The sequence below is a fragment of the Aquarana catesbeiana genome, linkage group LG06 (assembly GCF_042186555.1).
Source record: "Aquarana catesbeiana isolate 2022-GZ linkage group LG06, ASM4218655v1, whole genome shotgun sequence".
Taxonomy (NCBI): domain Eukaryota; kingdom Metazoa; phylum Chordata; class Amphibia; order Anura; family Ranidae; genus Aquarana; species Aquarana catesbeiana.
The window spans coordinates 368,375,331-368,511,896 of record NC_133329.1 but is presented as its reverse complement, the minus strand read 5'-3'; the positions used below and the strand labels follow the sequence as shown (position 1 = coordinate 368,511,896).

At 44.3% G+C, this 136,566-nt stretch overlaps 1 protein-coding gene across 2 annotated transcripts; it reads left to right on the top strand.

The window, feature by feature from the left end:
• Window positions 1-30,262: 30,262 nt before the first annotated feature.
• LOC141147097 (protein mono-ADP-ribosyltransferase PARP15-like) lies at window positions 30,263-125,517 on the top strand. Of its 2 annotated transcripts, XM_073634197.1 has the most exons (13): window positions 30,263-30,380; window positions 40,621-40,698; window positions 50,954-51,095; window positions 76,550-76,612; window positions 83,663-83,994; window positions 89,675-89,795; window positions 94,930-94,992; window positions 99,611-99,787; window positions 105,676-105,848; window positions 105,998-106,043; window positions 110,356-110,501; window positions 114,398-114,572; window positions 124,868-125,517. In XM_073634197.1, exons 3-13 carry the CDS (start codon window positions 50,981-50,983, stop codon window positions 125,158-125,160), a joined length of 1,704 nt encoding a protein of 567 aa, XP_073490298.1. In that variant the 5' UTR covers window positions 30,263-30,380; window positions 40,621-40,698; window positions 50,954-50,980; the 3' UTR covers window positions 125,161-125,517. The 2 variants fall into 2 exon arrangements, with proteins under 2 accessions (XP_073490298.1, XP_073490297.1); XM_073634196.1 differs by lacking the exon at window positions 30,263-30,380 and having other exon boundaries at window positions 40,554-40,698.
• Window positions 125,518-136,566: the final 11,049 nt, after the last annotated feature.

Here is a 136,566-nt window from a genome sequence, read left to right as displayed (position 1 = left end):
CAAATCAGTGCGGTGTCGCATCAATTGGAACAGTGCCATTGCCGCCAATAGGCTGTGGCTTGTCATGCAATTTGATCTCTCAAATCGCTCCAATGTAAACCTAGGCTTCAGCACATGAGCAAATAAGTGACAAAAGGTGGAATCTTTATATATAACAGCTGTGGAGAATTGCAGGTAATGAATTCAGCTGGGGGAGAGGCAGTGTTTGAATGTGTCAGCTCTGGTTCACATTGGTGCAATTTGTCAAATCGGTGGCAATTGCACCATTCTAATGGGTGCGACTTTGAACCAACTTCAAAATAGTCCCTGTACTACTTTGGTGTGACTTTCATGTGACTTGAGGTACATAGGGAGCAATAATACACAGGCATTCCCAGAAGTTGGGGCCAAGTTGCAGCGGCAAAATAGCAGCAAAATAGTGTGACTTTCAGGTCGCAGCAGTGTAAATGAGATTCAAGGATAACACCTTTGAATTTGGCCCTATTGTCACTTGTGCATCCTGAAAGTGTGGCAAATTCATCCCTTTACTTACCTTGGTTTGACTTTGATGCGATTTGAGGTCCATACACCACAAGATTACACAGACATTGCTTCAAGTCATGGCAAAGCTGTGCAATTTTAAGGTCGCACAAGTGCAAATGGGGCCTTATTCAAAGGTGTTATCAATTAATCTCATTGGGTTACTTTCACACTTGGGTGACTTTTCATGCAGCTTTGGACCTCAGTCACATGAAAAGTTGTCCCCCATGATTTCCATTCATCTCTATGCAACTTCACCCATGTTCACATAGCTCTGAATTAACATGTCAAATTGCAGGCCAAATCGACGCCTATTGATGGCAATGGAACTGCCCGAATTGGTGCGACGCCACAATGATTCCCTAAAGTAGTTCCTGCACTACTTTGGACGACTTCTTACCTTCCAACTTTTTGAGATGGGTATAAGCAAAAGTATGTAGGCATAGGATGCACCTTATAAAACACCTTCTTAAAGGAGAATTATTCAAAAAAAATAAAAATACAAAAAATAGTTAAACCTCTAAGTGCTTTTTTTTTTTTTACCAATAATATTCCTTTAGATTGGTTTTGGAAATTTACAAACAGGGGGCAGGAGGCGGAGCCTAGCGGAGCAGACATGCATTGTTAGAGCTCCACACCGCTGAGGAGAGAAGAGAAGGACAAAGCGGAGCCTGCAGGCTCAAAAGGTATCCATTTGAACCTTTTTGCCCCAGGGAACAAACTGTGAAAGTTTGGGCAGGAAATATGGTACTGGGAGGAAACCGTGGCAGAAATAAAAATCACCTCACAAAGAGCTCACAGGCACTCACTGCAGCTGAAGCAGCTCCAGTCACCTCACAAGATACAGCATCAGGGCGCTCTCACAGACAGAAAATGTCACAGCAAGACTCTCCATTTGAGTCAGATACAGAACAAATCCTCTCACAAACTTCTCCACAAGCCTCCTCAGTATCCCCAGTAATATTATTACAATTTGAAAAGATGCTTCATAAGGCTTTAAAACAAACCTCAGACCAAATAACAAAAAGCCTAACCAAAGAAATAAGAGAGCTGGGAAACCGCACCGCAGCCTTAGAAATAAAAATGGATGAAATTGAAATTACAACCCAAGAAAATATAACAGAATTGGAACAATTAAAAAAAGAGAATTTAATACTTCAAACTAAGCTCGAAGATTACGAAAATAGAGCCAGACGTTCAAACTTGCGCATAAGGGGAATACCTGAAACTGTGACAGACCTGCAATCTACTATTACTGCTCTATTACAAGAACTAAAGCCAGATATCCCTATTGAACGTTTAGAACTGGACAGAGTACACAGAGCCCTCACAGCCAAAAAGAAAGATGGACCCCCACGTGATATAATCACAAAATTTCATTATTACAGAACGAAAGAACAAATACTAATTGCTGCAAGAGAAAAAAAGGAACTTAATTTTCAAGGACACAATTATCAAATTTTTGCTGACCTATCCCAACTTACTATTACTAAAAGACGAGCCATGAAACCCCAACTAATGGAACTGCAACGCCACAACATTATGTATCAATGGGGCTTCCCCTTTTCAGTCAGATTTAACTACCAAGGTACAATTTACAGAAGCAGATCAGCAGATGAACTACAACAAACCCTTTTAAAATTAAATCTGACAGAACCCACAAGCAGCAACTCTCCCACACGCAGAAGAATGGCATCATCTTCACCTTCAGGCAGCACCCAGAAAATTTCAGAACAAAATGGGAATCATCATTCTCACAAAAGAGGCCGTTATGCCACATCATCCATGGACCAAGAAGATTCAATGGACTGACATCCTAATTCCTGATATCTCTTCATTTATTATACTAAGAGATGGTTCTCTATAAAAAACCTATATTTATAACTGAATGTAACTGCATTCTGATAGTCACACACTGTGTGGGATCATGTTACATTCCAGTTATATTTCTTATTACTTCTGATTCATATAGCCTTAGAATATATAAGTGAAATAAGGAAATTCTTGTTCAGTTATATATTATCAGGTAATAACAATAGATTTATTACTTTTTAGGACAAATATGTTCAATAATCCAGAAGTAATGGAAGCTTTTTCTTTCTTTTCTTAAAACAAATATATTATTACCTAACTAGTTCCTAGAATTATGTTTTTGTTTATTCTAATCTGAAGCAATACAACCTCAATTTTATGAGTTAACATATCTAAACAGTTACATATGAATAAAATATGTAATTGTTTACTCTAAAAGGGTTAAAATCCCAAAATAATTCAAACTATCTTCATCAATACCAAAGTTATTAACAGTACCTTTCTAACTGAATTATTTAGCCTAGGGCAAAACTAACCATATACAACCACCCTGGAATAAATAATTTCAACAAAAACTATATTCTGCACTCCAATTAATGAAACATCATTTTTATATCTTTTGACATAGCACTTCTCTCCTGTAAGCGGAAGATCTGTGTACCCCCATTAGCCCTGCTCATTCTCCCAACCATATTATGTGGGAGTGTGACGAAGGCACTTATTCCCCTGAGAGAGATATTTATTCTCTTTCACGGGTAAATTGTGATTACTTGCAAAAAATAATTTATACAATGTATCATCTAATCTCATATGTTTTTTGTTTACTCTTTACTCCAGAATTCACTGGTTTCTTTTCTATCTATTCATCTCTTCAGTCCACACAGGTTGATCTGCGCAGTCAGCTCTGCATAACAAAAAGTAAGTCAAAACTATTTGATCTGTTGCCATGGCACCACTGAATATACTTTCCCTGAATGTTCAGGGAATAAATGTCCCTCAAAAAAGGACCAAAGCCTTCCGTACTTTCCATAACAAGAAGGCTTACATAGTATGCCTCCAAGAAACACACTTCACCAAAGATTCTACTCCAAAATATATTTCTCCTTTTTATCAACAAATTTACACGGCTTCTGCCTGTACCAAGCAAAGGGGAACTCTAATTGCATTTCACCGATCCACACCATTCACCTTATCATCAGAAATTAAAGACCCAGAAGGTAGATACCTGATACTCATGGGTTATATAATGGATACAGCAATCACGGTGATTTCCTACTACGCTCCTAACAAACAACCTACACCATTCCTCTCACATATATTACAAGTGATTAATACACACAAAATAGGAACAGTGATAATGTGTGGGGATTCGAACCAGGTCCTCCTCCCATTTCTAGATAAATCACCTTTTACACCATCCAAAATGACCTCTAGATTACCTTTTTTCTCAACTTCTTTCCAAATACAATCTGGTAGATTCATGGAGAGAAAGTAACCCAATGAAAAAGAAATTCACTTATTTCTCGCGCCCTCATCAAACCTTCACCAGAATAGATCATATTTTTCTAACAATAGGAATGATACCAGAAATTATTGCATCAGATATAATTCCGATTCCGTGGTCTGACCATAATGCAGTATACACTACTATAGCCTCAGCCATACCAAAAGCGCATGACCCAACGTGGTACTTACCGGACATAATGCTCAAACACCCACTACATCAGATGGCCATTGAACAAGCTTTAAAGGAATACATATCAATTAATAATACAACAGACATCTCCCCAATAACACTGTGGGAAGCTCATAAGCCTGTCTTGCGTGGTACAATACAAAGACAAATGGCACTATTTAAACGGGAACGCAAAAATCTAGCAAAAAAACTAGAACTCAATTTTAATTCAGCCTACATATCATTTCAAGATAATCCATCTCAGAGTACAAAATCTCATCTGGAAAAATCTAGATTGGAATACGATCTATTTCTCACTGAGTCAGTTGATAAATCCCTCAAACGCTCCAAACACAATTTCTACATGAATACAAACAAACCAGGTACATATTTGGCTCGGGCATTAAATTCAACTAACAAATCTTTCAAACCAATACGTTTGAAATTATCAAAAAATGTTTACACTTGTAATCCAGTTAAAATAGTCCATAAATTTCACTCACATCTCGCAACTTTATACAGGACAAACAATGAATTTAATCCTACAGAGGCTGAATCCTTCTTCTCAAAAATAACCCCCTCACCGATCAATGCTGTAGGGGTAAGTGTTGGCTCTCAATACCTGTGTGCAATTTTCCTCTTTCCTTTTCTTTTTAAGGTTGACCTATCTCTCACCTGGATGTAAGTTTTAGGTCCTGTTCACTACACTATTCTCACTGCCCCCCTCCCTCTTCCCCCTGCCCCTCTTCCTTTCCCCCCCCTCCCTCTCCTTCCTCGTTCCCCCCCCCCCTTCCCCTCCCTCCCGCTTCCCCCCCCCCTCCCTTCCCCTCCCCTCCCCCAACCCCCCCCCCCCCCCTCCCTCACTTTCTTGTTATCCTCTTTCAACCACTTAACTTAGTACCATTCCTTTGCACACTGGGTTCTAAACCTTCGAGCTACCGTATGGGTACCCCTACACTATACTACCTTTTGCTCGGTCTTGTGATTCAGTGACTCACACATAAACCAATTACTTAAATACTTTATCTACCAGAGGCTGTTCTGTTATCCCCTGTGTTCGTCGCAGGGGGAATCGTATGGGGCTCTACATACCTACAGAGAATACCTGAACGGGTGAGCCTGTCCTTTCTATATTTAACTTGTACATAATTGTTTAATGTATTATTCAATGACTCTGCTGCAACCATTACAAAAACCTTCATACATCTGTGAAATGTTTGTATATTTATTTCATGTTTTCTATGCTATATTATAGACTTTACTCTCCTGAGGAAGCGGTGAATACCGCGAAACCGGTCGAGAATTCAAGTCATGTTTGCAATTTCTGTTATTACTTGATGCAATTCATATGGTTGTATATATTGCCTTGTCCTGTATTACAACTGTATATGTTATTGTAATATATAGATATATATATCTTTTTTAAAATGATTTTCTATTAAAATGTAGTTTTTTATCTTACCACTTTTTTCCTCTCTTCTTGTACTAATATCCAACTACCTTTAGTACCGTAATAGTCCCCTGTGCTTTTTCCTATGTGTGGGGGGTTGGGACATCTGCCGACAGAAGCAGCTAGCTGCGGCTTGCCCTACTCCCTGCCTCTCCTTGTATTAGATATTTGGGATGATGGTACTGTATATGCGGTAATCTAACTGTTTGATCGTAGGCGCTCTCTCCTAATTCTCAAAAATAACCTTACCTGAGTTATCTCAGAATCAAAAAAACTGTTTGGATGAGCCTATAACTATAGATGAAGTTGCTAATGCCATAAAAGACCTAAAATTTAACAAAAGACCAGGCCCAGACGGCTACTCGGCTTTATACTATAAAACATTCTCAGAAATACTCTCTCCCATTCTCACTGAAACTTTTAACAAACTTCTAGATGGACATTCTTTTTGTCAAGAAACACTAATGGCAATTGTTTGTATGATCCCAAAACCCCTTTCTGATGATACTTCCTGTGTGAATTATCGGCCTATCTCTCTGTTAAACCTCGATATTAAATTATTAGCAAAAATAATAGCAAAACGCCTCAATAGCATTATAGGAAAATTAATACATAGAGATCAAGTAGGCTTCATGCCAAATAGACAGGCAGGCGATAATATACGCAGGGCAGTGTTATTGGCACATATTGCTAAAAAACGGAAAATCCCTTTATGTTTTCTATCTCTCGATATTAAGAGGGCATTTGACACAGTATCCTGGCAATATATGCAATATTCATTACAAAAATGGGGTTTTGGACCCCACTTTTTAACATGGATCAAAGCATTATATAATAAACCCAAAGCCTATATAAAATATGCTGGATACAAATCTGAAGCCTTTAATATCGAAAGAGGTACCCGACAGGGTTGCCTATTATCTCCCTTATTATTTGCCCTTATACTCGAACCCATGGCCCAATACATCAGAACAAACCAAACTATAACTGGCATTGAAGTAGGAGGTATTACACACAAATTATGTATATTTGCAGACGATATATTACTTTTTCTATCATCACCACAGGTCTCTGGTCCTAACTTAATACCAGCTCTTGATGAATTTGCAGCCCTATCCGGCCTTATGATTAATCCTAAGAAATGCCTAGTGCTTAATATTTCACTCACAAACATGGAATTGATCCCGGCTAGGGCTGCACTCCCATTCACATGGGCAGAAAAATCAATCCCATATCTTGAAATTCATTTAACAGCATCTCATTCTGACTTATTCTCAACCACTTATCCTCCTGTATTAAGACAGATCACAAATCTAATAAAACAATGGTCGCAACTTCCTTTATCCTGGATAGGGAAGATTAATGCAATCAAAATGACTATTCTACCCAAATTGCTTTATCTATTCAGAGTCCTCCCTATTCCAATTCCTTCCTATTTTTTGAGAATAGTACAAAAAAGAGCAACTTCGTTTATATGGGGCTCTTCTAAACCACGTATACCTATACACACACTACATCTTCCCAAAAATAAAGGAGGCCTGGGATACCCTAATTTTACTAACTACTACAGAGCAGCACATTTGGCCAGTCTGTCCAAATACCATGCAAAACAGGAAATCCCATTATGGGTATTTATAGAGGCTTCAGAAAATGACCCTCTATTAATATCAAATTTATTATGGCTTGATCCTAAAGACCGCTTTAAAATTCATAATCCCATAACCAAACACTTCTTATCTCTCTGGGATAAACTAAAAACCAAATATCAGTTACAATCTCCACACAATCCTCTCCTTTCTTTTATCAGAAATCCGGCCTTTTATCCGGCATGGATCTACCCAAATTCTTTTAAAGCTTGGACAACATCAGGCATTCAGACACTAAATGACTTCATAGCATCTAAATCATTCCTTTCATTCCCATCGCTTAGAGAAAAATATGATCTACCAAACTCTGAGATATTTAGATATCTCCAAATCAAAAATTTCTATACACCATTCCTAAAGGGGGATACACCATTATCCCAATTATCCATTTTTGAATCAATCTGTACAAAAGATCCATTTGCTAAAGGTACAATTTCATCACTTTATAATCAATTATATGGAGTAGCAAATCTTAATAGACCCTCTTACGTTCAGAGGTGGGAGGAGGACCTGGGACGAACTTTAGAAGACACGGACTGGTCTAACATATGGCTCACATCTAAGTCATCTTCACCCAACATCTTAGCACTGGAGACAAATTATAAAGTCCTAACTCGCTGGTACCTTGTACCCGCTAGAGTGGCAAAATATTCACTTAATACCTCAGCTCTTTGTTTTCGAGGATGCCCAGAAATAGGCACATATTTACACATATGGTGGACGTGCCCATAATCCAAACCTTCTGGAAGGAAGTCTTCGTGATTGCATCTAAAATATTTAAAAAAATAATACAACCAGATCCATATTTAACTTTACTTAATCTAAAACCGGAATGGTTAACACTCTCTCAATTCAAACTTATGATCCAACTAATAACGGCTGCAAAACAAACAGTGGCCAAGGCATGGAAATCTCCTACATTGGTACTAGCAGAAACAATTCACAGAATGAATAATACAATGTCCAATGCTAAGATGGTAGCCATCGATCAAAATCAAATTCCAAAATTTGAAAAACTTTGGCATCCTTGGATAAAACAACAGTTCCTGTCAAACTTCAATGACTCTGTCCTGTTGCCATGGTAACAGATTAAATGACTTACAGAGACACCCATTCTAAGGCTTCAAAGAGAACTAAAAAGAATAATAAACTGACGAGCAGGACAACCTTGTGGACCATACCTCTACCTTTCAACCCTTTTTCTTCTTTCTCTTTCCTTTTCTCCACCTTACGATTAAAGCTCATTATCAGAATTTATTTGACCTATATACACTCTACTTGTAAACAATATGTATAGTAGGTATAAATCATTTAAATACCTACAAAAGTAACTAAGGAAATGATATATATCTTTAATTTAGGTTTACGTGAACCCAATGTTTAATATTTGAAATTTCATGATATTTACCTATATAAACCCTACTGTAAAACAATGAGCTTACTTTATAGATCCTTGTAAACTTACTTTATGTATCTTTATAACATTGTATACTCAATAAACTTCTTTTGACAAGGAAATTTACAAACAAAGCAATTTAGAAATTAGATGAAAGGTTTAGCGCTGGGAAACTCTTTTTGAAAGATAAAAAGTGCATTTTATACACAACGATACAGATCAGAGCAAAATGAGGAGGAAAGAGGGACTTTGTTCCAAATGAGGGACAGTTGGGACCTATGTGATTTCACTAGACATCTGTGCAGGAAAGTGCACTGATGTTTCTGAAATTGCTCACAAAGTCAGGCTGAGGCCCCTTTCACACTTGTGTGTCTTTGGACATCAGAGTCGCATGACAAATCATGCCCCATGATTTTCAATGTGTACCATTCATATCTGTGTGACTTCAAAGTAGTCCCTGTACTACTTAGGTCTGATTTTGATGCGAGTTGAGGTCCATAGACCTCAAGTTTACACAGGCATTCCCTGGAATTGTGGCAAAATTGCAGACGCAAAATCACGGGAAAATTGCACCTCTTTCCCTGCGACTCCTGCGTCCATAGACCTCAAGATTACACAGGCATTGATTAAAGTCGCATCAAAATTGCACAACTTTCAGGTCGCACAAGTGTGAAAGGGGCTTACGTCACTGTGCCGAGTACTATTATACCTAGAATATAAAGTAGTCCCACCATCAAACACTAGTAAACGTATGTTCTCAATATAATTGTGCTCAAATGGCTGAAAATCACACAGATGGTATCACCTACTGAAAGCTTGCATTAGACTCAGCAGCATATGCTGAAAAGAGGTGAAAGCCTATTAGCCAATGCCACATAAGCATGAGCATGGTTGTTAGATTCAAACATTAGTAAATGTAGGTATGTGCTCAGCTCTGTAGCATAGCGGTATGCTCTGCTGCAGTCAAAGGTTCAAGCCATGAGTTTAAATCCCACTAACAGCATCACCTTCTGAAAGTGTGCATCTGTACTCAGCAGCATAATTAGCCAATGCACATAAGTTTGGTTTATTCCATATTTTAACTCTTCAAATGCATGCAATGGTATGTACTTATTCAATAATATTATGGTGTGGAATTCCAAAAATCAAGGAAAAAAACGTTGTAGGTTCCCCCCATATATACCAGGCCCTTCAGGTCTTGTATGAACTTTAAGGGGAACCCCACACCAAAATGTAAAATAAAATTGACGTGAGGTCCCTCCAAAATCCATACCATACTCTTATCTGAGCATGCGAGGTCAGGATAGGGGGGGACGATCAAGGACCCTCCCCTTCTGAACCGTACAGGGCCACATATCCCAAACAAGGGCCTCTTCCCGACAGCCCTGGTCGGTGGTTGTCTGTCTGCAGGAACGGGGTTTATCAGAATTTAACAAGGGGGCTCCCAGATCCTGCCCACCTATGTGAATAGGTATGGGGTACATTGTACCCCTACCTGTTCACCAAAAAAAGCAGTGAAATGTAAAAAAATCAATAGCCAGTTTTTGACAAGTCCTTTATTGTAAAATAAGTCCGAGCTGTCTTCTTCCTGAGCCATCTTCTACAGACGCTGTCCCTCCCTCCTCATTCTCCCTGAGCTGTATTCTCCCAGAGCCATCTCTCCTGTCACCGCCGTCTTCTCCATCTGCTGTGTTCTTCCGCACCGTGGGTTACCCGCTAATAAAAAAAAAGCTGCTCTTCTTCTGTGGTGGTCTTCCTCTGCTGTGTTGTCACCCGCTGTGTGGCGTCTCTTACATAGCCATGGAGCGGACTCTCCGGGTGACATTATCAGATGGCCACAGAAGACCGCCACAGAAGAGAAGCAGCTTTTTTTATTAGCGGGTAACCGGCTGCGCGGAACAATACATCAGCGGGAGAAGATTGAGGTGGCAGGAGAGACAGCTCGGGGAGAAGAAACATCAAACACTATTTTTATGTATGGTTGTGCTACGCCCAATAGGCTAGTGGTCAGCACTTCTACTTTGAAAAACTCAGGCTTTGAGGGACTCATGGGTTCAAATCCCACAGGGAAATACTAAAAGATTGAATTGGTGAAAAAAAGGCAAATGACTATTAGCTAATTAGCCAAAGCAGCATATGCTGAAAATAGGTGAATGCCAATTAGCCGGTGCACTTTAATTGGGCTGATTCTATTATATTAACTCTTCAAATGCATGCAATGGTATGTAAGTATTCAATAATATTATGGTGTGAAATTCCAAACACCACACACTAGCTAACGGCAGTTTACATTTCTTTGTTTGTTTTAATTCGCTTCTGCACTGAAAAAATAAACACAGCTGGTGGATGGTAGGTTGGCTGGTATTTGGACTTGTACCGTGAGTGCTGTGGAGACATCTGAGCAGACCACTAAGCCATTGTGCTAAGTATGCTAAGCACAAGACCTGCATAATAGTGTAGTATGATTAAAGAATGAACATAAATAATTACCGCTTTATAGTCACCTAAATTAAAAAATAAAAAACAACACACAAGGTAACCTAAATGTATAATACATGTAACTTTACAGAATAGCATGACATTACTATGTAATAATCATTCATAACTGCATTCGTTAGCAAAAGAAGGAAAAAAACTAGGAATACTATTAGCAATGTACATCAATAGATGCACACGAGGTAGAGCACATCTCACATAAAAATGTTTCTTTCACATACATGGATCATGGTTACAGTACAGTGCTATATAACAACTTCGTAGAAACTGGTATTTGCATATATGCGGAATCGCTAATTGGCGCTGAGTGCGAATTTACAAATGTTTTGCGCCGCTAATAGCGCTCTTTTTCTTTCGCACATTCGCCTGTTAAAATTGTATTGGGCTAAAATGGGCGCTATTATTAGCAATAGTGCCCAGTACTTCCTGGCGCTATAGTAAATGACCCCCTATGAGTTTTTTTTTTCAACCCAGCGTAAACGCAAAAAAACTTTCAGCTCCAGTTTGAGCTCCTGTACTAACTATGCAAAGTTAGTAATTTTTTTTTTTTAACTGGCTGATGTCTCCCGACATTCGGCCCATGTGTATAGTGCTTAAGCATAGGGATGTGTGCCTGTTGAAAATAACATCCAGTAAAATGCGCGGTTTCAAATGTTGACATACCTCCTTAGACCCAGTGGGGTTGACTTACTAAAAATGGAGAATAAATTTGCTGCAGCTCTGCATAGAAACCAGTCAGCTTTCAGGTTTGCTGTCAAAGCTTAATTGAACAAGCTGAAGTTAGAAGCTGATTGGCTACCATGCAGAGCTGCACTCGATTTTTGCACGCCCCAGTTTTAGCAGTGACGGTACGTCCATTAAAGGCGCACGGGCACTGCCCACTCTGTAACGCCACCCCCTCTATGTAAAATGGATAGATTCATGAATTGCATGAATCTATCCATGGACGCTGTAGCTACCCCTTATTCAGGCGTCCTGCCCCTTTTCGGACGCCGGGTGCCTGAATTACAGTGGCGGGGGTGTTTTTTTGAAGCACCTGATTATAGCCATATGCTCTAATAGGCTTCAAAAAAGGTGGACTCGAGCACAGAGCATTGCGCTTGGAGTCCACCCAGATGTTTTAGAAAAGCAAATGAATATGAATTGGTTTTCTAACACTGAACCACCTCTCCGCCAATCAGGAAGCGTGGGTCTAATACCCTTCACCTGATTGGCTGAAGGCACAGGCATCCCTATTGGACACCTAACGGAACGGAAGAAGAGACGCATGGGAGGACAGAGAAGCATGGTGGATACAGGAGCCATCGTCTGACCAGCTGCATATCCCACAGCTCGCCGCCGTCACCCGCTGCCTGACCCACCACCAGGATGGGGTAAGTGCTGGGAAGATGGCAAGCAGGGGGGGTCACAGTGGCTGCATATGACGGGCACAGAGGCTGCATGTGATGGGCACAGGCTTCATATGAATGGGCACAGAGGCTGCATATGAATGGGCACAAAGGCTGCATATGTTGGGCACAGGCTGCATATGTTGGGCACAGGCTGCATATGATGGGCACAGAGGCTGCATATGATGAGCACAGAGGCTGCATATGATGAGCACAGAGGCTGCATATGATGGGCACAGAGGCTGAATTTTATGGGCACAGTGGATGCATATGTTGGGCACAGTGGCTGCTTTTTATGGGCACAGAAGAAGAGCGGCTTTTTTTTTATTAGCGGGTAACCAATGGGCACAGGCTGCATATTATGGGCATAGAGGCTGCATTTTATGGGCACAGTGGCTGCATATAATGGGCACAGTGGCTGCTTTTTATGGGCACAGTGACTGCATATGATGGGCACAGAGGCTGCATTTTATGGACACAACGGCTGTATTTTATGGGCACGGTGGTTGCATTTTATGGGCACAGTGGCTGCATATTATGGACACAGTGACTGCATATGATGGGCACATGTGGCTGCATTTTATGGGCACAGTGGCTGAATTGATGGCACAGTGAGGCTACAATTGATGTTTTTTTTCCAGTATTTTTTTAGTTTTTTTGCGTCCCCCCAAAAACTTTGAGCTCGAGCTGCCACTGAGTTTTAGTAAATCAACCCCAGTATGTCTGAACAGTGTGATCATTCGCTAACTTGGCACCATCCACGGACAGATTAAAGTCATTCTACAGGCTCACTTTTTTTTTTTAAATAACAAGCATATCATACTTGCCTGCAATAATTTTGCACAGAGCAGCCCTGGTCCTCCTCAAGCAAGTCGCTATGGGGGCACTCAGACGGCTGTGTGTGTCCATAAGGCATACCAGTGGCGTAGCGTGGGGGGTTCAGGGGGTGCCGTGGCCCCGGGCGCAACATTTAGGGGGGCGCCAGTATGTGTCACTGGCTGCCTCCTCCTAATTTCAAGTTCCTGTGTCCCCCGCGCTCCGGCCGCCATGTTAAGTGTCCGGCGCCCTGTAATTAGGCGTATGGGGGTCATGTGAGGCGTAAGGCAGGCCTGTCCTCGATCGCTCCTGAAGTCCCACCTCCGCACATGACCCCCCATACACGCAATCACAGTGCGCTGGACACTGAACATGGCAGCAGCCAGAGCGCGGGGGAGAAAAGCAAAAATGTGAGCCGCAGCTGTCTTCTCCTCCTCCGGACCGATGCGGGACAGGACAAGACGGTGAGTGAGACTCCCTCATGAGAGTCATGTTACTGGCCCGGGGGGATTGGCGAGAGAGAGACTGTAGGCAGGACAGTATAGTGTAGGCTGTGTAGTATAGTGGTCAGTATAGTGTAGTATAGTGGACAGTATAGTGGTCAGTATAGTGGCCAGTATGGTGGTCAGTATAGTGGTCAGTATGGTGGTCAGTATAGTGGACAGTATGGTGGTCAGTATAGTGGACAGTATAGTGGTCAGTATAGTGGACAGTATGGTGGTCAGTATAGTGTAGTATAGTGGTCAGTATAGTGGACAGTATGGTGGTCAGTATAGTGTAGTATAGTGGTCAGTATAGTGTAGTATAGTGGTCAGTATAGTGGACAGTGTAGTGTAGTATAGTGGACAGTGTAGTGTAGTATAGTGGACAGTGTAGTGGTTAGTATAGTGTAGTATAGTGGTCAGTATAGTGGACAGTGTAGTGTAGTATAGTGGTCAGTATAGTGGATAGTATAGTGTAGTATAGTGGTCAGTATAGTGGACAGTGTAGTGTAGTATAGTGGACAGTGTAGTGTAGTATAGTGGACAGTGTAGTGGTTAGTATAGTGTAGTATAGTGGTCAGTATAGTGGACAGTGTAGTGTAGTATAGTGGTCAGTATAGTGGATAGTGTAGTGTAGTATAGTTGTCAGTATAGTGGACAGTGTAGTGTAGTATAGTGGTCAGTATAGTGGACAGTGTAGTGTATCATAGTGGACTGTATAGTGTACAGTGCAGTGTAGTATTGTGGTCAGTGTAGTGTAGTATAGTGGTCAGTATAGTTGACAGTGTAGTGGTTAGTATAGTGTAGTATAGTGGACAGTGTAGTGTAGTATAGTGGTCAGTGTAGTGGTCAGTATAGTGGACAGTGTAGTGGTTAGTATAGTGTAGTATAGTGGACAGTGTAGTGTAGTATAGTGGTCAGTATAGTGGACAGTGTAGTGTAGTATAGTGGTCAGTATAGTGGACAGTGTAGTGTAGTATAGTAGAGTGGTCAGTATAGTGTAGTTTAGTATGGAGGTCAGTATAGTGGTCAGTATATTGGACAGTATAGTGTAGTTTAGTATGGAGGTCAGTGTAGTGTAGTGGTCAATGTAGTGTAGTATAGTGGTCAGTGTAGTGTAGTATGGTGGTCAGTGTAGTGGACAGTATAGTGTAGTTCTCAGTGTAGTGTAGTGGTCAGTGTAGTGTAGTGGACAGTATAGTGTAGTGGACAGTATAGTATAGTGGTCAGTGTAGTGTGTAATGGTCAGTAAAGGAATCAGGTTGGTCAGTGTTGAAATCAAGTAGGTTAGTGTAGTGGTCAGTATAGGAATCAGGTAGATCAGTACTATTGTATTGGAAGGGGCTCGGGGAGTGCTAAAAGTCCGCAGGATAGGGGGCGCAAATTACTTGCCTTGCCCCGGGTGCTGACAACCCACGCTATGCCACTGAGGCATACAGAGCGTGGCTTGGTCACCACCAACCCCCCCCTCCGCTCCGTCCTCACTGGTTGTGATTGACCACTGCAGAAGCCAATGGCTCCCGCTGCGGATTCTGAGCTGATGAGGATAGAGAGAGCCAAGAGAGCATTGTGCACGTCACTGGATCTAAATCATGCTCAGGTAAGTATTGGGGGGGGGGCTGCTTGCACATGTTTTTTTACCTTAATGCAGAGAATGTGCCCTTGGTCGTTGTGCACTTTTCTAACATGACAATGATCCAAAACACACATCTAAGGCCACTGTTACATTTCTGAAGAAGAACAGGGTGAAAATGATTCAGTGGCCAAGTACTGTATGTCTCCTGATCTGAACTCAATCGAGCACCTATAGGGAATTCTGAAGAGACAAGTTGAGCATCACTCTCCTTCCAGCATCCAGGCTCTAAAAGAGGTCGTTCTTGAAGAATGGAAAAAGATAGATGTTGCAATTCGTCACCAACTTCTTCATTTCATGCTTAGAAGACTTGGTGGTGTCCTTACAGATCATGGAGGTCATACAAAATACTAGATGTAGTAGTTTTTGTTGTGGGGTGTATCCATTTTTGCATAAACTAATTTGAGTAAACTAATTTGAGTAAAACTGAAGATTATTGATCTTACTTTCAAGTAATAGAGCTAAACAAATGTTCTATAAAACTTAGTTTTATCAAAATTTTGGAAATTGTTCTCATGTTTATTGGGATATTGATTACAATCTTTCTTTTCAAAAGGGGTGTACTCATTTATATATATATAATTTTTTTTTCTCTATATGTAGCACTACCCCCCGTAGGGGTTGCAGAGGACAGGGTTTCCCACTGCTGCACAGCCAGGCCACCATTAAAGCCTCGTACACATGGTTTGATTGTTGTACAACCGAGAGTCTGATTTTTGTCAAAAGCGCGTGTGCAGGATTGTGTCTAGCATACTAACTACCTGCAAATTGTCATTTGACAAGCACGAACGTAGTGACATACTACGAGAGTATAAAGAGGAAGTTCATTTCTCAAGTGCCACCCTTTGGGCCCCTTCTGCTAATTTCGTGTTAGTAGAAGTTTGGTGAGCATTGATTCCTGATTTTCAGATCGTACAAAACAAATGCCTTTTAAAAAATGTTTGGCATAACTACATCAGTATCACCAGCAAAGCAGCTTCATTATTATCCCATTAACCACTTGCCGACCGCCGCACACCGATATAATGGCACAATGGCAGCGGTGGGCAAATGGGTGTCCCTGTACGTCCCCTTTAATTTGCGGGGCTAGTGGGTCCCACAGACTCAATGTCCGCCGGTGTCCCGCGATCGTGTCACGGAGCAGGGCAGAACGGGGAGATGCCTATGTAAACAAGGCATTTCCCTGTTCTGCCTAGCAACATGACAGAGATCTACTGCTCCCAGTCATCGGGAGCAGTGATCTCTGTCATGTTGTAGTGAGCCCATCCCCCCCACAGTTAGAATCACTCCCTAGGTTACACTTAACCCTTTGATCGCCCCCTAGTGTTTAACCCCTTCCCTTGTAGACGCTATAACTTTTGCGCAAACCAATCAATATACGCTTATTGTGAATTTTTTTTTACCAAGAATATGTAGAAGGATACAAATCGGCCTAAACTGAGGGAAAAAATAGTTTTTTATATATATTTTTTGGGGATATTTATTATAGCAAAAAGTAAAAAATATTGCTTTTTTTCAAAATTGTCACTCTTTTTTTCTTTATAGCTCAAAAAATAAGAACCACAGAGGCGATCAAATATCACCAAAAGAAGGCTTTATTTGTGGAAAAAAAAAGGACGTCAATTTTGTTTAGGTGTTACGTCGCATGACCGTGCAATTGTCAGGTAAAGCAACGCAGTGCCGAATCGCAAAAAGTGCTCTGGTCAGGAAGGGGGTAAATTCTTCCAGGGCTGAAGTGGTTAAAGAAGATGAGAATTTCAACATTTCATCAATTGCCGCGTCACGAATGGTAAATTCTAGATTACGAACAGTAGTTTAGAAGACCGAACTCTTCCCAGTCATCCTTGATTCCGAGCATGCATGTTTGTACTTTCGACTTTTGTGTGACGGATTTCTGTACTGACCATCCGGAAATTTAGATATTGAGTTCACATCCAATAAAAATTTTTATAGCCTGCACATCCTGCTTTTGTCTGACGAAAAAGTCAAATCGGCTGTCGAAAACACCATACTAACGATCCGAAAATCCGCAGACAGCTCGTCTTACGATTTTTCCCTTCTGATTTTCATATCGTTTATATGAGGCCTAACTTGCACACTTTCTCCAGACACAGTGCACAGTCTTTGAGCCTTGTTTTTGTTTTATTAGGAGTAATAACTTGGATGGGGAATAGGAATTATGGGATATCCAACTTGACAGCAACAAAACCAGTGACAACTTCATCCCTATATACAACTCCAATTGATTCTTCTACTTCACTCTGTACAGTTCCAACTGATTCCTCCTCCTTGGTATGTACAGCTCTGATTGATTCCTCTTTAGTAGCTAACAATCTCTGTTAGATCAGCAACAGACTCTTACGCCGTGTACACACGACCGGACTTTTCGACCGGACTGGTCCGACTGAACAAATCCGTCGGACAATCCAACCATGTGTGGGCTTCATCGGACCTTCAGCGGACTTTTTCTGTCTAAAATCAGATGGACTTTAGATTTGGAACATGTTTCAAATCTTTCCGAAGGACTTGAGTCCGGTCGAAAAATCCATTCGTCTGTATGCTAGTCCGACGGACAAAAAAAGGACGCAAGGGCAGCCATTAGCTACTGGCTATGAGCTTCCTTATTCTAGTCCCTTCGTATGTCATCACGTTCAAACCAACGGACTTTCGAACGGACTTTAGTCCGTTCATGTGTGGGCAAGTCCGGTCGTCCGAAAGTCGGTCGTAACTCCGTCAAAAGTCCGTCGGAAAGACCGTCGGACCTTTGATGCTGAAAAGTCTGCTCGTGTGTATGCGGCATTACAGGCTAGGAACTCCTTTAAAAAGTAGCGCAATGTGTTGTGAGTTGCATCCTGGAGTACCTCCAACTCCCTCGTAGACACTAGGGATGAGCCGAACACCCCCCGGTTTGGTTCGCACCAGAACTTGCGAACGGACCGAAAGTTCGCACGAACTTTAGAACACCGTTAAAGTCTATGGGACTTGAACGTTCGAAATCAAAAGTGCTAATTTTAAAGACTAATATGCAAGTTATTGTCCTAAAAAGGGTTTGGGGACCCGGGTCCTGCCCCAGGGGACATGTATCAATGCAAAAAAAAGTTTTAAAAAGGGCCGTTTTTTTGGGAGCAGTGATTTTAATGATGCTTAAAGTGAAAAAAAAGTGAAATATTCCTTTAAATATCGTACCTAGGGGGTGTCTATAGTATGCCTGTAAAGTGGCACGTGTTTCCCGTGCTTAGAACAGTTGCTGCACAAAATGACATTTGTAAAGGAATAAAAGTCATTTAAAACTGCTTGCGGCTTTAATGTAATGTCGGGTCCCGTCAATATGGATGAAAATCAGTGAGACAAACGGCATGGGTACCCCCCCTTTTAAAGTGTAGCTCCAGCCAAAAAATCTATTTTTAAGCTTTTTGGAAAACATAGGGAAGGGTTATCACCCCTGTAACATTTGTTTTGCTGTCTGTGCACCTCTTCAGAAAATTTCACCTCACTTTCTGTCCCAATGACGAATGTTTTTTGAAAATTTGGGTTTTTTAGTGAAACAAGGATTGGTGATAAAGCATCAGTGGAGAGGAGACACGTTTTTCCCATATTAACTCTTATAGGGCGTACACACGGTCGGACTTTGTTCGGACATTCCGACAACAAAATCCTAGGATTTTTTCCGATGGATGTTGGCTCAAACTTGTCTTGCATACACACGGTCACACAAAGTTGTCGGAAAATCTGATCGTTCTGAACGTGGTGACGTAAAACACGTACGTCGGGACTATAAACGGGGCAGTGGCCAATAGCTTTCATCTCTTTATTTATTCTGAGCATGCGTGGCACTTTGTCGGTCGGATTTGTGTACACACGATCGGAATTTCCGACAACGGATTTTGTTGTCGGAAAATTTTATCTCCTGCTCTCCAATTTTGTGTGTCGGAAAATCCGATGGAAAATGTCCGATGGAGCCCACACACGGTCGGAATTTCCGACAACACGCTCCGATCGGACATTTTCCATCGGAAAATCCGACCGTGTGTACGGGGCATTACAAGAGAGTTTTTCTCTTCCTAGGGGTAGATTTCATCTCACTTCCTGTTGTCTCCTTCCGTTTCAAGTAGGAGTCGTTTGTAAGTTGGATGTTTGTAAGTAGGGGCCTGCCCTATATACTCTGCAGAAATTGCGGCCTTAGGTGTTGGTGTTGCCACAACACTGTAAGCCCTCCCAGTAACGCTTGGTGGGCGCAGGAACAGGCCCTGCTGTGAAATATATCAAGAATTGTAATTACATGCACCTGTTGAACAGGGGCAGAAAAATTGGGCCTTTGGTGGTGGTGGGTGTGGTGGTGTTGCCACAACACTGTAAGCCCTCACAGTTACTCTTGGTGGGCGCAGGAATGGGCCCTGCTGTGAAATATTAGATCAAGAATTGTAATTACATGTCCCTGTTGAACAGGGGCAGAAAAACTGGGCCTTAGGCACTGCTGCCACAACACTGCAACCCCTCAGAGATGCTATAGTTGGAGCACAGGAATGAGCCCTGCTGCAAGGTATTGCATCAAAAATTGAAATTATACGCCCCTGTTAAACAGGGGCTGAAAAATTGGGCCTTGGGCACTGGTGCTGGTGCCACAACACTGCAACCCCTCACAGATACTATAGTTGGAGCGCAGGAATGAGCCCTGCTGCAAAGTATTGCATCAAAAATTGTAATTACACGCTCCTTCTTAAACAGGGGCAGAAAAATTGGGCCTTAGCCACTGGTGGCGGAGCCCAGAACCAAAAATGTTCTTACAAGCTATCAGCATGAAAATTGAGGAGGAAGAGGATTGTCACTCAGCATAACAGGATAGTCACTCAGCATCAGCATAGGCAGTCTTGAAGGATCTCACATTAAAAAAAAATTATTTGGTTACATCAGCATCAGGTGCTTGGTAGCTGGTGATCCAAGACTGATTCATTTTCATGAAGGTCAGCCGATTGACCGATTCGGTAGACAGGCGCACCCTGTGATCGGTTACAAAGGCTCCAGCAGCACTGAATGTGCGTTCCGAAAGAACGCTGGATGCAGGACAGGCCAGTAGCTCAATTGCATACTGTGCAAGCTCTGGCCAGTAATCTATCCTCAAGACCCAGTAACCCAGAGGATTTTCAGTGGGAAAGGTGTCCAAGTCTGATCTTGCCCCTCGGTATTCCTGCACTGTGTGAATCAGATGCTGGCAATGGTTGCTGAAACCGATCATACCTTGGGGGTGCGGACTAAAAAATTGTCTGAACGCATCGGTCAGACGGCCACCTTCTCCACCGCTCCTTCTGTGACTGACTGAAGCCTCAGCAACACGTTGTCCAGGAGGACCAGGAAATTGTAACCTCCCAGGCTCTGGAAACGCGTTGCCCAAACCTTTCTGCAAGGCCTCCCGAAGATGTTTCATCCTCTGCTCCCTCTGCGACGCCAAGATAAGGTCTGCCACCTTACCCTTGTAACGTGGATCAAGGAGGGTTGCCAGCCAGTAATGATCTCTCCCCTTGATACCACGAATACGAGGATCCTTCCGCAGGCTTTGCAGGATCAGGGAGGCCATGCAGCATAGGTTTGCTGAGGCATTCGGTACAGAGTCCTCTGGGTCACTAAGGACGACATGATCCACAGCCACTTCCTCCCAGCCACGTACAAGTCCATGGGTTTCTTCGGACTGTAAATGATCCCTTGAAGACTGCTGCTAATGCTGAGTGCCAGGCTCCACCTCCATGCTGACACAATCCTCCTCCTCCTTCTTGTCCTCTTCCTGTGTGATCGGCGGGCACGCAGGAACACTGTCTGGATAAAGGGATCCTTGAGAGGTAAGGAAGTCCTCCTCTTCCTTCCTCTGTTCTGCCTTAAGTGCCCTGTCCATTATTCCACGCAGCGTGTGCTCCAACAGGTGGACAAGGGGGACAGTGTCACTGATGCATGCACTGTCACTGCTAACCATCCTCGTGACCTCCTCAAATGGTGACAGGACAGTGCATGCATCCCTGATAGCCCACTGGCGAGGGGAAAAAAAACAAGCTCCCCTGACACTGTCCTGGTGCCATAGTTGCATAGGTACTCATTGATGGCCCTCTGCTGCGTGTGCAGCCGCTGCAGCATGGCCAACGTTGAGTTCCACCTGGTGGGCATGTCACAGATTAGGCGGTTCTTGGGCAGGTTAAATTCCTTTTGGAGGTCAGCCAGCCGAGCACTGGCATTATATGACCAGCGGAAATGCACGCAGACTTTCCTGGCCTGCCTCAGGACATCCTGTAAGCCCAGGTACCTGCCCAAGAACCGCTGCACCACCAAGTTAAGGACGTGAGCCAAACAGGGCACATGGGTCAGTTGTCCCTATTGGAGGGCGGATAGGAGGTTGGTGCGCTGTCGCAAACCACCATTCCTGGCTTAAGCTGCCATGGCGTCAACCACCTTTGAACCTGCCCCTGCAGAGCTGACAGAATCTCTGCCCCAGTGTGGCTCCTGTCCCCCAAGCACACCAGCTCAAGCACCGCATGCCATCTTTTTGCCGGCGTGCTTGCGTAGCGAATGCCAATGGAGCACCGCTGGTTCCGAGGAGAAAAAGTGACGTTTGGGATCCTGACACTGAGGAACCGCACATTCCACATCACCATGTGGCGCAGGTACATCGATGACATCTTCGTCCTCTGGGAGGGACCGATTGATCTACCTCATACCTTTCTAACCACCTTAAACTGTAATGAGTTTAACTTAAACTTTACAATGATTCATGATTACACATCTATAACATTCTTGGATGTTGAGATATTTAAAGACTCAGATAACTCTGTAGCTGCAAACTTCACTGCAAACCCACCTCAGGGAACACCATTTTACACTCTGATCAGTGGTGGCCCATCCATTGGGGGCGCCTGGGCACCGTACACCCCCCCCCCCCCCTCCAGGCAGCAAAAAAAAAAAAAAAAAACATTTTTTATTACTGGCCCTTTAAAAAAAAAAAAAAGGAAAAAAAAGGTCCTTAAGTGCACTGTGTTCGGACGCCGGACACAGTGCGACGCCGGACACAGTGCACTTATAGGAAGTGCCACGTCTATGCAATCACGAGATTGCAGACGTGGCGCTGCATTTGTGGGCGTTTAGCCTGCCTTGTGGCGTTTTCTGAAGCGCCGAGTAGCTTCTGCCCGGCCATAGTAATACATACTACAGGCGCCGGGCGGAAGCTACTTGGCACTTCAGATTTGATTGACATCTGCCCTGAGTCAGATGTCACTTCCTGATTCTCTCTCTCATTGCACCCGAGAAAGGAAACAGGAAGAATGCTGGTGCCAGTGTGAGGAGGAGGAGGACACCGCAGGAGACCCAAGGTAAGTACCGCTGGCGCTGTGTGGAGAATGGGGGGGACAGAGGCTACATTTGGGGGGACAGAGGCTGTATTGGGGGGGACAGGCAGCATTTTGGGGGGGATAGAGGCTGCATTTTGGGGGGGGACAGAGGCTGCATTTTGGGGGCGGATAGAGGCTGTATTTGGGGGGGGACAGAGGCTGTATTTGGGGGGGACAGAGGCTGCATTTTGGGGGGAGTGGCTGCATTTTGGGGGGGACAGAGGCTGTATTTGGGGGGGACAGAGGCTGTATTTGGGGGGAGAGAGGCTGCATTTTGGGGGGGCAGAGGCTGCATTTTGGGGGGGGACAGGCAAGCTGGATTTAGGGGGGACAGAGGCTGCATTTGGGGGGACAGAGGCTGCATTTGGGGGAACAGAGGCTGCATTTAATGGGACACAGGCATGCTGCATTTGGGGGGGACAGAGGCTGCATTTGGGAGAACAGAGGCTGCATTTAATGGGAACAGAGGCTGCATTTAATGAGAACAGAGGCTGCATTTAATGGGACACAGGCATGCTGCATTTGGGGGGGGGACAGAGGCTGCATTTGGTGGGGGGCAGAGGCTGCATTTGGGGGGGGGGACAGAGGCTGCATTTGGGGAGACAGAGGCTGCATTTGGGGGGACAGAGGCTGCATTTTATGTGACAGAGGCTGCATTTGATGTGACACAGGCTGCATGTAAGGACGGACTGCTGGGGACACCTGATGGCATCTGGTTGTAGGCGATGTGGCTAGTGACACACTCGGGGCTCCCACTGATTCTGCATTATGGTGAGTTGAATGATTTAATTTTATATTACAATGTAATAATAGAAATAATGCGCTTCAATCATCCTGACACCATAACAACCATGGTGCCGGGATGATTGAAGCGCTAACACCAGGTGTTTGGAGTATCTTTATCTGCTGATTGTTAAACTTTCGAGAATACACATTTCTATTGTTGTGTAGGATCTAGGCCTGCTGTCCCTCTCTCCCTCTCCCTCCACCCCTCGTTCATCTCAGAGACTAACCACACCACCTTAGAGCCACACCCACTATTTTGCTGAAACCACGCCCATTTTCACCAAGTGGGAGGGGTCAAAAAGGAAGGGCGGGGTCTGCCCCCCCATCCTAAAACTTCACCAGCCGCCACTGACTCTGATAGCTTTCATCCGAGACCACTAATTAAATCCATTCCTTTCAGCCAATTTCTTAGGATCAAACGCAATTGTTCCAACAATGACGATTTCCTCCGAGAAGCCAGAGCTCTAAAAAATCGTCTTTTAGCTAGAGGCTACAGCCATAGATGTCTAAAAAGAGCTTTTAAGAAAGCTAATAGCCGGGATAGACAGGACTTACTACGATCACAGAACAAATCCATTTCTAATACCAATCCTTATACTAGGATAATTACCACCTTTTCAAATGAACATACAGAGATAAGACATATTCTTACCAAGTATTGGCATGTCCTAACTAATGACCCAATAGTGGGTCCCTTCGTTTCCCCTAACCCCTTAGTCACGTTTAGACGCAATACGTCAGTATTGTAAAGCGAATTCAAAGGACTAACCCGTGGTGACCCCTGTAACACCCTCGGTACTTTTCCCTGCGGCTCGTGTGGCTATTGTAGGTATATTAATACAGATAAAAATCCACGCCTTCCTAATGGGTGGATTTTCTCCCCGAAACACTATGCCAACTGTCAGACCACATTCGTTGTGTATTTATTACAGTGCGAATGTGGCTGCTATTATGTGGGTAAACCCATCCAGAAATTATGCAAGCGTCTGTATCGCCACATAGCAGCCATGAAAACAAAAGATACAGATTTTCCATGGGGTCACCACATAGCGTTAGTCCATAATGAACGCTTTCCGAAGATATCAGTTTTGGTACTGGACTGTCTCCACCAAACTCTCAGAGGAGGAGACCTAAACAAATTACTCCTTCAACGAGAAATGAGGTGGATTTCAAATTTGAATGCCACCTCACCTCCAGGCCTAAACGAAATATTAAGCTTTAAACCTTTTTTACAGGGATTTACATCAGGGGGGTACGAAGGTGACTTGTGACTGACCAGATACACTCTACTTTTATACTGTTTAGCATTTAATTTTCTTTATCCCCCTCTATCACACAGTTGAGTTATAGATGGATATGTCTCATGTCATTTTTTGTCATGTCAATACTAATCTGAATATTGCTATATAGATATTCTATGAGCTAGTATTATCTCTATGTTTGCATTTATGGACATGTTTATTACATAAGGTTCATACTGTTTAATACTGCGATTATTGCCAGCTTTATCTTTGAATTCTATGTTGTATAAACTTGCAATATTGTATTCATTATTTTTATGTACTACCATGTATTTCAACCATGTATGCCTTTATTGTGCCCTTCTCTCTCGTGTCGGTGGCGCTGGGACGTCTGACGTCATCGCGCCTCATGACGCGGTGGCGCCGGTTGCCGTTGCGCTGAGGGAACAGTATTCGGCGCACAGTATCTCCTTGCTGACACTTAATCAGCTGTTGGAGATGTGACGCCGAACTCGGTCCTGCCCCCTCTCTAAATACACAACATTGTGATCATGGCATTCCCCGCCCATTGCAGGCGGGGTTACTCTTACTCAGCTGCTATTTTAACCTCCAGGTTCTGACACACTGGTGTGCTGCACACCTAGATTGTGTATCTAGGAGGAGGATGATTCTTATGGCAGACTGAAATATTTAAGTAAGTACTTGGCTCCACTATATTATTTTGGCGTTTTTACATATCCCTATATCCTCATGATATGCTGTGCCAATGTACATATATCTATACTTTGGACATTGCCATTGGCTTACTCAAGTGAGTGTAGCTTCCGGGCTGCACTAGTTATACCACAGAGTGAATCTTTGACAAGATAGGCCCAGGATTTGTATTTAAGTCAACTTACTTTTGTATGCTTTGTAAGTTGCCATCTAGTCATTCCTTTATGCCCTTCGTTTTGTATAATAACTTATATATGTGTGATTTTATCATACACTTATGGTTAGTCCTCAGCATCGCAGCGGTACCTAATTGAATGCGTTCACAGATACTTGAAACCATGTATATTTGTCTTTTCATGGTTTTGAGGACTGTTCGTTTTTTTGTTTTCATTTTTTATTCATTTAATATTTCTTGATTTATTATTTAATATTTTTGATTTATTTTATTTACTTATTTGACACTCACATTATACCATATATTTACATTTAGGGACGCACATTCCCCTCTCCCCTCCTGCTGTTCCTTGTGGACTCTTGTGGTTTGGCACCGTTGACGCACCTGCTGGGTTTTGCTGGTTCCCATCTATACATACTGCAGGGATTCCAGATTATTTTTTAATCCTTGGTTCTTAATACATAAGCCTACACACTGCTTTACTCCTTTAAGATATATGTGACTGGTGTTATGGAGACTGGAACTTGGAATATCACCTGACAAGCCATCAAGTTTTAATTAATCTAGGATATGCATACAATTCTGTGAATGAGTAAGTCCTTTCTCTATCATTTGCCTTTTTGTTCTTTTCTTCCCAAGCTCCCATTTCCCACCATTTATACTTTGATACATGCTCATCGCATATTTGCATTAATCATTGGTATGTTTTATCTATGTACTTCCTCAGATCATACAATATATCCTCACAGGAAACCCCTGAAGAAGGAATTGTACTTTTAAATCCAAAACATGTTGGGTTCCTAATGCATCATGTACATGCATGCTTCTTTACCCTAGAACCTCCATTTACATGGTCTAGGAATTTTGTATGAACCGTTCATTGCTTTTTAAACTATATATTTCGTATATTTCAAATAAAGATTATTTTTATTATTTTTGGGTACCTCGTCATACCAATCACACTACCTACTACTCTCCCTCCATACGCTACCTCCCTCTCACCCATACAATCCCAGGGTTTTTCCTTTTTTTATTTTTTTCAGGATCACTTTTATGGGCAGCAGGAGAGGTGCCCCTCCTCCCACCTTTTCCCGGTCATTTTCCTCACCTACAGAGAGATCAGCAGCGGCAGAAACAATCTGTTTTGGTGTAGTGATGGGCAGGAAGTCAAGTGAGGGCAAGATGGCCCCCACTCAACTCCATGCGCTTGGAGGACTGGAGCATCGTCAAATGCCACTTCTGCCTGCCAGCCTTAAAGGGCCCTTTCTTTTTTTTTTTTTTTTTTTTTTTTTATGAATACATTTTATTTTTATTGCTTTCAAGTGTAAATGTGATATCTGAGGTCTTTTGACATTAGAGAGGCCCTGTCCTGTTCTATTACAAGGGATTTTTACATTCCTTGTAATAGGAATAAAAGGGTTTCCCAAAAATAAACTCACTTAAAGCGGAGTTCCGCCAAAAAACAAAAAACAAAATTAAAAATCAGCAGCTACAAATACTGCAACTGTTGACTTTTAATATTAGGGCACTTACCTGTCCAGGGATCCAGAGATGTCCTCACCCGAGCCAATTTTTCAATTGGCTCTTGGGTGCTGGCCAGTGGCGTAACTAGAACCTTCAGGGCCCCAATGCAAGAAACCATGGAGGGCCCCCCTGACCTCTGGCCAGGGCCCTTCCCACTGATCCCAGGGGCAGCAGGACCTGGATAGGAGGGGGAACAAATCCCCTCCATTTTCCTCCTGCAGCCACTGAATGCCTATCAGAGGGAGAGGAGGAGAAGCAGATTTTAAGTGGCTGCAGGAGAAAAATGGAGGGGATTTGTTCCTCTAAATGCCCCCCCCCATCCAGGTGTTCAGGGGCAACATGTGTGCTATTGCAATTGTGACCCCTGTAGTTACGCCCCTGGGATGAGTGGCAGCGGTGTTGGATGGGATCAGTGGTGGTTTGGGAGGGATAGGATCAGTGGCATCGGTGGTGGGGGATGGGATGAGTGGCAGTGGTGAGGGAGAGATGGGATGAGTGGCAGCGGTTGGGGGTGGGATCAGTGACAGCAGTGGTGGCAGGGGGATGGGATGAGTGGCAGCGGTGAGGGGGGATGGGATCAGTGGCAAGGGTTGTGGTTGGGGGGGTGGGATGAGTGGTAGGGGGGATTGAATGGGATGAGTGGCAGAGGTGGTGGGGGGAATGTGATCAGTGGCAAGGGTGATGGTTGGAGGAGGGTGGGATGGGATGAGTGGTAGTGGAAGGGGGGGATTGGATGGGATGAGTGGCAGCGGTGGTGGGCATTGGATGAATTGTGTGGCAGCGGTGGTGGGAGGATAGGATCCGTGGCGAGGGTGGTGGTTGGGGGGGTGGGATGGGATGAGTGGTGAGGAGGGGAATGGTATCAGTGGCAAGGATGGGATCAGTGACAGTACTGTTCATGGTGGGGTGGATCAGTGGCAGCAGTGGTTGTGGTGGTGTGGGGGGTTCAGGGTATCAGTGGCAATAGTGGTGGTCGTGGTGTGGGGGGTATCAGTGACATTAGTGGTGGTGTGGGGATCAGTGGCAGTAGTGGTGGTGGTGTGGGGGGTATCAGTGACATTAGTGGTGGTGTGGGGATCAGTGGCAGTAGTGGTGGTGGTGTGGGGATCAGTGGCAGTAGTGATGGTGTGGGGATCAGTGGCAGTAGTGGGGGTGTGGGTGTTATCAGTGGCAGTAGTGGTGGTGGTGGTGTGGGGGGTATCAGTGGCAGTAGTGGTGGTGTGGGGGGTATCAGTGGCAGTAGTGGTTGTGTGGGGGGGATCAGTGTCGGTAGTGGTGGTGGTGGTGTGGGGGGGTATCAGTGGCAGTAGTGGTGGTGTGGGGATCAGTGGCAGTAGTGGTGGTGGTGGTGTGGGGGGTATCAGTGGCAGTAGTGGTGGTGTGGGGGGTGTATCAGTGGCAGTAGTGGTGATGTGGGGATCAGTGGCAGTAGTGGTGGTGTGGGGGGGTATCAGTGGCAGTAGTGGTTGTGGTGGTGTGGGGGGTATCAGTGGCAGTAGTGGTGGTGTGGGGGGTATCAGTGGCAGTAGTGGTGGTGTGGGGATCAGTGGCAGTAGTGGTGGTGGTGGTGTGGGGGGTATCAGTGGCAGTAGTGGTGGTGTGGGGGGTGTATCAGTGGCAGTAGTGGTGATGTGGGGATCAGTGGCAGTAGTGGTGGTGTGGGGGGGGGGTATCAGTGGCAGTAGTGGTTGTGGTGGTGTGGGGGGTATCAGTGGCAGTAGTGGTGGTGTGGGGGGTATCAGTGGCAGTAGTGGTGGTGTGGGGGGTGTATCAGTGGCAGTAGTGGTGATGTGGGGATCAGTGGCAGTAGTGGTGGTGTGGGGGGGTATCAGTTGCGGTAGTGGTGGTGGTGGTGTGGGGGGGTATCAGTGGCAGTAGTGGTGGTGTGGGGATCAGTGGCAGTAGTGGTGGTGGTGGTGTGGGGGGTATCAGTGGCAGTAGTGGTGGTGTGGGGGTAGGGTTGCCACATCATCCCTTTAATCCAGGACACATATTAATTACACAGGTTCTGAGGCTGATTTAATGTAGATAAGGCACTAAGTGAGTTTAATTACCACCTTAATCAGCCACAGAACCTGTGTAATTAATGTGTGTCCTGGATTAAAGGGATGATGTGGCAACCCTATGTGGGGGGTGTATCAGTGGCAGTAGTGGTGGTGTGGGGATCAGTGGCAGTAGTGGTGGTGTGGGGATCAGTGGCAGTAGTGGTGGTGGTGTGGGGGGATATCAGTGGCATTAGTGGTGGTGTGGGGGGGTATCAGTGGCAGCAGTGGTGTGGGGGGGATTAGTGCAGTAGTGGTGGTGTGGGGATCAGTAGCAGTCTTGATATAAAGGGATGGGTGCCACTTACTTGCAGACCACTTGGTTCCCCCTCCTTGCTGGGTCTTGCTTGGGCAAGCAGAGAGGGTGGGCGGGGCCTGTGACTGCAGGCGGAGCTGGAGAAGATGGGCGGAGTGGGCGGGGACTGTGTCCGTGAGTGCAAGGCAGAGAGGATGGGCTAAGCGGGCGGGGGCTGTGCCCCTGAGTGCGGGATCAGATGATGGGTAAAGAGGATGGGCGGAGCCTGTGTAGTGTGCCCGTGAGTGCACTCGGGGAGGATGGGCGGAGCGGCCAGAGAGGATGGGCGGAGGGGACTCCCGTGAATGACTGTATTGTACACCGTGAGTACTATGTCCCGGGCGGCGGTGGGCCCCCCTACAGTGGTGGAACCCGAGGGCCCAGTCGCAAATGCGACTGGTGTGACCCTGGTAATTCCGCCACTGGTGCTGGCTTCACCATCTTGGCTACGGTAAATCAGCAGTGAAGCCTTTCAGCTTCACAGCCAGTCACCTACTGCACATGCACTTTGTGAATGACCTGGTGGCAGGAGAAGGAGGAAGGGGCGGAACGTCCGACTGAGATTCTCGCAAGTGGGAGCAGTAATCATTCAAATCAAGTTACCCACTGTTCTGTCCACCAGATGTTTTATATTGGTTATTTCTACCTGTGTTGTTAAATTTACATGCAAAATGTGTAATTTACTTAAGACAATCATATGTGGTGTGCAGGCTCCATCTAACGTTAAAAAATACCTTTTTGGTATTGCTGCAGTTCTGTTGTTAACTGTTTATTGTATGTGTAAATAAGGAAGTTGTCAGCAAGCAGGGAATTCTGGGTAGAATCTTAACAGGAAGTGAACCAGTCACCATTCTTTTCAACACATTGCGTGAAGCAACACATGTATTTCTCTATCTATCGCCATCACCCCTTAGAGAACTTAAAAAGTAAGTTTTTATTATCTCATCTTGTACTGTATATCGTTGTTTATGCTGTATTGTATGCAATATTATACTTATTGAGGTCTATTTCTGTTATTTTGTAGTTTCACCTGGCTTGTTCCAATAAAACTGAGATCAAAGAAATATGGTATCTACAGTTATTGGGATAAGAAGGTTTGGCTAGCTGTCCCAGAGACAGAACACCCACTCCCCCCTCCTTTCCCGAAAGGTGGCAAATGTGGCATCAGAGGGGGGGGGAGTCAGGCAAACAAGCGGAGCTTCACCTTTTGGGTGGAGTCATACTTCAACTTAATCTTTTCTGTCCATTGAACAGGTGTAGTACTGCTTGCAGTTCCAGCTGAGAGAAATCCATCTTCAGGTCCTCCACTTGGATGCATTTCTGGAAAGTGGATACTGACATCAAGGATCTACATAAACACCCTGGAATGCCAGAGGTTGTGTGGAAGGAGCACAACAACCTGACCATCCATGTCCTCTATGAAGCTGGTTGGGGTGCATAGTCATTTCTCTCTTCATCAAGAGTCTGCGACAGATATTGGAGTCCCCATACTTTCTAAACCTGTGGGTTCCCTGTGTTCTCAATTCTGCTTTAATAAATACAATGTAATTGTACTGATCAGTGAGGCGTGGTCACATCTTAATTATTTATTGTGGGCTGGAACATTGGTTAATCAGATTTCTGAACATTGTCGTAATGACAAAATTAATATTTACTGAGCTAAACTTTACCAAAGTAACACTGGCCATATGGTGTGGAATATGGTCAGATTGCTCACTAGATTTAAACGTCATCCAATCAGATTGCACAGTGTATGGGGAAAGAATTGCTCAGAAAGATGATTAGATTTAAACATTATTCAATCAGATTGCACAGTGTATGGGGAAATGAATTGCTCAGAAAGATGATTAGATGTAAACTTTATACAATCAGATTGCACAGTGTATGGGGAAATGAATTGCTCAAAAAGATGATTGGATTTAAATGTCATTCAATCAGATTGCACAGTGTATGGGGAAATGAATTGCTCAAAAAGATGATTGGATTTAAATGTCATTCAATCAGCTTGCACAGTGTATGGGGAAATGATTTGCTCTAATACATGATTAGATTTAAACGTCATCCAATCAGATTGCACAGTGTATGGGGAAATGAACTGTCCAGAATGCACAATACACAGACATGTATTGAGAAGATGTTTTCATGGAAGTTTCGGCTCCACCAATGGTTATAGACTATCAGCATAAAATGCACAATTACAGGTCCAGGGAAGATCAACAGTTGTTGATAGTAGGAAGATAATGGAATAAAAGTGAAAGCAATATTCTCCATATGATAAGGAAAAGCTCATTAACATGATTAGCATTACAATGAGCACGTGCCCGATGTCTGTTCTATATATAAGAATGTGTCTGTGCCCGTACGCACAATGATTCCACAAATCCGGCGCAAGTCGACAGCTGTTTTCTAGTTGTTTAAGCATGCACCATGTCGCAATAATTGTTCCTGCACGTGCAAATGCACCAACATTTTCGTAAATCAGCCCCAGTGTGTCAACATGTGCTATCTGCCATCACGGGATATCAATGTATGCGTTTTGTGGGTGCAACCCCTTCCTCGCAACTGAAGTACGTGAGAGGAAGGGGTTGCACCCCCAAAACACGTCCATTGATCCCCCATGATGGAAGATAGCACATGACATTAGGCATCGGGAGGGAAATACCCATTTTGACTCCCAGATTGTGTGCATCTTCAAAATTTGGCTTTTACAGGGGTGACATCACCTTATCTGATGAAGGCAAGTTCAACACATTTTGGACATACTTTAATGTTTGATATTGCCTTCAGTTTTTCGATGTTGAACTTTGTAAGTTTCAGAGTTGTGTATGTTATGTTTATACCCAAAAAAAAAAAAAATTATATATATATTGAGAAAAAAAACATGTTTTATTTTACACACAAATTTCAGACACTATCGGTCAGTAGAAGGGTACAAAAGAGTTTCTAATGCCCTGTACACATGACCGGTTTTTCCGTCGGAAAAAACTCTGAAGGTTTTTCCGACGAGAATTCCGCTCAAGCTGTCTTGCACACGGTCACACCAAATTGCGACCGTCAATAACGCCGTGACGTACAACACGTACGACGGCACTAAAAAAAGGAAGTTCAATCGTCACTGCGCTTCTTCTGCTAATCTCGTGTTAGTAGACGTTTGGTGAGAGACGATTCGCGCTTTTCAGATCATTTTACTGCTGTTCAGTTTGTGCTTGTGGGGTTTGTATCTGTTGTTCAGTGCGTGTAGTCAGTTTGTATCTGTTTTTCAATGCGTTCTTGTCCGCTTGTGTCTGATTTTCAGCTCGCTCTTCACAGGCCTTGCTGTTCTTCAGTGCGTTCTGTTAGTTCGTTCTGAGCAGCCAACCGTTTTGAAGCCATGTTGCGGGTACGTACTTGTCGTAGAGTTCGTGCTGTGCGTGGGCTTGGGTTCTTACTTGGACCCAAGCCGAGTCCATGAACAGGGTGGGGAGGAGTTCATACCCCATTTTTCAACGTCTGTTGGCTTTGCTGTCCCCTTATATTATGAAGCAGGACACCTGCATGCGGCAAGCCATCACTCCGGAGCTTGCCGCATGCAGGTTCGAGTCGAATGCATGTTTGACTCGAACATCGTGTGTTCTGTCGTCCGCCGAATTACAATGGGCCATTCACGCCAAATTCGAGTGGCGCGTCATGGCCCATAATTCACTGCGGCATCGCAGTGCATTGCTGGCTGATGACTGGCCAAGCATGCACTATGACCCGTATGCTTGGCTAATCACATTGCCGTGTGTACAGAGAGCCATAATTGGCCAAAGCCAAGGAGGCTTTGGCCAATTATGGCTCAGGGGATTTAGTACACGCCCCACACTATATAAGGCCGCCTGTGTAGTGTGTTGCGGTGGAGAGAGAGATAGACAGAGAGACAGTGTCATTTGATTTAAGTTAGAGTAGGCAGGTCGAGTCAGTTAGCTGCACTTGCAGTGTATTGTGTATATATATACATGCATCCCAGGTGTTTTGTGTGTGTGTGTGTATGTGTGTAATATATATATATATATATATATATATATATATACACATACACTGTATTCAGTTTAGCTAGATCCGTTCCTGTTATTCTCTTCCTAATATACTGACAGGCAGGTGTTTTTACAGTCTTTCCAGTTAGTGTACTGTGTACCCTGCAGAGTTGCACCTACAGTATAGCTACCTGAAGACAGGTGCTTGTGTGCTTCTTCTGATACTATTAATAGCACAGGCAGGCTCTTGACGTATTTCCAGTTAGTGTACTGTTGCACCTACAGTATAGCTACCTGAAGACAAGTGCAGGTGTTCTCATACTAATAATACTACAGGCAGGCAGTTGATTCTGCTAGGTGCAGTATAATCGGTGTGTATATATATATACATCCCAGTTTTGTGCAGCTACATCTCCCTGCAGGCCAATAGTATGTCTGGAAGGCCAACAAGGAGAGGCAGACAGTCAAGAGCCAATAAAAGAGGGCAAGCAGGCTCTGTGTCTAGAGGTAACAGTGCTGGTCGTGGACACTGTGCATCCTCATCAGCACGTGGCCGCGGAACACGCTAGTTCTTTTTTTCGGCAGCTGGACGTGTTGAGCCGCAACATGCGGAAGACTTGGTAGAGTGGATGACCAAGCCGTCCTCATCCTCTCTCACCCAGGCTCAGGGTACTTTGTCTGGCAAAGCAGCTGCCAACGCGGCCTCTTCCCTCGGCTCAATGGCATCAGTCACTCCTTCCCTAGCCCCACCATGCCTTCCTGAGGAGCCCCCCGAACTGTTTGACCACAGTGTTGGGTACATGCTCCAGGAGGATGCCCAGCGTTTTGAAGGCTCCGATGATGGTACTCAGCTACAGGAAGGCAGTAACGTGAGCCCAGAGGGGGTGCCCAAGAAGGACAGCAATCTGGCAGTCATGTTCCCCCTGCTGCAGCATACTGCCAGGTTTGCTCCAGTGATGAGGAGGGAGGGGATGATGAGGTCACTGACTCCACATGGGTGCCTGATAGGAGGGAGGAGGAGGAGGAGGCACATCACCAACGTGGCAGGATGCGCTCCAGGGGCCAGCTTAAGAGCAGCACACTGACTGCATCACAACGCAGAGCTCCGCATGTGCAGGGTGCTGCTGTTGCTCCACATGCCCAGCGGTTGAATGCTAGCTTGGCAAAATTGCTAGCACTTCAACTGCTACCTTTTAAGTTGGTAGACTCTGCCCCCTTCCGTGAGTTTGTGGAATGTGCGGTTCCTCAGTGGCAGGTTCCCAAACGCCACTTTTTTTCACGGAAGGGGATTCCAGCTCTCTACCTGCATGTGGAAGGCAATGTCTTGGCCTCGCTGGACAGGGCGATCAGTGGTAAGGTGCATATTACTGCTGACTCATGGTCCAGCAGGCATGGACAGGGACATTACCTAAGTTTCAGGGAGCATTGGGTGACTCTTCTGGCAGCTGGGAAGGATGCAGGACAAGGTGCATTAGTGTTGGAGGTTGTTCCGCCACCACGCCTCCAAAATGCTACTACTGGTGATTCTGACACACCTCTCTCCTCCACCCCCTCCTCTTCTTCTTCCTCCATGGCCTCTTCCTGTGCTTTGTCCTCGGAACCAGCAGTGCTCCGTAGGCGTTCAAGGGGCTACGCAAGTACGCAGGCCAAAAGATGCCATGCGGTGCTTGAGCTGGTGTGCTTGGGAGACAGGAGCCACACTGGGGCAGAGATTCTGTCAGCTCTGCAGGGGCAGGTTCAGAGGTGGTTGACGCCACGCCAGCTTAAGACAGGAATAGTGGTTTGCGACAATGGCACCAACCTCCTCTCCGCCCTCCGACAGGGACAACTGACCCATGTGCCCTGTTTGGCTCACGTCCTTAACTTGGTGGTGCAGCGGTTCTTGGGCAGGTACCCAGGCTTACAGGATGTCCTGAGGCAGGCCAGGAAAGTCTGTGTGCATTTACGCCAGTCGTATAATGCCAGTGCTTGGCTAGCTGACGTCCAAAAGGAATTTAACCTGCCCAAGAACCGCCTAATCTTTGACATGCCCACCAGGTGGAACTCAACGTTAGCCATGCTGCAGCGGCTGCACACGCAGCAGAGGGCTATCAATGAGTACCTGTGCAACTATGGCACCAGGACAGGGTCAGGGGAGCTTGTTTTTTTTCCCCACGCCAGTGGGCCATGATCAGGGATGCATGCACTGTCCTGTCACCATTTGAGGAGGCCACGATGATGGTGAGCAGTGACTGTGCATGCATCAGTAACACTGTCCCCCTTGTCCACCTGTTGGAGCACACGCTGCATGGAATAATGGACAGGGCACTTGAGGCAGAACAGAGGCAGGAAGAGGAGGACTTCCTTAGCTCTCAAGGCCCCCTTTATCCAGACAGTGTTCCTGCGTGCCCGCCGATCACACGGGAAGAGGACGAGGAGGAGGATTGTGTCAGCATGGAAGTGGAGCCTGGCACTCAGAATCAGCAGCAGTCTTTAAGGGATCATTTACAGTCCCAAGAAACCCATGGACTTGTACGTGGCTGGGAGGGAGGTGGCTGCAGATCATGTCGTCCTTAGTGACCCAGAGGACTCCGGACCGAATGCCTCAGCAAACCTACGCTGCCTGGCCTCCCTGATCCTGCAAAGCCTGCGGAGGGATCCTTGTATTCGTAGTATCAAGGAGAGGGATCGTTACTGGCTGGCAACTCTCCTTGATCCACGTTACAAGGGTAAGGTTGCGGACCTTATCTTGCCGTCGCAGAGGGAGCAGAGAATGAAACATCTTTGGGAGGCCTTGCAGAAAAGTCTGTGCAACGCGTTCCCAGAGACTGGAGGGTTACAAACTCCTGTTCCTGGACAACGTGTTGCTGAGGCTTTGGTCAGTGAAAGAAGGAGTGGTGGAGAAGGTGGCCGCCTGACCGATGTATTCAGACAATTTTTTAATCCACAGCCCCAAGGTATGATCGGTTCCAGCAACCATCGCCAGCGTCTGTTTTACATGGTGCAGGAATACCAAGGGGCAAGATCTGACTTGGACACCTTTACCCCCGAAAATCCTCTGGGTTACTGGGTCTTGAGGATGGATCACTGGCCAGAGCTTGCACAGTATGCAATTGAGTTACTGGCCTGTCCTGCATCCAGCGTTCTTTCGGAACGCACATTCAGTGCTGCTGGAGGCTTTGTAACCGATCACAGGGTGCGCCTGTCCACCGACTCAGTCGATCGGCTGACCTTCATAAAAATTAATCAGTCTTGGATCACCACCAGATACCAAGCACCTGATGCTGATATAACCGAATAATTTTTTTTGAAATGTCAGATTCCTTCAAGACTCCCTATGCTAAAGCTGAGTGACTATACTGTTATGCTGAGTGACTATCCTCTTCCTCCTCAATGCTCATGCTGATAGCTTGTAAGAATATTTTTGGTTCTGGGCACCGCCACTAGTGGCTAAGGCCCAATTTTTCTGCCCCTGCTTAACAGGGGTGTGTATTTACAATTTTTGATGCAATACTTTGCAGCAGGGCTTGTTCCTGCACTCCAACTAGAGTATCTGTGAGGATTTGCAGTGTTGTGGCACCAGTGCCTAAGGCCCATTTTTTCTTAACAACAAACCTACAGTCCCACTCTTATTTGCACCGCCTGTATACTGCTGTTCAGAGGGCTTGGGGCCCCACGCCTTTCCTTTTTTTAATTTGGATGCAGGGTTCCCCTTAATTTCGGCCTGGTAATGGACGGGGGGGGGGGACCATGCCGTTTGTCTCACCGATTTTCATCCATATTGCCGAGACCCAACATTACATTAAAGCCGGAAGCAGTTTTAAATGACTTTTATTCCTTTAAAAATGTCATTTTGTGCAGAGACTGTTCTAAGCACGGGAAACGCGCACCACTTTACAGGCATACTATAGACACCCCCCAGGTACGATATTTAAAGGAATATTTCACTTTAAGCATCATTAAAATCGCTGCTTCCGAAAAAACAGCCGTTTTAAAACTTTTTTTTGCATTGATACATGTCTCCTGGGGCAGGACCCGGGTCCCCAAATCCTTTTTAGGACAATACCATGCAAATTAGCCTTTAAAATTAGCACTTTTGATTTAGAACGTTTGAGTCCCATAGACTTCAATGGGGTTCTAAAGTTCGTGCAAAGTTTTGGTCCGTTCGCAAGTTCTGGTGCGAACAGAACTGGTGGGTGTTTGGCTCATCCCTACTGACCGATACCTTTTAACAATGAGATCCCTCTGATGCTTTGGAAGCTCTCTGCGGACCATGGCTTTTGCTGTAGGATGCGAATAAGAAAATGTCAGGAAAGACCTACTAGAACAGCTGAACTTTATTTGGCGTTAATCAGAGGCACTTTAAATGGTGGTAGGTGTGTACTGATACCTATTTAACATCAGTTTGAATGTGATTGCTTAATTCTGAACAAAGCTACATCCCCAGTTATAAAATCAAAACATCAAATAGTGCAGCGCTAAGACCAAATCAAACAATGAAATCCACCACAGTGTCAAATCAATAAGTCCATAAGAGTAGTCCATAAATCATCCTCAAGTGCGAGCAGACATCACATTTGCAGAGAAGTGATTCAGGAAGCCCACCACCAAGGTATAAGATGGCCTCTCACCTGATGGGATGGACCCTTAAATTACAGAGGGTCACAAAGCGCCTTTTTGTATAACCAAGTGGGGTGCAGCATACATAGGCATCCGTCAGGGCTCCGGTATAAGACACTCCAGTATGAGCGTAATAAAAGTAAAATGGCAGAAAGATAGTGCTCTCTGTATATACAGTTTTATTGTTAAATACTAAAAATGTGACACTCACATGTAAAGCACTCGATTAGTGCGGGTAAAAACAAACAGGAGCGGTGAGAATCTCCGTACAGCAGTGTGGATGCGCAGTGGCCACGGGTGATGTCACGGCGTATCCTCGTTCTGGAAACGCGTCCAGAACGAGGATACGCCGTGACGTCACCCGCGGCCACTGCGCATGTGTGTGTATGTGTATATATATATATATATATATATATATATATATATAGCATTTTATAGTTGGCCCCCCTCCTTTTGTCCCTGTGCCCCCCTGTATATGAAAGCTGGGGACGCCACTGTCTCTCACTGCCCCCCTGCATTTCTGCATCTAAAAGAAGACTACCATTACTGTGCATATGACATCATCTCTCACTGCCCGCCCTCACTCTGGAACAACAGGGACACTGTCACTGGCAAGTGACAATCTGCATCTGGTGGCAGGCGACGGTGGCAAGTGACACACTCAGGGCTCCCACTGATTCTGCATTATGGTGAGCTAAACTATTTAATTTTATATTACAATGTAATAATAGAAATAATGCGCTTCAATCATCCTGACACCATATTAACCATGGTGCCATGATGATTGAAGGGCCAACACCAACCATTGCCCGACAAATTGCCTGCACAAATTTTGGCAGTGCCCCTTCTGAGATTAGACTCTGGATCCGCCCCTGGCAAACGTTAGTATTTTTACTGGCAGCCAGTAAAAAATGGGCACTTGTCTCCTGCTAATAAATGGCGGTGACAGGAAATGGTTGCCAGTTAAAAATATGGATGTGACGCTCAGCTCAGAACTGCGCATGCTCAGTTCTAATTCAGATCCAGTCGAGACCATCTGAATGGCTGCTACAGTGTGCCAGGCGGAGCGTGTCATGTGATGTCATGGTGCAAGGGAAAGGATCGGGGGGGAGCCTCATGCGCATGTCTGCGGGACAGGAGCAGGGCAAGCCGGGAGTGGGAATGTCAGTGCCGTTTGGACAGGATTGGAGTGAATGGACCTCCTGGCGTGGAGAGAGACAGAGAGACTGTCACTGTGGCTCCGGAGGGGACGTGTCGTGTCGGTGAGGTGTCATCTTCATCTGTGCTGCTGCACACTGCTGTCAGTGTCACTGTGAGAGTCAATTTTATGTGTGTGCCACCTAGGGTTGCCACCTTTTCTTCAAGTCAAACCCGAACACTTTAGCAGCGCACAGCATTTTTTTTAATAGTATAAACTATACATATACTTTGTGATTAAATAACATTTCTAATCATATGAAGTTAATCACAAGTCCCCCTTTACATCAGAGTACACAGAGTCCCCCTTTACATCTGAATCCATGTATCTGAGGCTGCTGGGCTTCAAATTTCCGGCCCCCACTTTCCTTTTCTGAGGCACAGCGCCAGGGATTGGAGTGTGGGCAGACACAGAGGGGTAGGGGCGGGAGGAAGAGGTGCAGATGGATCCATCTCTCCTCTTCTCTCTTCTGTATGTGGGGGGGTGTTAGTGCTGGGCAGTGTGAGAGAGAGTGTAACAGACACTTCCGGCTTAGACAACTGCAGCCGGCAACCCTGCTGGGAAGTCATAGTCCAGTGTGAATAGTGTAAGTCTGAAACCTGGATGCATGATTCCGAAACCCGAACTGTCCGGGTGAATCCCGGACAGGTGGCAACCCTAGTGCAGCCCAATGTAATTTCTTTCCCCCCTGCGTCCTGTCCCTGGGCTACTTACTTACTATATCGAAAATAAAACTAGAAATATGTTTTTTGCCTTAATCTTACCTTCAATCACATTGCTAATTGCATATTGTACTAGTTTGTAGCTTTAAATACTGAATTTTGCACTGTACTTTTGGAAATGCCAGTAAAAACTTGGCTGTGCTAGAAAATTTTGGGTGTCTTGTCAGTAAATTTCAATTTGGTAGGTTGCAGTGGCGGCCGTCATGCAGGGCGCAGGGGCGCCGCCCCCCTAATCCATGCACCCGGCCCCTTAAGCTACATGCTTAGTAAATGAGTAGAAGCTCTGCTGACTTCCATCATCCAATCATGTGCAAGTAAAAATGCTGTTTTTTTTTCCTTGCATGTGATTGGGTATTCTTTGCAAAGTGAAGCTTTACATCATTTACTAAACTCTGGAGCAACTGCAAAGTGCACAGTCTATTTGCCTTTAGTAAATCAACCCAATTGTGTGCAATCCTTGAAAGAAGGACCAGCTACTTTTGTGTACGGCGATATGAAACTTTACATGTTTCCAGCGTGTTAAGGTAGAACAGGAAATATGTGGTCTGTTTATAAAGAACAGAATATTTCATTCTGATTAATAGGTAGGTGGAGCTTTTACAGTAACACGAAAGTAATCTGCCTTTCTTTCACCTCGTGTTTTTTTCCGAAGCAAAGATAGCTGAAAGACACAAGCAACAAAAACTGAGCAGAGAATATCACAGTTCTGCATATTATCCACAATCTCAAGGTACGATTTTCTTATCTATACATAATATGTTGCATGCTTGTGTACAGTATAAATGTTTGTTGTTTTAGTATATATTTATATCAATGTTGGATGTGGTCGTATAATTTAACAGCTTCAGCCCCGGAAGATTTTACCCCCTTCCTGACCAGAGCACTTTTTGCGATTCGGCACTGCGTCGCTTTAACTGACAATTGCGCGGTCGCGCAGCGTTGCACCCAAACAAAACTAACGATCTTTTTTCCCCACAAATAGAGCTTTCTTTTGGAGGTATTTTATCACCTCTGCGGTTTTTATTTTTTGCGCTATAAACAAAAAAAGAGCAACAATTTTGAAAAAAAAACAATATTTTTTTAATTTTTGCTATAATAAATATCTCCCCAAAATTATATAAAAAAACATTTTTCTTCCCTCAGTTTAGGCTGATATGTATTCTTCTACATATTTTTGGTAAAAAAAATTGCAATAAGCGTATATTGATTGGTTTGCGCAAAAGTTATAGTGTCTACAAAATAGGGGATAGTTTTATGTTTTTTTTTTTTATTATTATTTTTTTTACTAGTGATGGCGGCAATCTGCGATTTTTTTTTTTTTTTTTTTTATCGGGACTGCGACATTATGGCGGACACATCGGACACCTTTGACACATTTTTGGGACCATTGGCATTTATACAGCGATCAGTGCTATAAAAATGCACTGACTACTGTAAAAATGTCACTGCCAGGGAAGGGGTTAACCACTAGGGGGCGATCAAGGGGTTAATTGTGTTTCCTCTCTGTGTTCTAACTGAACGGGGGAGGGGACTGTGTAGGCGAGATGACAGATCGCTGTTCATACTTTGTATGAACAGACGATCAGTCTCTTCTCCCCTCAGGGAACCAGAAACTCTGTGTGTCACCAGCGATCGCGGGAGCCCGGGCGGTGATCGCGAGCGCTGGGCACTCGCATCGGCTCCAAGGCGAGCCTGTGCACCCCCCTAGTGGTCACAGGGCGAAGCGACGTAACATAACATCGTTTCGCCCAGCCGTGCCATTCTGCCACAGTAAAACTGAGGCGGCTGGTCTGCAAGTGGTTAAAGGCTAAGACCCCTTTCACAGGGTGCGATCCGATCAGGTTCACCTGTCAGTTTTTCAGGCGGACCTGATCATGGGTGGCACTGGTTGGCACTAATGGGCACTGAAAGGCGACACTGCTGGGCACTGATAGGGTGGCACTGATAGATGGCACTGATAGGCGGCATTGCTGGGCACTGATGGGCACTGATACGTGGCACTGATGGGCACTGATAGGCGGCACTGATGGGCACTGATACGCGGCACTGATATGAGGCACTGATAGGCATCCCTGGTGGCACTGGCAGTGGTAGGCATTGAAGTGGGCACTGATTGGCAGCTGCCTGGGGACATATTGGTATTTCCCTGGGGGTCTAGGGGGCATACCTGGTGGTCCTGGGCGGCTTCCCTGGTGGTCCTGGGTGGGATCCGAGGGGGGGCTGTGCTGATAAACAATCAGCACAGACCCCCCCTGTCAGGAGAGCAGCCGATCGGCTCTCCTCTACTCACTTCTGTCAGACGCGAGTGAGGAAAAGCCAATCACCGGCTTTTCCTATTTACATCGTGATTGGACACGGTTGATCACGTGGTAAAGAGTCTCCGTCAGAGACTCTTTACCTAGATCGGTGTTGCAGGGTGTGAGACTGACACCCCGCAACAACGATCGCCTCGATGCGCGCCCCCGGGGGTTCAATATCCTGATCACGTCATATGACGTCCGGTCAGGATATTGAAACCACTTTGCCACCGTCATTTTGCTATATGGCGGGCGGCAAGTGGTTAACCACTTGCCTACTGGGCACTTTTACCCCCTCCTGCCCTGGCCAATTTTCAGCTGTCACACTTTGAATGACAAATGCTCGCTCATGCTACACTGTACCCAAATGAAATTTGCATTTTTTTTTTCACACAAATGCAGCTTTCTTTTGGTGGTATTTAATCACCACTGAGTTTTTTTATTTTTTGCTAAACAAAAAAGGACAGAAAATGTTTTAAAAAAAAAAGAAACAGTTTTCATAGTTTTTTGCAAACAGGTAATTTTTCTCCTTCACTGATGGGCTGCACTGATAGGTGGCACTGGTGGGCACTGATGAGGAGTCACTGATGAAGCTAAACTGATAGGTGGCACTGATTGGCGGTGGCACTAATGGGCTCTCATAAGCAGAACTGAAGGGCACTGAGGGGTGACACTGATAGGTGGCACTGATAGGTGGCACAGATGGGTACTGGTAGGAGGCACTGATAAAGCTGAACTGATAGGTGGCACTGGTGGGCACTGATTAGCGACACTGGTGGGAAATATTGGGACCGATGTCCCTTTTTACAAAAGCCGGTTATCAGCTTTCTTCATCTCTCGTCATGCTGTCAACGGGAGGAGAGAAAAGCCAATAACCGGCTTTTGTTTACATCCTGTGATCAGCTGTCATTGGTTGACAGCTAATCACATAGTAAAGGGCTGCTGTGATTTGCCCTTTACCCCAATCTGTGATCAGCCGAGTCTGAAGGCAGCGTGAGCAAGGGAGGACGTCCATTGACGCCCTCCCGACATTGTAAGCCCGCGCTGTATCTGTCTTTTGGCTATAGCGCTGGCAGGAACTGGTTACCTTGACTTACTTTTGTCTGATGATGACTCTTACAGGTAAGTACCACAGGGGGAAGGACTCTTAACCCTCATTCACATTGGAGCATCATTGGAGCGTCTTGTCACAACTTGCACCCTATTGTCGGCAATAGCACTGTTCAAATCGGTGCGACGCCTACTTTGCGGTGCCGCATCAATTTCAAAAAGTAGTTCCTGCGCTACTTTTGGTGATTTTGGGTGCGACTTGCATAGACATCTGTGCATGAAGCTGCACAGATGTCTTCCAAGTCACAACTGAAGTTGCACTGACATACGGCTTTGAAAGTGCGATTTCAGGTGAAGTTGCACAATTTCAAAGCCGAATTCAATGTGAATGAGGGCTTAAAGTATATCTAAAGCCAACACATTTTTGTTTTAGTTTTGGAAAGAGTAGATAGGGATTAGAACACGTGTCAAATTTTTATTGTGGTTTGTGCCCCCGTAAAGAGAGTTCACCCTCTCTATTTGTCTGGTTTACTGTTATCACCAAAAGTGAAAGTGAAAAATTCTAAAATATTGTGTTGTTCCCAGAACAGTAATACAGGGGAAATCTTCCAATGTGGACACTAGTTCTGGTGACAGCCATGGATTCCCTTACTTTGGAGGGTCTTCCTCTCACTTCCCTATATTCACTATGGGGCAGGAAGTGTAAGGAAACCACCCCAATGGAATGCAGATAACGAAAAAAAAAAAAAAAAATTTGACAGGGGGGGTTAAGCCACCCTTACTCTATCCAATGTGAAAAGAAAAATCTGTCTTTAGTTCTACTTTTAGGTCTCAGAGTTACAGCCTTTTAATCTCTCTGAGTTTGCTGGTAACTCGGGATGAGCTTGGGTTTGGCACTGGGGTTGTTTGGAACCCCTGTTCCACTGAACCTGGAAGGTAATTGTCACTGTCAGGCCAATGAGCTGGCCATGTTAAGTCAATGATGTCACCAGCATCCCTGCCCTGTTGTGTACATGAAGCCTGCGGGAGGGGGAATTCCCCACTCGCAGCTCATTGGCCTGGCACTGACAATTGTCTTCTGGGTTCACCCACACTCATCCCTGCTGGTAACACGTTGGCTTCCAGCAAAGCTCCAGAGATGTTATATTCTTCAAAAATTTAGGGTTTTGTTATGTGATACTGTTATGTGCTTATATGTAGAGTACTGCAGCAGAACGGTGTAAATGATCAACACTAGGGATGAGGTTCAGGTTTGCAGCTACCATGGGCTGAAGCCAATCCAGTGGGTTTGAGATTCACTTTTCTGGCTCATTTTTGTGCATAGGCCATCCAGTACAACCATAATGCACTGCATGACTCTTAAACTATGACCAGAAGGTTTAAAAGGGCCAATATAGGGGGCAATTGGATAAGCCACCACCCTTACTATAAGAAGGAGGTGCACAGAGCAACCATAGTGTCAGAATAACTGAACCTGCTTTAGGGAAAGCATAGGAAAAGCTGACAAACTTCATAGAGAAAGAGATTTGGGTAAAGGTTGGAAACTGTACTCTGATTGCTAGTTACCAGTCAACCAGGAAGAGTGACCGTGATATGCCAGCGCCAAGCTGGCTCGCTCATCGGGAAAGGAAAAATGTGTTTTTTCCTTTCCCAATGAGCGACAAGCAATACTGACATGTGTTTGGTATGAATCATGAGGGGGAACTCCACGCCAAATTGTAAATAAAAAACCGGCATGGGTTCCCCTCCGGGAGCATACCGACTTAGTTCTTCCGACTTCGGGGGTCTCTTCCAACTTCTCCGCTCTCTCCGGCCTCTTCTCCCGCTCTCCGGTTCTTCTCCCGCTCTCAGGTTCTTCTGCCGGGCTCCTCCGCTATCTTCTGCTCTTTTGCCGCTCTCTTGCTAGTGGTGGCCCGGTCATCTCCGTCGTCTTGTTCCCTCTCTCCCTCTGACATCACCCGGTGACCACGCCCCATGCCTATATAAGTCTTTGCGCACCGCGTACACGGCATTACAGCGGGAGAGAGCGTCGTGTCAACATCGGAAGAAGAGAGGAGGGAACAAGATGATGGAGAAGACCGGGCCAACGCTAGCAAGCGAGCGGCAAAAGAACAGAAGATAGTGGAGGAGCCCGGCAGAAGAACCGGAGAGCGGGAGAAGAGGCCGGAGAGAGCGGAGAAGTTGGAAGAGACCCCCGGAGCTGCCTAATTACTTTAAAAATCTGTGTAGTGTGTTTTTTTTTTTATTGACACTTCTTCCCCCTGGTGAATGGGTAGGGGTACGATGTACCCCATACTCATTCACATAGGGTGGGGGCCCGGGATCTGGGGGCCCCCTTATTAAAGGGGTCTCCCGGATTCCGATAAGCCCCCCTGCCCGCAGACCCCGACAACCACCGGCCAGGGTTGTCATGAAGAGGTCCTTGTCCTCATCAACATGGGGACAAGGTGCTTTGGGGTGGGGGGGCCGCAGGTCGCCCCCCCTTCCCCAAAGCACCCACCCCCCCATGTTGAGGGCATGTGGCCTGGTACGGTTCAGGAGGGGGGAGCGCTCGCTCGTCCCCACCCCCTTTCCTGACCGTCCGGGCTGCGTGCTCGGATAAGGGTCTGGTATGGATTTGGGGGGGACCCCCAGGCCGTTTTTTCGGCGTAGGGGGTTCCCCTTAACATCCATACCAGAACTAAGAGCCTGGTATGTTCTTGGAGGGGAATTCTTTCTCGTGCTCGCTGCAATAGGAAAATGTGTTTTTCCTATTGCAGCGAGTGCGAGATGTACAGAACCCTGTCGCCAAGAACCAGCGCGATGGGATCGCACTGGAAACACATTCTCACGGGCAGGTACTATATGTCACAAGAGCTGATGGCCACTTGTAAAGTTCCCTGTCCTGGAAGCGACTTGAAGTCTTGTTGTAAGTCGCCCCAAGTCACGCTGTGATTCATACTCAAGTCGTGTCCAAGTTGCCTCCCAAAGTCCCTCTGGAAGCCGTGTTGCCCCTGTGTGAATGGGCTTATGGTTAATTTGAGGTCAGTGTTTTTTCAGCTGCTGTCACATGTATAGAAAATATTTTTGTTTTACTACATGGCTTCCCTTAAAAAGGGGCTTTTGTTTTGGGGGTGGTATTTTCAGGTCTTCATTTATTTTGGGGGTACATTCCCTTTTATTTTGTTGTATGTTGATATGGCATTTAATAAAGCCATTATTGTAGGTCAAACTGCTTTTTTTTTTGCAGCAAGCCTTACCTTAAAACTTTAGCTTTTGTTTCAGGAAGTATTACTCTAAACTGTTCAAGAATTTCCTTAAAGAAAAAAAAAGAATTGCACATTTGTTTCAGGGGTAGGGTTTTCATTTATTTTTTACTTTTATCTATTTTCAATTTTTTATGTTGATAGAGACTTTTTTTTTCTTCTAACTTTGAGGTACTCAGGGCACAGCTTTCATCATCTGTCCTTGGAGCTGCCTTTTGCTGACAGCATATGATTGCATAATTTGAAAAAAAAAGTGCTAGAACACTGTGCACCTAAGCCACATCAAATTCTATTACTCAAATTCACCATAAAAAAAAAAAAAAAAAAAAAAATTATAATTTAGGCGTACACCTGTTAGGCATATTATCCCTGATTAGAAATGTCCTGCTGCTTGCCAATTTTATACTGCTGTATCCTCTGAAGAATTTTGGTTCTTGTAGCAAAGTTCCAACCTGTGCTTTTTCTATCTCTACTAAATTTGGTCTTGATGTTTAAAATTGTCTTGCTCTTTTTCTCTAGTGCATGTAAGGCAGTTTTGCATCAGAACTGGGACAACCTCAGCCAACTACTAGCCAAATTCTATGTCCTGAACAGTGAGTGAGCCTATTGCCGCTTGATGAAAAGCATGTGTTGCTGCTAGAACTACCTACAATTATTTTTTTTAACCACTACAGGATCAGCCACCGCAGTTATACTGCGGTAGGTTGGCTCTCCTGAGCAAATCGCCGTAGCTATATGTCGCCCACTTTAAGCCCACTAGGGGGTGCAACTACGGAGCCAATGCGCGTGCCCTGTAGCCACGATGTCTGCCGGGCACCTGCGATCGCTGAGAGAGACAGAACGGAGATCTGTCAATGTAAACCGACAGATCTCTGTTCTGTCAGGGGAGAGGAGACCGATCTGTGGTTCATACTAAGTATGAACCACGATCGGTCTCCTCCCCCAGGCAGTCTCATCCCCCCAAAGTTAAAATCACTCCCTAGGACACACATTTAACCTCTTGATCGCCCCCTAGTGTTAACCCCTTCCCTGCCAGTGACATTTATACAGTAATCGGTGGCAATTTTTAGTTCGCTGTATAAATGTCAATGATCCCTAAAAAGTGTCAAAAGTGTCTAATCTGTCCGCCGCAATGTTAATAAAAATTGCAGATCACCGCCATTACTAGTAAAAAAGATTTAATAATAAAAATGCCATAAATCTATCCCCTATTTTGTAGACGATATATCTTTTGTGCAAACCAATCAATATACACTTCCCATGCCTTTTTCTGGACAGTAGTTTGCTTATAGCCCTAAGGGCTGGCTCACACTACATGCAGTCCAGTACATTTTTTCTGCATCAAAAACCCATGGACACTAGTTTAGATTGATTCCAAGGCAAAGATCACACTATTGCAGTGTGTTCCCATACAGTCAACAAAAGTAGAACATTTTGCTGCAAAGAACTACATCGGAACGCATCAAAAACATACCGGAATGCATCAAAACACATAAAAAAAGCACTGAAACACATTACACCAAAAATGGAAAATGGGAAAAAAAAGAACAAAAAACAAGAGAAAAAAACGCATCTGGAATGCCTCAAAAACGCACCAGAATGTATCAAAAATGCACAGGCGTAAACGCATCTGGACTGCGTTTCTGTGGTGAAAACCCAGCCGGAATTGAATAACGGGAATCGTCCACTATAGTCCATATACCTTTTAAGTTTAGGTTTTCAGAATTTAAACCTTGGCATATCAAACCCCGACAGATTTGCCAGTCCATGTTCAACACCATTTCCGATGTTGTGCCTTGTCCCCCATGTTTTGCCATGCACAAAGAACAGCACAAACCTCGTCACTGTGCTGTACTTTAGGAATGGCACAGCATAGTGAGGGGATGGAGGTCCAACACCAAAACAGGTATCTATCATAGACACCTTTCTGATAAAGCAAGGTGCCGGAAGTGTGGCTAGCCACTTTACATATCAGAATAGTTTGGCACAGCTTGGAGATCTTCTAAATTAGGAAAAAAAAAAACAGCATTGTGACTATTTGGGCTCTTTAAAATGGGCACCCAGGAGGTGGTAAAGACAGATGTTCAAAACCACAAACCAGCTGCCATGACAGTTAAACTAGGAGTCTTTCTTAGCCAGGCTCCTGATGGGACTTAAAGTGGTGTTCCGGCCGAAATTATACTTTTTAAATAAAAATACCCCTATAATACACAAGCTTAATGTATTCTAGTAAAGTTAGTCTGTAAACTTAGGTCTGTTTTGTTAGTTTATAGCAGTAGTTTGTTATTTTATAAACTTACAGCAGGCCGTGGCCATCTTAAGTGTGGGCATCTGAAGCCAGACCGTATTTCTTCCTGGATCTCAACCTTGCAGATCTCGCACATGCTCAGTGCAGCACAAGCAGTGTAATAGGTTTCAGGTCAGGTTTCCATAGCAACGGCAGTGTCAGACGAAGTTGCCGCCCCTTCCCAGAAGGCATTGCAAACAGGAAATGATGCGATGGGCCACGGCCAGGGAGGAGGAAGTGAAAAATAAATACAGCAAATATACAGTAGGTGCTGAGAAAAAAAAAAAATTTAAATATCCAATTCGTTTACAGTGCGCAGTTTAGTGAGGGATGCTGAAGAGTTGTAAAAGTGGGTGAAACTCCATTTTAAAAGGCCTACAGGTAAAACAATACAATTAATCATTTTTCAAAGCTGCACAGATTTTTTAAAGCCCATCTCTGGGAAACTAAAAGAAGAAAGTTTTCCCATGCAGTGGGGTTGTGCCTGCGCTGAATGGGTTAAAGAGGTTGTAAACCTCCGGGGGAAAAAAAAAACAAAAAACCTTGAAGACAAAGGCATAATGAGCTAGTATGCATCAGATACTAGTTTATTATGTAATACTTACCTCAGAACGAAGTCCTGCAGTGCCGCCCGTGTACTGCAGACACGGCCAACATCTTTCCCGGAGTTACTTCCGGGTTTGCGGGCTCTGGCTCTATGATTGGGCCTGATGACATCTCTCCCACGCATGCGCATGGGAGCTGCTGGCCATGGCACGGGTCCTGAAGAAACAGCACGAGTGGGCCATTTCTTCAGTGCGCATGTGCCAATGACGTCGGCGGCAGCGAATATCGTAAATATCTCCTAAACGGTGCAAGTTTAGGAGATATTTACAGTACCTACAGGTAAGCCTTTTTATAGGCTTACCTGTGGGTACAATTAAAGAGGAAGGCTTTAAGATATACTTACCTAATTCTCTGACCCTCCCAGCACAAGACTGGTCCGGCACCCCCGTGCTCCAGCGATCTTGAGTTGTTGACTGTTCCTGACGTCAGCAAGCCCAGAGCAAGCTCCATAGACCAGGAACAGTCCACCTCTGGACAATGGGGGAGTGCCGTTGTCCGGTGGAATGAAGAATTGGGTGAGTATAAGCTTTCTCCTCACCCCTAGAAAAAGCGAACAGTAAAACCATTGCAGTTCGTACAAAGCCCGACTGCATGAGAAGATTTTTTTTTTGCTCTGAGTTGGGCTTTAATATCTACTGGGACCCCTTGACTGCATAGGCTGTTTTCTTGAAAGGTGAACTTAGGCAGGCCAGACAGTGCTGACAAGGGAAACCCTCCTGCTGAGCAATTGTCTGCTCCCAGTGGGGTGGGAGGGGAAGCAATCCCCACCTAGAGAAAACAGTGATTATCACTATCGGCTATAGCAGCCACTAACGATACTCACAAGAGTATCTAATAGGCTGGTTAGGCTGGTTGTACCCAAGTTGATTGATCGATCAACTTGGTACATTCAGCCTTCCCATTAACGGTTCGAATCATGAACCGGCTGAGATTCAAACCGTGTATGGCCAGCCTTAGCCTTTAAAATATAGGAGTTGTGGGAGGTTAAAGTGTAACGTCAGACAAATTTGAAGAAAAATAAAATTGGAGAGGGGTTAGAACCCTAGTGTCTAACTTTTACACTGTATTTCCCTATCAAGATTTTCTTGTACTTGCTGTCCCAAACACAACAGGAATTGAGTGAATATCTCCCCAAACTGAAGAAACTAAAGTGCTCCCATTGGAAGGTATTGCTGTGACAACTGTAAGATTTACAATTCTCCTCAGTTTCTTTTCCAGTATCACTGGTCACCAAGGCACATAGTGTGAATTGGCCAACAATAACAAGCAGGGGCTCTAAACCCATTCCTCACTCTAACCAAAACTAGAAAAAAAGGTTTTGGCTGGAGTCATAGTTTACACATGGGGGACATCAGGCTTTTTTCAATGTTACGAATCACGTAATCTAATCCTATAATATCAAAAAAATAAAGATAAAAATATATATTTGGTGTGAACTGACCCTAAATGGTGTTGTTTGCTGTATCTATGTTTTATTTTTTTTATTGTAAACTGTTTCAGTGTTTTATTGGAGACGAAGAGGTCATCATGTGTGAGGTGGTGGTTTGTGAAACATCTGTAGTGCTGAAATTTGGAAGAATCACAAATGAAAATACGGACGCCATAGTAAACCCAACCAATGCAACGCTGGATCAAAACACTGGTAAGACTTGTTATATGCTAAAAACTTGTTATATGTGTTTTTTTTTAGGTGGTTTTTAGAGTATGACTCATAAGGACTGGTAAGCAGATGACCTTAGCAGACAAATAGGTACATTGATAATGCTTTTCCACCTTACTGGATATTGTCTAAAGTAGGTTTTATAGTTAAAGTAGTATTAAATCCTCAACGTTTTTGAGCTTAACACTTTAAACACAAAAAAAACAAAAGACATTACTGTCAAAAGGAAAAGATCCATAAGCTGCACATCATGAAGCAGACCCATGTGCATATAGTGGAATGAATGGCAGTCTCAGCCCAGGCTCCAGGCAGGCCATGCTCCAACACGTTTCATTCTGCCCCTTGGAGCTTACCGTATAACTAAAGGCAAAACTTTTTTTTAGAGTGGAGAGGGATTAGAAAACTTGTCAGTTTTTATTGATGTTTGTGCCCCGCTCCCCACCCCCGCTAAGGAAATTCACCCTCTGTACAGTGAGGGGAAAAATTTTATTGGTAGGTTTATTTTAACAGTGACAGACAGAATAACACAAATATCCAGAAAACTGCATTTCAAAAACATTATAAATTGGTTTGAATTTTAATGAGTGAAATAAGTATTTGACCCCTTCGCAAAACATGACTTAGTACTTGATGGCAAAACCCTGGCAATCACAGAGGTCAGATGTTTCTTGGAGGGATTTTGTCCCACTCCTCTTTGCAGATCCTCTCCAAGTCATTAAGGTTTTGAGGCTGACGTTTGAAAACTTGAGCCTTCAGCTCCCTCCACATATTTTCTATGGTATTGAGGTCTGGAGACTGGCTAGGCCACTCCAGGACCTTAATGTGTTTCTTCTTGAGCCACTCCTTTGTTGCCTTGGCCATGTGTTTTGGGTTATTGTCATGCTGCAAGACCCATCCACGACCCATTTTCAATGCTCTGGCTGAGGTACGGTAAGTGGGTTCTCATCCAAGATTTGACAGTACTTGGCCGCGTTCATTGTCCCTTTGATGCGGTGAAGTTTCCTGTCCCCTTAGCAGAAAAACACCGCCATGTTTGACGGTGGGGATGGCGTTCTTGGGGTCATAGGCAGCATTCCTCCTCCTCCAAACACAGCGAGTTGAGTTGATGCCAAAGAGCTCGATTTTATTCTTATCTGACCACAACACTTTTACCCAAACACTTTTACCCATTTCTCTGATTCATTCAGAAGTTCATTAGCAAACTTCAGATGAGCCTGTACATGTGCTTTCTTGAGCAAGGGGACCTTGCGGGCGCTGCAGGATTTCAGTCCTTCACGGCGTAGTGTGTTACCAATTGTTTTCTTGGTGACTATGGTCCCAGCTGCCTTGAGATTATTCACAAGATTCTCCCGTGTAGTTCTCATCTTATTCCTCACCATTCTCATGATCATTGAAATTCCACAAGGTGAGATCTTGCATGGAGTCCCAGACCGAGGGAGATTGACAGTTATTTTGTGTTTCTTCCATTTGCAAATAATCACACCAACTGTTGTTACCCTCTCACCAAGCTGCTCGGTGATAGTCTTGTAGCCCATTCCAGCCTTGTGTAGATCTACAATCTTGTCCGACATCCTTGGACAGCTCTTTGGTCTTGGCCATGGTGGGGAGATTGGACTCTAATTGATTGACTGCTTCTGTGGACAGGTGTCTTTTATACAAGGAACAAGCTGAGATTAAGAGCACTGCCTTTAAGAGAGTGCTCCTAATCTCAGCTGGCTACCTATATAGAAGACACCTGGGAGCCAGAAATCATCCTGATTGTTAGGGTTCAAATACAGTACTTAATTGGGGGCGTGGCTAGCCACGGAACGAGCTGGCCACACTGTGAGAGACCTCTGTAATCACGGACATCCCTGAGCTACACACATAGTGACAGAAAAGCTCTGGAGACATACCCCAGATCCGGAAAGCGATGGCAACGTGGTGACAATGTCAACAAAACGAAAGAAAAGAGAGGGACCCCGCAAATTAAGTGAATTCCTGGGTCCGTCCAGGACACAGGGGATTAAAGATGGCGCTGACTCCTCCCTCCTTCATCACAGCTCTGAACACAACATTGCAGACTCAGGAGAGGAAGAGGGGACACACAGTGGTCAGCAGCGGTATAGCAGCCTGGACACACAAGCCCTCTCAAACAAAGAAGGAGGATTTCTTCTGCTGAAGGTAATAATCCCACACAAGATAATAATCGCACATCAGATATAAATCCGTATGATGAGAAGCTGAATGCAATTCCCACGGCAGGACAACCCATATTGGACTCCACTATAAAAAATATGATAATTTCCCTAAGAGGCGGACTACAATATGATATGTTAAATTTCATGCAGAAATCTAAAATGGAAATTGATGCATTAGGAGAGAGAGTGGACTATGTAGAAAATAAAATGTGTGAATTTACATCTGCCTGAAATGGTCAATTCTCACTTTAAGTTAGAAGATGAAGTTAAACATCTCAAAATGAAAATGGCGGACTTGGAAGATCGCACAAGACGCAATAACTTGAAATTCAGAGACATACCCGAAAATGTTAAACCACCGGAACTGAAGACTTGATTAAAAAATTTATCATAACAATCCCACATCAGCAACTAGAAATCGACAGATTGCCCAAACCGCCTCACATTTCAGAAAAATTACCAAGAGACGTCATAGCCAGGATACACTTTTATGAAGTGAATGATCAACTGATGCAATACGCACAACGAAACTCTCTTCTACCTGACCCATACACAGTTATCGTCTTGTATACAGATCTCTCACAAGCTACGATCCTGGCACGTAAGAATCTAAACTCAATTACCAAGATTCTACAGAATCACAGCATGATTTACAGATGGGGATTCCCTAAGAAAAGACTCGCAGAACATAAAGGCACCTCGTACTCGATCAAAAACTTGGAGCAAGGTTTGAAAATCTTACGCTCATGGGGCATTCTCCCAAAGGATGAAGTTAACATATCAGATAAATCCACACCTGGAAAAATGCCACAAGACTGGCATAAAAATCATAGATGAATCCTCTATACGTGGTAAGCTAATGTTATGCCCTGTAATATAGCGACATGCTGCAGTTTTTTTGGAGATTAAAACTCCTCCAAAATTAACCATCCAAGGTTTTTCTTTTACTGAAGATCAGGGATCCAGATACCTGATTCACCCCGTGTTTTTCCCTGTAACCCCCTGGAAATTAGTACAAGTTCAATGTACACTAGAGTTGCCCCGCAACTCTTTAAAGAGGGAGTCCCGCAGAAAAAAAATAATTTAAAAGTCACAAATACTGCAGCTGCTAACTTTTAAAATAAAGACACTCACCTGTCCCAGGGTCCAGCGATGTCGGCACCCGAGACTGAATCGTCCCTCGGTCCTCGGGTGCTGCCGCCACCATTCTCTGTAAGAAAATCAGGAAGTGAAGCGCTGCGGCTTCACTTCCCGGTTCCCTACTGCGCATGCGCGAGTCACGCTGCGCTTCCTAACTGGTCCCCGCTGTCTCTGGGACCCGTGTGTGTCCCAGCAGACAGCGCGGTGGGGACGGGAAGAGGCATAGACTCCCGTGGGAGTCTATGCCGGAAGTGGGTGCAAATACTTGTCTTAGACAGGTATCTGCACCCCCCTCCCCTCTGAAAGGTGCCAAATGTGACACCGGAGGGGGGGAGGGTTCCGAAAAGCGGAGGTTCCATTTTTGTGTGAACCCCTGCTTTAATTTTTCTACCTTCTTATGTTTGAATTAAAAGACTGTTTTTCTTTCTCGAACATCACGGGACACAGAGCCACAGTAATTACTGATGGGTTATATAGGGTATCACTGGTGATTGGACACTGGCACACCCTATCAGGAAGTTCAACCCCCTATATAATCCCTCCCCCTTGCAGGGATACCTCAGTTTTTACGCGTGTCTTAGGTGATGGACATGTAAAGATGTCCTGTGCTGAGCTCCAAAGGGAATATCCTATATCCTATACTAGGGCAAGCCAGGCAGACCGGATCCATTCAAAGTGTCCTTTCTAGGCCGAAATGATGGTACCCGGGCCTCGTGTCCGAAGAAACGAGGTTTTTACCTGTAATGCTTCTCTTTTTAGAGAGCTGGACCCCGCAGATCAGAAAATGGCTTTAAACCTCCTAATTTCTGGCTGGGTGCTTTACAGGGCCAGAACTGTAGGATCCCCCTATTCGTAGGGGGCCCCAGTCTCTGACGGTTTTTTCAAATGGAGCCCACCGTGAGAGGTGAAGATTGGGTCTGTGTAAACTGAACCCTGCGGCTGGATAAGGTAAGAGGAGATTCCACAGAATTTTCTAATTCTAGTAGGTTTCTCCTTTAAGGTAAATGCATGCTATGCCTATTGTGACCACCAGGGGCTGCCAAGAGCACAAACCTTCACAGGCTGACGTCTGTCTCAGTGTTCATCGCTGCACATGTTTTTCACAGCGTCTCAGGCCGGCTGCAAAGGTAGGATGGAAGGGGGGATTTCTCATGTTTGAATGTTCCCCCCAGGCTAGAGAGAGGCCACAGGGGTCTAGAAAGTGGTTATACCACTCGGGCACCGCTGCCTCAGGCCACCATTTCTGACCATTGCTGTTTAGGCAGGTCTTCACTACCAGCTTCTCTCCCTCCTCCCCCTCCCCCAGCCTTCCTCCATAGTATTACAGGAGAGTCGGCCAGCGCGGGAAGCGCTCGTTTTTTTTTCAAAACTCGAGGGGGCGGGACGTCAGCACAGAGTGCTTAGACGCCCACTCAGGCCAGCTGCAGGCTATTAAAGGCACTCTGTACAGGTGCACTCAGCCTTTTGAGAGACACAGAGCTGACGGTCGCATTTAAGGTGGGACACAGGCATCCTCCTAGGCAGCATTTACTGAAGAAACACCAGACTGAGCATTGGGTAGCAAGGCTTTTAGCCAGACTACATCGCTCAGCAGTCATTGTTCATTTGTATGTTGGGGTCAGGGGCTACACCTGCTTCTGGCACTTCAGCCCCTGTATATATTACACAGGAGTTTTTTTCCTCAACCATTAATGGTCTAGAGGAAAGATTAATGGCCGTGATTACGTCTTCACTCAGTAGAAGAAAAAGCACTAGGCCTTCCTCTGTTCCTCAAGACCCTCAGACAGAGGAGCTCTGGGATAAAGGAGACGAATCCCTTTCAGAGGATCGGGATGGGACGGATGATTCCTCTTCGGAGGAATCAGGTGGAGAGGGACCCTCTGCGACTTCCCAAGAGGAGAAAGTCTTAGTGCAGATCCTCACTGGATTGGTCCGCTCCACATTTAAGTTGCCCCTACCTGAAACTGCTAAAGAATCCTCTTCTGCTTTGGGGTCACTGAAACCTTTCCAAGCAGCACAGGCTTTTCCTGTTCATAATTTACTTGAAAAGCTCATTTATTCTGAGTGGGATCACCCAGACAAACGTTTTTTTCCGCTAAGAAAAAGTTTTCAACACTTTATCCGATAGAAGAAAAGTTTATTAAAATGTGGGGAATACCGGCTATTGATGCCACCATTTCCTCCGTAAATAATAGTCTGACTTGTCCTGTAGACAATGCTCAGATGCTCAGGGATCCTGTAGATAAAAGGATGGAATCCCTATTGAAGGATGTTTTCTCCTTAGCAGGATCAGGGGCCCAACCTGCAGTAGCAGCGATTGGAGTCTGTCAATACTTAAGAGACCATGTTAAGCAGGTCATCAAAGTATTACCTGAACAGCAGGCCCAGGGGTTTGCTAACCTTCCAGCGGCCTTATGCTTTGTGATTGACGCCATTAGAGATTCTATCGTGCAAACCTCGCGTCTTTCACTGGGGTTGGTGCATATACGTAGAATCCTATGGTTGAAAAATTGGTCAGCCGAAGCACCATGTAAGAAGCTACTGGCTGGGTTTCCATTTCGTGGTGCAAGGTTGTTTGGAGAAGACTTGGATAACTATATCAAGAGAATCTCTTGTGGGAAAAGCACTCTCTTACCTGTCAAGAAGAAGAGTAAGCGTCCCTCTTTCAAATGGACTCTTTCCCCAGCGCCGGGGGCTTCAGCCTCCAGGCAGTCTTGACGGCCGCCTCCATCGGGGTCCAGAGACAAGAGTCAACCCCAGGGACAAAAGAAGTCCTGGGGGAAGAAGCCTACTAGGCAAAACACTAAGACCTCTGCATGAGCGGGCGCCCCCGCTCACTCGAGTGGGGGGAAGACTGCGACAGTTCTCAGGGCTCTGGCAGGAGGATTTCCAGGACAGATTGGTAATCTCCATGGTAACCTTAGGGTACAAGCTGGAGTTTCAGGAATTCCCCTCTCCTCAGTTCCTCAGATCAAGTGTCCCCAGAGACCCAGAGAAGAAGCAGTCGCTCCTTCTAGCATTAGAGCGACTTTTGTCGCAGGAGGTCATTATGATAGTTCCCGCAAAGGACCAGGGATTGGGCTTCTATTCCAACATTTTTACGGTCCAAAAGCCAAATGGGGATGTCAGACCCATTCTGGATTTAAGGGATCTGAACCGATTCCTAAGGATTCAATCCTTCCGCATGGAATCAATTCGGACAGTAGTTCCCACCCTGCAGGGAGGAGAATTTCTGGCATTGATAGACATCAGAGATGCATATCTGCATGTGCCCATTTTTCCTGCTCATCAGAAGTTTTTGCGCTTCAAGGTAGGAGGGCGCCATTTCCAGTTTGTGGCTCTGCCTTTCGGGATAGCCACTGCACCTCGAGTGTTCACAAAGATCTTGGCTCCTCCTCTGGCTCCTCCTCTGGCCTCCTCTGCAACACAGTATTCTGTCGACCTGGAACAAGAAGGTTCAGGCATTAGACTTTCCGATGCACCTGTCGCATGCGGTGCGTCAGAGCCTCAATTGGTGGCTCATACCCGAAAACCTGCAGAAGGGGAAATCCTTTCTACCGGTTACCTGGACGGTGGTAACAACAGATGCCAGTCTGTCAGGTTGGGGAGCAGTTCTGGAACAGTCTGCGGTTCAGGGGATATGGTCCAAGACCGAGAGGACCTTACCCATCAACATTCTGGAGATCCGGGCGATATATCTAGCCCTAAAAGCCTTGACTATCAGGCTACAGGGTTGTCCGGTCAGGATCCAGTCCGACAATGCCACAGCAGTGGCTTATGTCAATCATCAGGGAGGCACCCGGAGCCGAGCTGCTCAAAAGGAGGTGAACCAGATCTTAGTCTGGGCAGAGATGCATGTGTCATGTATATCGGCAGTTTTCATCCCGGGAATAGAGAACTGGCAGGCGGACTATCTAAGTCGCCAGCAGTTACTTCCAGGGGAATGGTCTCTGCATCCCGACGTCTTTTGGGCCATATGCCTAAGATGGGGGGTTCCAGATGTAGATCTCTTTGCATCCCGATTCAACAAAAAGATAGACAGATTTGTGGCAAGGACAAAAGATCCTCTTGCATGCGGGACGGATGCGTTGGTGATTCCGTGGCATCAGTTCTCACTGATTTACGCATTCCCGCCTATTCTGCTACTACCACAACTCCTTTGCAGGATCAGGCAGGAAAGGAAGTCGGTACTTCTGGTGGCCCCCGCTTGGCTCAGAAGGACTTGGTATGCAGAAATAGTAAGGATGACGGTGGGTTCCCCGTGGTACGCCCAGACCTGTTATCTCAAGGTCCAGTGTTCCATCCTGCTTTACAAATGCTAAATTTGACGGTTTGGCTATTGAGACCCACGTTTTGAAGAGTCGTGGGCTCTCAGGTCCTGTCATATCTACCTTGATCAATGCAAGGAAGCCAGCTTCCAGGATGATTTATCATAGAGTCTGGAAAGCTTATGTATCCTGGAGTGAATCCAGAGGTTGGCATCCCAGGAAATATGTCATAGGTAGAATCCTTGATTTTCTACAATTAGGATTAGAGATGAAGCTGGCCTTGAGTACCATCAAGGGCCAGGTCTCTGCTTTATCAGTATTATTTCAGCGGCCACTTGCTTCGCATTCTGTGGTCCGAAGCTTTATGCAGGGGGTGATGCGTCTTAATCCTCCGGTTAAGGCGCCCCTAAACCCCTGAGACTTGAACTTGGTCCTGGCTGTGTTACAGAAACAGCCTTTTGAACCAATAAGTCAGATTCCCTTGGTCTTGTTGACAAGGAAGTTAATTTTTCTGGTGGCCATCTCTTCTGCTAGAAGAGTTTCAGAATCAGCAGCCCTTTCCTGTAAGGAGCCTTATTTGATTATACACAAGGATAGAGTGGTACTACGCCCTCATCCTATTTTTTTACCGAAGGTGGTTTCTGATTTTCATTTAAACCAAGACATTGTTCTACCTTCCTTTTTTCCAGATCCCTGTTCTCCGGAAGAGAGATCTCTACATTCGTTGGATGTAGTTAGAGCAGTTAAGGCCTATCTCGGGGCAACTGCTCAGATCCGCAAGACGGATGTTTTGTTTGTGCTGCCAGAGGGTCCCAATAGAGGACAGGCAGCGTAAAAAGCTACCATTTCTAAATGGATTCGACAATTGATCATTCAAGCTTACGGTTTGAAACAGAAGATTCCTCCGTTTCAGATCAGGGCACATTCCACAAGGGCTATTGGTGCTTCTTGGGCAGTGCATCACTGGGCCTCTATGGCTCAAATCTGCAAGGCCGCAACCTGGTCTTCAGTTCATACATTCACCAGATTCTATCAGGTGGATGTGAGAAGGCATGAGGATATCGCCTTTGGGCGTAGTGTGCTGCAGTCAGCGGTACAGGGTCCTCAGGTTTGATTGCACCCTACTTGGTCGTGGTTCCCCCCCTCAGGTAGCATTGCTCTGGGACATCCCATCAGTAATTACTGTGGCTCTGTGTCCTGTGATGTTCGAGAAAGAAAATAGGATTTTTTAAAACCGCTTACCTGTAAAATCCTTTTCTTTCGAAGGACATCACGGGACACAGAGGTCCCGCCCCTCTTCTAATACACTATATTGCTTGGCTACAAAACTGAGGTATCCCTGCAAGGGGGAGGGATTATATAGGGGGTTGAGCTTCCTGATAGGGTGTGCCAGTGTCCAATCACCAGTGATACCCTATATAACCCATTAGTAATTACTGTGGCTCTGTGTCCCGTGATGTCCTTCAAAAGAAAAGGATTTTACAGGTAAGCTGTTTTAAAAAATCCTATTTTTCCTTTCATTTCTTTAAAACCACTTATATTAAATATATGGTCCAACACCGCCATCTAGTGGAAGAAAAACATATCTACATCAAATACATTTCCTTTACAATTTATCTGTATATAAAACATATGACTACTTTCAGCAAGTGCACACAAACCTACAATGAATCTTAACCACTTGAGCCCCGGACCATTATGCTGCCTAAGGACCAGAGGTCTTTTTCCAATTTGGCACTGCGTCGCTTTAACTGCTAATTGCGCGGTCATGCAATGCTGTACCTAAACGAAATTTGCGTCCTTTTCTTCCCACAAATAGAGCTTTCTTTTGATGGTATTTGATCACCCCTGCAGTTTTTATTTTTTGCGCTATAAACGGAAAAAGACCGAAAATTTTGAAAAAAAATGATATTTTCTACTTTTTGTTATAAAAAAAATCCAATAAACCAAATTTTAGTCATACATTTAGGCCAAAATGTATTCGGCCACATGTCTTTGGTAAAAAAAATGTCAATAAGCATATATTTATTGGTTTGCGCAAAAGTTATAGCGTCTACAAACTAGGGTACATTTTCTGTAATTTACACAGCTTTTAGTTTATGACTGCCTATGTCATTTCTTGAGGTGCTAAAATGGCAGGGCAGTACAAACCCCCCCCAAATGACCCCATTTTGGAAAGTAGACACCCCAAGGAAATTGCTGAGAGGCATGTTGAACCCATTGAATATTTATTTTTTTTGTCCCAAGTGATTGAATAATGACAAAAAAAAAATAAATAAATAAAATTTACAAAAAGTTGTCACTAAATGATATATTGCTCACACAGGCCATGGGCCTATGTGGAATTGCACCCCAAAATTCATTCAGCTGCTTCTCCTGAGTATGGGGATACCACATGTGTGGGACTTTTTGGGAGCTTAGCCGCGTACGGGGCCCCGAAAACCAAGCACCGCCTTCAGGATTTCTAAGGGTGTAAATTTTTGATTTCACTCTTCACTGCCTATCACAGTTTCAGAGGCCATGGAATGCCCAGGTGGCACAAACCCCCCCCCCAAATGACCCCATTTTGGAAAGTAGACACCCCAAGCTATTTGCTGAGAGGCATATTGAGTCCATGGAATATTTTATATTTTGACACAAGTTGCGGGAAAGTGACACTTTTTTTTTTTTTTTTTTTTGCACAAAGTTGTCACTAAATGATATATTGCTCACACAGGGCATGGGCATATGTGGAATTGCACCCCAAAATACATTTAGCTGCTTCTCCTGAGTATGGGGATACCACATGTGTGGGACTTTTTGGGAGCCTAGCCGCGTACGGGGCCCCGAAAACCAAGCACCGCCTTCAGGATTTCCAAGGGTGAAAATTTTTGATTTCACTCTTCACTGCCTATCACAGTTTCGGAGGCCATGGAATGCCCAGGTGGCACAAACCCCCCCCCCAAATGACCCCATTTTGGAAAGTAGACACCCCAAGCTATTTGCTGAGAGGCATGGTGAGTATTTTGCAGCTCTCATTTGTTTTTGAAAATAAAGAAAGACAAGAAAAAACTTTTTTTTTTTTCTTTTTTCAATTTTCAAAACTTTGTGACAAAAAGTGAGGTCTGCAAAATACTCACTATACCTCTCAGCAAATAGCTTTGGGTGTCTACTTTCCAAAATGGGGTCATTTGGGGGGGTTTTGTGCCACCTGGGCTTTCCATGGCCTCCGAAACTGTGATAGGCAGTGAAGAGTGAAATCAAAAATTCACGCCCTTAGAAAGCCTGAAGGCGGTGCTTGGTTTTCGGGGTCCCGTACGCGGCTAGGCTCCCAAAAAGTCTCACACATGTGGTATCCCCGTACTCAGGAGAAGCAGCAGAATGTATTTTGGGGTGTAATTTCACATATTCCCATGGAATGTTTGAGCAATATATCATTTAGTGACAACTTTGTGCAAAAAAAAAAAAAAAAAATTTGTCTTTTTCCCGCAACTTGTGTCGCAATATAAAATATTCCATGGACTCGACATGCCTCTCAGCAAATAGCTTGGGGTGTCTACTTTCCAAAATGGGGTCATTTGGGGGGGTTTTGAACTGTCCTGGCATTTTATGCACAACATTTAGAAGCTTATGTCACACATCACCAACTCTTCTAACCACTTGAAGACAAAGCCCTTTCTGACACTCATTGTTTACATGAAAAAGTTATTTTTTTTTGCAAAAAAATTACTTTGAACCCCCAAACATTATATATTTTTTTAAAGCAAATGCCCTACAGATTAAAATGGTGGGTGTTTCATTTTTTTTTTCACACAGTATTTGCGCAGCGATTTTTCAAACGCATTTTTTGGGGAAAAAACACACTTTTTTAAATTTTAATGCACTAAAACACACTATATTGCCCAAATGTTTGATGAAATAAAAAAGATGATCTTAGGCCGAGTACATGGATACCAAACATGACATGCTTTAAAATTGCGCACAAACGTGCAGTGGCAACAAAATAAATACATTTTTAAAAGCCTTTAAAAGCCTTTACAGGTTACCACTTTAGATTTACAGAGGAGGTCTACTGCAAAAATTACTGCCCTCGATCTGACCTTCGCGGCGATACCTCACATGCATGGTGCAATTGCTGTTTACGTTTGACGACAGACCGCCGTTTGCGTTCGCCTTAGCGCGAGAGCAGGGGGCGACAGGGGTGCTTTTTTTTTTTCTTTATTATTTTTTTGCTTTTTTATCTTATTTTTAAACTGTTCCTTTCATTTTTTTTTTTTTTAATCATTTTTATTGTTATCTCGGGGAATGCAAATATCCCCTATGATAGCAATAGGTAGTGACAGGTACTCTTTTTTGAAAAAATTGGGGTCTATTAGACCCTAGATCTCTCCTCTGCCCTCAAAGCATCTGATGACACCAAGATCGGTGTGATAAAATGCTTCCCCAATTTCCCAATGGCGCTATTTACATCCGGCGAAATCTAAGTCATAAAATGATCGTAGCTTCCGGTTTCTTAGGCCATAGAGATGTTTGGAGCCACTCTGGTCTCTGATCAGCTCTATGGTCAGCTGGCTGAATCACCGGCTGCATTCTCAGGTTCCCTGTTGAGACAGGAGAGCCAGAGAAAAACACGGAAGACGGTGTGGGGGGGGGGCATTCCCTCCCACGGCTTGTAAAAGCAGTCTAGAGGCTAATTAGCCACTAGGATTGCTTTTACATGAAAGCCGACCGCTGGCTGAAAAGAATGATACCAAGATGATACCTAAACCTGCAGGCATCATTCTGGTATAACCATTCAAAGTCGTGAATGGCGTACCTGAAGACAAAAAAATGGTTAACAATGGTTAACAATAAAGCACAGTAAACAGTAAAGTATAAATAATTACATACCTGAAAAACAAACATGATAAAACATAATAACAATAACAATAACAATAAAACATTGCAGAAAAGAATACAGTAAAAAAAGAGCAGAACAATAGAGAGAGAGAATAGAGAGAGAGAACAATAAAACGACAACTATTTTTTTTTATTTTATATATATATATTTTTTTTTACACTTTTTTTGTAACTAACTTTTATAACTGTAACCGGTTCCAGGTTCGGGTCTCTCAAAATGCGATGGCATCTTGGGAGACCCTGTGAAAGTGTGCCTAGTCTGTGCAATGCTGTACCCTACGCTAATAACTAGTGCATGGTAGCGTTCAAAACATTCACCAATGCAAAGACCAGGATTGTCAGGACAGGAGGGACAATAATAGCGGGTGTCACGCCTATATCCGCGCTTGCTGCAGACACGACATCTTTTTGGGGGGGTTCGTTGGGTAGGGGTACTCGGGAGGACATAAAAATGCCTCTCATGCAGCCGACTGCATTTGGTTGGGGATGTGAATGGGGGAAGTACGGGCGCTGCAGAAGCGGTGTGTTCCCAATTAGGATTGGCGAATGCAGCAGGAAGGGCACTATGGGCATGACGGGCCTGTGTTTGTCTTTTTGGTGGCAGCGGGACACTACTTGTGCTTGCCACCTCACCAGCTTGAACTGCACTTATGGGACTCGCCACGTCACCAAGTGTTACTGCAGCGCTGGTTTGACTACGACCGGGGTGTACTAGGCCGCTGGTGCTTGCCAGTTCAATAAAAAGCTTCCAAAAAAACTGTTAGCGATCGCAGGGATCAGGCCTGACTCTGCAAACGCTGCAGTTATGCGTTTAGTGTTTTGTAAGTGACAGTGATCGATCGATACTGCACTTGGGTGGGCTGGGCTGGGCCGGGCGGAGGGGCAAAACGCAGGTGCTAGCAGGTATCTGGGCTGATCCCGCTAACACTGCGTTTTTGGGAACCCTAAACTGCTGGGGACGCTAGTATAGATCTGATCGGATCAGATATTGATCCATACAGATACTATACCACTAAGGGAGGCGTATGCTGCATGCGTGGGTGTTAGCGGTACTGGCGCTAACCTGACGCTGCCTGGGGCCGGTGCTTGCTAGTTCACCAAAATGCTACCAAAAAAACTGTTAGCGATCGCAGGGATCAGGCCTGACTCTGCGAACGCTGCAGTTATGCGTTTAGTGCCTTGTAAGTGACAGTGATCGATCGATACTGCACTTGGGTGGACTGGGCTGGGCTGGGCTGGGCGGAGGGGCACAACGCAGGTGCTAGCAGGTATCTGGGCTGATCCCGCTAACACTGCGTTTTTGGGAACCCTAAACTGCTGGGGACGCTAGTATAGATCTGATCGGACCAGATATTGATCCGTTCAGATACTATACCACTAAGGGAGGTGTATGGTACGTGCGTGGGTGTTAGCGGTACTGGCGCTAATCTGGCGCAGCCTGGGGCTGGTGCTTGCCAGTTCACCAAAATGCTACCAAAAAAACTGTTAGCGATCGCAGGGATCAGGCCTGACTCTGCGAACGCTGCAGTTATGCGTTTAGTGTTTTGTAAGTGACAGTGATCGATCAATACTGCACTTGGGCTGGGCCGGGCGGAGGGACAAAACGCAGGTGCTAGCAGGTATCTGGGCTGATCCCACTAACACTGCGTTTTTGGGAACCCTAAACTGCTGGGGACGCTAGTATAGATCTGATCAGATCAGATATTGATCCGTTCAGATACTATACCACTAAGGGAGGCGTATGCTGCGTGCGTGGGTGTTAGCGGTACTGGCGCTAATCTGACGCTGCCTGGGGCGACGCATATCACCGCCGGGCGATCAGGGGGCTAAACCTTTATTCGGTAATAAACGGCGGGTGCCCTGACACTATAAAAAATAAACAAACTAACCAGCGTCACCCGTAACAGTTATACGGTGATCAGTGGTGAAAGGGTTAACTAGGGGGCAATCAAGGGGTTAAAACATTTATTAGATAGTATATGGGGGTCCCTGTCGCTATAAAACGCTGACGGCGAACCTAAATATTTACCTCACTAACTAGCGTCACCAGCGACACTAATACAGCGATCAGAAAAATGATCGCTTAGCGACACTGGTGACGGGGGGTGATCAAGGGGTTAAAACTTTATTAGGGGGGGTTAGGGGGGTATCCTAGACCTAAAGGGGGGTAACAGTAACTGTCCCAACACTGTAACTGTCACAAACTGACACCAATACAGTAATCAGAAAAAAAAAAAAAAACAAAAAAACTGCTGGTGTCAGTTTGTGACGGGGGGGGGATCGGGGGGGCGATCGGGGGGGGGATCGGGGTGTTTTGTGTGCCTGGCATGTTCTACTGTGTTGTGTAGTGTTGTGCACTCACTCACTTGTCTTCTCTCCTCGGGCTGGAACGGAAATTACCGAGCCGAGGAGAGATGACATCATTTCCTTTGCTGCTGTTTAGCATACAGCAGCAAAGGAATGTTCTCATTGGCCGGCGGCGATCGCGAGGGGGGGGCCACGAACGGATGGCCTCCCCCTCATCTCCGATCGCCGTGGGAGAAAAGACGACCGCCTCGGGCACCGGGGGGGGGTCCGATCGGACCCCCCACCCGCGGAAGGCAAATCACGTACATGTACGTGATTTTGCCTGTCCGTGCCACCTTGCCGACGTAAATCGGCGTGAGGCGGTCGTCAAGTGGTTAAACTCTACTCGCTAAATGTAAAAGGACTTAACATCCCTTACAAAAGAAGAGCTCTGTGGACGGATGACCTAAAACATGAATGTGACATCATTTGCATCCTGGAGTCCCATTTCGCATTAAACAAAACTCCCAAATTCAACCATCACAAATTTCCTCATATCTTCATATCCAGCTGCAAAAAAAAGAAGAAAGGAGTGATAACAGCAATCAAAGACGCTATCTCTTTCAAGCTTATTAACCTAATAACTGACGCTCAAGGCAGATACATAATCTTGGTGGCTTCAATAGACAATGTAATCTACACAATTGTAAACATCTATGCTCCCATAAAAATCCACATCAATTCATCCAAAAGATTCTCAAGAAAACAAGGAAAATACAGAAAGGAAATCTTATATTCTGCGGCGACTTCAATGCACCTATGGACCCCGTTATGGACATCTCCCATTTTTTCCTCAGAAGACATGTATGATGCCTGGAGATGCCTGCACACAACGGAAAGGGACTTCACTTTTTTTTCACATGTTCACAAATCCTATTCTAGAATAGACTATTTCATTGCCGACAATCTTCCCCTGCCAAAGATCACTAAAGCCGATCATGCACCAATCACACTTGAAATCAACCAAGGGTTACCTTGTTCTAATAGCTACATATGGAGAAATAACACCTTTATTCTTTCGCAGGAGAATCACTTGTCGGCTCTGAGAAAAAAATTGGAAGAATTTTTTGTAATTAATGATAAAGAACCGATAAACTGCACTATTCTATGGTGTACACAAAAAGCCTATGCTAGAGGTCTCTTTATACAAGCAGCAACAAGGAAAAAAGAAAAGAAAACCAATATGGTAAATAATATCTTAAAAGACCAAATTAGAAGAACTACACACAAAAATAAAAACCCCAAGACATTAACCTAGATAACCGAATTACTCAACTAAGATCTGAACTAAGAGCCATCCTAATATCAGACCAAGACAAAATAAAAAAAAAAATGAAAGTAAACTATTACTCCCAGAACAACAAAGCAGGGAAACTACTAGCCCCCCAACTCCGGCAAAGCCAAATAAAGAATAAAATCCATAAATGAGCACATCATACCTCCGGTAAAGTAGTAATCAATTGCAGATACGTTCGCACAATACTATGAGTCACTATACAACCTAAAAAACGAAAGCAATATTCCCCAACCTAACCTAGACAATATAACAAAATTCCTAGATAATATAAAATCAAAAACCAAATATCGACCCTATTGATCTAGAACGATTAAATAAACCAATATCACCTGAAGAAACTCTTAAAGTAATCAAAGAACTACCCAAAAACAAAACACCAGGAGCTGACGGCCTATCAGGGGACTATTACATGGCCTTCAAAGAAACTCTAGTTCCATATCTAACTAACATGTTTAACCATCTAGTTAACCCTAAGTCTTTTCCCAAAGAACTATTGGAAGCAATAATAATAACAATACCGAAACAGGGTAAAGACCCCTCATCCCCTCTAAATTATAGACCCATTTCATTATTAAATTCTGACCTAAAAATCTATGCAAAAATCCTAGCCAAATTAGTAAACCTAACCCCCCACCTAATAGGACCCAACCAAGTAGGTTTCACTAAAGGGAGACAAGCACCAGACAGCACTAGAAGAATTCTTAATATAATTGACCAAATTCATACTGATCGAACTCCCTCCTTACTTCTAGCATTAGATGCAGAAAAGGCGGTCGATAGAATGCACTGGGTATACATTTCCAAAACTCTAGACAAATTCGGATTTCAAGGATTCATCCACTCGGCAATTATGGCACTATACTCTCATCCTACGGCCAAAGTATTCACATCAGGTATAATCTCTAAAAAATGTTTCCCTTACTAACAGAACCGGACAAGGATGCCCACTATCCCCATTAATTTTCTCACTAGCAATAGAACCACTTGCGGAATATTTAAGATCAACCCCCAACATTAAAGGTATAACTATAGGACGATGTGAACATAAAGTAGGATTATTCGCAGACAATATCATACTTACATTAACCAATCCTACCTCTTCCCTGCCAGAAGCTCAAAAATTATTAGATAAATTTGGGGAGGTATCGTACTACAAAATAAACCAAAACAAATGCTATGCTCTCCCTATGAACATTCCCAAGACACTAATCAATACACTACGCAAGGAAAATGGCTTTAACTGGGATAACTGCACAATAAGCTATTTGGAAATACAACTTACTTACCCACCAACCAAAATATATGAAGCTAATTACCCCCACCTTTTAGACTTATGCCGTGTACGCACAAGCGGACTTTTTGACGGACTTTACAACGGACTTTCCGAATGAACGGACTTGCCTACACACGATCAACCAAAGTCCGACGGATTCATACGTGATGACGTACGACCAGACTAAAACAAGGCCATAGCCAGTAGCCAATAGCTGCCCTAGCGTCGGTTTTTGTCCGGACTAGCATACAGACGAGTGGACTTTTCGACCGAACTCGAGTCCGTCAGACAGATTTGAAACATGTTTCATTTCTAGATCCGTCAAACTTTTGAGAAAAAAAAGTCTGCTGGAGCCCACACACGATCGAATTGTCCGATGGACTCAGGTTCGCCAAGTATGCCGTAAAGTCCGGTCGTGTGTACGTGGCATAAGTCAACAAAGACTTACAAAACATACAAAAAACACAACTTTCTTGGGTAGGGAAAATAGCCGCATTTAAAAAGCAAACCCTCCCTAAAATATTATACCATTTTAGATGTTTACCCATCCCAATCCCATCCAAATTTTTCACGCAACTGAATACAAAACTTAAAAATGAATATGGAATGGAAAGAAACCCAGAGTGGCATTTTCCATCTTAAGTACCAGAAAATCTTTAGGAGGAATGAACCTAACTGACATTAAGAACTACTATTATGTAACCCTATTAGATCAGATGAGATATTGGTTTTACAACACGGAAGACAAATTATGGCTAAACATAGAAAAACAAGTCACAAAAAGACACGACCTATATGCCCTAGCAATAGCTTACGCTATACTAACAAAAATTAACATACCTAATCTACTCAGTATCAGATCCACATTAATAGCTTGGAAACATATACTTTCAAAAACCTAAAAAATGTCCAAAATAAAATCAATTTAATGATAACGACAGGAGCAATCAATTATTGTAAGATACGCCTAAATTCTGATGAATGGGTTAAAGAAGGTTAAATTTGCCCTTGCATTATAAAGAGATCACTCTAAATAAACTGAGGAAACAAACCAGACTAAAAGATTTCAACCCGACTAACCCTGTAGAAATCCCTTTAACTATATGGCAATTTTTCACACGTCAAAATCGACTATCAATAAAAGGAATTTCTCTTTTTTATGATCTATTATCGACTCACCCATTTGACAATAAAAACACACACATGATTAAATGGGAGAGAGATCTAGAACAAGAATTTACCTGGGACCAATGGAAAAAAGCCATGCATATATCTAGCAATTTGCCAGCATGTATCGAGCACTGGGACAATGCACAAAAAATACTCAATAGGTGGTATCTGACCCCATATAAATTATCGAAAATAAATCCATCAACATCTAATTTATGTTGGAGATGCAATGATCAGACGGGTAACCTTTTACACATTCTATGGAGCTGTAAAAGTCTGCAAAGCTTCTGGAATTCAATAACTTCCTTCATAGCAGACCTTACAGGCATCCTAAATAAACTACCTGTAAACCCTGCCACAGCCTTACTGGGTATTAATTTGGATATATATCCTAAAGAATTCAGAACAATTGTATTCCACACACTAATAGCAGCAAGACTCACTATATCCAGCCTCTGGAAATCCAGTAATGCACCCATAGGCGTGCGCAGCCTATTGGATTAGGGTGTGCACCCCAAAACTCAAACACACATGTGTGTGTATGTGTGTGTATGTGTGTGTGTGTGTGTGTGTGTGTGTGTGTGTATATATATACATATATATATATATATATATATACACACACACTTTTAAATAAATGTAAACAAACATTTTGAAATGTGTTAAAAAAAATTTAATATTTCAATACATTTTACATCTTATGGCAGAGCTGGTCAAAGGGAGAAAGTGGGGGTGGGAGAGGGGGGAGATGGGATCAGTGGCAGTGCTGGAGGGGGCGTGATCAGTGGCAGTGCTGGAGAGGGGGGGTGATCAGTGGCAGTGCTGGAGGGGGGGTGATCAGTGGCAGTGCTGGAGAGGGGGGGTGATCAGTGGCAGTGCTGGAGAGGGGGGGTGATCAGTGGCAGTGCTAGGGGGGTTGATGGGATCAGTGGCAGTTGTGGTGGGGAGGTAATGGGATCAGTGGCAGTCCTAGGGTGGGATGAGTGGCAGTGGTGGGGGGTGGGGATCGGTGGCAGTGCTAGGGGATTGATGGGATCAGTGGCAGTGCTAGGGCATTGATGGGATCAGTGGCAGTGCTAGGGGATTGATGGGATCAGTGGCAGTGTTGGAAAATTGATGGGATCAGTGGTGTTGATGTTGGTTGTGGTGGGGGGGGGGGGGTAATGGGATCAGTGGCAGTACTGGGGGGAATGGGATGAGTGGCAAGGTTGGGCGGGATCATTGGCAGTGCTGGGGGTTGATGGGATTAGTGGCAGTGGGGGGATTTGTGGCAGTGTTGAGGGGCATGAGATCAGCGGCAGCAGTAGTGGAGGGGTGGGATCAGTGACAGTGCTTGGTGGGGGAGATAGGATGAGCGGCAGTGCTGGGGGGCATGGGATCAGTGGCAACAATGGTGGGGGATGGGATTAGTGGCAGTGCTGAGTGGGGGAGATAGGATGAGTGGCAGTGCTGGGGGGCATGGCAGCAGTGTGGTGGGGGGATAGGATCGGTGGCAGTGCTGGGTGGGGGGGTGGATGGGATCGGTGGCAGTGCTGGGTGGGGAGATGGATGGGGTGGCAGTGCTGGGTGGGGGGGGAGGATGGGATTGGTGGCAGTGCTGGGTGGGGGGATGGATGGGATTGGTGGCAGTGCTGGGTGGGGGGGGGGAGGATGGGATCGGTGGCAGTGCTGGGTGGGGAGATGGATGGGATTGGTGGCAGTGCTGGGTGGGGGGGGGGGGGAGGATGGGATCGGTGGCAGTGCTGGGTGGGGGGATTGATGGGATTGGTGGCAGTGCTGGGTGGGGGGATGGATGCGAACAGTGGCAGTACTGGGTGGGGGGGATGGATGGGATCGGTGGCACTCACTTGCTCTCAGTGTGGACTCCATGCTTGCTGTGTCTCCAGCTCCCTCCAGGCTTCACGTGTCTCCTCACACAGTGGAGACCTCCTCCACTCTTCCTACTGGATCCCCTGGCTATTGCAGTCCCCCGGACGCCATGCCCCCATCTGCCTGCTGCTGTAAATTCAATTGGCGGAGTCGAGGAGAAGCTGGGTGGGCGGTCCTGCAGCAGTTACTTAGAATAAAGGAGTCAGGGGGAGCTGGGAGGCGGAGCCAGCAGTTCTAGTAAGTAGCCAATGGAAACATAGAGCACCAGGCTGGATGAGAGGGGCAGCGGGGCGGCATATAGAACAGCCGATGCTCTGCATTTTCCTCCATGCAGCCCCTGAGTGCTTGCTTCTCCTCCTCTTCCTCCCGAAGGCATTCAACGGCTGTAGGGCGGAAAATGCAGAGCATCAGTTGTTCTATAAGCCGCTTGCTGCCCCTTCCATCCAGGTGTAGACAAGTATGTCAGGGGATTAGGGTGTGCCCAGGCACACCCGACACCCCCCCTGAACACGCCTATGAATGCACCCAATTTATCGACAGTTATAGCCAGAATCAATACACAGGCCCAATATGAATTAATGCTGGCTTATAAAAACTATTCTACCATTACATTTAGAAAGAAATGGAGTACTTGGATCTCCCATCCCAAAGCATCCAATTACTTAAAACAATGTAACATATAATCTATTGACAAGTTGGAAGTACACTGAATTCATATATATACATACCTCAGATGTAGTATATCATCCTGGACCCACTTTATTAATCTATGCAGCAAGTTTTGTTCAGTTAATTTAATTATATATATATATATATATATATATATATGTATATATTTTTATGTTTTCCTTACAATTTTCTGTATTCAACTAATTAACGCAATTGGTTGCCTATCCATGCCTACAGTTTGAACCCAATAGGGGTAGGCTGGTACAGACTATCAATTACTGTATTTGTATAAGAATAATCTTAAGAACTATTGCAAATAAGTTGGTCACAATAACTATCGTGACAATGTCAATCTGTTTTGTTAAGAAAATTCCTTCAATAAAAATCTATTGTTAAAAAAAAAATACAGTACTTAATTCACTCGTTGAACAGCAAATCAATTTATAACTTTTTTGAAATGCGTTTTATAGGATATTTTTGTTGTTATTCTGTCTCTCACTGTTAAAATAACCTACCATTAAAATTAGACTGATCATTTCTTGGTCAGTGGGCAAATGTACAAAATCAGCAGGGGATCAAATACTTTTTGCCTCACTGTATTTGTCCTGTTCACCATTATCATTAAAAGTGAAAGTAAAATAAATTCTCAAAGTTGGGGTTGTCCCCAGAAAAGTTTTAGAGGGGAAATCTTCCAATGAGGTAATTCGTTCGGATGACCTGGGGGTCCCCAAGGAATTCCCTTAATTTGCTGGGATTTTCTCTCACTTCCTGTTTGGCTATGGGACAGGAAGTGAAGGGAAATCTCATGGATCACAGATGGCGAAAAAAAAAATCTGACAGGTTATAACCCTTCCTTGCTCTATCTAAAATGAAAAAAAAAAATTGCCTATAGTTAATCATGGGGATTGGAGTTTTGAGCATAACGGGGTGTTTAACCACTTGCCAACCGCCCCATAGCCAAATGACGGCTGCAGGGCGGCTGGATAACTCTGGGATCACGTCATATGATGTGATTCCAGAAAACTGCTGATCGCGGCCGTTTACCATGTGATCGCTTCATCAAATGACGGCGCGATCACATGTAAACAAACCGGCGTCATGTCATGACGCCGGTTCCTCCCTCCCCTCTCTGTACCGATCGGTACAGAGGGGAAGAGATCGGATGGGAGCCGCGCTGTGGGCTGGATGTGTAGTGCCCACAGCGCAGCTCAGTGACATGTACAGTCACATCCATCCCTCCATGCTCAGCCATTCCCCTCCATGCTCTGCAGTGATCCTGTGCAATCCTGTGCAATACTCTGCAATGATTCTGTGCAACCCTGTGCAATACTCTGCAATGATCCTGTGCAACCCTGTGCAATACTCTGCAATGATCCTGTGCAACCTTGTGCAATACTTTGCAATGATCCTGTGCAACCCTGTGCAATACTCTGCAATGATCCTGTGCAACCCTGTGCAATACTCTGCAATGATCCTGTGCAATACCCCGCCATGCCCCGCCATGCCCCGCCATACCCCGCCATACTCCGCCATACCCCGCTATACTCAACCATACCCCGCCATACTCGGTGATACCCCGCCATACTCCGCCATACCCCGCCATACTCTGCAATACTCAGTGATACTCCGCCATACTCTGCAATACTCGGTGATACTCCGCCATACTCCGCCATACCCCGCCATACTCTGCAATACTCGGTGATACCCCGCCATACTCCGCCATACTCCGCCATAACCTGCCATACTCTGCAATACTCGGTGATACCCAGCCATACTTTGCCATGCTCAGCCATACTCGGCTATACTCTGCCATGCTCGGCTGTACTCGGCCTCTGTATGTGGCCAGGCTGTGGAAGTCTCACACATGTGGTATCGCCGTACTCAGGAGGAGTAGGAGAATCTATTTTGGGGTGTAATTTTTGGTATGTACATGCTATGTGTTAGAAGTATTGTATAAATGGACAACTTTGTGTTGGATCACTGATCCTGTTGCTTGCTGTGCTTGCTGTGGATTTCTTTTTAAAGGCTTTTATGTTTCAGTTTATAAGTGAGTGTAACCATTGAAGTGTGTTTGAAGTGATTTTAATAAACCTGTCAAAATGGTATCACGCTATGTGGAGCACTTTATTCATTTTTTCACATATGGAGCTGGCTTGATTGGAGTCACTGTTCATCGCATGCAACCCAGGTGTGGTTCAATTGCTGTTTTGCCGAACACGAGAGTGGGTGGCTATACAATCTGGTGAGTGCGCTCTTCAGAGGGAGTGGTGTCACTATCACGGTGGTGTGGTGGAAGAGTAGAAGATTTTTCACACAAGAAGATTGAAAAACAACTGTTGAACTTGATCATTCATTTCTTGTAATTTATTATTTATAGTGACACTTTTCACTGGGTGTTAAAGAAATTTCTTTTCATGATAAAATTAATATTTTTCATGACACTATTATTATTAATATTTTTATGCATAAGTAGAGGGTCATAGGCATTATACTGCTCTGACCCATTATTTTACACAATTTATATTAGCGCCGCTATCTCTATCTGTACACGTGTGAGAGGTATAGTTTTAGGATTCTGATCAAAATATCAAAACTGCAAAAAATTGCAAAACAACATTGTTGAGTTATTCATTTAAGGTGACCAATGTAATTATTATTAATAAGTTGTTCATTTAACCACATCAGCCCCGGAAGGATTTACCCCCTTCCTGACCATTTTTTGTGATTCGGAAATGCGTCGCTTTAGCTGACAATTACACGGTCATGCGACATTGTACCCAAACAAAATTGACATTCTTTTTTTCCCCACATATAGAGCTTTATTTTGGTGGTATTTGATCACCTCTGCGGTTTTTTATTCTTTGCGCTATGAACAAAAAAAGACAATTGCGAAAAAAAAGCAATATTTACTTTTTGCTATAATAAATCTCCCAAAAAAATATATAAAAAAAAAATTTCTTCCACAGTTTAGGCCGATATGTATTCTTCTACATATTTTTGGTAAAAAAAAATTACAATAAGTGTATATTTATTGGTTTGCACAAAAGTTATAGTATCTACAAAATAGGGGATAGATTTATGGCATTTTTATTATTTTTATTTATTTTTACTCATAATGGCGGCGATCTGTGATTTTTATTGGGACTGCGACATTATGGCAGACAGATCGGACACTTTTGACACTATTTTGGGACCATTGATATTTATACAGCGATCAGAGCTACAAATAGCCACTGATTACTATATAAATGACACTGGCAGGGAAGGGGTTAAACACTAGGGGGCGATCAAGGAGTTAAGTGTGTTCCCTGGATGTGTTCTACCTGTGGGGGGGGGGTGGGCTCACTACAACATGACAGAAATCACTGCTCCAATGACAGGGAGCAGTAGATCCCTGTCATGTTGCTAGGCAGAACAGGGAAATGCCTTGTTTACATAGGTATCTCCCCGTTCTGCCTCTCCTCACCGCAATCGCGGGCTGCCGGCTAACATCGAGTTTGCGGGACCTGCGGGCATGTTCCCGCTAGGCGGCAAATTCAAAGGGACGTACAGGTATGCCCTTTTGCCTGCCAGGGCGTGCCATCCTGCCGATGTAAATCGGCGGTCGACAAGTGTTTAAAGTGACCAATGCATTTATCTACATAGAAAAAAAAAATGTAAGTGTGCCTGCGTGTGTTAGCCTAGTGAGCATAATTAAAACCAATAAAGTTTATTGAGGAAAGAATTAAAAACAATGAATGTATATGCTCTGGTACAGAATCAAAACTAATAAAAAAGACAAGACACCCCAAACCACAGACATAATGGGAGCACATTAGCGATCGGTTTGTTACTGTGTACCATCAAAGATTTAAAGCGATGTGTGTCATCTATATATGTAATAATCAATGTATATGATGAGAAATGCAAACATCATTCCTACCTTGATATGACCAACATAAAAATGTATGCTACATAAAAAGGTGTTTTACATTGGAGATAAAATAATAAAGGATAAAAAAATAAAATGTGAAATGGAGAAAGAATGACAAAGAAAAAGGGATTGAAACATTATAAAGAGGAAAGGACAAATTACTCAAAATAATGAGTGATGTCCCATTCAAAATTATTTTCACTATTATATATACTGTTAAAAAACAAAATATCACTGTTATAAACAATCTTTTTTTTTTTTATGAATGACATCCATTCATCCAGTGTCTACTTTTGTAAAGCTGTGATTAGCCACATTTTTTTTAATTTAGACTATTGGACCATTTGCTTATCCTGTTGTTCAGCTTTAAAATAGAGCAATTATGAAGATAGTTTGCATACAGTATGTATTCAGTATATATTTCTTTTTTCAGGTATAAGCGGAGTTATTCTGGCCGCAGCGGGGGATACCGTGAAGGCAGAATGTGCACGTTTAGGTATGAAAAAGTGCCAAATTATTATTAACTTTCTGATATAACTTGAATGTACCTAAATATAGTGATATGAATGTATATAATCAGCAAGTATTAGAACATCTAAATCTGTAGAATTCAAGAAAACCTCTATTTTCAATTTTTTTAAGTTCCCTAATTCCTATTGCATGATTGTACTTATTTTAAATAATCCCCCCTCCACCTAAATTGACTTTGAGGACCCTTGAAACTTTTTGAGAGATGTCTTCCTGAGGTTCTGTTCTGTGTTGTAAGTAGGCAACTCCTGGAAACACCCTTCTAGAGTATCCTTAAGCATTGTCAGATGCTATCACAATACCCTAACTGGAGGGCGAGTAGCCATTTGACTCTGCTGTTGTTTGACATATGATTTCTGACGATGTTCAGTGAAAAGGCCTATGGTAAAAAAAAAAGAAAAAGAAAATATATGCTGTGGACACCTTAATATTATACCTATATGAGCTTGTTGCATATCCCATTTCAAAACCATGGGCATTAAAATGGAGTTGGATCCCTGACATTTGTAACTATAACAACCTGAGTAGTCTTTTTCAGATGATTCTATAGTGTTGCTGTGGAATTTTGTGCCCATTCAACTAATAGGGCATTTGTGAACTGGACAGGATCTAGTGGGGTGCAGGGGTGAGCTTATTTTAGTTTTGCAATCCCCCCGGTCTCTGATAGTGCATCCACTGACCCATGAGGTGGCCAGTTGGGGGGCCTCTGATGGGGGCATTTCATGTAAGGGCACTCTGATGGGGACAGTGGATTTAAGGTGGATTCTAATGGGGCACTGATAGAGGCAAATGATGTAGGGGGACACTGTGATGTGGAAAATTGATGCAAAAGGACACTCAGATGGAGACATGCGATTTAAAGGGGCACTCTGATGGGGACACCTGATGTGGGAGGGGGTGGGGGACTCTGACGGGATCCCTAATGTAAGGAGGAACTCATTTGGGGATGCCTGATATCGGCAACCATAAGTTCTGTTTAATCATCCAAATCTGCACCGCCTCTGCACTGCCTGTCAATCTTTACTTCCATGCATCTCTGTCACAGTGTTAATATAATGCTCCCTGACTTTTTTTACTGCACCCAGTGGTGTATTTTGATTTTGTGCTGCCCTAGGCAAGACTAAAATCGGACGCCCCCTCATCCAAATTTGCCCCACCCCTTCCTCTTTAGGCTCCACCTCTTCCTATTAGAGCTACACCTCTTCTGAGGTGGGGGAATAAGAGAGAGAGAAACGGGCTCCCCTTCCCCCCCATACTACACCAGTAGGTTCTCCCATTCCCCCCCCCCCAAAAAAAAACTACACCAGATTCTCCTGCAGCCCGCCAGCTCCTTTTTACCAGATGTGTGTAGTGAGGCTGTCGAGGCACTATCACAGCCTGGGACTCCGACCTGCTCTGCCAAGTAAGCTACTTCCTGGATTGGATGCTGCAGTCACCGACACCTCCTGCTTCACTTTGCTCCTCTGTCACAGAATGGTCAGTCTGCAGCCACCCCTAGTGTCACCCCTCTTCCATACCCCCCGCACCCCTGTAGTGATGCCACTGCTCATATTATGCCTGGGGTGGGCCACCCCACCCCCCCCCCCCTGAAAAATGCTGCCCAAGGCAAACTCCTTGTTTGCCTCGTGGTAGATACGCCCCTAAATGCATACCAATATCAGATAGGCTATACCTGGCCCTGTTGGTAAAGTCAAGTACTGGTGTTGGACAGGAAGACCTGGCTTACAATCAGCATTCCAATGCACCCCAGGTGTTTAGTAGGGTAGAGGTTGATGCTCTGAATAGGGGTCCCTTTAGATCCTAAGCTCATCTAACTATGTTTTTAGCTGGTTTTTGCACAGATGCACAAGGTTGGAAACAAAACAAAAAAGATAAATGGCGCAAGAACACACATCAAACATTAATGGACATGATACACATAAACATAAAACAAGTCCGGGATAAGACGGGCAGTGTGACTAATAACCCTGGATATGCAAAATCAAAAATATAAAAATATATGTAGACTCTGCCACAAACGTCCAGAGAGTAAAGATGATGGTCAATGAAAAAAATATATATAAAAGTCAATGAAATATATAGTTCAAAGGAATCCGATACTGTGCACCAGCGGCAGCTCACTTGAGAGTGGAAGCAAACAACTCTGAAAGATAATGTAGGAAAAAAGGCAAGAAGCGCCAATCTAAGTGCAGTATCATTAAAAACTTTAATTTAGATTATAAAAACAACAGTAGCCAAATGGCTACTCACAAGGACAGGATTAATATAGGCAAGGACATATAGTGGGTCCAGGGACGTCCTCCTCAGATGTTGTAAAGGTGCATAGTGCAGGTTCCGGTGGAGGTGCTGTCAGCGCTATGATGTACGGGTGGTCTGTGGGGTCTCTGCTGTGGGTGCTGAGCTGCAAGGAAGATGGAAGTGTCCGCAAGGAGAGCCGGCATCTACTAGGACATAGGAGCCAGGACCGTAGCAGGAAACAGGAACTGGATGGAGACAGGCGTGGAACGCAAACACTGTTCCAGGAACCAAAGGGCGGAAGTGACGTGTGGACGTGTCAGATGACGCGTTTCAATGCTTCCGCATTTTCTTCAGATCTAACAGGCTAATGCAACAAGTGTCCTTTATATAGGAGCTGCGGAGTCAGTTGCTAGGCAACTAATTGAACCGAGCACAACATACTGAGTACAATAAAAAGATGGAATGAATTATAGGAATTGAGTTCGGAACACCAAGCAAATATAAGAATAGAATGTAAGAAAGGTAGATGTTGAAGGAAATAAATGAATGTATATGAGGGGAGTAATGGATGATAAATGAAGAATAGTTTGTAATGAATGGCGAAAAAGATATATTGAATAAGAAAATGAAAGAAAAATAATAAAAAGAAAAGAAAAGAAAAATAATAGAAAAATACAAGAGAAATAAAAGAGTAGAAAAAATAAAAAATAATAATTAAAAATAATAAATAAATAGTATAATGAAAAATAAAAAATAATAATAAATAAAAAATTATAAAAAAATATATAAAATATATTAAAAAAAATATAAATAAATAATATATAGATAAAAAATATAAAATATATATATATTCGAAAAAAAAAAAAAAAAAAAGATAGAAAAGGAAGGGTATATATGTGAATAACTGTTATTTAAAAAACGTATAGGTAGAGAAACATATATGTAAAAAAACAACATTTATAAATATACATGCAAAAAACATACATATACACATGCATATAAATGGATCTAGTGACCCTAAAGTTGAGAATTCTGAAAAACACCTAAAATAATTGTTGGAATGGTTATATGCAGTAACACATATAGGTAAGCAAACATACACACACCCATGCATATACGTATGTATGTATACACACATGATTCAAAATGAATTAAGATGGTGTGTGAGAGAAGTTTAGCCCAAAGATAGCTAAAAATGAGTATATCTGTAAACTGATTGGATGTATCGGAACAAGAAGAAAATGTAAATTAAAAAATACTAATAAGATACAGGTGGGGTACAGTAGAAAGAAAAACAGGAGGGAGGGAACAATGGAAAATATAATTAGATGATGAAAAAGGGAAAAAAGATATGGACCTACAAAAATATTATTATATGCTGTATGTATAGAACTGATCTAGCCCTAAACCAGAGGCATACTGTACTATATAACTGTATTGATCTCTATATCTTCGTTGAGACCATTAGGTGCCATACTGTTTAGGGTAAAGAGCCAGAAAGTTTCTTGCCTGCAAAGGCGTTGGAATCTTTCAGCAGGGGTAAAATGGTCTGATATAGATTCAATGACCCACACATTTAAATCTGCAATATTTTGTTGGTGATGAGTAGTGAAATGCTGAGCGGTACTATATAAAGGATTGTTTGCCTGTACTGCTCTTCTGTGTTCCCCGAACCTGGCACGCAGGGTCCTGATGGTTCTGCCTACATACAACAGCCCACAGGGACAGGAGATACAGTATATGACATAGGTGGTTGAACAATTGAAAAATGACTTTAAGGTGTATTGATTCCCATTGGTGTTAAAAGTTTTTTTGCCATGTGTGACATGAGAACAGGTGAGGCATAATGCCTTCTTGCACCGGTACATACCTACTAGTGGAATGAGGGTAAGTTGTTTGGATATAAAGGATTTTTTCTGAACTGATATTTTACTAGGAGCAATCTTTGTCTTCACGTTGGGGGCCCTCCGGTAAGCAAACTGAGAAACAGTGGGTAAGGAAGGTGCTAAATGGGGATCCTGAGCTAAGATCGACCAATGTTTTTTTATGATCCGTTCCATTCTTTTGTGACTAACATGGAACTGAGTAATGAATCTGGTGGTTGGTTCTGTTTTCTGAGCCTTGGGGTTAGGTAGGGTGTCTGTCAAATAGAAAGAGGCAGCTTCATTAATGGTACTGGAGGGATAACCTTTGTCTGTGAACTTTTTAGAAAGAGTGGTGCATTGAGAGCTGTAGTCTTCTAGTCTAGTGCAATTTCTCCTGAGCCGATGGGTATCTTGGCTCTTGGGTATGTTGTTCACCCACCTAGGATGGTGGCAACTCGAAAAATGTAAAAAAGAATTTCCAGCTGTTGGTTTAGTGTAGTTTTTAGTGGCAATTTGGTCATTAATATGGAATAGTTCTAAATCTAAAAAACAGATAGATTCTGAATCCATAGTCGATGTAAATGATAGGCCAAAAGAATTGTTATTACAGTGGGTAATGAAGTCTTGCACGGAACTAGGGGAACCGTCCCAGATGATGATGATGTCATCTATATAACGACCGTAGAAGACCAGGTGTGCAGAGAAGGGGTTGTTCTCCCAAATGTACCTGGTCTCCCACAGTCCCATAGTCAGGTTTGCATAGCTAGGCGCGAAGTTCGCGCCCATAGCTGTCCCCTGTTTCTGTAGATAGAACTGGCCATCGAATGTGAAATAATTGTGTTCTAAACAGAACTTGGTGGCAGAAATAATAAATTCAATCTGGGATGGGTTCAGAAGGGGATTGGAGTGAAGATAATATGAAATGGCTTGAAGCCCTACTTGATGGGGTATGGAGGTATAGAGTGAACAAACGTCCAAGGAGACCCACAAATAAGAAGACTCCCATCTGTAGGGATGTAGAAGATCTATCAGATGGGTACCATCTTTGATATAAGAAGGGAGGGACTGGGCCAGTGGCTGTAATAACTGATCAATGTATAGTGAGTAGCTGGTGGTGATGCTGTTCATGGATGCTACTATGGGGCGACCGGGTGGCTTATTGGGATCTTTGTGTATCTTGGGCAAATGATAAAGGTAGGGGACCTGAAAAAAGGGTTTGAGAAAAAATGCTGCTTCTAGTTTAGTCAAAATACCCTGTCCTAATGCTTGTGTGACTAGAGCTTTGGATTCCTCAATGAATTTGGCTAGTGGGTCTGTTTTCAATTTCTCATAAGTTTGGGTATCAGATAAGAGACGGTACGTCTCCTGGAGGTAGTCGGATCTATTCTGTAGCACGATTCCTCCCCCTTTATCGGCGGATTTGAGAGAATATATATATATTTTATATTTTTTATTTTTTATCTATCTATTTATTTATTTATATATTTTTTATATATTTTATATATTTTTTTTATATTTTTTTATTTATTATTATTTTTTATTTTTCATTATACTATTTATTTATTATTTTTAATTATTATTTTTTATTTTTTCTACTCTTTTATTTCTCTTGTATTTTTCTATTTTTCTTTTCTTTTCTTTTTATTATTTTTCTTTCATTTTCTTATTCAATATATCTTTTTCGCCATTCATTACAAACTATTCTTCATTTATCATCCATTACTCCCCTCATATACATTCATTTATTTCCTTCAACATCTACCTTTCTTACATTCTATTCTTATATTTGCTTGGTGTTCCGAACTCAATTCCTATACTCCATTCCATCTTTTTATTGTACTCAGTATGTTGTGCTCGGTTCAATTAGTTGCCTAGCAACTGACTCCGCAGCTCCTATATAAAGGACACTTGTTGCATTAGCCTGTTAGATCTGAAGAAAATGCGGAAGCATTGAAACGCGTCATCTGACACGTCCACATGTCACTTCCGCCCTTTGGTTCCTGGAACAGTGTTTGCGTTCCACGCCTGTCTCCATCCGGTTCCTGTTTCCTGCTACGGTCCTGGCTCCTATGTCCTAGTAGATGCCGGCTCTCCTTGCGGACACTTCCATCTTCCTTGCAGCTCAGCACCCACAGCAGAGACCCCACAGACCACCCGTACATCATAGCGCTGACAGCACCTCCACCGGAACCTGCACTATGCACCTTTACAACATCTGAGGAGGACGTCCCTGGACCCACTATATGTCCTTGCCTATATTAATCCTGTCCTTGTGAGTAGCCATTTGGCTGTTGTTGTTTTTATAATCTAAATTAAAGTTTTTAATGATACTGCACTTAGATTGGCGCTTCTTGCCTTTTTTCCTACAAGGTTGGAAACACACAATTGTCCTAAATATCTCTTTATGCTGTTGCATTAACTGCACCCTACACTGGCTGGACGTAATGGCTATTTGTGGGAGATCCTCATAGTTTGCAGTAGCTAGCATGATCCTTACTATACATGGGGACCCAGTGGGCTTGTATGGTTATAGCTGACTAGCTACTGCTGTCGTTCTTTTTCAGTGCATGTTTGAGCTTCAAACCTGGAAGAGAGAGTAAGAAGGCAAATCCTCATAGCTCCAGCTTATATAGGGAAACAAAAGGAATTAGACAGGGTTTCCAGACCTCTCCAAGTAATCATTGCCCACAAGAGCAGTCATTTCAGAAGGTGTCTGTCTACTTCTGCCATAGACAGTAAAAGGTTACTCAGTGGCCAAAAAAGGGTAGACATGGAAATGCTTGTGGCTATAGCCAACTTATAGACCAATGCTATTCTACATATTCTGAAACATTTGAAATAGAATAAAAGTATTCATCTGTATTTTTACCAGAAGGAAATATAAACTAATGACTAATCATTTCATGTGCTTCCAGGCCGGCTCCCCAATGATGGACATGTTGTAACTGTGGCTGGAAATCTGGAGTGTCAAAGAATAATTCACCTGAGAGATGTAACAGCAGAGACCATTGTGACATTGGTGAAAAAAACTCTGAAGGCCTGTGACCAGTTCAATATGGCATCTGTTAGCATCCCAGCCCTTGGAACTGGTACTCTTCATGCCCAGACATCCATTAAATTAATTATAAAGGGTATTGAAGATTACATGACTAACCCATCTATCATGACAATCATCTCAAGGATTGGCATCATTGTCGGAGAGCAGAATGTTTATGACCAGTACTTAAAGTTTTTTCAAAACTACAAGGTATATAGAAGGATTTAGTGATACTGCTAAGATTTCAAGTTTTTTTTTCTTATAAAATGCAAATAAGCTATTGAATGTAGCAAGCTAAAGTGTAGAGACAAAAGAAACCCATTTAAGCCAATGATGTATTTATTAAAAAAAAATATTCATATGTAATTTTAAAAAAATACCTCGGTCTGTCTTTGTACTAGTTTCTCATAATTTACTCACATCAGCATGAAGACTGGGAAAGGAATGGGTAGCACTGCTAGCCAATCAGGCTTTACTGCATTGACCAGCACTGTGAATCTGATAAATGGAGCTTGTTAATTGGAGGAGAAAGCAATGAAATGACCTTATCAGTGAGCTGTTCTTTGTTCAGTATCTGATCACAGCATATTTAATTAGACAAAGTAAAGGGGTCAGGACTTTATGTGTCTGGCAGGGGTGGCTACTAAATTAAATTTTTTTGGCAGGTTGGGTATTTCACACAATTGTATTTCAAATGTGTATTTTAGCTCTTTGCCTACATGTTAACTAAGCTTTCTATGTATTCTGTTGTGAGACGAAGCTCTCATCATCGAAATGCTAGTTATGTCCTAGAAGGCAATAATAAAGGGCAAAAAGGCATTTACACAAATCCCACCAGATAAAGATGATGGGGGGCTGGGGAGAACAGAAGATCTCCTACTGTAAAGTCCGGACTTCCATGATGAAAATAATTGTAAGATTTGTTTAAAGTAAAACTTTTAGATTCAATTTTAAATGTACTTTAAAGGCTTACTAAACCCTTGTTTTTTTTTTTTTGTTTTTTTCTAAATAACAAACATGTCATACTTACCTTCACTGTGCAGTTTGTTTTGCACAGAGTGGCCCCGATCCTCCTCTCCTGGGGTCCCTCATCGGCGCTGGTAGCTCCTCCCCGCATCGAGTGCCCATGACGCAGAAGCTCTCTCCTTTTGTGGACACCCGTGCGGGCGTGCTCGCGACTGCATTGACACAGAAAGCAGGCCTCGGCCCCGACACCCACGTCATTGGATTTGATTGACAGCAGCGGGAGCCAATGGCTGCGCTGCTATCAATCTATCCAATCAGGACACAAGACACCAGCTAGAGCTGGTGTGCTCGTCTCCAGGGAGAAGGAAACCGGGTTCAGGTAAGTAAAACGGGGGCACTGGGGGGCTGCAGCACTACAGAAGGTTTTTTACCTTAATGCATAGAATGCATTAAGGTGAAAAATCATGGTTTACAACCCCTTTTTAATTGAATTAAACTTTTTCAGTAAAATCTTTGTTGGATCAAAAAAACCCATGAAAATAATCTAAAATTCAAAAGTTTGTTGGATAGTGTGGAAGAGTTAGGCCGGCCATTCACGGTTTGAATTTCAGCTGGTTCAGAAGGAACCGGCCAAGATTTGAACCATTGATGGGCAGGGCAGGCTGACTGTACCAAGTTGATCAAACCCCTCTAAGGCTTTTATTGCTGTCTGTTTCCTGGAAAGGCACCCCCCCCCCCCCCCACACACACACACACACCTTATTTTGACCTAGTGACCATTGCCAATATTTCATATTGTCACCAGAACAGAAATACCAGGAAATCTTCCAATGGGGACACTTGTTACAGTGACAGTCTAGGAGGATTTGCCTTAAGTTAGGAAAGTTAACTTCTACCTTCCTAAATAGAACAGGAATTTTAACCATTCCCTGCTCTATGCAAAGTGAAACAAGATTTGGCTTTTGAGATATATAATTTTGATATATAATTTTGGAAGAAATTAGTGTTTTAATAGCATTACAAAATAACAATGTTATGGCTGTAATGGCACAGCCAAAAAATAAATAGATTGAACTTTGAAGATCAGCCAGGAGGCAAGAGGAGCAAATAATACCAACAGTTAAACCTAAAAAATACGTTGGCACTAACATCTAATCCAAAAAATAACAATCTTCTAATATACAACAGTTACATAGCACTGGTGATAAACTCAAATTGTGCTCCTCATAAGTTGTATTATACTGCATAGGGTTTTTTACGGTGCCTTGAAAAAGTGTTGATACCCCTTGAAATTTTCCACATTTTGTCATCTTACAACCAAAGATTTAAATGTATTTTATTGGGATTTTATGTGATAGACCAATACAAAGTGGCACATAATTGTAAAGTGGAAGGAAAATGATAAATGGTTTTCAAATTTTTTTACAAATAAATATCTGAAAAGTGTGGCATGCATCTGTATTCAGCGTCCTTTACTCTGATACCTCTAACTAAAATCTAGTAGAACCAGAGAAGTCACCTAATTAGTAAATAGAGTCCACCTGTGTGTAATTTAATCTCAGTATAAATACAGCTGTTATGTGAAGCCCTCAGAGGTTTGTTAGAGAACCTTAGTGAACAAACAGCATCAGACAGGTCAGGGATAAAGTTGTGGAGAAGTTTAAAGCAGGGTTAGGTTATAAAAAAAATTATTCCAAGCTTTGAACATCTCACGGAGCACTGTTCAATCCATCATCTGAAAATGGAAAGAGTATGGCACAACTGCAAACGTACCAAGACATGGCAAAGCGAGCATTAATCAGAGAAGCAGCCAAGAGGCCCATGGTAACTCTGGAGGAGCTGCAGAGATCCACAGCTCAGGTGGGAGAATCTGTCCACAGGACAACTATTAGTCGTGCACTCCACAAATCTGGCCTTTATGGAAGAGTGGCAAGAAGAAAGCCATTGTTGAAAGAAAGCCATAAGAAGTCCCGTTTGCAGTTAGCGAGAAGCCGTGTGAGGGACACAGCAAACATGTGGAAGAAGGTGCTTCCTTCCGAAAAAATTGAACTTTTTGGCCTAAAAGCAAAACTTTATGTGTGGCAGAGAACTAACACTGTACATCACCCTGAACGCACCATCCCTACTGTGAAACATGGCGGTGGGAGCATCATGTTGTGGGGATGCTTTTCTTAAGCAGGAAGCCAAGTCATTGCCCAATGGCTATATGTGTGCATTTTTTCTTTTTTCTTCCCCCCCCCTTTTTTTTCTCTTCGATCTACCCACTTCAAGGGAGAGATACCACTTTAGTTATCTCCCCTGGCCGGCTGTGTTTTTTCCCTGGGGGGCGGGATCGTGCCATATTTGCCCTACTGGCAGGGTAAGAAGGAAGGCGCAAGGGCCCTGTGTCTCCCTGATGCGCCCACCAGGCGGCATCTGTGTTTGGGCGCCTTCTTCCCTGCCAGCGGCGTCCCGGATCTCTTCCGGAGGCCGTGCTCACGCGCGCGTGACGTCACGGCGCCTGCGCATTTGCGGCGGAAGTGACGGGGGTACCCGGGATGATCAATCCTCCGGAACGCCAGGGGGTCACGCAGTGAGCACCACTATGTGCTGCTCTTTCCCCTGATTGGAGGGGGAGATGGGGGAGTGGACTGGCACATGCACTTGACAACACTTCGAAGCAATTGATACCCTTACAAATGAACCGGGCGGCGGGGGAGGTTCACTGATACCTCCAGGTCCTGCCGAACGCTCTTACGCTGAAATTCTACAGATTGACCGGTAAGAACCTCATACCCCCTTTTTAATTGCTTCCTTTGATGCGTGGTTTACATCACGCTTAGTTTTAATTCATTCTTTGTATCGCCCCACTTTTGATGCTGATATACTTACGACTTTTCAGAGCTCTGGGCATCCTGATTTCATCTATCTGTGCCCCCACTAATAGGTAAATTGCATTGTCACTATCGCGTATCACCTTCCTTCCCACACATCACGTTTTGGTTTGGTTTGTTGTTGCATTTGTTTTCTTCACTCACACACACGCTTCCCAACCCCACCTCCACTCCACCACTCCTATCACCTCCCCTGGCCTTCCCCTCCTTTTTTCCAGCCTACAGCTGGCTTCTCTCACTTTGCATTTTGGCACCTGAATTTCACCTATACAATGCGATCACCACATCCCTGTTGTTGGATGGTCCAGACATGTTTGCAAGCTGCTTGTATATGTCCCACCCGCTCTCTTCCTTCCAGCATTCTTTCTCTCCCAAACCCCCCCCCCCTCAGCCACACAAGATTTTTCACTGCACTTTCTTTTTCTTCTTTTCTCCATCACATTATCCCCCCCTATCCCCCCCATGTCCACTGTTCATTTCCTTTCCGCCCACTTTTTTCCTTCCCTTCCTTCTCCTTTCCCCCCCTTCCCCCTCTTCCCCTCTCCCCTCCCCCCCCCCTTTTTTTTTCCCCCTCCCCCCTCCTTCCTTTCCCCTCTTTCCACCGGCTCCTTGCACATACATGGACCTACATTGGCTAATATGTCCAAAGTCATCGTAACTAGTCCTTTTCTTCTTTTTTGCTCTTGTGGGTGCGGTGCGTGCCCCTCCCCTCCTCCGACTCCTTTCGGGGGCAATTTATGCGTGATCCCTTGTAAGGCATGCTGGCTTGATATCTGCTCTCCAGGAAACCAGCCTACCGCCTGGAAAACCAAGGATACAAGAGGGGGCAACCTCTGTACATCATGGCCATGTATACCCATTGGGAGCACTGTGACTGGTAATTATGCAATATATGATGTTGTTTATGCATACATACAAATTCATTGTTTCTGTTTCGTGCTTTCTCTAAAGATTTTTTTAATATGTTTACATCCTCTCAGCTGTTAGTCATCTATCCTCTGAAGAAGACCCTCAGGGTTGAATATGTCAGTATTCTACTATCTTTGATCTTGCTGTCTTAGTGCTATTGTACTGTACACTGTTCCCGGTTACGGGTATTGTCTGCTTTTTATCAAATTTTGTACTCCAGTTCATGTCCTGACTTTCAATGTCAGAATTTACTATTTTTATACTTTTTTTGTACTAATAAAATTATTTTTTGATCATCTAGTCATCCTGAATCGTACATCATTGGCTGCATTAAAGCCCCGTTAGGGGGTTTCTTGTTTTTTCTATGCATCTTGTGGGGTGCGCAGCCCTTTCATCTGTACTCCTCTGAGTGTTCCACTTCTTTGCTGGTCAGAGTTGATGGGAAGATGGATGAAGCTAAATGTAGAGCAATCCTAAAAGAAAACCTGTTAGAGTCTGCAAAAGACTTGAAACTTGGGTAAAGGTTCACCTTCCAGCAGGACAATGACCGTAAACATACAGCCAGAGCTACAATGGAATGGTTTAGATCAAAGCATATTCATGTGTTAGAATGGCCCAAAGTCCAGACCTAAATCCAATTGAGAATCTGTGACAAGACTTGAAAATCGCTGAATGGGCAAACATTTTAACTCTCTAGATGTGCAAAGCTGGTAGAGACATCCCCAAAAACTTGCAGCCGTAATTGCACCGAAAGGGGGTTCTACAAAGTATTGACTCGGGGGGGCTGAATACAAATGCACGCCACACTTTTCATATATTTGCAAAAAAAATTTAGAACCATTTATCATTTTCCTTCCACTTCAGAATTATGTGCCACTTTGTGTTGGTCTATCACATAAAATACCAATAAAATACATTTAAATTTTTGGTTGTAACATGACAAAATGTGGAATTGTGTTAGTGTGGACTTTATTTAGATAGCTGCTAGAATAAATGTTGATTGTCTTCCCTGGAGTAAAATAATATTGCATGTCAAGGTTGGAAACCATAGAGAAACCTCAATTTCTGTTACACATTTTTCACAACTTCGGCCACATGAAATGATCTATGTTTGCTTTTTTTGCCGTTTTTCTATGATTTAGACCAATTATCCTCACTTCACGGCATTTGGGAAAACAATAGAGTTAATAAAAGGAGACATCACAGACCAAGCTGTGGACTGCATTTTGAACCTTGCAAACAAGACCTTAAATCGATCTTGTGGTAAATATATAAAGTAGCTCTATAACAGCAATATACAATATTGTTTTATTCTTCAGTACTCTTTAGTATGTTACATACAGACCAGCAGATTATAGACCCGGAGTCTTGGAGCTGGTATATTTTGGGTTCAGGAAGGGTAGGTGTTTCACAAAGAGAGATGTGAGTGTGCAATCAATGGGTTAATTTTATGTCAGCGGGTATATGGAGGGTTAGTGTTAGGGTTACAAGAAAGACTGGAGTAAGGGTTAAAAGGAAGATTAGCTTGTGGGTTAGTGTCAGGGTTAAAGGGAAGGTTAGTGTTAAAATTACAGGGAGGGTCAGAGTTAAATGGAGTGAGTCATGGGCAGTCTGTGTTAGGCCCCTTTCACATGGACGGACAGTTCAGGTCCGCCTGTCAGTTTTTTAGGCGGACCTGAATGGGTGCTCCATGCAGGTCTATGGAGCGACGGATGTCAGCGGTGACCATGTCCGCTGACATCCGATCCGCTAAAATCAGACGTATAGCGATACGTTCGCATCCGTCCTGGCGGATCAGATCGCATGAGATCTGATGAAAACGGACATGCTGTCCGTTTTCGTCCGATCCCTCCATAGGAATCAGCGGCGCTCTGACAAGCCCCTCCCCGCTCAGTGAGCAGAGACGGACCTGTCATCTGCCGGCTCAGCGGAGGTCAACGGAGCGATCTCCTGCTGAGCTGGCCGACTCTGCTGAGCGGATCCACCTCGTGTGAATGAGGCCTTACTGTAAGTGCGGATTCTTTCCCATTGCAACTCTGAAACAACAACTACCATATTTGCAATAGCTGCTAGTATTCTAAATATTAAAGTGTTTTTATCTCAAGCGGCAACTCAATGAAAGCCTGGCATTGGCAGCCAGCAAGTAGGTAGAGAAAGTGCTGGAGCAGGTATGATTCCGCTGTGTTGGTTTGAGTATCATTGGCAGCAAGCAGAGGGATTTTTAAAAACACTCTTCAAACACATTAATTATAGTTGTAATACAGGCTGGTACAGAAAGAACAGAATATAACAGATCCTGTGATCATGTACAGGCTTCAGGCTCCAACTTCACTTTATAGTTACTAAATGAGGCCAGGTGTGAAGACTACAGAGTGGCTGCCCTGCTGTTCAAGGAAATCTTACAGATGGCAATGGAGAACAAGATCCAGCAGCTTAAATTCTCATATATATACACTATAGGGGATTAGAAAGATCTAGCTGTACATGATCTGTGAGTGCAGATGCATAGCTCCCAACCATCCCTGATTTTGAGGGACTGTCCCTGATTTGGAACAAAGTCCACCTGTCCCTCTTTCCTTCTCATTTGTCCCTCATTTTGGTCTGATCTATAAAGCTGTATATAGAATACACTATTTATCTTTCAGAAAGTGTTTCCCAGTACTAAACCTTTCATCCAATTTCTAAATTGCTGCATTTGTAAATTTCAAAGGCCAGTATAAAGGAATAGTAGAAGTAAAGAAAATAAGTAAAAAAAAAACGTGTGGGTTTAACTAATCTTTTTTTTTTTTTTTTTTGCATAATTCTCCTTTAAGGGGGCATGGCAGGGGGTGTGTCCTATGCCTACATACTTTTGCTAATAGGCGTCCCTCATTCCCATTCCCAAAAGTTGGGAGGTATGCATCCATAAGCAGGTCATTGTAACAACGAGGAAAATCGTTCACCCAATTCTCTTATATTATGTACACCACTTTAGCCTTAGGGCTACAGAGAATTTCTGTTGTAGTTATAGTAAATGTGGCTATGGTTACAGGGGGAGGAAGAGTTAGTGCAAGAGTTACAGAGGGAGTTAATGTGAGGTGGAGATACCCTTTTTCAAATATTTTATTAAAGATAAGAATTACACAGTACATGTTAATTTTACAAAGTTTTGAAATATAATAAGATAAATATATATAGACATCACATTTTCTCTACAATCTGTAGAACTAAAAATAAAACTAAGAATGAACATTTCAATTGAAAACATTTACATTTCTGCTTATTTCTTTTTCATAAAAGAAAGGGTTGGGTGAGAAGGATGTCAATTGTAGCATTTAATCGTAAGACAGTTGGAGTCAATATATTTGACCAGAGGGCCAAGATCCAGCTATATGGCTTGGCATTTCCTATAGATGAGAATAGTTTCATCAACTGTCTAGAATTTTAATACTTTGTAAACCGACTCTACAGATGGGAGACCTTTTATTAATTTAGTATTCTACTTTGGTAGAAAAAATAAAACATAAATGTTTTAGGGTAAAAAGCTTGAAAGTATAAAAAATTGATGTAGTAGGGGAAAAATAAGGGGAGGGATAAATGGTGGGAAATATCTCCAGAGGGAATCAGGTAGTTAATCAGATAGTAGTGAATTGGAATTAGAAGATAAACAATGTTGAGATATTAAGATGGCACAAATGTGTGGACAAAACCTTGTGGTAAGTGATGATTTATCCATGGGAGCCATAGCAATTCCAATTTTTGGATCTTATCCAAAAAGATAGCTTCGATTTTAGCATGGATCATTGCTTGTGTAACTCTATGTTTGACTGACACAATACACAGTGTGGATGTTTTCCATGCTGAAGCTATTGATTGTTTTGCTGCCGTTGTTACATACATTAAAAGTTTGAATTTAAGTTTTGTAATGTTTTGAGAGCAACAGATGGGTCAGGCAATAAAGTGGTGTTGAACATGGTGGAGAGTAGATTAAATACACTTTTCCAAAAGACAATAGCTATAGGACAGGCCCACCATATATGTAGATGTGTACCGGTATCATCGCATCCTCTGAAGCATTGAGCAGGATATTGTGGTAGAAATTTGGATATTCTCGCTGGAACTAGATACCACCTTGTAAGAACCTTATAGTTGGTTTCTAAGGCTGCAATATTCGGTGTTGCTGAATTTTTTGCTTGCCAAATTAGCGACCAATCTAAGTCTTCTGGTTGGAGGTTCAAATCAGATTCCCATTTAGAGGTATAAGAAGGGGGGGGGGGGGGGGTTGAAGTAGTATTTGATAGTAGTTGGCGATATAAATCAGAGATCAAACCACGTCTATGTGGGTCTGAAATGCAAGTTTGTTCAAATATGGTGTTGATAGAATTTGTTGCATTTGGGAGATTATTTTGCTGGAGGAAGTTCTTTATTTGTAAATACCTGAAGGTTTCATTGTTTGGTATGTCATAGGTTTCACAGAGTTTGGGAAAGGTCATTATAGTATTGGATTCGAAAAAATTATGTGCTCGTATTAAACCCGCTTTAGACCAAGCTGAAAAATAGGATGGGGAAGTCCAAGCAGGATAAAAAGCTTGGTTGTGTAGAAAGGAGAGGAGGGGGTTGTGCTGTGATTGGAGTCCAAAGCGAGATTTAAGCCTGTCCCAAATGGCTAAACTATGTTTGGTGATTGGATTTGAGATTGTGCAGCCAAGGGCTGGGGTGAGCCATAGGAGATTTGCTAGGGAGAGTGAATCACAATCGACCAATTCAATCGAAACCCAGAGGGGAATCTCTTTGGTAGCGTACTTAGGGAGCTGAGCCAGCTGGGCAGTGTAGTAGTAATTTCTAAAATTAGGAACACTCAGCCCACCTCGGGTTCGAGGAGTGTATAGAGTAGATTGTGATAGACGTGGTTTAGGTTTACCCCATATGAATTGTGCAACTTTACGTTGGAGAATCCGGAGAAAGTATGCTGGGACTTGAATTGGGAGCGTTCTAAAAAGGTATAAGATCTTGGGTAGTATTGACATCTAAATTAGAGTTATTCTGCCCATCCATACTAAGGGTAGGGATGACCAGTTTTTCAGTAAGGTAGTTAGTTGAGATAGTACGGGTGGATAATTTGCTTTGAATAGATTTGCTGGATCTGCCGTAAGAGAGATTCCTTGGTATGTAATGTGTGTTGTCGACCAGTAAAAAGGGAGAGAGTCTTGTAGTTGTGTTTGTAACTCCGACGAAAGTGAAACGTTTAAAGCTTTAGATTTATGGGTATTTATTTTCAGTCCTGATATAGCACCAAATTTATTAAGGGTGTCAATTAGATTTGGTGCTGAAGTTAGGGGTGAGGTGAGGAAAATTTAAGACATCATCAGCAAACATGCATAACTTATGTTGGTGACCGCCTAGTTCGAGGCCTTTGATGTTGACATTGGTGCAAATTAATTGAGCTAGGGGTTCTATTGCCAGGGCAAAGAGGAGTGGAGACAAAGGGCAAAATCCTGAATAAGATATATATGCTTTCGGGTTGTTATATAGCGATGTGATCCATTGTATAAAATGTGTACCAAATCCCCATCTGTGAAGGATGGAGTTAAGATAATGCCAAGATAAAGAATCAAATACCTCCTGCAAGGCTATTTAAAACACCTGAACATTTTCAAAAAAAATATGAGGATTTGGTCACACCATATTGCTATATGGTGCTTAAGCCCACTTACTGCGACAGAGTACCCCATAGTTAGTGGGTCCTACGCTATCCATAGAATGGGAGATCCTGCTTCTCTGAACCATGGGAGACATACACTCCTCTATATGGGAGAACTAAAGGACTCCACCTATGACACAGGTGGACACTGAGAGGCAATGATGAGGGAGTGGGGTGCTCCTGCCAAAAAGGATTTGGTTAGAATCCATACAATAGACAAACAAGATATTTGGGGGGCACACACTAAAAGATGCATTAAAGCTGGTGCATCCATGCAAAAAAAGAAATTTACCTCCTGTAAGGCTATTTAAAACACTTGAACATTTCCAAAAAAAATGGGGATTTGGTCACAAGGAGGAACAGTGCACCATCCTTGGTGTCAGTGGGAGGAATAGTGCCCCATCCTTGGTGTCAGTGGGAGGAATAGTGCCCCATCCTTGGTGTCAGTGGGAGGAATAGTGCCCCATCCTTGGTGTCAGTGGGAGCAATAGTGCCTTTTATCAGTGCCCCAAGGCCAAGCAAAGGGCCAGATCTGGTCTACAGGCCACAATTTGGAGACCACTGGTCTAGTTATTGCACTAGATTATGTACCACTTAGCTACTCTGCTACAATCGCACCTTAGCACTCTTCAGCACTGTCCAGAAGACTCAGGTTTTTGAATTTACACTAAACAGGACTACTCCTTTAACGTATGTATTCCATATTTCTATTTTCAGGTGTCTCTGGAGCTATACTGTCAGCTGCTGGTGACACAGTGAAAGAAGAATGCAGTAGGATTGGTAAATCTACGTTATTAATTTTGTATGAACCTCATGAGTGTACTATATTCATGTCTAAGAACAGCTCACAATAAATACGCCAAGTTTTTTTTTTTTTTAAAGATATTTTTATTGATTTTTTACAAACCAGTTGTACAAAACAAGCACAACAAACAACCACTAATTAAGCTCGGTCAATCATTGGTATACATTGTCAAGTACATAGCTCATGTGTAAACAAAAGACAAATAGTGGTACAGCAGTTTGATATTGATCACATAGGTACATACACAAGCATTTTGTCGGTGTATAGCAATGTTAGTAATCTGCATATAGTATAACCTAACCTGGCGCGACCTGTAAGTGATCCCTACCATGCATACATTATAAAGAGAGGCTCAGGGGGCTGGCAAGCCATCTACCCCAGATTTTGTGGAACATTTTTTTCCGTTTCCTGAGTTCAAAGGTAAATCTATACAATGGTATAACGTCATTAATTAATTTTAGCCATAGAGATTTCAAAGATGTCTGTATACCCTTCCATGACAACAGTATAGTCTTTCTGACATAGAAATAAAGGATACGTAATAATCTCTTAGCCTGTGATGATATCTGTAAGTCCCCAAAGATCCCTAGCAGACCGTTTTTTGGGTGGATGATATTAGGGAGGCCTAGAGCAGAGGAAATGAAAGAACCCACCTCCACCCAGAAGTCCTGAACCAGTGGACAGGTCCAGAAGCAGTGCATGAAAACAGCATCCCCTCCACAACCACGTAAACACTCAGCTGTGGGCTTCAACCCCATTTTGTATAGCCTAGCCGGGGTAAGGTGGGATTGGTGAAAAAGTTTAACTAGTATAACTCAGTCCCTAGATGAAATGACTGTAGTTTTGTATGTGTCACTAAACTCAGTCCAGTCCTCCTCCGTGAGTGAAATGTCCATGGATGCCCATTTTTCCTGTGCTTTGCTGAATCTGGGGTTAAAATCTGTCATTAGGGCTGCGTAGTAGGTAGAAATAAGTTTATTAGGGTCAGGTTGTCTCAGCAGCCTCTCTAGCAGGGGCAAGTTAGTGGGATCATTTAGGGAACCAAACTGAGCTCGTATAGCATGCCTAAGTTGATAATAGTGGAACAAATAAGAGTGTGGTAGGTCAAAGTCAAGTCTCAGTTGGTGAAAAGTTTTAAAGCCTTGGGCATTGTATAGATGACATAGATATTTTGCTCCCCTGGAGTACCAACGCTTGGTGTCTGGCAGAGAGTATAGTTCCTGCAGGGTAGGATTAAACCACAGGGGATTATTTGGGGATGCTGACCAGGTATGTCGGGAAATTTTTGTAACAATATATCGGAAGATTGAAAGGGAGGTGGCCAGCATGGAGGTACCTGGTGGATTTGGGACCTTGCCCCTGTAAATAATATTATGGAGGGTTTCCATGGAGGTTGCATTGGCTCCTTCAGTGGTGGTACATGCATTTGCCGAGACTGGATGTAGCCAGTCATGAATATGCACTAGCTGTGATGCTAAGTAATAAAGAAAAAAATTTGGAAACGCCAAGCCTGCCATGTGTGACGGCAGCCTTAGCGTCTCAAGTGCCACCCTAGGGGATCCCCCACTCCACAGGAACGTTGTACAAATCATATCTATACGTTTAAAAATAGATTTAGGAATTTTACAGGGGGAATTGGCCAAAACATAGCAATTTCGGTAGGTAAACCATTTTAAGTAAACTTGCCCTTCCCATAAGGTCCAGTGGATCTGAGCGACTGCTGCAGAATCCAAGGGGAAAAGGCTAGATTTGTCCCAGTTCACTCGGAATCCGGAGAAATCTCCGAGCGTATTAATCTCGGCCAACAGTGACTGAAGTGACACATTGGTATCTGCCAGATACACCAAGGTATCGTTCGCATAGAGCGAGATACGCTCCTCTATGGTAGCAATAGGCAGGCCTAATAGAAGGGGAGGAACGAATTTGTGCCGCTAACGGCTCCATGGCCAAGGCAAATAGAAGCGGGGATAGTGGGCATCCCTGCCTCCTACCCCTAGTAATTAAGAATGACTCAGTGACCGAGGAATTAACCCGAACACGGGCTCGGGGGGATGCATAAAGGAGTCTTATCCATGCCACCATGCGGGGACCAAAACCATACAGCTGTAACACCCGAAAAAGATACGGCCATTCCACACTATCGAATGCTTTACAAGTGTCCAGGGATACAATTCCATGACACTATTTTTAGGCACCCTGTCATTGTAAGATAGACATTATACCATGATCACAAAGACATGTAAGTGCACTTATATCTAATACCTCACAGGCCGTGCCAATCTACACACATTCAACTACATACATACCACATTGCAGATATCTGTGTTTACTCAAATATGTGCTATTAATAGACAAAACAGAGAGAACCAATGAGCTGCTCCGAGCAACCGCTATAAAAAATGAAAAAAAGGATAAACTAAAAAATAAGAAAAAAAAAAAAAAAGAGCAAAAAATGAACCGTGTTTGAAAAACCCATAACCCCCACCCCGCTCGGCCATCCCCAACTTAGCGAGCCTTGGATCCCTAAACCCAAATAAACCCCTCTTACCCCGTAAAAAAAAAGAAAAAAAGGGGAAATGTTATTGAGAGTCCAACTATTCCGTGGTCACACCACTAACCGGTGGGGAGATAATGTGGAGTCTGGCGTGGCTCTCAAATGAAAATAAGAAAGTAAAGTTATGTCCTGATCCAAGATGCTTTATCTCTGCCTTCACACAGAGGTGCAGAAACATTCAGTCCTTCTTGATGGCAAATAAAAGAAACGGCAGGCCAATCAAAAGGGGAAAAAATAATAATAAAAAGAAGAATTCCAAGCGTAGGAGAAGGGCCTGATGTGTCCCCCTTAAAGCTCATGGGAAACATCAAAAGTTATTGCAGGACTTGCGGTTCTCCTAGTAAAGATGGTCAGCCCCAGTATTATGGGTCAGGCACATAGTGAATGGGAGACTTCAGAGCTGTGTCAAGAAGGTAGTCAGCAAAGGGGACATTGAACAGGTGTTGCTGTCAGTTACCTCTGCGTCTGGCTGCAGGTCCATAGCGATCATTCAGCCATTCCATGGCTTCCTTAGGACTGGTGTAAAAGTGAGCTTTACCGTCGTATATGATGCGAAGCTTGGCAGGAAATAGCATGGCGTATTTCAGTCCCTCTTCACGTAGGCAATTCTTCACTGCTGAGAAGGAGATACGATGGCGCTGAACTTCAGCGGAGAAATCAGGATAGATATATTATTGCCATTATACTTCAGCGGACCTTTCTGTCTTGCTATTCGTAGGATGGCCACCTTATCCTGAAAATTGAGGATGCGTGCTATGATTGAGCGTGGAGGTGCTCCCTCCGGGGGAGGACGTGGAGGGGTACGGTGTGCCCTTTCAATCACATAAGAGAATGAGGGTGCATCCGTGCCGAAAATGTCCCTCAACCAGGGGTAGAGAAATTTTTCAGGGTGCGTGCCTTCTGTGCGTTCGGTGAACCCAACAAAACAGAGATTGTTCCTTCTTGAACGATTCTCGAAATCATCGATTTTGGAGCGAAGGGCAGCCAGTTCCCCGGTATTATCCTGCACTTTAATAGATAGGGGGTGCACAGTGTCCTCTACGGAACGAATGCGTTCCTCCATATCCCCAGCTCTGTCGCCAAGGTTCTGGACGTCCTGCTTCAGGAGTGAGAAGTCCATCCGTATAGAGGCTATTTGGGTAGTGAGTGAGGCCTTACAATCTTGTATAGCCAGCATAATGGTGGCTAGGGTAGGTTCAGCAGAGGAAGGAACCTCTTCTTGGTCATTGTCAGCAAATTGCTGGGGATCCTGTACTGCCTGGGATTCTAGTGGTGACTGGGAGACTGTGTGCAGAATATAGCTGGAGTGGAAACACTCACCCCACTAGCAGAGCTCCGGTCATCAGATATGGATGTCTGCAGCATGGCTGCCTGAGAAGCCTTTTTCCCGGCTCCATCTTGCCTCCAGAACCCCGCCAGCTGGTCCGACGTGGATGAGGGCCAAGCCGGCCCGTATTTCACCATAGTAGCCAGCCTGCCTTGTGCCCACCGCCGTGGGGAACAAATGGAGCCCTTCGGTGAGAAAATAGGACGCAGGATGCCTGACGGATGGCAGTTAAGAGGCGGAGCGGTGTAACTATGCGGCCGCTCACTCCACCATCAAGCCACGCCCCCCCACGCCAAGTTTTTTAATGAAATGTTTTGTAGTATGTATACAAGAAAAACTACTGTCAGGATCTGCTATTGGAAAAAGCATGGGATCTGCCTATTATTTGCTTTTAAGTTGTGCAGACCAGCAAATGAGAAAGGAGAGAGGAGGAGATTCTTCTGACACTTCTCAACACCCCCTGCACCCTCTTTCCCCTATAGTTCCATTCATGGAACTGGCCACGAAAGGTCTTGAAAAAAAAGGTTATCAGACCTTAGGCACTGGCTAATATTGTAAATACAGCTCTGTTTGTGATCAATTTATGGAACTATCAATATTAGCGCACTGTGGTTAAGGATTTTAAAATGATTTGGCATTGCCTATTATTCAAAATACTACTACCTTCTTTATTTTAAGTTCATTTTTTTGATGGAGTGTTTCTTTTCTCCAGGAGAGTTGAGACTTAATTGTGCTGTAGTAACCAGTGGTGGAAATCTTAAAGCTAAACATATCATGCATATTATTGGGCCAAAATCAGTGCCAGCCTATGGACCTTCCATAGACATGATTCTGCTTAAATGCCATGAGAGGAAGTTCACCAGCCTGGCTCTACCAGCTATTGGAACAGGTAGGCAAATGGTTGTTTAAAGGGGAGTTATAAAGAAATATCTGTTAACACAGTTACAGGTTGTGTGCACTGTGAACTCTAATGCCCCGTACACACGGTCGGATTTTCCGATGGACAATGTCCGATCAGAGCGTGTTGTCGGAAATTCCGACCGTGTGTGGGCTCCATCGGACATTTTCCACAAAGTTGGAGAGCAGGAGATAAAATTTTCCGACAACAAAATCCGTTGTCGGAAATTCCGATCGTGTGTACACAAATCCGACGGACAAAGTGCCACGCATGCTCAGAATAAATAAAGAGATGAAAGCTATTGGCCACTGCCCCGTTTATAGTCCCGACGTACGTGTTTTACGTCACCGCGTTCAGAACGATCGGATTTTCCGACAACTTTGTGTGACCGTGTGTATGCAAGACAAGTTTGAGCCAACATCCGTCGGAAAAAATCCTAGGATTTTGTTGTTGGAATGTCCGAACAAAGTCCGACCGTGTGTACGGGGCATAACAGTGCCTGCACACTGAAGGCTACAATCTAAAAATCATGAAGCTGAATATAATGAAATTACAATGTGCTATGGCTGCCTCTAAGAACTGTTTTTTGGATTCAGATTTTCACAAGTTGACAAGGTGCTTTGGGGTGGGTGGGTGCAGAGCCCCTCCAGGCCCAAAACACCCACCCCCCACATTGAGGGCACGTGGCCTGGTATGGTCTAAGGGGGGGGCGCTCATTGCCCCCCCCCCCTTTCCTGACCTGCTGGGCTGCATGCTTGGATAAGGGTCTGTTATGGACCTTGGGGGGGACCCCATGACGTTTTTTTTTTTTTTTTGGCATGGGGGTTCTCCTTTAAATCCACACCAGGCTGAAGAGTCTGGTATGGTCTTTGGGGGGAGACCCCACACTGTTTTTTTTTTTTTTTTAATTTTAGCGTGGGGTTCACCCCCTCAAGATCTATACCAGACTCAAAGGGCCTGGTATAAAATTGGGGGGAACCCCACGCCTTTTTTTTTTTTTTTTTTTTTACATTTTGGACTGGAGTTCCCCTTCAAGATCCTCAGAGCACAAGTTGCATGCCACAAGTAGGATCAGTTAAGATCATGATCCAACTTCGATGAGACTTGCATTCAAATCAATGGGCTGAAATTGTGCCCAAGACGGACCAAAGTAGTTCAGGAACCTTTTTCAAAGTCGGACTGACAGAAGTTGGACCAGTTAAATCGGAGTTCCACCCAAAAATGGAACTTCCGCTTTAAGTGCAGGTGACCCCCTGACATGCCACATTTGGCATGTCATTTTTTTTGGGGGGGGGGGGAGCGGATACCCTCTTTTTAGAGGCGCCGGAAGGAAGTTCACCTCTCCTCCCTCCCTCTCGGCAATCATCTGGGACACATCACAGGTCCCAGATGATTGTCCGGCCATTCACAGTGCGCAGCGCGGCTCGCACATGCGCAGTGCGTGCCTGGCTATGAAACCACAGCCGGGCGCCCACAGTGACAATGCCGGTGTCTTGCCGAGAATGTTCCCTCGGCGGATAAGTTCCCCCCCTGTACTGCGCAGGCGCAGTACATACTACTCTCAGCCGCCGGAGATAGCCGAAGCTCAAATGCTTCAATCAGCTGTACACGGCGCCTGCGCTCTGGGTCCAGGTTCCTTCCCCACTATCCAAGTGGACCTAGAGGGGGAATCTAAAAGTGCCGAGCGCAGCGAGGCTGTGCCCGAAGCGTGGCGAGCGAAGCGAGCCCGCGAGGGGCCCTCTTACAGGCGCCGTGTACAGCTGATTTTCAGCTGTTCTGCTTCGGCTATTTCCGCCGATACCTACTGCGCAGGCGCAGTAGAGGAGGGAACTTATACGCCGAGCGGAACTTTCTCGGCAGAACACCGGCACCGCAGAGAGGAGAGGGGAGAGGAGCGGGGCTTCGTTCGCCCGCATCGCTGGACCGTGGGACAGGTGAGTGTCCGCTTAATAAAAGTCAGCAGCTACACTTTTTGTAGCTGCTGACTTTTCTATAGGTGGAACTCCACTTTAAGACAGCTCTCATAGGGAATTATACACGTCATGCAACATGTGTTCCCAAGTCATAGCGTATGTTGCACCAGTGTGAATCGGGCCTGTCACCAGTCAAACAATTAATGATTTTGGACTCTCAAGACTTTCGTTTGGTGCTTTTATTGACCTACAAGTCGTGACTATCTTAAAGATAAATTAAGCATATATCAGAGAAAGAAAAGCATGCAGTTGGACTTTAAAATGTCTTTAATGGCAAAACTGATGTAGAACCCTGTAGTTTAGGCAGGGAGCTCCTCACAAATTTACTTGCCAGGAGTAGTTATCCTGGTTGATTGATAGAGATCTATTGATTTCTCCCTAAGTTTGGCCTTGTTGCACTTTTCTCTTCTACCACTAGGTGGCCGGGTGCTTCGTGGTACTAGATATGAGAAGGGCAAACCCAAGGTCAGGTTATGGGTATATGGGGTATCTCAGCCAATGGACAGGGGTTTTCTTGAATCCCTTGGCCTGCTGGGAGCACCTATATATTTGGGTGGAGTCAGGTGATCTGTGCCACCTGGACGGCTGTCTGGGTGGAAGTGTGTCGTACGTCCCGGGCTGCTAGGCCAGAGCATTGGCCCTTTCTTCCCTGATCTGAGGTAGAAGGGGAGCTATCGCCACTAAGGGACCAACCACCTTTACCAGGGACCATAGTGAGTAACTGAAGCAAGTACCGGAGCAGTATTCTCACCGAATGGGCACGGTGGAGAATTGGGAAACTTCAGGCGGTGATCAAGTCAGGGACCCAACTAGCGGAGGTGACGCTTGCAGAGCAGCCTTGTGTGTCAAGCCAGGGACTGAGCCGGTCAGCAGGGGTGAAGCTTGAGGAGTATCTGTAGTGTCAAGCTAGGGACCCAGCAGGGAAGCGTAGGTGATGCTTGAAGGAGATACCACCACAAAGATTGGAGAAGCTCAAGGGATTCAGAGTCAGTGAATCAGTGGGTCTAGTGAGGGACCGGGAGCTCAGTGTGGAAGAACTACAAGGAGAAGATGTAGTGAAGGTGAAAGAACTGTTATGTTTGAGTTAGGAACTGTTAAAGACTGTTGCTATAGGAGACAGCATTCCTGCACGTGCAGATGTGGCGCCTTGCTGAGGCCTTTATCTGTACGGCTGTCCTCCTATTGAAGTCTCGGAGTCTCCCAATTGAATCTACAACTACTTAAGGGTGTCCTGGCCCTAATCCTCTTCCCCCAAAAATACAAAAAGGACTGTTAAAAGAAATAAAACCTGTTTTACATCCAAGAAGTGTCTGGTGCTCAATGACTTTCACCATCTTTGCACCCACTATGCCTCACAACCCACTACATATTGAAGGATGTCAGCTATCTTTGGCCTTGGAGGTCCTCCTCATTAGACTGGAAGAGGCTAAAGACTTTGCTACACTATGTTTATAGGTTTGGATAGAGAATGTAAGGAACCATAATATAGCTAAAACTAGTTTTACATTTTGTAAAGAGCAAGGGGTGGTTAACAACCTTGTTGGGTTTTTTATTGTTGGTTGTGTTCCCTCTCACTCTTATAGGGCGTACACACGGTCGGACTTTGTTCGGACATTCCGACAACAAAATCCTAGGATTTTTTCCGACGGATGTTGGCTCAAACTTGTCTTGCATACACACGGTAACACAAAGTTGTCGGAAAATCCGATCGTTCTGAACGCGGTGACGTAAAACACGTACGTCGGGACTATAAACGGGGCAGTAGCCAATAGCTTTCATCTCTTTATTTATTCTGACCATGCGTGGCACTTTGTCCGTCGGATTTGTGTACACACGATCGGAATTTCCGACAACGGATTTTGTTGTCGGAAAATTTTATCTCCTGCTCTCCAACTTTGTGTGTCGGAAAATCCAATGGAAAATGTCCGATGGAGCCCACACACGGTCGGAATTTCCGACAACATGCTCCGATCGGACATTTTCCATGGGAAAATCCGACCGTGTGTACGGGGCATTATAGGGCGTACACACGGTCGGACTTTGTTCGGACATTCCGACAACAAAATCCTAGGATTTTTTCCGACGGATGTTGGCTCAAACTTGTTTTGTCTACACACGGTCGCACAAAGTTGTCGGAAAATCCGATCGTTCTAAACGCGGTGACGTAAAACACGTACGTCGGGACTATAAACGGGGCAGTGGCCAATAGCTTTCATCTCTTTATTTATTCTGAGCATGCGTGGCACTTTGTCCGTCGGATTTGTGTACACACGATCGGAATTTCCGACAACGGATTTTGTTGTCGGAAAATTTTATCTCCTGCTCTCCAACTTTGTGTGTCGGAAAATCCGATGGAAAATGTCCGATGGAGCCCACACATGGTCGGAATTTCCGACAACACGCTCCGATCGGACATTTTCCATCGGAAAATCCGACCGTGTGTACGGGGCATTAGTCCTGTGAACATTGTCACCAGTACAAAAATTGATGAGAAATCCCTCGAGACACATAGCAAAAAAATAAATAATTCACAGGGGTTTTAACCATTTTCTATTCTATAAAAAATATGATTGTCCAAAAACTTTTTAGGAAGTCAGTCAATTATTTTTTTAGGGATAAACTTTTCACAACAGTAAGAAACAAGAAGCCAATTAATGCCAAGCTGACAAAAACAGAAACTCGAGTTGTGGATTATACATTACAAAATATGCTTTCATTATTACTAGGGTTGTCCCGATACCGATACTAGTATCGGTATCGGCACCGATACCGAGCATTTGCCCAAGTACTTGTACTCGGGCAAATGCTCCCGATGCTTCCCCGATACCTAAAAGTCAGCTGTGATCGGCGCATGGGGGAGATACAAGCTTCTCCCCCAGCGGCTTTCAGCTGCTTTAGTGACACAGCGGTGATCGCTCACCGCTGACTGTCACTGCATTATCCTCCATGCCTCCTCCTTTCCTCTGTGCCTCTCCGCTGTCCCCCTCCGTTCTTCTCTCCTTTTCTGTCCCCCTCCGCTGTCCCCTCCATTCCTCTTTCCTCCTCTGTGCCTCTCCGCTGTCCCCCTCCGTTCCTCTTTCCTCCTCTGTGCCTCTCCGCTGTCCCCCTCCGTTCCTCTTTCCTCCTCTGTGCCTCTCTGCTGTCCCCTCCGTTCCCCCCTCCCTCTCTGTCCCCCTCCGTTCTCCCCCTCCGTTCTCCCCCTCCGTTCCTCTTTCCTTCCCTGTGCCTCTCCGCTGTCCCCTCCGTTCTCCCCCTCCGTTCCGCCGTCCTCCTTCTCCTTCCTTTGTGAATAGACAGAGTCAGCTGACTCTGTCCATTCACATAACTGAAACATTGTAATCTCTTGTGATTACGATGTGTCAGTTTATGAATGGAGAGGAGCCGCTGTCTTCTCTCCATTAATTCTCAGTGCAGCTGAGGCTGCAGAGAAAGGGACTGGGGAATCTCTATCCTCTGTCTCTTTCTCTGTCTCAAGGGGGAGATATCAGAGGTCTGTTAAGACCCCTGATATCTCACCAAAGCCCCCCAACAGGGCTGATTAAAAAAAAAAACAAAAACAAAAAAAACACATATTGCAATAAAGAATAAAAAAAAAATTATTGTAAAAAATAAAAATTGTAAATTAAAAAAAAAAAACAAAACAAAACACACACACACACACATACACCGTTCACCCCCCCCCCCCCCCCCCCCCAAAAAAAAAAAAAAAAAAAAAAAAAAAAAGCACTGTTAAAAAAAATATAAAAAAAACCACTGTCACGTGACATAAAAAAAAAAGTATCGGTATTCGGTATCGGCGCTTACTTGAAAAAAAGTATCGGTACTTGTACTCGGTCCTGAAAAAGTGGTATCGGGACAACCCTAATTATTACTATTATGTATTTATTTTATTATATATTTTCTAAGGCGGAGTTCGTATTGACCCTGAAGCATCCATTAAGGCAATATTGAACAGCGTTTTGAATTACTTACTGGAGGCATTGGTTCCAACTCTTGAAAGAATCAGCATCATTGTCATTCAAGAAAACATTTACAAGACTTACCTTAAAGTTTTCCAAGCCAAATGCACTGAAATCCAGGTAATTATAATCAAACTTCATGGAATTATTCACAGATCTTGGCATTGTGAAATCTTGGTGTGTGGAGTGTTATGTTCCAGTGCTTATATAATGTATGTATATCATCTTTTCAACTGTCCAAACTTAAAGCTTTATGTGTATCTGTTTAGGCAATTCAACGGGAGGAAAGAATTGTAGCAGCAATACAAGCGCAAGGTATGTATTGAAAAATGAATAAAGAAAATCAGGGCAAACCCAGTGCATTAAAAACCTTGGACCCCCCCCCCCCCCCAAAGCCCATTGAAACTGTTAATCATCACTGATCACATGATGGAGACACCCTGCAGTCCTGATTAAAAAGGGTTAGCACACCTGATTTTGACCTTTCACTTGATCTGGTCACTGGTGACCAAATGACCCACAGGCTTGTAATCTGGTTGAGACTGCAGTGCTGAAGTCATCTTTGCCTCACTATTTATAATTGTGCTTGTGCAGGACAATAATCAAGGCAACAAAAAAACACTATAAATAGGCTCCTTTCACACGGGCTTGTCTGTTTGATGGACTCCACTTTGCTCAGCAGGGGATTGATCCGCTGATCTCCGCTGAGCAGGCGGATGACCAGTCCGTCCTCACTCACTGTGCAGAGACAGGCCTGTCAGAGTTTCGCTCTCCTCTATTGGGAGATTGGAAGAAAATGGACCGCCTGTCTGTTTTCATCCGATCCACCAGACGGATGGAAAATAGGGACACCATCAGTCTGGATTTGGCAGACAGGATTGAATAGCAGCGGGTGTCAGCGGACCTCTGAAAAACTGACAGGCGGAACTGATCAGAAAGCCCGTAAGAAAGGGGCCTAAAGCTGGAAACACACTATACAATTCCCTTTAGATTTTTTCCTTTAGATTTACCAAAACCATATAATATGAGGTCAAACCTAAACCTAAACACTTTAAATTTGTATGGAATCAGGCAGGCTCTTCCACAACATGGTTGAAGATAAATCTAAAGGAAATCCAACAACAAAAGTTGTATAGTGTGTATCCAGCTTTAAGCCTCGTACATACGATCGGATTTTCCGACGGGAATTGTGTGATGACAGGCTGTTGGCGGAAAATCCGACCGTTTGTACGCTCTATCAGACAATTGTTGGCCAACTTTCCATGGACAAATGTTGGATGGCAGACTTTGAAATTTTCCACGGACAAATGTCTGTTGTCTGATTTTCCGAGCGTGTGTACACAAGTCCGTTGGACAAAAGTCCAAAGTACAAACACACATGCTCGGAAGCAAGGACAAGCTGGAAGCGGTCGGTCTTGTAAACTAGCGTTCGTAATGGAGAATTAACATTTGTGACGCGGCAAATTATGAAATCTCGAAATGCAGCGCACAATTCTCTTCTTCTTTAACCACTTGACATCCGCGCTATGGCCGAATGATGGCCACAGCGTGGACCTGAATTCCCGTTCATATGACGGCCTCCCCTGTGCACGCGCCCCACAGGGCGCGCGCCGAGTGCTCTGTGATCAAGGAGTCACTGGGACTCGGGTGGTCACCGATCCAAGTAAGGGGCCGGTCCCAGCCCCTTACCATGTGATCAGCTGTCAACCAATGACAGCTGATCACGTGATATAAACAAAAGATCAGTAATGGGTTTTTTTTTTTCTACTCAGGCTGATAGCGTGAGTAGAAAAAAAAGCCGATCACCGGCTCAGATGCTAGGGACATCGGTCCCATCTGCCTCATCTGTGCCCACATAACAGTGCCCACAGTGCCACCTATCAGTGCCCACAAGTGCCAGCTATCAATGCCCACCAGTAGTGCCAATCAGTGCCACCTAGCAGTGCTGCCTATCAGTGTAACTGATCAGTGCCCATTATTGCCAACCATCAGTGCCCATCACTGCCACCCATCACTGCTGCCTATGAGTGCTCATCAGTGCCGCCTCATCAGCGTACATCAATGAAGGAGAAAAATTACCTGTTGAGAATTTTTTATAACAAAATATTAAAAAAAATTTTTTTTTTTTTTCTTTAAATTCAGTCTTTTTACATTTTTTTAACAAAAAATAAAAACCGCAGAGGTGATCAAATACCACCAAAAGAAAGCTCTATTTGATAAAAATTTCATTTGGGTACAGTGTTGTATGACTGCGCAATTGTCATTCAAAGTGTGACAGCGCTGAAAGCTGAAAATTGGTCTGGATAGGAGGGGGGTTTAAGTGCCCAGTAAGCAAGTGGTTGTTGGGATAATAATGAAGCTGCTTTGCTGGTGATACTGATGGAGTTATGGCAAACGAATTTTCAAAGGCTTTTTTTTCTAGTGATATCAAGAATAATATTATTATGCTTTTTTTTTTTTTTTTTTGGTGCAAGTTACCACAACACCATTATCCTGTAGTTTTTAAGATCAAAGATACAACTATGTTGGTGTCCCTTGTTAATTTTACATTCTATTTTTTAAAATGTAACTGCCTACTCCAAAACTGTCATTTGAAGTAAAACACATAGCCAAGTATTATTCTCCACAATTTTTTTATTGTTCATTAAAAAAAGAAAACAAATAAAATTAGACATGTTATCTGCCAATAGAACTTAATTAAAAGTGCATTCTATGCATCCAAAATATAGAAAATATACCAAATCAAATCATTATTATTCAACCAAAAAATAAAATAAAAACCGCATGAATGTGTCCTGCTTATTAATATAGGGGGTCAGCAATGCCAAGAGTTGGTGAAAGCAGGGGTCCGTCATCCGGAGATAATTCCGAAAATCATCCGGATTATTCTCCTGGAGCTCCCGCAGCAAAGGCATATGACATAATTGGTCACGATTAATAAAGCAACCGATTTTTGGTCCAAAAAATCCTCCTCCTCCTGTTCCTGGACTGGACTTGGGTCAAAGCAATAACTCCAAGGTCAATAATAAATAACACGTTATCTCCTCCAATTCCGCAACATCGGAGGAGATACGGCCGTTCAGAAACAAACTGAAAAGTGCGAAATGAAAAGTGCGAATCAACACTCACCAAACTTCTACTAACACGAAATTAGCAGAAGGAGCACAAAAGCGTGGTGCCTGACAATTGAACTTCCTCTTTTTTGGCTCGTAGTATGTCTAGTACGTCACTATGTTCGTGTTTGTTGGCCGACAATTGTGTACCGTTTGTATGCAAGACAAAATCCAGGCACACACCTTCGGACAAAAGTCAGAGGTTTTGTCTGCGGAAAATCTGATCTTGTGTACGGGGCTTAAGACTACAGAAACCACTGATTATAAATAAAAATGTGCGACCCTCTGAGCAAGGTTAAAACAGGTTCTGAGGAGTAGACATTTCATCTCCTAGTTACCTGTTAAGCAATCCATCATGGATCGTGGCACTGGCAAGGGCTTCCACTTGTGTAAACAAGCCCAAGTGTAAATACATAATCTGACAGCTATCAAGTTCATGGAGGAAATGTATTTTAAGATATACTAATTTAGTGTATACTTAACCAAGATGAAAAGTGAAATACGGCAGGGAGATCTCACTGTTGGAGTATGCCAGACATTTAATAAGCCAGGCCAGTCCAGAAGAATCAATCAATAATTAAAATAACACTTTTGGATATACTGGTCCTTTAACTGAAGTTTTGTGTTTAGCAGTATCAGAGCTTATAATATTATTAGGGACTGTGTCAATGGGCTTTTTTTCACGCCAGATGAGTATTGCATTCACACGCAAATCCAATGGAATTCAAAACTTGCTTGAAGTAAGTCAGATGCACCTGTCAGTGATTTCTGAATGCTCTCAGAAGCATCTTGAACTGATGCCATCAACACAAGTCTAAAGCCTTGTACACACAATCAGATTTTCGGAAAAACGTTCATCCGTTTATTTGTTGCATGCTAGTCTCATATCGAAAGTGAAGAGGTTACCCAACATACGAAAATTATCGTATGACAGAATACAACTGCATTTAATAGTTTTGTATGTATTCTTTTGTTTCTGAGCATGCGTAATCTTGCTCTTAGGATTTTTTTCAGACGAAAACCGTACTACTTAAATGACAATTGCACATTCCATTTTTGCCATCCGAAAATTCGAAATCGGCTGTTGAAGGCATCATACTAAACGATCCGAAAATCGGCAGATCGTTCGTCGGATGAAATTTATCGCGTGTACGGTCCTTAAGGCTGGGTTCACGCTGCCATGTGGAGCGACTCACAGCATGGGTTCGGTGCTTCCCTGTTCACCATTTCAGGTTCAAATTTTTGAAACGGACCAGAAGACGCACAGGGCTCCTGTGCAATTCGCTCCGGAGCCATTCCGGAGATGTGTGAACTGGCCCCGTTGAGAGCCAGTCACAATCTTCTGACATGTGAAATGGAATGCGGAAAAACCACCATTCAATTCACATTATTGTGAACCCAGCCTAAAGCCTATTGACACAGGCCCTTATGTACACTAAGGTTTTATTAATGTAAAGGCAATTCTATATATCATGTAATGTATACCTGCCTCTTTTCCATTCTTTCTGTTACAGTTAAGATTCAGTACCCATTAACATGGACGAACATCGGAACATCAGAATTTTCAGAAGTGACTCTGGGAGAGGATTCAGAAGAATTCAAAAAAGTCAAAAATGACTTTATGGCATCTTCAACACCAGGATCATTTCAAGTCCTGAAGGTTATTTATGTTGTTGATTATTCTGATTATTCTGATTTTACCAGTTATAAGCTGTGAGATGCCATTTTACACTTTTTTTATCAACATGGGATGCCAGTATATATACCTTACACAAAACGTGAAATGATATAAATGAAATAAATAATTACATATACTCAAAGGAGATTATGAAAGGAAAAATACTAATGCGCAAAACCTAGACTCACTCAGATAAACAAAATGAGGGTGAGAGAAGGTGCCAACATATAAAAGCGTTCCCACACAGAAAAAATAAATAAGTATAGAGGTACGTGGCGCTAACTAAAAATAAATAATAAATAAATCAACAAAAATAAGTGTGATAAACACACTTAACACTTCCAGGACCATGCTAATGGTGATGTGCTAAATTGATCACGTGCTGATAATCTACAATATAGTAAAACAATAATAAACATTCATAATAATAATATACACAAATAAACGATGAATGCTTCCAAAACCATGCTAAAAATGATGTGCTGAATAATCAAGTGCAATAAATCTTCAATATGATATATAATATTAAACATTCATAATAACAGGTATTTCTAATAAAGTTCAAATAAAGCAATAAAGTGCAAGGGTGTTCTAAAAGTGCTGGTAGTGTAATCAAAGTCCAAAAAAGAGACAGATCTCCAAGTGCAAGGTGCAGTATGATCGAACGAAATCTACTTCATCCAATAGATATCACCATCTGTGGTGCGCCACTCATTTCCCCCAGCCTCTCACCTCATATAAAGACCCCCACAGGTCAAGTCAAGCCTTGGTATGTATATATCCAGGACCCTCAGCAATTGATCGATCTCCGCAGATAATCACAGCAATACCGATACCAAGATGGACTTCAAGCTCATCCGACGTTGTAGGGTCATGCACTCTAAAACGCGCAAATTTGGAGTCGCAATAGTGGAAATGTAGACTTAGTCCCTATGTCATGTTGGGGCTGGCAGAAGAAACCAAAGCGCATGGTGGGGATGCAGGCAAAGTCAGATGTGAAGGATTTGCCAAAGGCTCAAGCTATTTAGTGAAGTTCAGAATGGGCAAGGGACAGGTTAATTTTTTCAGATGTTTAAAAAAAAATACTGAGTGGTTGGCTACCGTGTGAATAGACTTAGAGACTTACAGAAATTTAGTATCGACGCAGACTGGTACTGGGGATACTTATGGAGTATTCTGTGCCACGTCCTATGATTAGATAGAATAGGAAAGAGATGTGTGGGCTTGGACTTTTTAGGCACGATAACAAGTGTTATACTGTTAAAAACTAAAATTTATTAAATATAGAAAACATTGTTAAAAGGGAAAAACAGATCCAAAAATCTGTACAAAAATCAGTCTATGAGAATGGTTACAACAATACAGACCATACATAGCTCAATGAAATAACAGACAATTCAAGGATGAGGCAATCATCATTCCATCATAAGAGTATTAAATTTAATGAAGAGCTATGTCGTTGATAGATGTTAACATTTACAGCGCAACATGTTGCGCGCCTAGCGCTTCTTCAGGAGCATGGAACTGAAACATAAGACATTGAATAAAAATAACAGATAATACATGAATGCAAGAAATAAACCAAAAATGTCAATACAAATCGATAAACACTGCGAATTTGGACAGGCAAAGATGGGAACCCAAATATACCAGTCCTAGTCGGGAGGGGCCCAGGAAGTATTCGTCCACTATGGGGACGTGTGCAACATAATAAGAAAGGTGTATTTTGTATATACTGGTAATGTAATAAGCAGAGTTAATATATAAAGATAGCCTGAGGACGGATAAATCCTGGACAAGCAATAGGTCAATTGGCAAAAAAGGGAGGGGAAAAGGAAAAAGGGGGGGGATAGGGTGGAAAGGGAGAACAAAATGACAGAATGGGGAGGGGGGGAGAAAGAAGGGAGAAAAAGAGGTGGGAGGGGAAGAGAAAAAGAAAAGAAAGAGGGGGGGGAGAGAGAGAAGATAGGATTGAGGGGAGGAGAAAGACTGGTAAGGGAAAAGGGGCAGGGAAGGAAGGAAAAAAAGTGGAGGGGAAATAGTGGGAGGGGAGGAGAAGGGAGGGGAGGGAGGAAAAAGGGATAAAGGGGAGGGGGGAGAACCAAGGGGGGGGGGAGTGGGGGGGAAGAAGAGGAAGGAAGGGGGTGTTGGCTAGAAAGGCACATAAATGAGGAATAATCTAGTAAGAAGCAATGTGTTTTAATAATAAAGGTAGGTATTAGGTAATAAATCTGATGGCTAATGAGTGCTAATGAGCTCTGGTTGCAGGGACCTCATAAATATAATAGTTTAACAGTATCAGAAGTTCCATATACTTACCATGATAATAGTAATATAATAATTGAATGTAAGCAGAGGAAAGGATGGAGGGAGGGGCGGGGTAAATGCCCACCAGGGATATGAACTGGAAACTTGCACTGTGGTATATAGTGCTAGAAACATCTAGTAGCCCATGGTAGCCACAAAACCGTCATATAGGTAGCAATGAAGGATTACTAAGGTGTACGAAAAAAGGCACAGCGGTCACAAATAATTATATATAGTCGCAGAAGGTGACTGGATGTCCCAGATATAAGTTGGTAATAGGATGCAAGCAAATGGGCTACTAGATGTTTCCAGCACTATATACCACAGTGCAAGTTTGCCTTTCTAGCCAACACCCCCCTCCTTCCTCTTCTCCCCCCCTCCCCTTTATCCCTTTTTCCCCCCTTTCCATCCCTTCTCCTCCCCTCCCACTATTTCCCCTCCCCTCCACTCCTTTTCCTTCCTTCCTTTAACAAGGATTGTCTATAAACGTTTTAATTCTCCTGAATATTTGCATGTTAAAATGTCTGACTTGCAAAAAACTGCATAAACTAGAAATCCAGACAAATTAGGTTTCTAAATTGTATGAATATGCATTCTGGACAATTTTCAAAGCATATATTCAGGAGAATAATACAAAATTAATATCTATGAGTGATTTTTTAACCACTTCCATACTGAACACTTTCACTCCCTTCCTGCCCAGACCAATTTTCAGCTTTCAGTGCTGTCACGTCATTTTTTTGGAGACAGATAGCTTTCTTTTGGTGGTATTTAATCACCACTGGGATTTTTATTTTTTGCTAAACAAACGAAAAAAGACCGAACATTTTGAAAAAAAAAGTTTTTCTTATTTTCTGTTATAAAATTTTGCAAATAAGTAATTTTTCTTCTTCACTGATGGGGCGGCACAGATAGGCTGCACTGATAATCAAGGCACTGATTGTCAGTGTAAACAATTTACTGACAGACTTGCCATATATCGGCAATCCTTTCCTCACATAAACACAGTTTGCAAGGAAAAGCCTGCCGATAACCTGCAAGTCTGTTTACATGTGATCAGCTGTGATTGGACACAGCTGATCACATGGTAAGGGGCTGGTGTAATTGGCTCTTTACCTCGATCTGTGATTAGCTGTGTCTGAAGGACACAAGGATGATAGAGCAAGCCCAATGCATGCCCTGAGAATGAAAGAGCCACGCTGTAGCCATCTTTCGGCTATAGGAAGGTACAGTATTAAAGTGGTTAAACCAATTTGCTGATTAGTAGTGTACAGAACAACTTACCTGCAGACCAAGAGTGAGAGCAAGGAAGGCATCAGGGATCCTTCTTCATTGTGCATTCTGCTTTCCACAATTGAGTGTCTAATCACATGTGCTAGGAGGGTGGCGGGACCTAAATAAACTTATACGGGGCTGCCTGTTTCTAGCAGTTTATGTTCTGTGTCTCCAGTGATAACACAAGAAAACTGCAGCATAGAATTCTTCTTTCATTGCTTATGAGAATGGGAACTCTTAATCAAATAAGAAATCCTAAAAAAGAGAAAAAAAAACTTTTTTGTCTCTGTTTGCAGATTGTAAGGATTCAGCACATGAAACTGTGGCAAAGCTTCTGGATTAACAAAATGGCCGTGGATCGAAAAAATCTAGGAAGGCGCAATATACATCATCTTTACCATGGTACAGCATTTGGCAGCATCAAAAACATTAACCAAGGAGGCTTCAATCGCAGTTACAGTGGAGTGCACGGTAAGACAATCATTTCAGATGAGACACAGAAGCGTACCACCCAACTGATCCTCCTGCCATTTTCTCCTTCTAAACTACAATGAAAACCCACCAACTTAAAGAATATGGAAACGCAACATTTCACATTCCTGATATTTGCCTGCTATACCATGTACATGTATGAAAATGATCCTGTTCTCTTTGTATCGCTTCCCTTGTGTGAAATCCCTTGTGTTCCTGCCAGTCCCCTTTCTTTCCTATTAGAAATTGACCACACTAAGCAAGAGAACACATCATGGTCAGTTCTCCAGCTGGGAGATGATCAGACTTGTCCTGACACCCAGTCCCTGCACAGCCCTTCACTGGGAGGTTCAGTGTGCTACTGTTTCTCCTCCCCTAGCTCTTTTGCAGCAGAGAGGAAAAGTGATCACTTATAACAAAGGGGAAAAAGGTATTTATAATGTTTGTTTGTTTGTTTATATCTATACACAAATGTTTTGCCTTTCATTTCTATTTTAAACCAAATGGATTGGCGAGGATTCCCATTCACTTTAATTTTTCCTCCACTTATTGCCATCTGCTGTGTAGCATTTCTCTCACTGCACATCTACTTCCTCTCTGCTCCTCTATGGTTCAATTCAGTCCCAATGACTTCTTTCCTCCCTTCATATCCAAAATGTGCTTCTACTGCCTTCTGCCCCCCACCCATGACCTGGATGTTCTGACACTGTGTCAAAGGATCTTTTTCCTTTGCTCTTTATTCCACAGGTTCCATTCTCCTCCTCAGATCTCCCAACTCTCATCTCATGATTTTCATAACAGAGCCCAGCAGACTTACTTGGTCAGTTATGTACGTACACACTTGCTGCCCTCGCCCATCTTGCTAACGTTGCCAGCAAGCATTCGCAGTCAGGTGCTCGACCAAGAATTCCAGAAACCAGCAGTGGGACATGTCCTGGACCCACGGGACACTGGGATTTTGGTTAAAGCCTAGGACAGTCCTGCAAATCTAAGACATGCTCCACTGCAATATGCCTGGTCCCGAATAGAACTATGGATGCAGACTGACAAAGTCAGCAAGATGAGTAAGACAAGGGCAGTAATTGTAGGGAGGCTTCTATTCTCCTTGCTTGAATGTTCCTGTTCCTCCTGCATGTGCGCAGCTCACACACATAACTGACTGAAGTCTGCTGGGTTCTGTTATGAAAACCATGAGATGGATTTGGGGTGATCATAGAAAGAGAGCGGAACCTGTGAAATACAAAGCAAAAAGAAAAGGTGACACAGTGTCAGAGGATCCAGGTCATGTATGGAAAGCAGGAAACGGAAGACGGAAGGAGCACATTGTGGATATGAAGGGCAGAATGGAGTCAACAGGACTGAATTAGACCATAGATGAGCAAAGGGAAGGTAGATGTGCAGCAAGAAGAAGGCCACTTTCACATTGGGAGAACTCTGCTAGGATCTGCCTGCTCAGCGAGAAACCTGTCTGTTGATTTCTGCTGAGCGGGCGGATGGCTTGTCCATGTCCACTTTGCTTATGCAGAGCAAACACAGACACAGCCCGCTGTCCTCTATGGGCAGACGGATGTAAACGGACTGCCTGTGTGTTTACATTTGACTGTCATCCAATCCAATCCCTATCCGTATTTTTTTTAGCAGATAGGATCAGATTGTAGGTCACTGGGTGTTAACGGATAGAGGGCAATGAATGGTCCGATCAGGTCCACCTAAAAAAGTGATTGGTCCACCCCTGTGAAAGGGGCCGAATGCTACACAGCAGGTCACAATAATTGGGCAGAAAATGAAGCTGGTGGTTTTATTGTGATTTCAAAGGAGACAAAGGCAGAAGGAGCAGAGCTGACAGGGGAAATAAATATTCTTGCTTGCCTGGCCTCCTGCACAATCCTACTGGCCAGTGAGTCAGGCCACCATAGCGCGTGTTTCGTTTTGATAATATAGTGTATATAAGTACAAAGTATTGGGACGCCTGCCTTCACACACATGAACTTTTATCCCAGTCTTGGTCCGTAGGGTTCAATATTGAGTTGGCCCACCCTTTGCAGCTATAACAACTTCAACTTCTAGGAAGGCTGTCCATAAGGTTTAGGAGTGTGTCTATGGGAATGTTTGACCATTGTTCCTGAGGGCATTTGTGAGGTCAGGCACTGATGTGGATGAGAAGGCCTGGTTTTTCCTGCTCCGCTCAAATTCATTACAAAGGTGTTCTATCGGGTTGAGATTGGGACTCTGTGCAGGCCAGTCAATTTCCTCCACCCCAAACTCTCCATGTCTTTATGGACCTTGCTTTGTGCACTGGTGCGCAGTCATGTTGGAACAAGAAGGGGCCATCCCCAAACTGTTCCCACAAAGTTGGGATCATGAAATTGTCCAAAATGTCTTGGTATGCTTAAGAGTTTCCTTCACTGGAACTAAGGGGCCAAGCCCAACACCTGAAAAACAACCCCACACCATAATCCCCCCTCCTCCAAATGATTTGGGTCAGTGCACAAAGCAAGGTCCATAAAGACATGGATGAGCGAGTTTGGGGTGGAGGAACTTGACTGGCCTGCACAGAGTCCTGACCTCAACCCGATAGAACACCTTTGGGATTAATTAAAGCTGAGACTGCGAGCCAGGCCTTCTCGTCCACATCAGTGTCTGACCTCACAAATGCACTTCTGGAAGAATGGTCAAACATTCCCAAAGACACACTCCTAAACCTTGTGGACAGCCTTCCCAGAAGAGTTGAAGCTGTTATATCTGCGAAGGGTGGGCCAACTCAATGTTGCCCTATGGACTAAGACTGGGATGCCATTAAAGTTCATGTGCGTGTAAAGGCAGATGTCCCAATACTTTTGGTAATATAGTGTATGTACATCATCCATATTTGCTGATTACAAATGCAGGATCTGTTTCCTACTTTGCAGTGGAGCCCAGTGGTTGTGCTTTATGGCTTCATCCTGCAATGCAAGTCTTTACTTTGATCCATTAAAACATTCTGTATGAGGTTAATAGCTTGTAGCTTATCCCAACAGTTGTACTTGTTAACCCCTTCCCGCGAGCGTACGCAGATCTGCGTACTCGGCTTTCCAGAGTTATACCGGGATAATCGGGATAATGCCCGCAGCTGCAGGCATCATCCCGGTACTGTTTTTTAGAGCCGGCAATCGGCTATCTAGGTATAACAACCGATGCAGCTAACAGCCACTCGGCTGTTATACCGGGGGAGCGGGAGGGGACACCCCCCTCCCGCCGCTCTTACCGGGCCTCCCGTTCGATCGGGAGGCCCGATGACCAATCGGCTGCCTCCAGCGGCTGGGGACGGACTGGATCTGTCCAGCCTCCTAATCGTATGATGTCACTTCCCATTTACTCGGCTGCCAATGGCGCCGGTTTTAAAAAAATACACAGTATTCAGAATCGCAGAAAACGGCGATCTGAATACTTTGAAGTGCAAAGGAGGGACATATTACTGTCACAAGGGATGTTTACATTCCTTGTGACAGCAATAAAAGTGATCACATTTTTTTTTTTTTTTTAAAAACACAATTTATTCATATAAAAATAAAATAAATAAGAAAAAAAAAATTAAAGCGCCCCCGTCCCCGCGAGCTCGCGCAGCAAAGAAAACGCATACGGAAGTTGCGCCCACATATGTAAACGGTGTTCAAATCACACATGTGAGGTATCGCCGCGATTGTCGGAGCGAGATCAATAATTCTAGCACTAGACCTCCTCTGTAACTCTAACCTGCTAACCGTAAAAAAAAATTTAAAGCGTCGCCTATGGAGATTTTTAGGTACCGTATTTTGTCGCCATTCCACGAGTGCGTGCAATTATAAAGTGTGACATGTTTGGTATCTATTTATTTGGCATAACATCATCTTTCACATTATACCAAAAAATTGGGCTAATTTTACTGTTTGTTTTTTTTTTAAATTCATGAAAGTGTACCTTTTCCCAAAAAGTTGCGTTTAAAGCACCGCTGCACAAATACCGTGTGACATAAAATATTCCAATAATCGCCATTTTATTCTTTAGATTCTCTGCTAAAATATATATATATATATATATATAATGTTTGGGGGCTCTAAGTAATTTTCTAGCAAAAAATTCGGATTTTAACTTGTAAACACCAAATGTCAAAAATAGGCTTAGTCATGAAAGGGATATTAAACTGCTATTTTGAAGGATTAAAACCCCTGTCAGGTTTCAACTGCTAGGTACGGCTTCATTAGGCTCAGTTCACACTATGAACCTCATGTCTAATCAATTGTACAGCAACCGCACCACATTCTCATTCAATTCACAAGATTCAGTGTGGTGCAATTTGAGGCCATTAATTTTGAATAGGCTCAAATCGCACCGCATTACCCCCTAGAAGTGTATGCACTTTTTTGAGCCGCACAGCAACCAGACCGCATGGTCATTTTGTACACTGCAATCCTGTGCAGGCAAACGCGTTGCGTTTGCGTCCTGCATTTGTGTCCTTCGTTCGGGTTGTTGTTAACTTTGTATTGATACTCACAGCAGATCACAGGGGCAGTGCGATATGCATGCGGTGTGGGAAGTGTTCACAGATCGCTGCGATTCCCACACCACATAACTGTGAACCTAGCCTAATAGGAATGTCCCTTCACCTACTGTCATGTTCACAATGGTTTACCTAGACAGAAAGTGAGGGAAACTCTGCAGGAGGGACACATATGGCAATAAATACCTAACAGAAGCCTTTCCTTTATAAACTAACAATAAGTATTTTTATTTTTGTCTGTGTTGCTGTTTGGAGATTTTCCTTTAGTTCTTGTCTAGTGAAACCATTGTCATAAGGACAAAGAGGCTAAACTCACTCAAATGGAGCTGTTTAAACTTATGGGAGTTCTAATCCTTTCCCATTTTTTTGACATTTTTTTTTTTACATTGGATATATGCTTTAAAAAGAAAGGCTATAGTAGTGGATAATCTACACTGACTGTAGTAAATGCTTTACACGTACAGTATCTCACAAAAGTGAGTACACCCCTCACATTTTTGTAAATATTTTATCATATCTTTTCATGTGACAACACTGAAGAAATTACACTTTGCTACAATGTAAAGTAGTGAGTGTACAGCTTGTATAACAGTGTAAATTTGCTGTCCCTTCAAAATAACTCAACACACAGCCATCAATGTCTAAACCGCTGGCAACAAAAGTAAGTACACCCCTACGTGAAAATGTCCAAATTGGGCCTAATGCGTCAATATTTTGTGTGGCCACCATTATTTTCCATCACTGCCTTAACCCTCTTGGGTATGGAGTTCACCAGAGCGTCACAGGTTGCCACTTGAGCCCTCTTCCACTCCTCCATGACGAAATTACGGAGCTGGTGGATGTTAAAGACCTTGCGCTCCTCCACCTTTCGTTTGAAGATGCCCTACAGATGCTCAATAGGGTTTAGGTCTGGAGTCATGCTTGGCCAGTCCATCACCTTTACCCTCAGCTTCTTTAGCAAGGCAGTGGTCATCTTGGAGGTGTGTTTGGGGTCGTTATCATGTTGGAATACTGTCCTGCGGCCCAGTCTCCGAAGAGAGGGGATCATGCTCTGCTTCAGTATGTCACAGTACATGTTGGCATTCATAGTTCCCTCAATGAACTGTAGCTCACAGTGCCGGAAGCACTCCTGCAGCCCCAGACCATGACACTCCCACCACCATGCTTGACTGTAGGCAAGACACACTTGTCTTTGTACTCTTCACCTGGTTTCCGCCAAACACGCTTGACACCATCTGAACCAAATAAGTTTATCTTGGTCTCATCAGACCACAGGACATGGTTCCAGTAATCCATGTCCTTAGTCTGCTTGTCTTCAGTAAACTGTTTGTGGGCTTTCTTGTAAATCATCTTTAGAAGAGGCTTTCTTCTGGGAAGACAGCCATGCAGATCAATTTGATGCAGTGTGCGGTGTATGGTCTATGCACTGACAGGCTGACCCCCTATCCCTTCAACCTCTGCAGCAATGCTGGCAGCACTCATATGTCTATTTCCCAAAGACAAATTTTGGATGTGACGCTTTGGATATAACTTCTTTGGTCAACCATGGCGAGGCCTGTTCTGAGTGGAACCTGTCCTGTTAAACCGCTGTATGGTCTTGGCCTTCGTGCTGAAGCTCCGTTTCAGGGTCTTGGCAATCTTCTTATAGCCTAGGCCATCTTTATGTAGAGCAACAATTTTTTTTCAGATCCTCAGGGTTCTTTGTTGCGATGAGGTGCCATGTTGAACTTCCAGGGACCAGTATGAGAGAGTGAGAGCGATAACACAAAATTTAACACACCTGCTCCCCATTCACATCTGAGACCTTGTAACACTATCGAGTCACATGACACAGAGAAGGGAAAATGGCTAATTGGGCCCAATTTGGACGTTTTCACTTAGGGGTGTACTCACTTTTGTTGCTAGCGGTTTAGACATTAATGAGTATAGCTATTTTGAAGGGATAGCAAATTTACACTGTTAAACAAGCTGTCCACTCACTCCTTTACATTGTAGCAAAGTGTAATTTCTTCAGTGTTGTCACATGAAAAGATATAATAAAATATTTACACAAATGTGAGAGGAGATACTGTAAATATTCAATGCCATAGCAAAAATATGGAAGAGCAAGCATGCAATAATAATTATAAGCAAACACTGTAATAATAATAAAAAATATAAATAATAACGAAAAAATCAATAACTGTTCACTTAGAGCCCATTCATACAGGGGCAACTTTGGATCCGACTTCAAGTCGCCCCCAAGTCGCCTCAAGTCGCGCTACATGAAAAAATCTATGTAAGTGAATGGATCCGTCTTAATGTACACTACTACAGTTGCTCCGACTTCAGAAAAGGTTCCTGTACTACTTAAATCCGACTTCTAGGCGACTTGTACCCATTGATTTCAATGGAAGTCGCCTCCAAGTCGGATGCTCTTTCATAGTGAGACAACTTTACAGGAAAAAGAAAAGAATTTACCCAGGAAGAGCGACCGCGATATGCCAGCTGGCTCGCTCATCGGGAAAGGAAAAATGTGTTTTTTCCTTTCCCAATGAGCAACAAGCAATACTGACATGTGTTTGGTATGAATTATGAAGGGGAACACGACGCCAAATTTTAAATAAAAAACTGGCATGGGTTCCCCTCCAAGAGCATACCAGGCCCTTAGGTCTGGTATGAATTTTAGAAGAACCCCTATGCCGAAAAAATGGCGTGGGGATCACCCCAAAATCCATACAAGACCCTTATCCGAGCACGCAGCCCGGCCGGTCAGGAAAGGGGGTGGGGATGAGCGAGTGCCCCCCCTCCTGAACCGTACCAGGCTGCATGCCCTCAACATGGGGGGGTGGGTGCTTTGGGGAAGGGGGGCGCCCTGTGGCCCCCCTCACCCCAAAGCACCTTGTCCCCATGTTGATGAGGACAAGGGCCTCTTCCTGACAACCCTGGCCGTTGGTTGTCAGGGTCTGCGGGCGGGGGGCTTATCGGAATCTGGGAGCCCCCCAGATCCCGGCCCCCCACCCTATGTGAATGAGTATGGGGTACATCGTACCCCTACCCATTCAGCTGGGGGAAAAAAAGTGTCAATAAAAAAATACATTACATAGGTTTTTAAAGGAATTTATTAGGCAGCTCTGGGGATCTTCTTCCAACTTCGGGGCTCTCTTCTGACTTCTCCGCTCTCTCCGGTCTCTTCTCCGCTCTCTCCGGCCTCTTCTCCCGGTGTCCGGTTCTTCTTCCGTTCTCCGGGGCATGATGGGACTGTGACATCATAAGGGGCAAGGCCACCGGTTGACATCACCCGGTGACCACGCCCTATGCCTATATAAGTCGTTGTGCACTGCATACATGGCATTAAAGCGGGAGAGAGCGTCGTGTCAACATCGGAAGAAGAGAAGAGGGAAGACGACGATGACGAAGCAAAAGAGTGGCAAAAGAGCAGAAGATAGCGGAGGAGCCCGGCAGAAGAACCGGAGAGCGGGAGAAGAACCGGACACCGGGAGAAAAGGCCAGAGAGAGCGGAGAAGAGGCCAGAGAGAGCGGAGAAGTCGGAAGAGACCCCAGAAGTTGGAAGAAGACCCCCGGAGCTGCCTAATAATAATTGCATAATTACTTTAAAAACCTGTCTAATGTGTTTTTTTATTGACACTTTTTTTCCCCCAGGTGAATGGGTAGGGGTAAGATGTACCCCATACTCATTCACATAGGGTGGGGGGCCGGGATCTGGGGGCCCACTTATTGAAGGGCGCCCCCCTTCCCCAAAGCACCCATCCCCCCATGTTGAGGGCATGCGGCCTGGTACGGTTCAGGAGGGGGGGTCGCTTGCTCGTCCCCACCCCCTTTCCTGACCGGCCGGGCTGCGTGCTCAGATATGGGTCTGGTGTGGATTCCGGGGGGACCCCCACGCCGTTTTTTCGGCATAGGGGGTTCCCCTTAACATCCATACCAGACTTAAGAGCCTGGTATGTTCAGCTCCCTGTCCTGGAGGCGACTTCAAGCCGTGTTTGAAGTCGCGCTGTGATTCATACTCAAGTCGTATCCAAGTAGCCTCCCATAGTCGCGCTGGAAGTCGTGTTGCCCCTGTGTGAATGGGCTGTTAAAAGGTAATCTGTCCCAAAAAATGTGACTTTCAGCAAGATAATAACAAGATAAAATACATTTTTTCCAGGTCTGCCTGTGTCTGGATCAGTGTAATACCTTTACTTTAAGGTTGTTCACACTAAATTAATATCTGCAGCCTCAAACATTTATATAGTTTTTTTTAAGCAGAGGTCCTGGAGAATAAAATGCCGGGTGTTGCAATTTTTGTGTATGCACAGTGGTTTTTTATATGCACATTTTTAGGAAGCTTTCACAAGTCGATAACAGGGAAACAGGAAGTGACAAAATCCTCGTCACTTCCAGTTTCTTAGACCATAGAGATAATCAGGGAACTTCAGTCCTGGACCCCCCAGTGGAACTGGAGAGCCCAGAAAGGCGGCTGGAGGGGAGACCACCTTCCACCACATGTAAAAGCGATCCATCTGCTATTTAGCCACTAGGATCACTTCTACATTATTCAGCATCGACAGCTGAAAAAAAAGATATTGGGGTCTGCAGCCATGGGCCTGGTATAACCATCGCTACCCAAAGATTTATGGATATGTGCTAAGGGTAACAAGTGGTTACGTTTCATAAAGTAAAGCCTGACAATGAAGTATTGTTTTTTGCTCCCTCTTTTAAATATACCATTGAATGCATTTTGTTATATCTGTTCAATATATGCAAAAAATAGCCAGAAAGCCAGCACCATCTTGTGCATTCTGCAGTGTTATCTCACTGCCCAGTTCACCTCTGAACAGAACACCCTCCTCACTGGTTGTGATTGACAGCTGCAGAAGCCAATGGCTCCCGCCGCTGATTCTGACCCGACGAGGATAGTGAGAGCCGAGAGAGCCTCTGCTCTCGTGCACGTTACTGGAGAGCACATTTTTCAAGAATGAGGACTGCTCTCCAAGACTTAGAATGGGATGGAATATTGGCATTGATGAACACAGAACAGAAATGGGAATTCTTCAACGTGACTTTATGTGAACTCACTGCAACGTATATTCCCATGGGCAATAAGTTTAAAAGGTTAAAAATAAAACCTATGTGGCTCACGGCCAAAGCTATAAATAATAAGAAAAGAGCTTTTAAAAAATATAAAAATGAAGGAATATCATTGTTTAAATGTTTCAAAGAATATAACAGAATATGTAAAAGGCAAATAAAAGACGCAAAAATCCAAAAACGAATGACAGATTGCAAAAGATGGGACAAACCCCCAAAAATTGTTCAAATATTTTAATAGTAAAAAGGTCAGGTCTGAGCATGTAGGCCCTTTACAAAATAATCTAGAGTGGATGACTGGGGACAAAGAGAAGGCAAATGAATTAAATAGTTTCTTCAGCTCTGTGCATACAAAGGAGCATGGAGGAGTCAAGTCCATAAATCTTTCTATGTTATAAAGATAGGGAGAGGGGAGGTGCTCTGTTGTCCTAACACACTTCTTGCACTAGGGTGGCAATGCTGCTCCTCCACAGATACAGTATGGTGAGTGTTGTCACCCTAGGACAGGAAGTTTGTTACTGGTAGGATTACCTGGTGAAAATAATGAAAGGATAAGAAAATGAATACAGACACCAAATCTAAGAACTGGTAAGCTGCAATATTTCATTTTTTCTTCCTAGGTTTAGATACATTTAAAAGTACTGTATATAGCACATATATTTCATAGTAGCTGGTGGTGTAACCAGTTTATTTTACATTGATCTTACAGGAACATCCAAAGGATACGGCACATACTTCGCTGTGCAGTCAAATTACTCTTGTAGCAACAGATATTCTACTCCTGACAGCAATGGGCACAAGTATGTTTACCAAGCTGCAGTGATAACTGGAAAATATTGTCAAGGAACCTACCAGTTAAAAGAGCCTCCCCACCTCAGTAACGACCCCACCGGTGACCGCTATGATTCTGTGGTAGATAATATAGGAGCAACAACGTTCTTTGTGGTGTTCCATGATGACTACGCCTACCCCGAATACCTGATCACTTTCAAATCCTGCTAGTGATTCCTAGAACATTGCCAAAGGAAACTGCCAACAATATTACACCAGGCTGATATAGGATCTCCTAGAAGGCCCTGACTTTATGGAAGGACTTCACTAATACAATGAGGACAACTGATAAAATCCAGATAAAAACACAAACTAAAAGTAGGAAAAAAAAGGTGTGCCCAATGATGGTAAAAATCTACTAAAAAATACAATCTTAAACCTAGTACACACAATGAGATTATCATACGAATGATCGTCCGTTTTTTTTTTTGCCTGCTAGACTTCATATCGAAAATGATTAAGTTACTAAAGTACGAAAATTCTCGTACAACAGAATAAAAATTCGGAAGTGATATCATGTATTTGTATTGTATTTTTTGACGAAAACTGTACTGATTAAACCAAAGTTGAAAATCTTTCTCGTACGATAACAGATTGTACGTCTTTGTCCCTTTGGAAAATTTTGGACAACAGCTGTGTACTAATGATCAAATTATCGTATGATCACTTCAAAAACTATTTTTTGTACGATATTCTGATCGTGTGTACGGGGCTTAAAGCCTGGTACACACTATGGGGGTTATTTACGAAAGGCAAATCCACTTTGCACTACAAGTGCACTTGAAATGCCCTGTACACACGGTCGGACATTGATTAGACATTCCGACAAAAAAAAACATGGATTTTTTCCGAAGGATGTTGGTTCAAACTTGTCTTAAATACACACGGTCACACAAGTTGTCGGAAAATCCGATCGTTCTGAACGCGGTGATGTAAAACACGTACGTCGGGACTATAAACGGGGCAGTAGCCAATAGCTTTCATCTCTTAATTTATTCTGAGCACGTGTGGCACTTTGTGCGTCGGATTTGTGTACACACGATCGGAATTTTCGTTGGAAAATTTTATAGCCTGCTCTCAAACTTTGTATGTCGGAAATTCCTATGGAAAATGTGTGATGGAGCCTACACACGGTTGGAATTTCCGACAACAAGGTCCTATCACACATTTTCCATCGGAAAATCCTATCGTGTGTACAGGGCAGAAGTGCAGTCGCTGTACATCTTAGGGGTAGATCTGAAATGAGGGGAAGCTCTGCTGATTTTATCATCCAATCATGTGCAAGCTAAAATGCTATTTTTTATATTCCTTGCATGTCCCCCTCGGATCTACAGCGACTGCACTTCCAAGTGCACTTTCAGTGCAATTTCCAATGCACTTTGCACTAGTGCAAAGTGGATTTGCCTTTTGTAAATAGGGTTATGATTTATTTTTTTCAACCCAGCAGGTTAAACGAAAAAAAAAAAACCTTTCCGCTCCAGTTGGAGCTGCTATACTAACTATACGAAGTTAGTATAGCGATCTCGGGTCGAATGTCGGCAAATTTTTCTTTTAACTGGCCGATGTCTCTCGTTTGGCCCGTGTGTATGGTGCTTAAAATGACACTAAAGTTACATTTTTATTTTTTTTTTTAAATAACAATTATATCATACTTACCTCCACTGTGCAGCTCGTTTTGCAGAGTGGCCCCGAACCTGGTCTTCTGGGGTCCCTCGGGTGCTCTCTCGGGTCCTCCCCGCTTCAGATAACACCCTGGGAGAAGCGCTCTCCCGGGGGAGTTACCTTGCCACCGTGCTCCCGAGTCCAGCATTCGGCGTCCATAGACAACTAATGCAGGCCTCGGCCCCACCCCCTGGCGGCAGCGTCATTGGATTTGATTGACAACAGCGGGAGCCAGTGGCTGCACTGCTATCAATCTATCCAACAGCCGAGAACCCCAGGCAGAGAGATGGTGCGTCCCCATGGGACAAGTTCGAGGGTTTTATAGGATGCATTAGGGTGAAAAACACTTACCTTTACAACCCCTTTAAGCATAGGAAAAAATGTGTGTCTGTTGAAAATAACATCCAGCAAAATGCGCGGTTTCAAATGTTGACATACCTTCTTAGACCCAGTGGGGTTGACTTACTAAAAATGAAGAATGAATTTGGTGCAGCTCTGCATAGAAACCAGTCAGCTTTCAGGTTTGCTGTCAAAGCTTAATTGAACAAGCTGAAGTTAGAAGCTGATTGGCTACCATGCAGAGCTGCACTAGATTTTGCACGCCCCAGTTTTAGCAGTGGCGGTGCGTCCATTAAAGGAGCACAAGCGCCGCCCCCTCTGTCATGCCACCCCCTCTGTAAAATGGGTAGATTCATGAATTGCATGAATCTATCCATAGCCACTGTAGCCACCCCCTATTCAGGTGTCCTGCTCCTTTTCAGATGCCGGGCGCCTGAATTACAGTAACAGGGGAGTTTTTTTAAAGCACTTGATTAGAGCCATAGGCTCTAATAGGCTTCAAAAAAAGGTGGATTCGAGCACAGAGCATTGCGCTCGGAGTCCACCCAGATGCTTTAGAAAAGCAAATGAATATTTGTTTTTCTAACACTAAACCACCTCTCCGCCAATTAGGAAGCATGGGTCTAATACCTGTCACCTGATTGGCTGAAGGCACAGGCATCCCTACTGGATGCCTAACGGAACGAAAGAAGAGAAGCACGGGAGGAAAGAGAAGCATGGAGGATACAGGAGCCATCGTCTGACCAGCTGCATGTTCCACAGCTTGCCGCCATCACCCACTGCCTGATGCGCCACCAAGATGGGGTAATTGTCGGGCAGATGGGAAACGGGGGGGGGTCACAGTGGCTGCATATGATGGACACAGAGGCTGCATTTTATGGACACAGTGGTTACATTTTATGAGCACAGTGGCTGCATATGATGGGCACAGTGGCTGCATATGGTGGGAACAGTGACTGCAATTGATGGCACAGTGAGGCTGCAATTGATGGCACAGTGAGGCTGCAATTGATGTTTTTTTTTCCAGTATTTTTTTAGTTTGCGCCCCCCCCCCCCCCCCCCCCTGCCCAAAAAAAAAATTTTGAGCAAGAGCTGCCACTGAGTTTTAGTAAATCAACCCCAGTATGTCTGAACAGTGTGATCATTCACTAACTTGGCACCATCCACGGACAGTTTAAAGTCATTCTACAGGCTCACTTTTTATTTTTTTTTAAATAACAAGAATATCATACTTACCTGCTCTGCGCAATAATTTTGCACAGAGCAGCCCTGATGCTCCTCTTCTCGGGTACCCCGCCAGCGCTCCTGGCCGCTCCCCCACTGAGTGCCCCCATAGCAAGTCGCTTGCTATGGGGGCACTTGTGCATTCTTGCTCCTGAGACGTCTCTGTGTGTCTATAAGACACACAGAGCGTGGCTCGGTCCCCTCGCCCCCCTCCGCTCCCTCCTCACTGGTTGTGATTGACCACTGCAGAAGCCAATGGCTCCCGCAGCAGATTCTGAGCCGACAAGGATACAGAGAGCCAAGAGAGCCTTGTGCACGTCACTGGATCGAGATTGGGCTCAGTAAGTATGGGGGGGGGGGGCTGCTTGCACATGTTTTTTTTACCTTAATGCAGAGAATGTGCCCTTAGTCGTCGTGCACTTTTCTAACATGACAATGATCCAAAACACACATCTAAGGCCACTGTTACATTTCTGAAGAACAGGGTGAAAATGATTCAGTGGTCAAGTACTGTATGTCTCCTGATCTGAACTCAATCGAGCACCTATGGGGAATTCTGCAGAGACAAGTTGAGCATCACTCTCCTTCCAGCATCCAGGCTCTAAAAGAGGTCGTTCTTGAAGAATGGAAAAAGTTAGATGTTGCAATTTGTCGCCAACTTCTTCATTTCATGCCTAGAAGACTCATTTATGCCGAGTACTGTGTGTGTGTGAGTATATATAATTTATTTTTTCAGTATAAGTAGCACTACCTCCCATAAGGGTTGCAGAGGACAGGGTTTCCCACTGCTGCACAGCCAGGCCACCATTATAGCCTCGTACACATGGTTTGATTGTTGTACAGGGGCGGACTGACAACTCATGGGGCCCCCGGGCAATAGGAGACCATGGGGCCCCCCCTGTGTCCCTTACCACACTCCCCACATTACATACATTGGTCTCTACCCCCTTTAGCTGCAGAGGCAGCAGCTGAGGATGTACACATGCTGCGGCAGGAATTATACCCCCTGTTGCTTTTGGTGGGTGATAGTGACCCAATCAAGTAAATAGGGCCACTCTGCAAACACCCAGCAACCATGTGTAATGCACGCAGTAGCAGCATGCTAGTGTGGGATCCAAGGGCTTAAAGCAGGTTATGTGATGAGGCAATACAACACCTCCTTATAGCCTGCTTTAGCCGCTTGGTCGCTGTACTGCATAAGGTTGCACAACCTTTGCAGAGCAAGCCCCATGCCAAGCGTGACAGGGTGTATAATTTCTGCTGAGGCTGCAACATGTGTACACCCCTGGACCCCTAGGATGGAAGCAGAGAGAGATCCCTGGGATGGAAGCAGAGAGGGGCAAAGGCTGCGGACATGATACGGGAGGTGGACAGAGGCTGCGGACATACTGCAGGTGGACAGAGGCTGCGGACATACTGCAGGTGGACAGAGGTTGCGGACATACTACAGGAGGTGGACAGAGGCTGTGGGCATACTGCAGGTGGACAGAGGCTGCGGACATACTGCAGGTGGACAGAGGCTGCGGACATACTGCAGGAGGTGGACAGAGGCTGCGGACATACTGCAGGTGGACAGAGGTTGCGGACATACTGCAGGAGGTGGACAGAGGCTGCGGACATACTGCAGGAGGTGGACAGAGGCTGCGGACATACTGCAGGGGGTGGACAGAGGTTGCGGACATACTGCAGGTGGACAGAGGTTGCAGACATACTGCAAGTGGACAGAGGTTGCGGACATACTGCAAGTGGACAGAGGCTGCAGACATACTGCAGGTGGACAGAGGTTGAGGACATACTGCAGGAGGTGGACAGAGGTTGTGGACATACTGCAGGAGGAGGACAGAGGCTGCGGACATACTGCCGGAGACAGACAGAGGCTGCAGACATACTGCCGGAGACGGACTGAGGCTGCGGACATACTGCCGGAAGTGGACAGAGGTTGCGGACATACTGCAGGAGGTGGACAGAGGTTGTGGACATACTGCAAGTGGACAGAGGTTGCAGACATACTGCAGGAGGTGGACAGAGGTTGCGGACATACTGCAGGAGGTGGACAGAGGCTGCGGACATACTGCAGGAGGTGGACAGAGGTTGCGGACATACTGCAGGAGGTGGACAGAGGCTGCGGACATACTGCAGGAGGTGGACAGAGGTTGCGGACATACTGCAGGAGGTGGACAGAGGCTGCGGACATACTGCAGGAGGTGGACAGAGGTTGCGGACATACTGCAGAAGGTGGACAGAGGCTGCGGACATACTGCAGGAGGTGGACAGAGGCTGCGGACATACTGCAGGAGGTGGACAGAGGCTGCGGACATACTGCAGGAGGTGGACAGAGGTTGCGGACATACTGCAGGAGGTGGACAGAGGCTGCGGACATACTGCAGGAGGTGGACAGAGGCTGCGGACATACTGCAGGAGGTGGACAGAGGCTGCGGACATACTGCAGGAGGTGGACAGAGGTTGCGGACATACTGCAGGTGGACAGAGGTTGCGGACATACTGCAAGTGGACAGAGGTTGCGGACATACTGCAAGTTGACAGAGGCTGCGGACATACTGCAAGTTGACAGAGGCTGCGGACATACTGCAGGTGGACAGAGGTTGCGGACATACTGCAGGAGGTGGACAGAGGTTGCGGACATACTGCAGGAGGTGGACAGAGGTTGCGGACATACTGCAAGTGGACAGAGGCTGCGGACATACTGCAAGTGGACAGAGGCTGAGGACATACTGCAAGTGGACAGAGGTTGCAGACATACTGCAGGAGGTAGACAGAGGTTTCGGACAAACTGCAGGAGGTGGACAGAGGCTGCGGACATACTGCAGGAGGTGGACAGAGGCTGCGGACATACTGCAGGAGGTGGACAGAGGCTGCGGACATACTGCAGGAGGTGGACAGAGGTTGCGGACATACTGCAGGAGGTGGACAGAGGCTGCGGACATACTGCAGGAGGTGGACAGAGGCTGCGGACATACTGCAGGAGGTGGACAGAGGCTGCGGACATACTGCAGGAGGTGGACAGAGGCTGCGGACATACTGCAGGAGGTGGACAGAGGTTGCGGACATACTGCAAGTTGACAGAGGCTGCGGACATACTGCAGGTGGACAGAGGTTGCGGACATACTGCAAGTGGACAGAGGCTGCGGACATACTGCAAGTGGACAGAGGTTGCAGACATACTGCAGGAGGTGGACAGAGGCTGCGGACATACTGCAAGTGGACAGAGGCTGCGGACATACTGCAAGTGGACAGAGGCTGCGGACATATTGCATGTGGACAGAGGTTGCAGACATACTGCAAGTGGACAGAGGTTGCAGACATACTGCAGGAGGTGGACAGAGGTTGCGGACATGATAGTGTCCTCCTCACCCCCTCACAGTAGCCTCCTCCTCTGTCCCCCATCATATTACTTCTCCACATCATCAGTGCTGTGTCCTCCTCCTGGGCCACTTTCACCTCTCCACAGATGTGCTGCCCTGACCTGTGGAGAGGTGAAATGGGCACAGGAGGAGGACACAGCACTGATGATGTGGAGAAGTAATATGATGGTGGACAGAACACATCAGTCTCTGTCCCTCCCCTGCATGCCACAGCTTCACCCTCTACCGCCTCCGGGCTCCCAGCGATGTCCCCCGTTCTCACTCCCCACAGTTTTACTCTCATCCTCCTCCTCAGTCCTTACCCCTGCTCGGCTTCTCTGTCTCCTCTGCCATGGTGTGTCCCGAGCGTCTATTTGAAAATGGCGCCGGTGGGCGCCATTACGTTACTGCGCATGCGCCGCCCGGCCAAGCGCGGACGAGCTTTCACAAGCCCGGCCGGCTTCGGAGCGGCACATGCGCAGTTCCATGGTCGGCTCGCGGCCATCTTTTTTACGGGCACCGATGCCCATAATGGAGTTACGGTCAGCCCCAAAAAGGGGTTAAATCTACGGGCGTTTGGCAACACTGTGGGGCCCCCTGCTGGACACCGGGCCCTCGGTCGGCGCCCGAGTGACCTAATGGTCAGTCCGCCCCTGTTGTTGTACAACCGAGCGTCTGATTTTTGTCAAAAGCGAGTGTGCAGGATTTTGTCTAGTATACTAATTATCCGCAAATTGTCGATTGACAAACCCGAACGTAGTGACGTACTATGAGAGTATAAAGAGGAAGTTAATTTCTCAAGCGCCACCCTTTGGGCCCCTTCATTCGCGATTTTCAGATCGTACAAAACAAATGCCTTTTAAAAAACGTTTGGCATAACTACATCAGTATAACCAGCAAAGCAGCTTCATTATTATCCCATTAACCAATTGCCGACCGCCGCACGTCGATATACGTCGGCACAATGGCAGCGGTGGGCAAATGGGCGTACCTGTATGTCCCCTTTAATTTGCGGGGCTAGTGGGCGCGTGACCGTGCCCGCGGGTCCAGCGGACTCAATGTCTGCTGGTGTCCTGCGATCGTATCACAGAGCGGCAGAACGGGGAGATGCCTACCTATGTAAACGAGGCATTTCCCTGTTCTACCTAGCAACATGACAGAGATCTACTGCTCCTTGTCATGTTGTAGTGAGCCCATCCCCCACAGTTAGAATCACTCTCTAGGACACACTTAACCCCTTGATCGCCCCCTAGTGTTTAACCCCTTCCCTTGTAGACGCTATAACTTTTGTGCAAACCAATCAATATACGCTTATTGCGATTTTTTTTTTTTTACCAAAAATATGTAGAATACATATCGGTCTAAACTGAGGAAAAGAATTGTTTTTTTTAAAAAAGGGAAATGTCCCCTGTATGTTTTTTGTAAATCCAGTGGAGGTAGTCCATGGCTGTCTCAATTGCATCTCAACCGCCCACAGCTTTCTAGACCTTTGTACATAAAATGTGATTTATAGGTTGTTGTAATTTCTCTGACATATTGTTTGCATTATGCCATTTCTTCCGCTCCTCCCCCTTCCGGAACCGGATGTGGATTACCCGACCCGCTGACCCGTTTGGGGGGTGCGGGCTCCGTCGCTGCGTCTCTTCCTAGAAGGGGGGGGGCACAGGGCCGTGCCTCTCTTCTGCACCCTTTGGGGTGTATTACCTCCTGCCAGCGGCGTTCTGGATCACATCCGGATGCCGTGGCGCTGCCCGCGCGAGCACACAATGTCACGCTATTACGGCGGGTGTGACGGCTGTGCCGGGACATCCATCTTCCTGAACGCCGGAGGAGCCACATGTGGAGTGCCATTAGGCGGCACGATCCCTGCTGGTGGAGGGGAGGTGGGGGCGGCCCGCATGCACCTGCAGCTCAATTAGGCATCCAATCAGTGGCCAGCACTTTATACAAAATGATGAAGCATGTTGGGGGATCCTTATTTAGTCCCCACCGTTCCATCAGATTGACCAACTTACCTAAAAGTCTGGAGACAGGTAACCACTAGTACTTTTATATCTTGATGAGTTGGATTTGACGTGACTTATCCTGCATTGCGGGTCCATTTCACGTCACTTCATTCTATTTTGGTAATTACATCATTTCGGATAATTTAGAACTGATCTCACCTACTCTTAATACACATTTTACCAATGTGGCACCTCACCATTGTGATTTCTTTTTCTGTTTCACCTCTGTCCCAACTCTCTCCCTCCTTTTCCTCTCATCACCTTTACCCAGCACTCACACATCATTGTCAGCACACCATTACACATTTCCATCACTCACACAGCCCCGGTTGGATTGTTTTCTTTGTTGTTTTTGCCTTTCATTGCATCTTGTTGGTTTCATTTTGGTCCCTTTCACTGCATTCACAATTTCCCCCACCCCTGTGTTTCCCTTCCACTTACACTCCATCACTCCACTTGCACCATTTTCACAGTTCACTGCTTTTTCTCTTCACTACACTCCCTAATTTTCTCCCATCTTTTCTTCGGACCTATTCCTCTTAGCCCTTACCTTCTCGATCCCTATTCTTCTTTCCCCTTCCCCTTTACCCATCCCCCCTCCTTCCCGCCCATTCTTTCCACCCCCCCTCCCCTTCCCCCCCTTTTTTTTTTGTCCCTCCCCCTTTTATCCCTACAAGTCTGAGTCCGTTCCCTTCTTTCCCCACATACTCTCCTCACATTCACTTCTTTTTCCACACCCGTACATCCCCATCCCTGTTTCACCCTATTCTGCCACTCTTCTCACTGTAATTATACAGATACCACCATCTATTCATTACTCATTTGGACATACTGATATTTACATGCAGTTACATTTACCATTCCTAATCCTATTTTTACCTTCACCATTATGTGAATATCCACATACTGCTGGCCCTAAAATACAGATAACATTAAACAGATCATAAACAGAGTTATTATTATTTTTTCCAATAATCCATAATTGATAATGATACACATATTCCTATTCATGCTAAATACAATGCACTGCTATCTGTCATTTGATGCTTCGACTGCAGGTGCCGCTCGCATACCCCCACGCCCCTCCCTGGTTTCGGGAATTATCCACTTGTTGTGACTCCTTGTATGACATGCATGGGCGATCAGCTCCCCCTGTTGATGTGGTGGCCGGCTGGGGACCCCTGCCGGGATCCTTTGGGGGGGAGGCTTCGGAGAATTTTAGGCTCAGGAGAAACTGTTTAAACACAATGTGATTGGTAATTATACTGATAAACTTATATTCATTATATTTTAATTTTTATGGTCATATCCATGAATTTCAATACGTAAATTTCGTTACAGCGTCTGAATCCTTTGAAGATGACCCAACGGGGTAGAAACGCGTCAGATTTATTATACTAATATAGCGCTTGAACATTGTATAATTTTGTGCCAGTTTCATCTGTGTTATCTCCTGTATCACAGTTCTTACTTTAACTATCATTGTCATTCCCTGAGATCATGTTGTCATTAAAGTTCAATAATTTTTTAAGCCACAACTTATCATTTTTATAATTTCTTGCTGCCTAGAAAACCCCATACGGGGGACATTTCCCTTTTCTTTTTTTTTTTATATCATTCGGGGTGTGCAGCACTTCATATCTTCTCAATATATCTCTCCCCCCTTTCTAAGAATTTTTTTTTTATAGATTTTTTTGGGGGAAATTTATTATAGCAAAAAATTGTCGCTCTTTTTTTGTTTGTAGTGCAAAAAATAAAAACCACAGAGGTGATCAAATACCACCAAAAGAAAGCTCTATTTGTGGGAAAAAAAGAATGTCAATTTTGTTTTGATGTAATGTCACATGACCGCGCAATTGTCAATTAAAGCGAAGCAGTGCCGAATCGCAAAAAGTGCTCTGGTCAGGAAGGGGGTAAATTCCCCCAACTCCAATTGATTCTTCTACTTCACTCTGTACAATTCCAACTGATTCCTCCTCCTTGGTCTGTACAGCTGATTGATTCCTCTTTAGTAGCTAACAATCTCTGTTAGATCAGCAACAGACCCTTACAGGCTAGGAACTCTCAGTCCTTTAAAAAGTAGCGCAATGTGTTGTGAGTTGCATCCTGGAGTACCTCCAACTCCCTTGTAGTCACTGATCCCAGTTCTACCACTGCAGGAAATGCTAGCCCACCTGGATGCTTCTTCACCACCCTACCTGGCTGCCTCTTCACCAATCTACCCGATTGACTCTCTGGAGATCTCTTCGAGCAAGGTTAAGGAAGATTTACGCACACCAATATCTCCCAGAGAGACCCACTACATGTGGCAGCCTCTCCCCTTGTAAGTCCCTGAACCATGCTATAGTACTCACACTGTCCTCCTTGCTCCCACTCAGGGAAGACTCTAAGCTTTTCCTGTTGTCAGGATCCTCCCAGGCCAGCAAGCTCTTTTATTCTGGGAAGCCTACCCCGCCTCCACTAAAAAAGGTTACCTCAGACAGCTCCATCTCAGATAATTCCCATCAGCTATTACTTTATGTACCCCCCTCCCCTTAGATTATAAACCCCTAGAACAGGGCCTTTCAATCCCCTTCCCGCCGACCGTACGCAGATGTGCGTACTCGGCTTTCCAGGGTTATACCGGGATGATGCCCGCAGCTGCAGGCGATTGGCCATCCGAGTATAACAACCGATGCGGCTAAAAGCCGCTCGGCTGTCATACCGGAGGAGCGGGAGGGGACACCCCCCTCCCGCCGCTCTTACCGGGCCTCCCGTGCAATCGGGAGGCCCGGTGTCCAATCGGCTGCCTTTGGCGGCTGGGGGCAGGCTGGAACGAAGCTGTGGGCGGCTTCGTTTCAGCCCTCTCATTGTAAACGAGGAAGCGATGTCATGACGTCACTTCCCGTTTACTCGGCTGCCAATGGCGCCGGTTTTAAAAAAATACACAGTATTCAGAGGTAATCGGGGTATGACCCTGTGTTCCTGCTATAGCCATGCCAAGG

What these genes read in the sequence shown, in the direction of transcription:
- LOC141147097 (XM_073634197.1), top strand. Translation starts at nt 50,981, where the DNA reads ATGTGTGAGGTGGTGGTTTGTGAAACATCTGTAGTGCTGAAATTTGGA. An exon ending in AGTTTTTTCAAAACTACAAG is followed by an intron (nt 83,995 to 89,674) that starts GTATATAGAAGG and finishes TCTATGATTTAG; the next exon opens with ACCAATTATCCTCACTTCAC. An exon ending in CAGTTACAGTGGAGTGCACG is followed by an intron (nt 114,573 to 124,867) that starts GTAAGACAATCA and finishes TTGATCTTACAG; the next exon opens with GAACATCCAAAGGATACGGC.